Here is a 119,157-nt window from a genome sequence, read left to right as displayed (position 1 = left end):
CCCGTCCTCATACTTATTTATTGCCTAAATAAATAAGACATAGTGAGACTGGATTTAACTCTTGTCAGCACGATCACTTTTTTGTTAGCTAAAATCAAATCTAGTGATGCTGATCTTAGTTTAAGGAGCAACTGGACAAGTAAAAGGGTGAAAGCCTTTCTTTTCAAATTTCAATACAGCCCAATATCTAGTAAAAGACCAATAATTTAGGGCTCAACATTGCATTTAAATGACTCCGATGATAAAATTCATGTCTTATAATTTAGATACAAAATTTTACCAATATTTAATTTTTGTATTGAAGAAAAAAAAGATACAATTTTTATGTATTTTTTGTAATAAAAATAAAAAGTTTTCTGATTCAATTTCTTTGAAAATATTTTCTTATTCAGTGGCTCAATGAGCGTGTTCACAAACAAGGTGGTGGTAAATTTTCTAGATCGTGAATTTGACGATTTTGTGGATATTTGTTGATTTTTTTTATCTATTTTACAATATATGTCGATTTGAGGGCTCAAGAAGCATATTCTTGAACAGGTCAATGATAGATCTTTCGTACAATCAATTATAACTATGTAAGGAAGGTGGATCTGTTTGATTTTGATCTATTTACAACATCTATCAATTTGAGGTCTTGAGTAGAAGGTTCTAGAATAAGGCAACAGTGGGCCGATCTAGATGGCGAAATTAACAATCTATTGAAAGGTAGATTTGTATCCAATCTTCATTAACATAAGTTTAATCACGAATGATACATATTCGAAAAAGAACAAATAGCACAATGAAAATTTGAATGCTTTTCAATAATCGAGATTGTCAAAAAGCGAGTGCTAGTTTGTTGATGAGTGTCTTCTCTTTAGATATTTTATTGTTTGTTTTTCTTCTACCCTTGTGGAGATATTATAAGAACTATTTATCAGAAAAATTAGGATTTAGCGAAACCCTAAAAGCTTTCTTGTCTTGACATATGTCCATGTGCATGAGACCTGAACCTATGGGTTGCCTAAGCATATTTACTAGTTAGGTCCACATTTAAATATTGAGCCCAAACCCCTTTTTCCTAACAAATCCATAGATATTAATTAATTGGACATGTTAATATAACTAGTTAAAAGAAATTTATTTTGACCCATTAAATAAATTTATTTATTGCAAAACTTTTTTAATGCCTATAATGACCAATATCCTCCTAAAAACTTGAATAAAAGTTCTTGCTATAGGAATACCAATATGCATCTAATTTTAATAATTAAATGGGCTAAAAAATGGAAGAAACAACAAGATATAAAACACAAGAAAAAAAATATATAAGAACTTGTGCTCAAAATACACTGTTGTTGAATAATTGGGTAAAGCGAAAGACCTAACCTCAATGATAGGTCTTTCCCTCTATTTATAATATATGTCCAATATAATGTGAATGACCACAATACTCTTACGAACTCGCACTCATTAACATCTCTAACATAAACTAATAATAATAAAAGACCAAATAACCATTAGCACTTCTCTCTAGCTAGAGTATCTATATTATATGCTTGTAACTTGTTACAAATGAATTTCACATTAGCACCTCCCAAGACTTTAGTGAATAAATCAGTAAAATAAAAATCAGACTTCACATAAGTGGTTATAACAAGCTTTTGGATAAGTTTTTCCCGAAAAGGAGTAGTGGTCAACTTTAATGTGCTTTTTCGTCTTATAGAAGACTGGGTTGGAGACAATATGAGTAGCAGCTTAATTATTACACATCAACTTCATAGGCTAAGAATGTGAAAAACTCAGTTCCTCTAACATGTTCTTCAACCAAACAAATTCATATGTAGTGTAAGTCATGTCCTTACTACTCTAACTCAATTTTTGACTTGGTCACCATAGTTTGTTTCTCAGTCTTCGTAGAAACTAAATTACCACCAACAAAGATACAATACCTAGTTGTGGATCTTCAGTTGGACGATGATTCAATCCAATATGCATCTATATATCCTTGAACATGAATGTGACCTTGATTCTAATATAAGAGACCTCTCCCTAGTGCACCTTTGAGATATCTCAAAATGTGGTTTACTATATCCCAATGACTTGTTCTTGAAGAATCAAGAAAATAACTCACAACACTTGTTACGAAAGATATATATGGTCAAGTGGCTATAAGATAATTCAACTTTCCAACAAGTCCTTAACAAATCTCCTATATTTGACATTAACTTAATATGGGAATCGATAAGTATATCGACATGTTTGGAACTAGGGCTATTTTAATTTATCCCTGGATGGATGACCAAGGCGACAATGGATTTGAAGTGGGATAGCAGTGGTTGTGCAAGCGATGGAAGAAGAGAGCGACTCAAAGTTGTAAAGTCCACAAGCCTTAATGTACCAATTGTCTTCCAAGTCTTCATATTCTAACTAAGCACAAATTCAAGAAAAGAAGGTTACAAAACAATTTAGTACCTTTTGTGTAGTGATCCTAAAAAATAAATAAATTAATTAATTAATTAATTAATTAAATTTAAAAAAATTTAATAAAAAATAATATAATAATAATAATAATAATATTATAATATTATAATATATATATATATATATATATATATATATATATAGATGATATATATAACCTTCTGCTTTAGGAAGGAAGTAACCTTCTGAGAAAAAACAGTAGCGTAGAACGTCCCCCTCTCCTCTCTCCCACTCTCCTCCATCTCGTCTCCGTTATTCGGCCGATTAAAAATCTAAAAATACCGTTGAGCTCTGCTCGTCGCCACCGACATTTCTACTGGAGCGAATCTGTCGTGGGAGCAGCGTAGACATATCTCCTAAGGTAAGGTCAAATCTCAAACTTACCTCAATTTCTCTTAAACTATAAGCCCCATTAACGAACGAAAATTTCCAGGAGACTCATGGGGGGGATTCTCTACAATCTATCCGAAGTGGGTTTTCGAATTGGAGCTCTGGGGTACCAGTCCTAAATTGGGGGTAAGTTTGATAACTTAGGCTTTTATTAGGCTATTTAGGGTATTCAAAACTTAGGGAAATTTTAGGAAAAGTTGCTCTAGGAATTATGACAAATAATATGGTGAAATTTGAATTTCAGGATTTCAATGGTTTTTGAACACCTAGGGCATAGGTCGGGGTGTTAGTGAACATTTTCAAGAATTAGGTAAGGGGATTAAGTTAAGTTAGTAATTTTATGAAACTTGAATCAAATTAATTGTTATGTTTATATAAATATATTTATTTATATATTCATTTGGGAATTTAAAGGTTATTTTGAAAACCAACCGTTCGAAATGAATTTTACAAACTTAGGATATATGGTATGGTATTTTTGAATAAAATGAACGATGGAAAGCTTGTTTGTTTATATGGATATGTTAAAATGTGGAAAATCGTGTGGCAGATGATTTAATTTGTATGGATTATTGTATATCTGGATTTGAGATTTTAAAATACTGAATTATTTGTGAAATACTGGAAATGCTTGTGAAAAAAGTGGAACTGTTTGTGAAATGCAGGAGTTTGAACTAACGGCCAATGGCCAAGTGTTATTTGATTGGCCAAGGGCCAGGATTATTATTTGACGGTCAAGGACCGAGTTTTAATTGGTGGCTATATGCTGAATTGTATTTTGTGGCCGGGGGGGCAGGTGTTTGGAATAACAAGAAATATATATGAACTAATGTTTTAAATGGTGATTTCTATAATTTAAATTGCATAATATGTTTTAGGAACCCTGGGATCAATGTATTGTGAGCACGGTACCATTGTTAGTCAGACCATGTGCACCCACATTGTCTGGATAGAAGTGTAGGGGGTCCAGCCGACTGCCTGCGTGAGGTTGAAGTAAAGGCGTCAGACCTGCAGCTTTCCTATGAATGCCTGCAGTTGTGTTTGCAGAGGATGTTGTTTTTGACCTTATTTGGGTTGAGCACCTAGACTTAGTCCAGCTTTCGGGCCGCACAACCCGTGTCATAGGGAAGTAAATGGTGTGTTTGTCACAAGAAGTGTCTTATATGCATATCTGTTAATTTATGTGAATACGGTTAATTAATAAGATAATTTTGAGGGCTTACTGAGAAAGGTGAGTGCCCTGACAACAGCAATGGTACTAGAGCAGAAGGAAGTTACTTGTATGGGCGGGTAATCTTCCCTATCCTCGGCTAATTGTGTGTGTGAGTGTAAAATAAGAATATTTTCATAAATGTGTTTATCTATTTAGTGAACTGGTTATTTTCTGTACACTAAATGCATGTTGGCCACACACTAACATTAACTTAGTCTTTCCCTTACTGAATTGTGCCTCACCCCTACTTTTCAAACTGTCTTTTCAGGGTCTAGTAGGCTAGAGGAGTTGGGCTAATGGTGTAAATTTTATGTAGGTAGTGTGTAGATAGAGATTTTATTTTTATTTAGTTTTATGGGATGTAATTATATGAAAATGGATATATTCGTGTATAAAGATAGTTAGAACTCTGGTAATGTAATTCGAGGATTTTATATTTTATTTCCACTGCGTAAATATGTTTTATATTTGATGAATATGGTATCAGGTACACTAATATCACTAAAGTAGCACTCTGGGCCCACGTGGCGGGTCGGGATCGTTACAGGTGGTATCAGAGCCTAGGTTTGTTAGGTTCTGCAGACTTCGAGGATTGATAATTACCAGAGTATAGGTTGAGATTAGATAGGGATAGGAGTGGGTAGGTTAAGATGGGTTTTAATCTGGAAGCTTGGAGGCAAAAATCTATTGACAGACTTCTGTGATTTTCTGAATCAGTCGTGAGTTTCAGAAAACCATGGTAAATCCATCGATGGTTTCGTTTCTAGGTTGAGGGACTTGAACTCAGAAAATTTAGGTTGGAATGTTAGGATGAGTGGGTATATGTGTGAAGTTAATGTTGGGATGAGGATTTTACCTTAATGGTTTAGTGATAGAATTGGAATATGAATTATTAAATTAGAACCCATACATTATATCAACTTCATTATTCCATATTTGCATTAATTGTGTTAAATGTGAAATTACTAAATCAGGTTATATCCTATTTACAGGATGGATTCTAGGGGAAAAGATGTTGTGATTGGAGGAAATACCTCTAGCGAGGATGATGTTGATGCTTCAGCAGTGCTGCGAAATATAGCACGGCAAGCTAGAAAGGAAAACAGGAGGGACTTTAGAGAGCAGGATCAACCAGTGGCTGATAGGGGTTGCACATTTCAGCATTTCACCCTAGCGAACCCACCAACATTTGCAAGTGGACCGAACCCGATCACAGCTGAAGATTGGATTCAGGAAATAGAGGAGCTATTGGGGGTGTTGGAGTGTACTGAAGAGCAAAAGGTGTAGTATGCCACTTACAAACTAGTGAGAGAAGCAAAGAAATGGTGGCGATTGGCGAAATTGGTGCAGGAGCAAAGCCCAGAGCTGGCGGCTATCATTTGGAGCCGATTCAGGGAGGTTTTCTTCGACAGGTATTTCTCTGCTGTCACCCGCACAACTAAGGTAGAGGAATTCCTGTAGCCGACTTAGGGCCCATGACTGTGCAGCAGTATACGACCAAATTTCTGGAGTTGTCCCGTTTAGTTCCACACATGGTTCCGAATGAGCCACTAAAGGCAAGTATGTTTGAGAGGGGATTGAGACAAAGCATACGTGCGCAGGTGGTGGCATTATTGACTCAAAGCTTTTATGAGTTAGTGGATCGGGTCATGGCAGTTGAGGCTAGCATTCAGGAGGGGGAGAGTGTGGTGAACCAGAAGAAGAGGCCCTCGTCTCAAGGGTTTTAGACCAACACTAGCCATGGCTCTTATAAGCGGCCTGGTAATTTCTCGGCCCAACGACAGAGATGGGATACCGAGGCCATTAGGGGGGTTACTAGCGCCCAATATGTTCTAAATGCCATCAGAGGCATTGGGGCAAGTGTAGGGGAGGACCAATTGTCTACTACAGATGTAAAGAGGCAGGACATCGGATGCTAGATTGTCGTGCGGTGTTGAATTACGCGCCGCCACAGCCGCAGTATCGAGGACGTCGACAGGCACCTCGAGGTGGTCACTAGCAAGGTGCGGCTCAGGCATGAGTATACTCACTTACGCCGGGTGTAGTGATCCTAAAAATAATAATTATTATTAATTAATTAATTAAAAAAATTATTCTTAAAAAAATTAATTAAATTAAATTTAATTAATTAATTAATTATTATTATTTATATAATATAATATAATAATATAATATTATACATATATATATATAGATATGTATAAGTAAGATATTATGATATATATATGTAATATATAAGTTAAAGTACACTTCAGGAAACTTCTTTGACAGTTTTAATCCAATTTGAATTGGATTTCCTGTGCATCCAATCTGAATTGGATTTCTGCCGGTGCTCACAGCTTCTTTCTCAACATCTCCCTCGTCTCTTTTCTCCCACTCTTCTCCATCACGTCTCCATTATTTGGTCGATCAAAAATCCAAAAATACCATTGGACTCTACTCGCTGCCACCGACATTTCTACTAGAGCGGATATGTCATAGGAGCGGCATAGACATATCTCCTGGGGTAAGGCCAAATCTCAAACTTACCTCAATTTCTCTTACATTATAAGCCTCATTAACAAACGGAAATTGTCAAGAGACTCGTGGGGAGATTCTCTACAATCTAGCCGGAGCGAGTTTTCGAATTGGAGTTACGGGGTACCAATTCTAAATCGGGGGTAAGTTCGATAATTTAAGATTTTATTAGGCTATTTAGGGTATTCAGAACCTAGGGGGATTTTAGGGAAAGTTGTTCTAGGAATTATGACGGATAATATGGTGAAATTTGAATTTTAGGATTTTAGGGGTTTTTGAACACCTGGGGCGTAGGCCGGAGTGTTATCGGGTTTTTTTTTTCAGGAATTAGGTAAGGGGATTCAGTTAAGTCAGGATTTTTATTTAATTTGAACCGATTAAATTATTATATTTATTTATTCATTTGGGAATTTAAATGCTATTTTGAAAACCAACCGTTCGAAATAGGTTTTATAAACGTAGGATATATGGTATGATATTTTTGAATAAAATGAAAGGTGGAAAGTTTGTTTATTTATATGGATATGTTAAAATGTGGAAAATTGTGTGGCAGGTGATTTAATTTGTATGGATTAGTGTATATTTGGATCTGGGATTTTGAAATACTGGAATTGTTGTGAAAATGACTGGAAATGCTTGTGAAAATATTGGAACTGTTTATGAAATGCAGGGGTTTGAACTAATGGCTAGTGGCCGGGTATTGTTTGAATGGCCAAGGGCCAGGATTATTATTTGATGGCCGAGGGCCGAGTTTTATTTTATGACTATGTGTCGAGCTGTATTTTTGGTCGGGGACCGGGTTTTTGGAATAACAAGAAATATATGTGAAATGATGTTTTAAATGATATTTTCTATTATTTAAATTGCATGATATGCTTTAAGAACCCTGGGGACCAGTGTAGTGTGAGCACGGTACCGTTGCTAGAGATTTGTTATGTGGCCATGTGCGCCCACACCTGTGCTGAGAGGTATAGGGTGGCCTTGTCCGATTTGCCTACGTGAGGAGAATGCACCTTAGGGTGAGGGCAATAGGACCAGCAGTTGGAGTTGCGTGTACCTACGGAGTATGTTAGTGGAGAGTATAGATGACTACTGTCTTGGTGGATCCCCCAGGACATTAGTTTAGCCTTCGGGTCGCACAACCCGTGCCATGAGGATGTAAATGGCGTGTTTGTCACAAGGAGTGTCTTATATGCATATTTGTTAATTTATGTGAATATGCTTAATTAATAAGATAACTTTGAGGGCTTACTGAGAAAGGTGAGTGCACTGGTAGCAGTAATGGTACTAGAGCAGAGGGAAGCTACTTGTATGGGCAGGTAATCTTCCTTATCCTCGGCTAATTGTGTGTGTGAGTGTAAACTAAGAATGTTTTCATAAATGTGTTTATCTATTTAGTGAACTGATTATTTTTTGTACACTAAATGCATGCTGGCCACACACTGACATTAACTTAGTTTTTCCCTTACTAAGTTGTGCCTCACGCCTACTTTACAAACTGTCTTTTCAGGAAATCCTAGAGATCGGGTTTAGTGGGCTAGAGGAGTCGGGCTAGGGGTGTTAATTTATATAGGTAGTGTGTAGATAGAGATTTTAATTTTGTTTAGTTTTGTGGGATGTTGTTATATGAAAATGGATACTTTTATGTATAAAGGTAGTTAGAACTCTGGTAATGTAATTTGAGGATTTTATATTTTATTTCCGCTGCGTATGTGTGTTTTATATTTGATAAATAAGGTATCAAGTACACTGACGTCACTAAAGTAGCATTCCAGACCCATGTGGTGGGTCGGGGTTGTTACAGGTGGTATCAGTGCCTAGGTTTGTTAGGTTCTGCAGACTTTGAGGATTGATAATTACCAGAGTATAGGTTGAGATAAGATAGGGATAGGATTGGGTAGGTTAAGATGGGTTTTGTTCTGGAAGCTTGGAGGCAGAAATTTATTGACGGACTTCTATGATTTTCTGAATCAGTCGCGGGTTTCAGAAAACCATGGTAAATCCATCGATGGTTTCGTTTCTAGGTTGAGGGACTTGAACTCGGGAAATTTAGGTTGGAACGTTAGGATGAGTGGATATGTGTGTGAAGTTAATGTTTGGATGGAGATTTTTACCTCAATGGTTGGTGATAGAATTGGAATATGAAAATTATTAAATTAGAAGTTGTATATTATATTATTCCATTATTTCATAGTTGCATTAATTATGTTAAATGTGAAATTTCTAAGTCAGGTTATATCCTATTTACAGGATGAATTCCAGGGGAAAAGACGTTGTGATTGGAGGAGACACCTCTAGCGAGGATGATGTTGATGCTTCAGCAGTGCTGCGAAATATAACGCGGCAGGCTAGAAAGGAAAACAAGAGGGACTCTAGAGAGCAAGATCAGCCTGTGGCTGATAGAGGTTGCACATTTCAGAAGTTCACCCAAGCGAACCCACCGGTGTTTGCAGGTGGACCGAACCTGACCGTAGCTGAAGATTAGATTCAGGAAATAGAGGAGCTGCTGGGGGTGTTGGAGTGTACTAAGGAGCAAAAGGTGAAGTATGCCACTTACAAACTAGTGGGAGAAGCAAAGAGATGGTGGCGATCGGCGAAACTGGTGGAGGAGCAGAGCCCAGAGCTGGCGGCTATCACTTGGAGCTAATTCAGGGAGGTCTTCTTCGATAAGTATTTCCCTACTATCGCCCGCGCAGCTAAGGTAGAGGAATTCCTGCAGCTGACTCAAGGGCCCATGACTGTGCAACAGTATGCGGCTAAGTTTGTGGAGTTGTCCCTTTTTGTTCCACATATGGTTCCGAATGAGCCTCTGAAGGCACGGATGTTTAAGAGGGGACTAAGACAGAGCATACACGCACAAGTGGTGGCATTGTTGACTCAGAGCTTTTCTGAGTTGGTGGATCGGGCCATGGCAGTTGAGGCCAGCATTCAGGAGGAGGAGAGAGTGGTGAACCAGAAGAAGAGGCCCTTGCCTCAGGGGTTTCAAATTAGTACTAGCCAGGGCTTATGGAAGCAGCCTGGCAGTTTCTCGGGCCAGCGACAGGAGATGGGGTACCGAGGTCATCAGGGGGGTCCCCAGCGTCCTATCTGTTCCAGATGCCATCAGAGGCATTGGGCCCTGTGCAGGGGAGGATCAGTTGTTTGCTATCGATGCGGAGAGGTGGGACATCGGATGCGAGATTGTCGTGCGGTATTGAACTACGCGCGGCCACAGCCACAGTATGGAGGAGGTAACCAGGCACCCTGAGCTGGTCACTAGCGGGGTGCAGCTCAGGTGCGAGTATACTCCCTTACTCCGGGTGATGTGGAGAATGCCGGTGAAGTGGTGACAGGTACTATTTCCATATTGTCAGATAGTGCCATTATATTATTTGATTCAGGTGCAGCCCACTCAATTGTGTGTCGGGGATTCGTTAAACTATATGGGTTTGGGGTTCAACCGTTAGAGACAAAGTTAGTGGTGGGCATACCGAAAGGGTCAGTGTTAGTGTGTAGTAAGGTGATCAGGGATTATCCAGTAGAGATTCAAGGGAGGGTGCTGCTTACTAATTTGATAGTCCTTGAGATGCATGGTTTTGATATTATTCTGGGTATGGACTAGCTAGCATCTAGCTACGCGAGCATTGACTGTCACAGGAAGGAGGTGGTATTCAGACCTCCTGGGGAGCAGGAGTTTGTATTTGTTGGGTCATGTGTGTGTTCGACACCACGGATCCTTTCGGCTATCCAATCGAAGAGGTTACTGTTGGGGGGTGCCAGGGTTACCTTGCAATGGTGAAGGAAGTGCCAAAGGAGGAACTCAAGTTGGAAGATATCCCAGTGATAAGGGAATTCTCTGATGTTTTTCCAGAGGATTTACCGGGATTGCCTCCTCATCAGGAGGTGGAATTTGCAATTGATCTGATCTCAGGTACAATACCAATCTCCAAAGCCCCATACAGAATGGCTCCAACTGAATTAAAGGAGTTAAAGGAGCAACTACAGGAGCTTCTAGATAGGGGGTTTATCAGACCGAGTGTATCACCCTGGGGTGCACCGGTGTTGTTTGTGAAGAAGAAGGACGGGTCGATGAGGATGTGCATCGACTATCGAGAGATTAATAAGGTAATAATGAAGAACAAGTATCCATTACCCCAAATTGACGACCTATTTGATCAGCTTCAGGGTACGTAGATTTTCTTTAAAATCGATTTGTGATATGGATATCATCAGGTGAAGGTTAGATCAGATGATGTATTGAAGACTGCTTTTCGGACTCGGTACGACCATTATGAGTTTTTGGTTATGCCGTTTGGGTTGACAAATGCTCCAGCGGTATTTATGGATTTGATGAACAGGGTATTCCACGAGTACTTAGATCGGTTTATTATTGTGTTTATAGATGATATTTTGGTTTACTAGAGGAGCCTTGAGGAGCATGAAGCTCATCTGAGACTAGTACTTCAGGTGCTCAGGGAAAAGAAGTTAATTGCTAAACTTAAGACATGTGAATTCTGGCTAGAGCAGGTTGCATTTTTGGGTCATGTGGTAACCAAGGAAAGGGTTTCAGTGGATCTGGGCAAAGTGGAAGCTGTAGTTGCTAGGCAAGGCCAAAGAATGTGCAGGAAGTCAGAAGTTTTCTAAGTCTTACCGGATACTACCGTCGATTTGTCGAGGGGTTCTCCATATTATCAAGATCTTTGACACGACTCACGAGAAAGAATATGAAGTTTGACTGGACCGACGAATGTGAGTAGAGCTTCCAGGAATTAAAGCAGTGTCTAGTCACTGCCCCAGCGTTGGCCCTTCCATCAGGTGAAGGTGGATTTGTAATTTACAGTGACGCATCACAGAAGAGACTTGGTTGTGTTCTAATGCAGTAGGGGAAAGTTATTGCATATGCGTCTCGTTAGTTGAAAGAGTACGAAAAGAACTACCCTACGCACGACTTGGAGTTAGCAGCAGTTGTGTTTGCATTGAAGATCTGGCGACACTATCTTTATGGTCTAAGGTGTGAGATTTTTACTGACCATAAGAGTCTCAGGTACTTCTTCACCTAGAAGGAGTTGAATATGAGGCAGCACAGATGGCTCGAGTTGATAAAGGATTACGACTAGACCATTAGCTATCACCCAAGAAAGGCGAATGTGGTAGCCGATGCATTAAGCCGAAAATCTGTGGATACGTCAGCCTTAGTAGTGATTGCTTCTCATCATATTGTGATGGACCTGGAGAGGTTGGGTGTAGAATTGGTAGTAGGGAATCACCAGGCGCTCATTTCTAGTATGGTGGTTCAACCGACTTTACGGGAAAGAATCAGAGCAGCTTAGTTGAAAGATGTAGAGTTGATGGAGAATGTAGAGAAGATATAGGATAAGCAACACACAGACTTTAATGTTGTTGAGGATGGAGTTCTTAGATTTCACACTCGATTGTGTGTGCCAGATGACGCAAAGATAAAGAGGACAACTTTAGGGGAAGCTCACCGTTCACTCTATACTGTTCACCCAGGTAGCACGAAGATGTATAGAGACTTGCATGAAACATTTTGGTGGAGTAACATGAAGAGGGAGATTGCTAAATTTGTGGGTTAGTGCTTGACATGTCAGTAGGTGAAGGAAAAACACCAGAGGCCAGCAGGACCACTTCAACCACTGGACATCCCTACGTGGAAGTGGGAGCATATCTCGATGGACCACTTCAGCTTTGCATGGGCAGAATGCCATATGGGTAGTGGTTGACAGATTGACGAAAACTGCCCATTTCATTCCGGTTAGAACCAATTAGTCTATGGATAAGCTAGCAGAACTCTATGTTCAGGAGATAGTCAGAATACATGGTGTGACCGTGTCCATCGTTTCAGATCGGGATCCGCGGTTCACTTCCCGTTTCTGGAAGAGTTTGCAGGGAGCGTTGGGTTCTCAACTCACTTTCAGCACTGCATTTCACCCTCAGACGGATGGACAGTCCGAATGAACCATGCAGATTCTCGAGGATATGCTACGGGCATGTGTATTAGATTTTAGGGGTAGTTGGATCCGATATCAGCCGTTGGTTGAGTTTGCATACAATACAGTCACCAAGCCAGCATTGGAAATGCACCATATGAGACTTTGTATGGTCGCCAATATAGATCTCCATTGTATTGGGATGAAGTAGGCGAGCGGCAGATTTTGGGACCAAAGCTTGTTCAGTAGGCCTCTGCAAAGGTCAAACTTATCAGGGAAAGGATTAGGGTAGCCCAGAGTCGGCAGAAGTGTTATGCAGATACTCACCGATGGGAGCTAGAATTTGAAGTAGGTGATATGATATTCTTGAGGATTGCTCCGATGAAGGGAGTGATGAGGTATGGAAAGAAGGGCAAGCTAAGCCCTAGATACATTGGACCGTTCGAGATTATGGAGAGGATTGGTTCGGCGGCATACATGATAGCACTACCCCCAGCGCTGTCCAGGATACACAATGTGTTTCACATGTCCATGTTGAGGAGGTACGTTCCTGACCCCTCGCATGTGATTAGTTACGAATTGTTGGAGATCGGGGATACTCTGGCATATGAGGAGGTACTAGTTCAGATTTTGGATAGGAAAATACAGGAACTGCGTACTAAGGATATACCGTTAGTGAAGGTACTGCGGCAAAATCATGCAGTTGACGAGGCTTCTTGGGAGTTAGAAACAGAAATATGCCAGGAGTACCCATAGCTGTTCAGCGAGGACTAGTGCCAGGCGGGTAAGGGTATAGTGTATGTAAAGAGATTAGAGTAAGTTGTGTGGTTAGTTTTGTATAGTTTTAATTAGGGATAGTCTTTGGGAAAATTTGTTATGGAGATTGTAATTTCCCAAAGGCAGTATTGTAACCACGGTATTCCTCCGCCATAAGTGAGGTTAGTGAATAAACTTGGGACGGAGCCGCTATGTGGATGACTACCGACTCTTCTATAGACAGAGATTGTGAATCAAGGAGATAATTGGTAATAGTTAACAAATTTCGAGGATGAAATTTTTGTAAGGAGGGGAGAATGTAGTGATCCTAAAAAAATAATAATAAAATTAATTAATTAATTAAAAGAATTATTATTATTAAAAAAATTAATTAAATTAAAATAAAATTAAAATTAAAATTAAAATTAAATTAATTATTATTATTATTATTATTATTATTATTATTAATACAATATAATATAATATAATAATATTATATATATATATATAGATATGTATAAGTAAGATATTATGATATATATGTAATATATAAGTTAAAGTACACTTCAGGAAACTTCTTTGATAGTTTCAATCCAATCTGAATTAAATTTCCTGCGCATCCAATCTGAATTGGATTTCTGCCGGTGCTCATAGCTTCTTTCTCAACATCTCCCTCGTCTCTTTTCTCCCACTCTCCTCCATCACTTCTCCGTTATTCGGTCGATCAAAAATCCGAAAATACCATTGGACTCTACTCGCTACCACCGACATTTCTAATAGAGTGGATATGTCATAGGAGCGGCATAGACATATCTCCTGGGGTAAGGCCAAATCTCAAATTTACCTCAATTTCTCTTATATTATAAGCCTCATTAACAAACGGAAATTGTCAAGAGACTCGTGGGGAGATTTTCTACAATCTAGCAGAAGCGAGTTTTCGAATTGGAGTTCCGAGGTACCAATTCTAAATCAGGGGTAAGTTTGATAATTTAAGATTTTTATTAGGCTATTTAGGGTATTCAGAACTTAGGGAGATTTTAGGGAAAGTTGTTCTAGGAATTATGACGGATAATATGGTGAAATTTGAATTTCAGGATTTTAGGGGTTTTTGAACACTTGGGGCGTAGGCCGGAGTGTTATCGGGTTTTTTCTTTCAGGAATTAGGTAAGGGGATTCAGTTAAGTCAGGATTTTAATTTAATTTGAACAGATTAAATTAATTAATTAATTTGTTTATTCATTTGGGAATTTAAATGCTATTTTGAAAACCATCCGTTCGAAATGGGTTTTATAAACGTAGGATATATGGTATGATATTTTTGAATAAAATGAACGGTGGAAAGCTTGTTTATTTATATGGATATGTTAAAATGTGGAAAATTGTGTGGTAGGTGATTTAATTTGTATGGATTAGTGTATATTTGGATCTAGGATTTTGAAATACTGGAATTGTTGTGAAAATGACTGGAAATGCTTGTGAAAATACTGGAACTGTTTATGAAATGTAGGGGTTTGAACTAATGGCTAGTGGCCGGGTATTGTTTGATTGGCCAAGGGCCAGGATTATTATTTAATGACCGAGGGCCGAGTTTTATTTGATAGCTATATGCCGAACTGTATTTTTGGTCGGGGGCTGGGTTTTTGGAATAACAAGAAATATATGTGAAATGATGTTTTAAATGATATTTTCTATTATTTAAATTGCATGATATGCTTTAAGAACCCTGGGGATCAGTGTAGTGTGAGCATGGTACCGTTGCTAGAGATTTGTTATGTGGCCATGTGCGCCCACACCTGTGTTGAGAGGTGTAGGGTGGCCTTGTCCGATTTGCCTACGTGAGGAGAATGCACCCTGGGGTGAGGGCAATAGGACTAGTAGCTGGAGCTGCGTGTACCCGCGAAGTATGTTAGCGGAGAGTATAGATGACTACTGTCTTAGTGGATCCCTCAGGACATTAGTCCAGCCTTCGGGCCGCACAACCCGTGCCATGGGGATGTAAATGGCGTGTTTGTCACAAGGAGTGTCTTATATGCATATTTGTTAATTTATGTGAATATGCTTAATTAATAAGATAACTTTGAGGGCTTACTGAGAAAGGTGAGTGCCCTGGTAGCAATAATGGTACTAGAGCAGAGGGAAGTTACTTGTATGGGCAGGTAATCTTCCCTATCCTCGGCTAATTGTGTGTGTGAGTGTAAACTAAGAATGTTTTCATAAATGTGTTTATCTATTTAGTGAACTGGTTATTTTTTGTACACTAAATGCATGCTGGCCACACATTGACATTAACTTAGTCTTTCCTTTACTGAGTTGTGCCTTACTCCTACTTTACAAACCATCTTTTCAGGAAATCCTAGAGATCGGGTTTACCAGGCTAGAGGAGCCGGGCTAGGGGTGTAAATTTATGTATGTAATGTGTAGATAGAGATTTTAATTTTGTTTAGTTTTATGGGATGTTGTTATATGAAAATGGATACTTTTATGTATAAAGATAGTTAGAACTCTGGTAATGTAATTTGAGGATTTTATATTTTATTTCCGCTGCATATGTGTGTTTTATATTTGATGAATAAGGTATCAGGTACACTGACGTCACTAAAGTAGCACTCCGGGCCCATGTGGCGGGTCGGGATTGTTACACCTGGTGATGCGGAGAACACCGGCGATGTGGTGACAGGTACTATTTCCATATTGTTAGATAGTGTCATTGTATTATTTGATTCAGGTGCAACCCACTCGTTTGTGTCTCGGGGATTTGTTGAACTATGTGGGTCAGAGTCTCAATTGTTAGAGGTTGAGTTAGGAGTAGGCATACCGACAGGGTCAGTGTTAATATGTAGCAGGGAGTTCAAGAATTATCTAGTAGAGATTCAGGGCAGAGTGCTGCCTGCTAGTTTGATAGTCCTTGATATACATGGTTTTGACATTATTCTGGGCATAGACTGGCTAGCATCTAGTGTAACGACCCGAATAATAATGGTATTTAAATAATAATAAAAAAAGGAAATGGAAACCGAAAACAGAAAGAGGCAATCGACTTCGTTGACGAACACGCATTTTGGAAAGGATAATCTCAAGGAATTTTTCAGCTCCTCGTCGACGAATATAAGGAACTCATCAACGAGGGTATAAGAGGAGCTCATCGATGAGGACAGGATTCATCGAAGAGGAGATACTGAGAGAGGATTTTTGGGAGCCTGAAATTCGTCGACGAGGGTTGAGGTTCATCAACGAATTTTCTACAATACTTGTCGACGAGGTGACGTGGCTTGTCGACGAATCCCATAGTATGAATAGCCTAAAACTTCGTCTAAAAGCACAAAATTTGGAAATTTTCACATTCTCTCTCCCCCCTACGCCCCTCTTACCTTCTCTCTACGATCTCGGACCGGATTCTCACCGGTTCGATGATTTGAAGCCACCACGACGCTCCTGGGAAAGTTCTCTGCAAGTCTGCCAGAGTGGATCGTTGGTGGGGCTGAGTTGGAAACTATCTCAAATCCAAGGTAAGGCTTTCTATTCAGTATTTGGATTTTTGACAGTTGTAGAAAGCATAGTACGCGTAGAAATACTAAACTTTAGTTATGGGGAATGTTGTTTTTAGGGTGTTGAACGGGGAAGCCTGTGAGTGTAGGAGTGTTTGATTTAGGGGCTTTTCAAGACACAAGTAAGGGGATAAACTAAGCTAGTTCTTTTAAGAAACTGTATGTATATATAGCATTTGATTTCAGGAAAGTAAATATGATTATATATATATGATTTATATTTGAGCTATTGATATATTTTGCTGGCGTACGGGCCGTGCTATGGATGTGATTTGCCAGCGTACGGGTTGAGTTATGTATATGATTTGCTGGCATACGGGTCGAGCTATGATAAAATGTGTAATACCGTCGTACGGGCCGATGATTTTCATGATATACGTATATATGTAAAATGATATGATTGATTTGATAATTAATGATATGAAATATCCATGTATCACAATTTCAATATATGTTATATGGTATCAGAACCTGGTTGGCTTGGTCTAGGCTAGCACTTGCACGGTATCGTTGTTATGTGTCCATGGTCTTCATGATCATGATATCTGTGTTAACGCCGCTGTACGGAGTGGTGTGAGATTGGATGGTCGATGTGGTTTTTAAGAAGTGTGTGAGCGCCCCTGGTGTACGGACCAGGTCTGGCAGACCCATCAGACTTACAGACTGTACTTTTGACTTAGTAGTGATCGGCCAACCATTGTTAGGTCCCGCCTTCGGACCACACAACCCAATCATGTGGGGGTAATACATGACAACAGCACGCTAACCTATCAGGAATGTTTTTGTATTATTATTATTTGAGATGAAATATGTTTATGAAAATGCAGTATGTTCTGCCATGTTTTGATGATATATATATATATATATATATATATATGTTTTCCCAGATTTGACAAGACAGTTACTGAATATGTTCTGTATGGTATATGTATAACACAGAATACTCATGTTACCACACACTGGTATTAGTTTATTTCCCATACTAAGAGGTGTCTCACCCCAAAATTTTATAAACTTTTTAGGAGCCCCAGATAAGAGAGCGGGAAAAGTCTCACTGATCTAGTGGTATTTGTCTGCCCTCTTTGAAGGGTAAGTTTCAGTAAGGACAGTATGATTTTGTGAGAAATGTCCCTAGATCTTGTTTTTGGGATGTGTATACTGAAATACAGTGGATATAGTGACTCTGTTATTTATGGTAATGTGATGGATGTTTTCGTATTTATAATATTGTGATTGTATGTTTCTTGCTGTTTAGGCTTCCGTTATGTGTTCTGATGTATCCGTGGTACCCATGGGTCCAGGTGGATTATGATCTGCTGAATTGAGGGTTGTGATTTTGTAAAAAAAAAAAAAATGTGGAAATTAAGAAGGTCGTCACAGTTTGATATCAGAGCCTAGGTTGCTAGGTTCTTTAGACTTTAGAATGCAGCGGAAACAATACCAAAGTATAGGAAATGATTTAAGATTGTTCTACAATCTAGAGGCAGGACTTCCGTGGTAGTTTCTATGTTTTTCTTGGGGTGGCGATTTCAAGAAAACCATAGTAAGCCATTGTCGGGTTGTGTTCTTAGAATGTAGGACTGGGGATTTGAAATAAGTTGGAAATGTTAAGATGAGTGGTGAAGTTAGGTGGGTAAGTTATAAGGATAGCATTACTGACTTGTAATTGTTATTTTTCAGGATGGATCCAGGAGGAAGTAGTGCCCATGCGAGTGGCAGTGATGGAGTAGGGCCTTCGGGTGCAGCTAGGACTAACTCTTATGCGATATTACGTAGCGTGGCTCAGTAGGTTATGACCGAGATCGCTAGGAGCTCGAGGGAGCAGGGTGGCCCATCTGTAGGCCATGGGTGCACTATAGAAAAGTTTACGAAGATGAACCCTCCGTCGTTCTCAGGTGGAGTTGATCCTGCAGCCGCGGAGAACTAGATGCAGGAGACCGAGAAAGTCTTGGCTGTGTTGCAGTGTACTGAGGAACAGAGGGTCCTATTTGCCACCTATAGACTGACAGGAGAGGCTGAGAGGTGGTGGACTGTGATGAGACTATTGGAGCAGCAGAGGGTGACTTTGATGGCCATGACATGGGATTGGTTTAAAGAATTGTTCTTTGATAAGTATTTTCCAGCTACTGTTAGGGAGGCTAAGGTAGAAGAGTTCCTGAGTCTAAAGCAGGGACAACTATCTGTCCAGCAGTATGCAATGCGTTTCATCGAGCTCTCTCGTTTCACCCCATATATTGTTTTTGATGAAGTAAAAAAGGCGAGGCAGTTTGAGAGAGGCTTGAGGCGGAGTATATTCAAATAGGTGGTGGTGCTGTGAATCCAGGACTTCGTTGAATTAGTCGATAGGGCAGCCTTGGTAGAGATTGGTGAGCGTCTTGATGTAGAGGAGCAGGGACATAGGAAGAGATCTGCATCTACCGACTACCAGCAAAGTCATAGATCGGGTCAGTGGAGGAGAGGAAACCATGGCAGAGGGTGGAGATAGGAGACGGGAGGATGCGAGGTGCAGGCAGGGCAGGGTCCTCCAGTTTGTCAGACTTGTGGTAGGAGGCACTGGGGAGAGTGTCGAGCTGGTGGTGTGGTGTGCTATCGCTGCGGTAGATCGGGGCACATGGTGTGAGACTACCCTACCCCGCCAGATGCAGTTCCAGCTCTCAGACCATACCGGGGAGGTTATCAAGTGCCACGTGGGGCCCAGCAGAGAAATACGGCTCCAGCTAGGGTATTTACTCTGACGCCAAGTGAGGCTGAGATGGTTGGTGATGTGGTGACAAGTATGGCTATTATGTTTTCTTTTAAAGTTATTACATTGTTTGATTCAAGAGCTACGCACTCATTTATGTCTTCGGGGTGTGTTAAATTATGTGGGGCTAAGACACAATCATTAGATGTTGAATTGTTGGTATCTACACCGACTAGGTCAACAGTGAGGTATAGTAAGGTGCTCCGAGGTTGTCCAGTTGATATTCAAGGAAAGACTTTGTCTGCTGATTTGATAGTACTGGACATGCACGTGTTTGATGTTATATTTGGCATGGATTAGCTAGCAGCTAATTTTACCAGCATAGATTGCCGAGCACGAGAAGTGATATTCAGATCTCCAAGGGAAGCAGAATTCAAGTTTGTAGGGTCTTGAGTGCAATCCCCGCCTCAGCTAGTTTTAGTTATTCAAGCCAGAAGACTATTGCTGAGTGGTTGTCAAGGGTTTGTGGCTGTTGTGAAGGAGATGTTAGAGAATGAATTAAAACTTGCTAGTATGCCTGTAGTAAAGGAGTTTACAAATGTTTTCCCAGATGAGTTACCAGGCTTGCCACCCGATCGTGAGGTAGATTTCCCTATTGATCTACCTTCTGACACAGCGTCGATTTCTAAAGTACCTTACCAGATGGCGCTAGTAGAATTGGCAGAATTAAAGAATCAGTTGCAAGATTTGCTTGATAAGGGCTTCATACGACCTAGTGTATCTCCGTGGGGAGCTCTAGTATTATTTGTAAAGAAGAAAGACGGTACAATGAGGATGTGTATAAACTATAGGGAGATTAATAAAGTGACAATTAAGAACAAATATCCTCTACCCTGTATCGACGATTTGTTTGACCAGCTCTAAGATACATGGGTGTATTCGAAGATTGACCTCAGATTCGGCTATCATCAAGTGAAAGTGAAAGTGAAAGCAGAAGACGTCTCGAAGATGACCTTCGGGACCAGGTACGGGCATTATGAGTTTCTTGTTATGCCATTTGGTTTAACGAATGCACCTGCGGTATTTATGGACTTGATGAACAGAGTCTTCCACCAATACCTAGACTAGTTTGTTGTTGTTTTTATTGATGATGTATTGGTCTATTCAAGGAGCTATGAGGAGCATGAGACGCACTTGAGGCAGGTTTTGTAGACACTTCGGGAAAAGAAGTTGTACACCAAGTTCAGTAAATGTGAATTCTGGCTTGAGAAGGTCATGTTCTTAGGGCACATTGTATCTGAAGAAGGTATTTCTGTGGATCCTAGCAATATTGAGGCAGTAGTGAATTGGGTTAGAACGAGAAATGTCCAGGAGATCAAGTGTTTCTTGGGGCTAGCTGGCTATTACTGCCATTTCGTTGAGGGATTCTCAGCTTTGTCAGGACCTTTGACACGACTGATAAGAAAGAATGTCATATTTGAGTGGGACGACAGCTGTGAGCAGAGTTTTCAAGAACTGAAGCAAAGATTAGTCACAACACCAGTATTGGTTATCCCATTAGGGGGTGAGGGGTACGTCATTTACAGTGATGCCTCCTTGAAGGGACTTAGCTGTGTATTGATACAGCATAGCAGGGTAGTGGTGTATGCGTCTAGGCAATTGAAAGAATATGAAAAAAACTAACCTACACATGATCTTGAATTGACTGTAGTTGTACATGCATTAAAGATTTGGAGGCATTACCTGCATGGCGAGCGGTGTGAGATCTTTTTTGACCATAAGAGTTTAAAGTACTTTTTCATGTAGAAGGAGCTGAATATGAGGTAGGGAAGATGGTTGGAACTTATTAAAGACTTTGACTGTACCATCAGTTATCACCCAGGGAAAGTAAACGTGGTAGCTAATGCATTGAGCAGGAAGTCCAGGGAATCAATGTTGATGACAATAGAGATCCAGTACCCGATCATGAGGGATTTGGAGAGTTTTGGTATTGAATTAGATGAGAGTGGTTCTTAGGCTCACATTGCCAGTTTAGTAGTGCAGCCTACTCTGCAAGAAGAGAATTAAAGATGCTCAGAAGGAAGACCCAGAATTAGCAGAGGTGATGGATAGAGTGCAGAATGGTAAGGGGGAGGAATTCAGTGTTGCAGATGATGACGCTTTGCAATTTCATTCTAGATTATGTGTTCTTGCCGATATTGAGATCAGAAAGACTATTTTAGAGGAGGCTCATAGATCTTTGTATACAGTTCATCCCAATAGTATGAAGATGTACAGAGATCTCCAAGAGTCATACTGGTGGAGTGGTATGAAGAGAGAGATCACTGAGTATGTAGCCCAGTGTTTGATGTGCCAGCAGGTAAAAGCTGAGCACCAAAGGCCAGTGGGTCAGTTGCAGTCGTTATTTATTCTAGAGTGGAAATGGGATCATATATCCATGGACTTTGTGTCAAGACTGCCGATGGTATTACATGACTAGAATGCCATCTAGGTGATTGTTGATCGTTTAACTAAGACCGCTCACTTTTTACCTATCAAGATCAACTACTCCCTTAACTGTTTAGCGGAGATCTACATTCAGAAGATAGTTCGTTCTCATGGGGTGCCAGTATCGACTGTGTCAGATCGAGACCTACGTTTTACGTCACGTTTTTGGAAGACTCTGCAGGAAGCACTAGGGTCTCAGTTGTCATTTAGCACAACATTCCATCCTCAATCAAATGGGCAGACTGAGAGGATGATATAGACATTAAAGGATATACTCCGTGCGTGCATAATTGGATTTTGGGGTAGTTGGACTCAGTTCATGCCACTAATAGAATTTGCATATAATAACAGTTGTCAAACCAGTATTGGCATGACACCGTTTGAGGCTTTATACGGTAGGAGATGTCGTTCTCCTTTATTTTGAGATGAAGTGGGTTAGCGGTGAGTAGTGGGGTTAGAGCTTGTACAGCAAGCACATTATAAGGTTCGGCTTATCAGAGACAGGATCAGTGTAGCTCAGAGCCGATAGAAAAGTTATGCTGATAATCATCGTAGGAATCTAGAATTTGATATGGGTAATCATGTGTTTTTGAAGATAGCTCCGATAAAAAGGGTTATGCGATTCGGGAAAAATGATAAACTTAGTCTTGGGTTTATCGGTCCATTTGAGATTCTAGAGAAGGTAGGGCCGGTTGCCTACAGGCTAGCTTTACCACCTGTGTTATCCAGGATCCACGACATCTTCTATATTGCTATGTTGAGGAAATACATCCCAAATCCTTCTCATGTCATTTGTTATGATGAATTAAAGTTCAGTGATTCACTAGTGTATGAGGAGGTACCAATACAGATTCTGGATAGGAAAGTATAGGAGCTACGTAACAAGAAGATTCCTCAGGTAAAATTTTTGTGGAGGAATCATGCAATTGAAGAGGCTTCTTGGGAATCCGGGGAGCAGATGAGGCAAAGGTATCCACATTTATTCCAAGAAGTTTGATTGGGTAAAATGTAAGTAGTTAGGTAGTATTTCTTTTGCAGGTACATGTAATGTTTTAATTAGTGTAGCATTTTAGTTTTGGGAGAATTTTCCTTTTGTATATGTAATCTCCCAGGACTCAAAATGTAATCACGGTATTCCTCCGCCATAAGTGAGGGTAAGTAATAAAATAATTAGACCCCTTTTCTTGTTAAAGGATGATAAGTTACGTAAGAAGTAAATTTCGAGGACGAAATTTTATAAGGATGGGAGAATGTAACGACCTGAAGAATAATGGTATTTAAATAATAAAAAGAAAGGGAAATGGAAACCAGAAATAGAAGGAGGCAGTCGACTTAGTCGACGAATGCGCATTTTGGAAAGGATAATCCCGAGGAATTTTTTAGCTCATCGTCGATGAATACAGGGGACTTGTCGATGAGGGTATAAGAGGAGCTTGTCAACGAGGACAGGATTCGTTGACGAGGAGATACCAAGAGAGGGATTTTGGAAGCTTGAAATTCGTCAACGAGGGTTGGGGTTCGTCGACGAATGTTCTACAGGACTCGTTGGCGAGGTGATGTGGCTCGTCGATGAATCCCCTAATATAAATAGCCTAAAACTTTGTCTAAACGAACAAAATTCAGAAATTTTCACATTCTCTCTGTCCCCTACGCCCCTCCTACCTTCTCTCTACAATCTCGGGTCAGATTTTCGTCGATTCAATGATCTAAAGCCACCACGACGCTCCTGGGAAAGTTATCTGCAAGTCTACAGGAGCGAATCGTCGGTGGGGCTGAGTTGGAAACCATCTCAAATCTAAGGTAAGACTTTCTTCTTAGTATTTGGATTTTTGATAGTTATAGAAAGCTTAGTACGTGTAGAAATACTAAACTTTAGTTCTGGGGAATGTTGTTTTCAGGGTGTTGAATAGGGAACCCTGCGAGTGCAGGAGTGTTTGATTTAGTGGCTTTTCAGGACACATGTAAGGGGATAAACTAAGTTAGTTCTTTTAAGAAAATGTATGTATATATAGCATTTGATTTTAGGAAAGTAAATATGATTATATATATATGATTTATATTTGAGAAAACACTGTTGAAAATGATGGTGTGTTAAATATGCGAAAAACCTGTTAGTGTGGCATGAGTAGAAATTGTTATGAAATACTGTTTTCTGAGAATGTGTTAATGATACAAATTTTTATAATGGAAAATTGGCGTATGAGTCGAGATTTTTATATGATTTGCCGGCGTATAAGCCGTGCTATGTGTATGATTTTCCAGCGTACGGGCTGAGCTATGGATATATTTTGCTGGCGTATGGGCCGTACTATAGATGTGATTTGCCAGCATACGAGCTGATCTATGTATATGATTTGTCGCCGTACGGGCCGAGTTATGGATGTGATTTTCCAGCGTACGGGCTGTGCTATGATATGATTTGCCGGCGTACGTGCCGATGATTTTCATGATATATATATATATATATATATATGTAAAAAGATATGATTGATTTGATAATTAATGATATGAAATATCCATGTGTCACAGTTTCAATATATGTTATATGGTATCAGAACATGGTTGGCTTGGTTTAGGCTAGCACTTGCACGGTATTGTTGCTATGTGTCCATGGTCTTCATGATCATGATATCTATGTTAATATCACTGTACGGAGTGGTGTGAGATTGGATGGTCGATGTGGTTTTTAAGAAGCATGTGAGTGCCCCTAGTGTACGGACCAGGTCTGGCAGACCCATCAGACTTACAGACTGTACTTTTGACTTAGTAGTGGTCGCCCAACCATTGTTAGGTCTCGCCTTTGGGCCACACAACCTAGTCATGTGGGGGTAATACATGACAACAGCCAGCTAACCTACCAGGAATGTTTTTGTATTATTATTATATGAGATGAAATATGTTTATGAAAATGCAGTATGTTCTGCCATGTTTTGATGATATATATATGTTTTCCCATATTTGACAAGACAGTTACTGAATATGTTTTGTATGGAATATGTATAACACGGAATATTCATGTTGCCACACACTGGTATTAGTTTATTTCCCTTACTGAGAGGTGTCTCATCCCAAAATTTTATAAACTTTCAGGAGCCCCAGATAGGAGAGCGGGAAAAGCCCTACTGATCTAGTGTTGCTTGTCTGTCCTCTTTAAAGTGTAAGTTTTAGTAAGGACAGTTGGATTTTGTGGGAAATGTCCCTAGATCTTGTTTTTGGGATGTGTATACTGAAATACAGTGGATATAGTGATTCTGGTATTTATGGTAATGTGATGGATGTTTTCGTATTTATAATATGGTGATTGCATGTTTCCTGCTGCTTAGGCTTCCGTTATGCGTTCTGATGTATCCCTAGTACCCATGGGTTCAGGTGGATTATGATCTGCTGAATTGAGGGTTGTGATTTTGTAAAATAAAAAAAAAGTGGAAATTAAGTAGGTCGTCACATCCAACTATGCGAGCATTGATTATCGCAGGAAAGAGGTGGTATTCAGACCCCCTGGGGAGCAGCAGTTTGTGTTTGTCGGGTCATGTGTGCATTCGGCACCATGGATCCTTTTGGATATCCAAGCAAAGAGGTTACTTTTGGGGGGATGCCGGGGTTACCTAGCAATGGTGAAGGAAGCGCCGAAGGAGGAACTCAAGTTGGAAGATATCCCAGTGATAAGGAAGTTCTCTGATGTTTTTCCAGAGGATTTTCCGGGGTTGCCTCCTGATCGAGAGGTGGAATTTGCAATTGATCAGATCTCAGGGATAGCACCAATCTCCAAAGCCCCATACAGAATGACTCCAACTGAATTAAAGGAGTTAAAGGAGCAACTACAGGAGCTTCTAGATAGGGAGTTTATCAGACCGAGTGTATCACCCTAGGGTGCACCGGTGTTGTTTGTGAAGAAGAAGGATAGGTCGATGAGGATGTGTATCGACTATCGAGAGATTAATAAGGTAACGGTGAAGAACAAGTGTCCATTACCTCGAATTGACGACTTGTTTGATCAGCTTCAGGGTACGCAGATTTTTTGTAAAATCGATATGCGATCTGGATATCATTAGGTGAAGGTTAGATCAAATAATGTATCGAAGACTGCTTTTCGGACTCAGTACGGCCTTACGAGTTCTTGGTTATGCTGCTCGGGTTGACGAATGTTCCAGTGGTATTTATGGATTTGATGAACAAGGTATTCCACGAGTACCTAGACCAATTTGTTATTATTTTCATAGATGATATTTTGGTCTATTCGAGGAGCCCTAAGGAGCATGAAGCTCATCTGAGACTAGTACTTTAGGTGCTCAGGGAAAAGAAGTTATTTGCTAAACTTAAGAAATGTGAATTCTGGCTAGAGCAGGTTGCATTTCTGGGTCATGTGGTTTCCAAGGAAGGGATTTCAGTGGATCCGAGCAAAGTAGAGGTTGTAGTTGATTGGGCAAGGCCGAAGAAGGTGCAGGAAGTCAGAAGTTTTATAAGTCTTTCCGGATACTACCGCCGATTTGTTGAGGGGTTCTCCAGATTATCAGGGTCTTTGACACAACTCACGAGGAAGAATGTGATGTTTGACTGGACTGGAAGAATGTAATGTTTGACTAGACCAATGAGTGCATGCGGAGCTTCCAGTTGTTGAAGCAGCGTCTAGTCACTACCCTAGTGTTGACTCTTCCATTAGGTGAGGGTGGACTTGTAATATATAGTGATGCATCACAAAAGGGACTTGGTTGTGTACTAATACAGCAAGGAAAAGTCATTGCATATGCATCTCGTCAGTTGAAAGAGTACAAAAAGAACTACCATATACACGACTTGGAGCTGGTAGTAGTTGTGTTTGCATTGAAGATCTAGCGACACTACCTTTATGGCGTAAGGTGCGAGATCTTTACTGACCATAAGAGTCTCAAGTACTTCTTCACCCAGAAGGAGTTGAATATGAGGCAGCGCAAATGGCTCGAGTTGATAAAGGATTATGACTGCACCATTAGCTATCACTCAGGAAAGGCGAACGTGGTAGCTGATGCATTAAGCTGGAAATCTGGGGGTACGTCAGCCTCAATAGCTATGACTTCTCATCATATCGTGATGGACCTGGAGAGGTTGGGTGTATAATTCGTAGAAAGGAATCATCAGGAGCTTATTTCTAGTTTGGTGGTTCAACCGACTTTATGGGAAAGAATCGGAAAAACTCAGTTAACAGATGCAGTGTTGATGGAGATTGTAAAGAAGATACAAGATGAGCAGCACACATACTTTAATGTTGTTGAGGATGGAGTTCTCAAATTTCATACTCGATTGTGTGTGCCAGATGACGTAGAGATAAAGAGGACGATTCTAGAGGAAGCTCACCGTTCTCTCTATACTATTCACCCAGGTAGCATGAAGATGTATAAAGACTTGCGAGAATCGTTCTGGTGGAGTAACATGAAGAGGAAAATTGCTAAATTTGTGGGTCAGTGCTTGACAAGTCAGTAGGTGAAGGCAGAACACCAGAGGCCAGCAGGACCACTTCAACCATTAGACATCCCTACGTGGAAGTGGGAGCATATCTCGATGGACTTTGTATCGGGATTGCCTTCAGCGTTGCATGGGCAGAATGCCATATGGGTAGTGGTTGACAGATTGACAAAGACTGCCTATTTCATTCCGGTTAGAACCAATTATTCCATGGATAAGCTGGGAGAATTCTATGTTCAGGAGATAGTCAAAATACATGGCATGCCCATGTCCATTGTTTTAGATCAGGATCTGCGGTTCACTTCCCGTTTCTGGAAGAGTTTGAAGGGAGCGTTGGGTTCTCAACTCACTTTCAGTACTGCATTTCACCCTTAGACGGATGGACAGTCCGAACGAACCATTCAGATTCTCGAGGATATGTTATGGGCATGTGTGTTAGATTTTGGGGGCAGTTGGATCCGATTTTTGCCATTAGTTGAGTTTGCATACAATAATAATCACCAGACCAGCATTGGAATGACACCATATAAGGCTTTGTATGGTCGCCGATGCAGATCTCTGTTGTACTGGGATGAAGTAGGCGAGCGGTAAATTTTTGGACCAGAACTTATTTAGCAAGCCTCTGCAAAAGTCGAGCTTATCCGGGAAAGGGTCAAGGCAGCCTAGAGTCGGCAAAAGAGTTATGTGGATACTCGCCGACGAGAGCTAAAATTTGAAGTAGGGATATGATATTCCTGGGGATTGCTCCGATGAAGGGGGTGATGAGGTATGGAAAGAAGGGCAAGCTGAGCCCTAAATACATTGGGTCATTCGAGATTCTAGAGAGAATTGGTTCGGCGGTGTACAAGATAGCACTACCCCCAGCGCTGTCCAGGATACACGACGTGTTTCACGTGTCCATGTTGAGGAGGTACGTTGCAGACCTCTCGCATATGATCAGTTATGAATTGTTGGAGATCGGGGATACTCTAGCATATGAGGAGGTACCAGTTCAGATTTTGGATCGAAAAATACAGGAACTACGTACTAAGGATATACCATTAGTGAAGGTGCTGTAGTGAAATCATGCAGTTGAGGAGACTTCTTGGGAGTCAGAAATGGAAATACGCCAGAAGTACTCGCAACCGTTCAGCGAGGGTTAGTGCCAGACAGGTAAGGGTATGGTTGTATATAGAAGGATTAGAGTAGGTTGTGTGGTTAGTTGTGTATAGTTTTAATTATGGATAGTCTTTGGGAAACTTTGTTATGATTATTATAATTTCCAAAAGACAGTATTGTAACCACGGTATTCCTCCGCCACAAGTGAGGGTAATTAATAAATGTGGGAAGGAGCCACTATGTGGGTAGCTATCGACTCTTCTGTAGACAGGGGTAGTGAGTTAAGAATGTGATTAATAATAGTTAACAAATTTTGAGGATGAAATTTTTGTAAGGAGGGAAGATTGTAGTGATCCTAAAAAATAAAAATAAAAATAAAAAAATAAAATAAAAATTAAAATAAAAATAAAAATAAAATAAAATAAAAATAAAATAAAATAAAAATAAAAATAAAAATAATTTTTTTAAAAAATTAATAAAAATAATATAATAATAATAATATAATATTATAATATATATATATGACAATATCCAAAAGCTTCATCATTGGTGTATGACTCCAAGGTTTTATGAAAAAATTTTAGGAAAACCTTTGAAAGCTTTGAGAGAATGATCATGCTTAATCTTATGAAAATTTGATCTCTTGTGAAAAAAATATGAAAAACCCTTGCATTTCACCATGAAACACAATGATCTACACTTAGGAAAGTGTAGGAAGTTAAAATAAAGGAAAATCCCAAAGAAAAATGGAAAAAAGAGCAAAATTTACAGATCTCTGGATTTGGCAGTTGACCGCCTATTGAAATTTCGGAGGGCTAGTCAACTGTGTATGACCTTAAAGACTACTTTTTCAAATCAGTGGAGGCTAGTAGACCACCTGCACATGTTGGTCGATCACCTGCGCTAAAAATGCACTATTTGGTGCTATTTTTGACACTTTCTTCATGCACAACCATATACATCTTAAAGAAAAAGAGAAAGCACTAGAAAACTATGTCTAAAGCATCACATAAACATAAGAGAAATGAAAGAGATGACATGCATAATCTAAGGATCAAAACATGCCATATATGGAAAGTAGAAGAAACTACATTGGTGGAAGGGTTATGCACTGACTTCTGGATGCAATCCTTTTTATAGACAAGTAAAAGCCTCTTTTAAGAAATTTATCTTCAAATGCTCTTGAACAAGTTTGAAGGAATAAGATTTCTTCCTTCTTCTTATAATCAAAATGCACTCTTTAAAACCCTTTCTCTCACAAATTTTCTCACCTTGCCCTTGAACATGCCCTGAACCTCCCCCAAAAAGAGATCCTTTTATAGACCTCTTAGGAGTGGGGGAAAAATCTTTTTCAAATTTAAAATTAACCACCAATAACCACCAACTACCAATTGTCATGCCTGACAATTAACACATGGCCTTGAAGGGACGCGTGGCTGGTCCAAGATCTCTTGTCAATCACGTAAAGATAAGTCATAAATTTGAATTTAGGGACATGATTGCCTATGCAATGACTAGTTTTAGAGAGTACCAGTTGACTACCCAATGAGATTGGTGGACCGTCTCTTGCTTATTTTTTTTTTCCTCTTTTTTATTTGTTTTTAGTTTTCATACATCCAAAATCACTTTTATTTTGGGAGGTAAAAAATGACTATCGTCAGTATCTTTTAAATAATTTCTTAAAAAGAAATTTATTAAGACATTTTCAAATGTTTTGTTTGAGGATAAAGACTTCAAGAGAAAATTAAGACATATTTGAGTTATATATGTATTCAAAATAGGCACGTATAATCAAATTTAGAATTATATTTATAGATACAATTTGCTTTACTTTTATATTTTTTTCTTCTAAATCAATCTACAAAAGAAATAGCATTAAAAGTTGAGAATTATCAATAATTGAAAAAAAAAACAAATAAAATCTCAATATAATATGTTAATTTATCATCTCAAAAAAGATTTTCAAATGCATCTGAGCATGTTATAACTTAAACCTATTTTAACAATTAAGTTAATGTTTTGTTTGAAATAAAATAGAAATCCAATCAACGCAAACAAATAACTATTACTGAATAATTGAAAATATCAGTTAAAATTAAAATTTTAAAATTAAATAAGATAGTATATTTAAGAATATAAATGTCAAATTTGAATTTAATTAAATTTATTTTAAATTGTGATAAAACACATTATAAGTTTATATTACATTCTACTCTTACCTAACTTCTAAATTCCCCACTCCATACATTATAAAAAATTTTGAACTTGCCAAAACCATGAAGATGGTGCACCATAGTGGACGTTAAATTTTTTCAAAGCTCTGGGCGTCTCAGCCCTTTCCCGAAGCTAAATGCAGTTTCCATTCACCAGGAACAAGTTGCTTCGCTCCCTCTGCACACCCGCAGCCACAGACTCACTGAAAGTGAAAATCAACAAAAGAGCAGCAGAGCAGAACTGCTTAACTCTTCTCCAAGCCTGCGACACCCTTCCCAAGCTCACCCAAGTTCACGCTCACTTCCTCAAATTGGGCCTCCAAAACAACCCATTTGTCATCACCAAGTTCACTTCCTCTTCCTCTGTTCTCCATGCCATCGACTATGCTTCGTCTTTCTTATTCTCCACCGACGTCGATACCCGGTTCTATGACATCTTCCTCTTCAATACCATCATCAGAGCTTACGCCCAAGCCCATCACAACAAGCAGAAGGCTGTTTCTTTTTACAATCTTATGCTTGTCTATGGGGTTTTGCCTAATAAATTCACATACCCTTTTGTCCTCAAGGCCTGTGCTGGTATAGGGGACTTGAATTTGGGCCAACAAGCTCATGGGTCGGTGTTAAAATTCGGGTTTGATACAGATATTTATGTGCAGAATACTTTGGTTCATATGTATTGTTGTTGTGATGGGGGGCTCGAGTTGGCTCATACGGTGTTTGATGAAATGCCTAAGTCAGATTCTGTTTCGTGGAGTGTGATGATTGGTGGATATGCACGTTTAGGGAGGTCTACTGATGCTGTTGAATTGTTTAGGAAAATGCAGATTGCTGGGGTTCGCCCTGATGAGATTACTATGGTTTCAGTTGTATCTGCTTGCACTGATTTAGGTGCACTTGAGCTTGGGAAATGGGTTGAGTCTTATATTGACAGGGAAAAGGTTCAGAGGACTGTAGAGCTTTGTAATGCACTGATAGACATGTTTGCAAAGTGCGGCGATGTTGATAAAGCTTTAAAGTTGTTCAGAAACATGAGCGAGAGAACTATTGTGTCTTGGACTTCTGTGATTGCTGGTCTGGCAATGAATGGCCGCGGTTTGGAGGCTGTTTCTTTATTTGAGGAGATGAAAGAAGCTGGGATGGTCCCGGATGATGTTGTCTTTATTGGATTGCTCTCTGCATGTAGTCATTCTGGCCTAGTTGAAGAAGGCAAGCAATATTTTGGCTTGATGAAATTTGGATATGCCATTGTACCTAAGATGGAGCACTATGGATGTATGGTAGATTTGTTATGCAGGGCTGGACTTGTCAAGGAAGCACTGGAGTTTGTTCAAGGAATGCCAATCGAGCCAAACCCAATAATTTGGCGCATGCTTATAACTGCTTGCCGTGCTGTTGGTGAGTTTCGGCTCGGGGAAAGCATCACAAAACAGCTAATAGAAAATGAACCAATGCATGAATCAAACTATGTATTACTTTCCAACATTTATGCAAAAATGTTCCATTGGGAGAACAAAATTAAAGTTCGAGAGGTAATGGGGAAGAAGGGGATGAGAAAGATCCCGGGGAGCAGTATGATTGAGCTGGATAATAAAATTTATGAATTCGTCTCAGGTGACAAAGAACACTGTCAATTCAAAGAAATATATGAGATGGTGGACGAGATGGGCAGGAAGTTAAACAGTGCTGGATATGTTCCTACAACATCAGAGGTGTTACTTGATATTGATGATGAAGACAAGGAAGATGCTTTGAATAGTCATAGTGAAAAGCTAGCAATCGCTTTCGGTCTTTTGAACACACCACCTGGCACGTCTATTCGTATTGTGAAGAATTTACGGGTCTGTGTTGATTGCCACTCTGCCACCAAGTTCATATCCAAAATCTATCACCGAGAAATAGTCGTGAGAGACAGAAATCGGTTTCACCATTTCAGAAATGGGCAATGCTCTTGTGGGGATTTCTGGTGATACATAAATGAAACTTCTATAATTTTTTATCATCCAATGTGAATCATAGTTTCTTGGCTGGATGGTATCTACTGTCCGTTACAGGATGGATGATCATTGGATTAATGCAGATTCATGGTCATTTAGGAAACAAGTTTTGGCACAATTCTTTGATCCAAACATATTTTGACCCATCATCCTGCACCCAAGTTTGACAGTTCTGGATTTTTACTGGTAGCAACTGACTTGGCATCTATTATCTTTTGGAAGAATAGATGAATTTAACCTTAAGAAGACCAATTGGATTTGGATGTTGTTGGCTCAAATTTACTGTTTAACTGCCTTGTTATTGCAACTTCTAATCTTTGTTTAGAGGCAGTAATTCATAATCTTGGCTGGAGAACAAAAACATTGTTCAGGACATTAGCTATGTGAAATACCCGGAAGGGACATCCTATTCAGCCAAGGCCAGCTTAGTCTCAGAGAATGATTTAATGGTTATTATCAGGCATTCAATGAACAATTTACAAATCAGTTAAATCTGAGTTGATCTATGGTTGAAAAGATTCATTTACAAATTGGAGCGAACGAGGCAAAGGTACTCCATAGGAAGTGCCAACACTCTTGGAGGCATTGAGTGTTAGCATCAGACACATGGTGGACATGGACAAGCTAGCATGTGTCAAAAATCACATGTTGGACATAAACATGCACGCGTCAAAAAATAATTTAATTTTTTTCAATAACGGTGATGACGCTTGGAGTCGTACTGCTCCAAAATTAAGTGTTCCACTCTGGTGTTCAAGTAGTTTGTGTAATCTTTATACACAACCCCCTAAATGTGGTGGCTTCATAATTGGCCATGTAACATTAAGAAGGTATTGAATGGCTACAATTCAATAATGAATGTCGCCCAACTAATGCTTGAAAGCTCAACTACAATTTGGACATGTGGGATGGCCAAGGTTCAATAAGCCAGATGTCACCCAGCTATAGAATCATCACCCAAAGACAGTAGTTACCCAAGCAAGATATTGCATGAAATACTACACTAAATCTTCTAAGAATCTTGAGATCATGGGTATAAAAATCCAACTGAAATAAGGTAATAGAGACCATGGAAATCTTCAGCCTTAGCATTGTGCAAAGCCAGCTTGCCCTTGTACCACCAAAGCATGGACGAGCAAAGGGAATTGCTAAAGCAAAAGTAGGTTGGAGGGAGCCAACAGGGCATACTCATGGCTTTATCGGCTCGGGAATCTTGAGGAGTGACATGTACACCATATGTTAAGACTCTCTCTCTCTCTCTCTCTCTCAATGATTAGCCTACTAGATGTGAGACTAGGATTTGCATCTTTATATATATATTGAAATTTCCTATGCCTCAGTTGCTTAAATGTTAATGGTCACTATCTCTTTCTCTCACTCCTTTGTTATATCCTTATTTTTTTCATAAAAATTCTTGATGCCCACTATAACAGAGACACTCGGGGCTCCCTCATCTCCTTTTGTGGTAATTGATAATGTGATACTATATTTTTTGCTATTTTTAAAGAATTTTCTTATGGTGTACCACCTCTCGACTCTTTACTTCTTTTGTTTGGTAAACTAATGATGTGATTTGTTTTTTTTTTTTTGTTACTATTTGCTTATTTCTAATTGTCTTGAGCCCTTGGAAGTTGGAACCATTTAAAAAGTACTTCTTGTAAAAAGTACTTAAAATACTTTTTTTTTTGCAAAGCTTACTGTTTAGCTTGCACCTAAACAAGTATTTTGTGGGAAAAAAATACATTTTCAAAACTACTTTTATAGTAGAAGATTGTATTTTTGAGAAGTAATTAGGGATTTTTTTATTATTATTTCATAGTAATTACTATTCATAGATTGTCGCTTACATATAAATTTTAAGAATTCTTGGGCATGAAGGTCATTGTCTCTCTTCCTTCTCTCTCCCCATCTCATACAAATTTGTCACCACTAATGCCACTCCTTCACTCATGATGTTGTTCCTCCACCATGGGTGTTGATTCTCCACCCACAATCCATTCTGTCATTGATGAGACATTTGTCGCTGATGAGGGTTTCATAGAGAGATCTGGCGGTGTATGCTGAGAAAGGGTTATAGTTTGTATCAGGGTTGAAGTAAATAAGGGTGAGTGGGGAAGGTTCAAAGCCTTTGAAGTTAGAGGTAGGGGTGTTAGAGCTAGAGCCAAAAGACAGCAAGGAGCTGGAGCTGAGTTGGAAACACGATCCATTCATGGAGTTGAGTTGGAAAACGCGTTGCAATTAATCTCACGCGGTGAAATTAAACCCATGATTGTAACTTCCTATGTTTTGATTCATTATGTTTAAATTGTAATTAAATTGTGATTGGAATATTAGCCCTATAAATAGAGGGCTGAGGAATGACACAGTATAGCAGTGAAAAGCTCAGAGAGCAAAGAGGAGAAAGAGGAGGAAGAGAGGGAGAGAGAGTGTGAGAATTGTAATTTTTTCAGCGACATAGTGAATATTTGGTGTGTGCTTTGTGGACGTAGGTCGATATTGATCGAACCACGTTAAAATTTTGGTGTCACATTTTTCTAGATGCTTATAGGTTCCTAACAAGTGGTATCAGAGTCCGGTTGGAGCAGAAAAGCCAGATCGGAAGTGATCTCGAAATCAGAGCTCTGTCTAGTGAATCAAAACTACGTTTTGAGGCCACCATCGCATTCATCTCGCCGAGATGAAGAGAACCGTGCAAGACGCCTCACCACACGCTAGTGACTAGCTCCACACGCGCTGCACCCATTGCACGCGTCTTCCTCGCCGGACAGTCTCGACTCGACCCGACCCGAATACAAACTCATACCAGGTTGACCCGAGATCCGGTCCTTAACTTGGATCCGGCCCGCCGTCTTAGAACCGGCCACGTCAGCGCCGCTGAGTCAGCTGCCACGTCAGCCGGGCCACGTTAGTGGGTGGGTGCCACGTCAGGCGAGGGTGCCACATCAGCCGGAGGTGCCACGTCAGTAGGTCACTGCCATGTCAGTAGGTGGACCCCACTGTCACGTCAGTATGTGGGCCCACCACTACCACGCCAGTTGCCGCGTCATCATTGGGCCCCACATTGCCACAGCAGTGCCACGTCAGCATGCCATGCCAGCCTGCCACGTTAGCAAGTTTGATCAAGGTTTGACCAAACTTTGACTGAGCTTTTCGGAGTCGTTTTGGGTCTATTTTTCAAGCGACTTGAACCATTTCTAAGGTTTTCGATCATTCTGAATCCAATCGCACTATCCATTTGATCTAATTTAATCTCTAGATTAATGAATCGAGATGTCGAATGAAAAGAGCTCAAAAATCGAAATGTTCAACGGAAACAATTTCAATTTTTGGAAGATACAGATAGAAGATTATTTGTTTGGGATGAAATTGCATTTACCGTTGAAGGGTAAGCCAGCATCCATGAACGAGGATGAGTGAGAGTTCCTTGATCGAAAAGTCCTCGGAGCCATCAGAATGACGTTGTTAAAATCTATGGGGTTCAATATCAAGCATATAACATCCACCAAGTCTCTGATGGATGTGTTTTCTAATATGTACGAGCAGTTTTCAGCCGAAAATAAGATACATCTCATGAAAAGACTATTTATGATGTGCATGTCTACAGGTGAAAGTTTCAACAGACATTTGAATAATTTCAACGAGTTGTCGGATCAACTCTCTTCAATCGGGATAACGTTTGATAATGAGATTCGGGCCCTACTCTCAATCAGTTGCCTGAAAGTTGGAATGGTGTCGTTACTGCCATCAGTAGCTCCGCAGGAAAATCAAAACTTGTATATGATGAAGTCATAAACATGATTTTGATGGAGGAAATAAGAATGCAGTCGAACTATGGCTCCACTTCGAGTTCAGCATTGAACATGGAGAGTTGATGCAGAGGAAACAGGCACGGACAATCAAACAATCGCAGCAGATCTAGGCCCAGACGGTCTAAATCCAGAAATCTCAGAGGTACTTAGGACACAGGTTCCCAGAGCACAAAAGTTATTGAGTGCTGGAACTGTGGAAAAACTGGTCATTACAAGAACCAGTGTAAGAGTTAGAAGAAAGAATATGAGACGAGGGCAAAGACAGAAGCAAATATTGCTTCCGAAAATGATGAGATGTTGATATGCTCTTTGGAGAGCAAGCAGGAGTCTTGAGTCTTAGACTCCAGAGCCTCATTTTATGCCACTTACTGTAGAGATTGCCCAGAGGAGTACACACCAGGTAATTTTGGTAAGGTGTACCTTGGCAACGACCAACATTGCGACGTAACCGGTAAGGGAGTTGTGAAGATCAATATAAATGGGTTAGTATGGAAGCTGAAGGATGTCAGATATATTCCAGGCCTGAGGAAAAAATTGATCTCAGTTGGTCAGCTGGCAGATGAGGGATACAAGATGAAATTCATTGGTGATGAATGGAAAGTTTCAAAGGGTGTACTAACGATTGCACGAGGTAAGAAAAGTGGAACACTTTTTCTAACTTCCAATGCCTCCATGTCTATTTCAGTTGCTGCAAGAAAGACGACAGCAACATCTGGCACTAATGACTTGGTCACATGAGCGAGAAGGGACTCAGGGTGATGCACTCAAAAGAAAAATTGAGTGGTCTACAGTCAGTGCAGATTGACATATGTGAGGATTGTATAGTCAGGAAACAGAAGAGGGTCAATTTTCAGATAAACACCCATGCCCCAAAGAAGTGTGTTGGGACACAACAACAGAATGCCAAGAATCCTCAGGTGGAGGAACCAATGGAGCAGATCGTCGCACCACCGTTTCCTACTCCAGCTCCGGAGCTTAGGAGATATACTCGGTCCCATATACCAAACAGAAGGTATATTGATTACTTACTTCCTACAGATGGAGGAGAGCCCGAATGCTATGATGAAGCATGTCAGGTGGCAGATACGAGCAAGTGGGAGCTTGCGATGAAGGATGAGATAAAGTCCCTCACCTCCAACAGAACATGGAAGTTGCCTAAAGGCCTTCACAACAAGTGGGTGTAAAGAATCGAAGAGGAGCATGACAGGTCCAGAAGGTACAAGTCTCGGTTGGTAGTCTAAGATTTCGAGTAGAAGGAAGGGATTGACTACACCAACATTTTTACACCAGTTGTGAAAATGACAGCCATCAGATTAGTCCACAGGAATCGAGCAGACAGGAAGATGGTAACTACAGAGAAGCTGAAGTTGTATTCAACTTCAGTTAGTCTTCATGCCTGAAGACATATTTTGAGCACATTATTTATTCATGATACTGGTTAAGGAGACATCTCTATCCACAAGTGGGAGATTGTTAGAGCTGGAGTCAGAAGACAGCCAGGAGCTGGAGCTGAGTTGGAGACGCGATCCATTCATGGAGCTGAGTTGGAAAACACGTTGCAATTAATCTCACGCGGTGAAATTAATCCCTCGATTGTAACTTCCCATGTTTTGATTCATTATGTTTAAATTGTAATTAAATTGTGATTGGAATATTAACCCTATAAATAGAGGGCTGAGGAATGACACAGTATAGCAGTGAAAAGCTCAGAGAGCAGAGAGGAGAAAGAGGAGGAAGAGAGGGAGAGAGAGTGTGAGAATTGTAATTTTTTCGGCGACATAGTGAATATTTGGTGTGTGCTTCGTGGACGTAGGTCGATATTGACCGAACCACATTAAAATTTTGGTATCACATTTTTCTGGATGCTCACACGTTCCTAATAAGGTGGGGTTGAAGACTAAGGGCTGCAAATGAGCTGAGCCAAATCAAACTCTGGCAAGCTCGAGCTTGACTCGTTTATTTATAATTGAGCTCTTGCTCGACTCGTTTAGCATATATACAATTCAAGTTCGACTTAAGCTCAACTCAACTAAAGCCCATTAATAAGTTCAAACTCGAGTTCGAGCTCAAACTCAAACTTGGATCGACTGAAACTCATTTTAAACAAATCAAGCCACTAACTAATTAATTAAGTTTGATGTTTTTAATAAATAAATGGAGGTGCCGTCCTCTTTTAGTAAAAAATAAATAAATAAAAAATAATAAAAAACCCGGTAACTAATTAAATTAATTGATAATTAATAAATATAATTTGAGAAAAATAAAGTTTAAAGTAAAAAAATTTAAACTAAATATGATTTGTATTGAGTTTGTTCACGAACCTAATATCGAGCTTGTTCACGAACCTAAGATCGAGCTAGTTCACGAGCTTAATATTGAGTCAGTTCACGATTTACTAAATGAGTTAATAAACGAGCCGACTTGCGTGCTATTAAACGAGCCAACTTGCAAGTCTAACAAGCCGAGTATGAACTAGTTCAACCTCAGCACGTTTAGTTGAGAAGCTCGAAATTTGAGCTTGAGCTCAGCTCGTTTAACTTGATAAATGAGTTCAAGTGAGCTATTATTGAGTTGAGCACCGAGCAGCTTAGCTTACTTGCAGCCCTAGTGAAGACTGAAATAAATGGTGGAGAAATTCGGGAAGGATGGATGAAAAGCCTCTAAATAAAAAAGTATTAGCATAAATATTAATTAGGTTATTAATCAGGAAATATTAAAAATTCTAATAATAAATTTTAATTATAAAATATTAATTAAAAAATTTAATTATTTATTTAACTAAAAGATGGTGGTACCTCCATTTATTTATTAATATACCCTTACTTTTGGCAGAGGAATACCGTGGTTACAAGATAAAACAAAAGGGAGAGTATAGAAAAACCCTCAAAAAAAAAAAAAAAACCAACACCAGCAACCAACCAAATTAGGACAACAAAACTAAACATAACTAACAAAGAAGATAAAAACATAAATACAACCAAAATCAAAACAAAATACACCAAACAAAATTCTAGAGTTGAACTAACGACGAACAGAAACGAGACCCCACCTATCTATCCGAAGAATACTTTTCAGATAACGTAGTAGAAGGTGTTGTTCTTCGTATATTACATTGTTTGCCATTTCTCCTTCTTTAGCAAGAAAATCAGCTGCACTATTGCCTTTCCTATATTGATGCATCACCATGACATTCACTCCTTTTAGCTCCACCATGAGCTCCTCCCAAAATTCCCAAAGATACCACAAAGTACATCTACCTTTCCAAAACCAATCAACTACAATTCGCGAGTCACTTTCAATAATTACATTAAAATAATGCAATCGTTTGCACAAACGAATTCCTTCCCTGATTGCTTTTAATTCCACACTATTATTCATATCATTGCCAAAATAACTTGAAAAAGCTGCTTTTACCATGTCATGGCTATCCCGAATAATTCCTCCACCTCCTGAAGTACCCGGATTGCCCCTACAACTCCCATCACAATTAAGTTTTATCCACCCTACTAGAGGTTTAACCCACGAAATAATTTTTTCAGGCTTGTCGCAAACTCCCCGATGCTTAATTTGAAACTCATTCAAAATCTTAATGTTCAACTTCTTCAATTTTTGAAAAGAAATGGTGCTCTCAACAATAAAACTAACCCAGAATCGAACATTTCTCCACATCTGATCTACACTTTGATAAACTCCTTCCATTCTCGCTTTACATCTTCGATTCCAGAGGCGCCACGTAATCAAACACGGAATCATACCGACTAAAATACCTTTAATAGACAATTTTTGAGCATAGTGGAACGAATTTGCCATTTTTTTTTTTTCAGGAAAGGGATCGTTGGAAAGGAATCCCCAACGCCACACTAGCCCAACGCCAAACCTCTGAAGCCACCTCACCTAAAGAAATAATATGATCAATGTTTTCCTGACTTCTCTGAACGCAACAATCACAAGCTGAAGACATCGATATTCCTTTGGCCTGAATTCTAACATCTACAACCAATCATCTAAACCAGATTCTCCATAAACACATTGAGATTCTTCTAGGCAATAAAGAATGTCAAAACCAGTTATTCCACACAAAATTATCACTTCTGCTCCTCACTGCCTTCCAAGCCGTTTTTGTAGAGAAATTACTTTTAGGAGCAGGCTTCCAGACAAAAATATCTTGCCCACTTTTAACCGCTGGCACCTGGTGCAAAATTTCCCTTGTTTTATCGGAACTAGCCAATTCCAGTACTAAATCAGAGTTCCAATTATTATTTAGCTAGTAATCCTTAATACACAAATTCTTGTTCAAAATATCCTCAGTGCTCATAGACAACGGGCTTGATGACAGCCACTTGTCGAACCAAAAAGAAGATTTCCCACCACTCACCAAAATTTTAACATTATCCATAACTTCTGGAATGGTGACCATAATTAATTGCACAATATTTAAAATGTTCATTTAAATTTTTAATTAAAATATTAATTAATTTTTAATTTTTATATTAATAAGAAACACTAATTCAAAATTTTATTTAATTCATTAGTTAGACCATATTAAAATTTAATTTTTTAATTAGTACTTATTTTAGAATTTTAATGTTAATTAACATAAATACTAATTAATATTTTAATCATAAAATATTTAATTTTTAAGTAAAAATATAAATTGGAAAGTATTAATTAAATTTTAATTAATTTGTTAATTAGACAACATTTAAAATTTTAGTTGCAATGCTCATTAATTTTTTAATTCGAGAATATTATAATTTTCAATAAAAATGTTTATTCACATAATTATTAATTATTTTTTATTATAAAATGTTAACTTTGTTGTATTTCCAAGAAGGGGGTGAATTGGAATTTTAAAATTTATCTCCTAGGTTAAACGAGATAGTCATATAACACAACCTAGGGTATTTCTAATCATTCACCAATTGCACAAATAATGATATGCGAAAATAAAGTCATGCCCAACATTCACAATATAACATATACATGTGGTAAATATAAAGTGCGAAAATATAAATAAACACATGATATGTTATTGGGGTTCGACCAATACTGCATACGTCCCCGCCTTTAGCTCACAAGGCTGAGGATTCCACTAATGCTCACTTAATGGGTGGAGCGGCACCGATTACAACTAGGTCAATTCAAGAGGCTGACCTCAACCAACTACCTTTCTAGGATGACGCACCTAACTTTCCTAACCGAGTCTAATCCAGTCTGAAATTTCACAAGACTAGTCTCCCTCTTCAAGCCCACACCCGGAATACAATTAATATAAAATTTTCGTACAAATAAACGCTTCTTATACAAGCAGATATGTACCATTATGCACAATATAATCAATGCACCTCAATGATGTAAGAACTATAAGTTCAGTGTTCTACATGTGCAATCAACATTCAGAATAATGACTTTATCTCATCAAGCACAAGAGTGTATATCAAAGCAAGATTTGAAACACAATATTTGAATATCATAGTATCAGATCAAGGTTTCAAATATGCTAGCTACATGATTCAAACAACCTTAATAATATGTTCTTAATGTACTAAGCACAATGGATGTTTGAATGCAGACTTTGAAAATGATTTTTGCACACAAAAAATATAGGCTAAGGTAACTTACAATGATAATGTAAGAACCACAAGCCACTAAGTCTTCCCATACAAGATTTATCAAATAAAATTAATAGAACTTAAAGCTTTACTCTCAATAATAAAAACAATAAGCACACCAAATGGGAGTATGAGCTAATGAAGATTAACCACAAGCACTCTAAATATACTTACAACACTTGAAATGTAACGACCGGAAGAATAATGATATTTAAATAATAAAGAGGGAGGAAAATGGAAATAGAAATAGAAGGAGGCAGCATATTTCATCAACGAACATAGGGGATTCGTCGATGAGGGTACACGAGGACCTCGTCGACAAGGAAGCATTTTGTCGACGAGAAAATACTGAACGGCTATTTTTTGAATTCTGAATTTCGTCGATGAGATGGTATTCGTCGACGAACCTCTTTTTGGACCTCGTCGACGAAGTCCGCAGTATAAATAGTGCAAAACCTTGGATTAATATAGAAATTCAGCGCTGTTCTCTTTTCTTTCTCTCTCCTACGGTTCCTCTCCTTTCTTCGATTTTGGCCCCGTCAGATGCCGGATCGACGATTTGAGGCCACCACGATGCTCCTGGCAGAGTTCTCTTCAAGTTTACCGGGGCGAATCGTTCGTGGGATCGAGTTGAATTTCTCCCCAGGTTTAGGGTAAGGTCTTTTATTTGAAATTAGGCTTTCTAGCGGTTGTAAGAAATGAAGTAGACAGAGAAATAATGATGTTTTGTTCTGGTGAATGTGGTTTTCAGGGAGTTGAGTGAGGAATTCTGCGGGTGTAGGACAGATATTTTGTAGGGGCTTTCCAATAGTCAGGTAAAGGAAATATGCTATGCTAGGAAACCCTTTTACGATTTCAGTACGAATTATATATTTTTAGCAAATTATTATTCAGATTATATATATATATATATATATTTACAGTTTCTAGAACCTGATAATATTAATATTTATTTGTGTGGCTTGAGTTGATAATTGAACAGTACTATATTTATAGAATTTGTGAATACCAAGTTTATAGTTATTAATAGAAATACCATAATATTTGCATGTTTATAGAATGATGAATTTTTCAGTATACAATATACTGAGAAATATGCATTTTTAGTAATCCTAAAATAACATGTTAATCAGTACCATAACGCCCCGATATACAGATATTTAGATAGCAGTTCAGTTATACATAAATCAGATTTTTAGTCAATTTATTTAGAATTTTAGATAAATTCTATGGGGTTATGGTTATTTTAAAAACTACAGTAAAAACAGTATATTACAGATATCAGTTACCTATATAGTATCAGACCTTGATGGATCAGACAGCAAAGCACGCTATCGCAACTACATATATTCAGTTTAGAGTGCAACCACTTTACTCAAATAGTAAGTGGTATGAGGTCGATCATGCCCACGTCGGGACAGACTCTCCATCAGATATGGATTGAGGGGGCCGATCAGACTGTCGGAGTTTAGTTTACTTACCCTAGTTGGCCAGCCAAGATAGGTCTTACCTTCGGGCCGCACAACCTTATCATGAGGGGTTAAATCATGACATACAGCCATCTAGGGAAAGTTTCTCAAATATTATAAGTATAAGTAGATTTCCAAAAATAGTAGTAGTATTATGAAGAGTAAATTTATATAATTTTAATATATGTTCCTTATACCAGCATTTACAGTTCCAGTTATTCATGATATTATTTTTAAAACAGATTCTAAATACAGAAATATAACTTAGTAGCTACACACTAGTAATAGCATGTTTCGTCTTACTAAGCGTTGGCTCATCCCAACGTTAAATTATTTTTCAAGTGAACCAGCTAGGCGAGCAGAGTAGGCTCGTAGGTAGAGGGGCTGTTGTACTGCCCTTTTGAGAGTGAATAGTATTTTGGAGTGGCATGTTTTGTAAACCCTTGGTATCTGTAAGGGTAGTTTTCAAGAGAACAACAATGTTGGTATATTGTGCGATGATTTGACACTCTGGTATTGTATTATGTGTGGTTTTATTTTATATGATTGGATTTTCGCTGTTTAGGTTAATGATTGAATTTAAAACTAGGGAAAAAATTTTATTTTTATTAGCAGGTCGTTTCATGAAAGATCAAGGAAAATGAAGTTCTAAAGTGTTTGAGAGTAGTATAGGCTAAAAAGAGATTTTTGATTTTGAGAGAATTTTGGCTTTAATTAATTTGCTAATCCTTACTAATTATTACAAATGAACATGTATTTATAGGCAAGGAGGATTTTTTGACCATTAGGGACTGAATGGGAATAATTAGAAAAGTTTAAAACATGTTTACAAAAATTAACCCCATTTACCTCTTTAAAATAATCAATAAAAATGTTTTAACTTGAGAAGTTCGGATGCTCGGTCTGAGGTTCGGGTGCCCGAATAGACTTAATCACAAAAACATTATTTAATGGTTCGGGTGCCCGAATTGAGGGCTGATTGGCTAAACTAAAGTCAGTAGCATTTGTTCATAGGTTCGAGTGCCCGGTTCCAAGTTTGGTTAACCGAACCAACCAATTCGGTCGCCCGAGCCCATTTTGAACGTGATCGTTCGGGTGCCCAAGTAGTTGAAAAAGAACCTGACATAGGTTCGGGTGCCCGAGGGAGATACACTCAATATAGGTTTGGGTGCCCGAAACATGAAGTCAACATGTTGACTTGTTTGGTCGCCCGAATTGTTTTACACGACTTGGGTTTAGTTGCCCGAACCATTTCAACCTTTTCAATTTAAGGTCCATTTTATCCAAATTTAATTCCCCTGATATGAAGAGTGATGTTGGGGACTTTCTTAAGTGATTGTGCAAGACCTAGGGTCTTTTCTAAGGCCGTTTTGAGATAGTCCCAAAAATTCGGCGTCGGCCGACCGAAGGGTGCTCCCTAAGGTCTTGAACTTGTAGATCCTACATGCATGATATGCACTAAATATTACAGACCTTTTTCTTATTTACTATTACAGACCTGAATTGAATGATAATATAAATTATAACATCAACTAATCTTTAGGGTCTTCAGGTTTCAAGCTATTGTGTGCCACATGCCATCAATATGATCCAGTTAGTATGATCTTGCACACAAACTTGGTAACCATTAAATATTAGAATATTTGTCATTATCAAAACTGGGAATGACCCATGGAGTCAACATAAAATATTAAATTCATAATTATATATAATATTTTGATTGCATGTTGAAATATAAAAAATATTATTTTTTTGACAATAATATAGATTCAAATAACAGTTTTAATAAAATTGTATACCCAAACACCACTTACTTTATAAATACGCATAATCAATACTTATTTTTAGATACAATCAAACAAATATATGACTTTAACCCCTTTTCAATTTAGTATGTATACTCATTACTTTTCCAATTTAATTTTTTTTAGAAGAATATTTTTTCATAAATGGTCCAAAACAATCTTATGAGTGGTGCACTAATATAGAATTTGTATTAGACTCTAATGTGTTAATTCCCCATCCCCTCCCCCCACCCCCCGCCAAAAAAAAACAATTGGGAGTGTACAATATATAAAATTTTTATTCTATAGCAGCTTTAGAAAGTGAAAGTTTATCCTCCTTTACTTTTGTTATTAGTAAATATACAATTGATGCTTGCATGCTAATGCCCCATTTGGGCTTTTTAGAAGGTTCTTTTAAAAAACTGTGTGTATTTGGTAAAAAAATTGTAAGGTGCCTAAAAGTATTTAAAATGACTAAAATTGATATGTATTTTAAAAAAATATATAATAAATACATTAATAATTTTGTAATATTTAAAAAAATTTAACGGTAAAAATGAAATTGAATAATTTATTGAACAAAGCTGGCTTTAGCTTTTAAAAGTTTCAAATCTATAACTTTTAAAGAGCTATATACACATCCCATGCAAAAAGCAAGACTTTATATATATATTTTTCAAAGTAAGTTTTTATTTTTGTTTTAATTGAAGGAAAGATGAGGAAAGGAGTGGTAGTCCCATATTTGAAAAAGGATGGAAACCTTTTGTTGCCTTATATATTTAGAAATTTCCTAGAGTATGAAATTTGAGGCTTCAAGTTTGATTTTTTTTTTTTTTGAATTTGGACAAATATAATTTCATATTAGGGTTTTGTCTAAATTCATACAAATTAAAATCCAAATCTCGAAATCTATGCTCCCAAATATTATCATACACGTTTGTCTTTACATGCAAAAATAACCAAAGGTGATTGCAATCCTTTGAGTGCCATTTCATGCATGATTAACTCAATACCAATTTCGATTTTGTCCTAGATAATTGACTTAATGGTTTTTTGGGTCGTCTTGGCAAAGCTAATAGCTTGATCTAAGTGATGAATCCAGAAGGTGCAATCAAGTGTCACAAACTAGGGCAATATAGAGCTTACAAAATAAAATGCCAATATTGGATCGTACAAAAACTTAAATCTACCCAACAAATACACAAAAAGTACAAATTCTTCCAACTAGAATATACCACGCAAATAAAAAATAGTCCTATTTGGAAAATTATCAATCTCTTGAGACACTTGTATCCCGAGAGGTTCTCTACCACACATAGGTGTAGGGGTCCACATCTATGTATGGTGTAGTCTGTGAAATAAAAAACCCTAAAAATTCTTCTTGTCCTTTCATCTTAAAACCTTGATTCCCCTTCTTTATGTTGTAGTGAAAAATCCCCATATCACTCGTCAATTCCATTCATAAGTCAATCTTAGAAGATACTTTTTTTTTCTAACCAATCCATAATTATTGAGCTCATTTATATCTTAAGAATTTAATATACACAAAGTTGGTGCCAATTATTTGTTTATTGCAAAAGAAAAGACATAATCCAAATCAGGCTTGGAAAATGGGTTTGGTCTATTAATAATTCTTTGATTTTAAGGATACAATCTTCAGTGATGCAATAAGATTACAAGTCTCACTTACGAGGTTGAAACTCTCCAGTTCAATTTCCAGACTGAACCGAACCAGTCTCACTTATGGGGTTGAGACTCTCCAGTTCAATTTTTGAGTTAAACCAAACCTGTCTCACTTATGGGGTTGAGACTCTCTAGTTCAATTTCGAGCTAAACCCAATCGATACAATAAAAAATATTTTTGTACATGATAAAATGCTTCTAAATATAAGTAGAGATGTACAACGTTTAAGCTCTAAATACATGCACTCTAATATGATATGAAATATGCTCAGTAGAGTAAGAGTGCTATCAAATAATTTTGTACAAATAAAATGTATATAAAAAATGAGTATTATTGCTCTCCTATAAATATTTTTGCAAATAAAGAATATTTGGAGAATCTAAGAATTTAAGCCCAAGAAAATATTTGTGTTGTAAATAATTTTCTCCAAAAAATATTTATCAAAGAAAAAACGGGGAGAAAATCTAAGCAATACTCTCAAAAATATTTTTCAAAGATTAAGTGCCTAATGAAAGTATGTGCAAATAAAATGCCCTAACTAAAATACTCTTCTCAATAATAATTTTGAAATAAATGCATGAAAGAGAGTTGGAGAGATTTGTATAAAAGATTTTGCCCCAAAAGAATGATTTTATCAATAAAAGGTTTAGAGAGAATTCAGAGTTAATCAATGTCGCTAATTTGGAGTTATGAAGGGGTATTTATAGATTTTTCGAAAATTATGACCGTTGGGGACATGTTCGGTATTTTGAAAAAGTTTAATTAAAAATTAATGACATTTTAGAACTTTAAAAAATTCCAACCTGAGAGGTTTCGATCAACTGTATTTTAAGTTCAGTTGACCCAATTGCCAAGTTCAGTCGACTAAGACACTTTTGAAATAAAGATATAGTCGACCAAATTAAGAGCGATTTCCGAACCCTTCGAGGTTTAGTCGATTATATTTAAGTTCGGCCGACCCAATCAAAAATGAACTAGAGATTTGGTTGGTTGAACGGTTGGTGTCAGACACGAGTCAGTTCGGTCGACTGAGGAAGATATATTCAAAAATCGTTTGGTCGGCTGAAACCTGGTCAAACTATTGACCCCTGAAAGGTTCGGTTGACTGAGCTGAATATAACTAGCTATGTTCGGTCGATCGAAACCCTTTCAAATTTAATTTTAGGTCCATATTTTTGTTAGAATTTACCCCTAATACATATGGTATGATTTGTAAGACAGAGGGAATTTGTGCAAGTGATTGTGTAGGGACCTAAGGTTGATCTAAACTCATTAAGTTATCCCCAAAAATCCAACGTTGGTCGACCGAAGGTGATCCCTAAGGTCAAACTATGGTCAATCTGAGAATTTAGACATATCATGCAAGATGTATGCATTATTACAAACCAAATAATAAAAAATTAAATGCAATACAAATTAAACTTAAATGTTGTCTTCTTCTTTTTCATTGCTCTTCTCTCCATGGAATGCGCCAGTTGAAGTCAGTTTTTACATTCATACAGACCAATGTTTGAAACATAGAAATTGTATACACATAAAGAATCATATCATGCATCAGCAGTTATTTATATAAATAGGTAGAAAATGTTAAAACCATGGAGCAATCAAAGGATCATCTAATTCAACTTTGATATGATTCACAGTTAATTAATGGATGAATCTCTAAGCATCCCTAGTGGAGTCACCAAGCTTTCGCAACATTCTAGAGGGTCCCGAATGGCAATGGGTGAGAGATATTTTCATTAATTAAGGTTCAATGCAACCAACCTATTATTTACCTAAGTGTGGTTAGTTCACCTAATTACTACTTGTTGTTTGGTTTAAAGACAAACCCTAAGGCTAAGGAACCAATAGTCTTGGTCTACTTTTACCAAAATTGGGTTCGAAAGTATAGTTATGCAAGGGGAAGGGATTAACACCCTCTATACACCCATTCTATGAATGATACCTAATTAACTTTGGATTATCCTAAATTGAATTTGATGATCCTTAATTGATTCCTAAACATTCAAATAGACATTGAAATTTTAAAAGAGAATGCAAAACCAGGTGCGATTTAGGAATGTCTAATAAGACCTCCAAAGAAAAGGGTCTTACTAGATAAACTCCCTTCATAATTGATATTGCGAGATACGAAATACCACTTTACCCTTTGTTTTGTCATCGGGTCACACACAAGTACACACATGCAAACTATAATGCATATAAATATTAAAGATGCCAAATGACCATGCAAATGCAAAAAACTTAAGCAAAAATAATCCCTAATTTTTGGAATTTTTTTTTATAATTTTCTATAATTTTTCAATATTTTTCTGTAATTTTTAAATATTTTAAGGAATTTCCTAAAATTTTATTTATTAGAGACAATTTTTTGGACCTTAGAGTCAAAAAAGGCTTAGAGAAATTTTTTCCTATTTTTTCTTTATTTTTTGTGATTTTTCTGCAATTTTTCTCAACTTTTTTTTAAAAAATATTTAATGAATTAAAATTATTTTTAAATAAAGAAAAGGGGGAGAACGGTTGAAGTGGTTAAACTAGGTCAAATCGAATTAAACGATTTGACTAGGTCAATGGGATGGACTTAGGTCAAACTAGGTCGCCTCGATTTAGGGAGAGAGTGTGGCCAGGGCTCAACCACGTGTCACCCAATCAAAGGTGACACATAGTAGCTCGGGAGTGGCTTGATTATATATATATATATATGTAAATAACAAAGGATGACACATGTTAAGCTGATGTCATGATGACGTCACCACGATGTGACACCATGACACTGGTTGGATTAAAAAGGCACAGATATCTAACGTGACAACGATCCAACCGCCCATAGAAAATGCAACACAGACGACTGAGATTGCACCACGTTGCTAGGTGACGTCACCCAGTAAGCGCGGTCCAAAATGTGCCACATGTCATCCTTCGATAGGTGACACATGGCCCACTATGACTAATATTTTTAAAATTAAAAACTAAAAAAAAAATTAGTCTTGTATTTTCTTTTCTTTTCTCTCTCTCTCGAATATTCTTCCAAATTCTCTTGAATCTATTTCTCTCTACCCTTCTGCTTCTCTCACTCCTCTCTCTCTCTCTCTCACACACACACACCCCTTAGCCTCTCTTCTCTTAGTCTCTCTCTTCCCTTCTCTCAACTTCCATGACCACCGTGAGCCACCACCCCCCTTTAGCGACTTCTGCCATCTATGACGAATATGGTAATCCCTCCCTCCTTCCCTCTCTCTCTCTCTCTCCGATCCTTCACACTCTCTTTTTTCCTTGTTCTTTCTCTTTCTATTTCTTTCTTCCTTCTCTTAACTCATTCTTTTGTTCTCTTTCATTCTCTTTTTTCTCAATGTCACATCTCGCCCACCACTCTTCTCTCTACCTCTATCTCCTTCTCTCAATCTCACATCTTACTCACCTACCCCCTTTGCTCTCTTTTGTTTTCTTTCTCCCTAATTCTCTCTTTAACCCCTTCTCTCTCTGTAGGTTAAATCCTAAAAGAAAAATGGTAGAGAGCCTCAAGCTTTGTGCTAACTACCATCAAATCCGTACCTAGATTATTGCACAGGTCAGAAACCCCCTTTCTCTTCTCTTTTTTCTTTTTCATCATGTTCTCTTTCTTTGTTTTCTTGAATTTTCCTAGAGTTTTCTCACATTTTCTTGTGAGGCAAATAGAGGGAGGGTGATTTGGTTGACTTGGGTGTTGAGCCAGGTTACATTAGGTTAGGTTATGTTGGAGTTTGGGTTTGGTTAGGTTAGGGTTAGTGGTATGGATAGTTTGGGTTAGGTTGGGCTAGGTTTAGTAGGGGTGGTCTAGGCTTCGGCCTAGGTTTGGTCAGGCCCAAGCGGGCCTCTTACATTTTGGGGTTAATGGTTTTGGGCCTTAGGTAGGTTAGGGTTGAGCCCAATTAGGCATAGGGTTGGTCTAGGCTTTAGGCTATAATAGGTTAGGCTAGCTTTTGGGTCTATGGTTTGGGCTAGGTTAGGTTGGGTTAGGTCTAGGTTTGAGTGAGGGTTGACTTGGGTCTAGGTTGACCAAGGTATGGGTTGACTCGAGTCTGGATCCTTTGACTTGGGTACTTGGGTCCTATAGACCTAGGTATTTGGGTTGGGTTTGATTATAGTCCGAGTCCATTAACCTGGGTATTCAAGTTTGTTTGACCCAACTATTCAAATTATTCAAGGGTATTCGAGTTAGCTTGACTAGAATTTTCTTTAGGCCTTTTAGGTCTGCCTGGGAATTAGCAAGGGGTTTTGGTGGTTTTTGGCTTCTGATTTTAAGGTATTGAGAGCTCTGAGTAGGGGGATTTTGGAGAGGTTTTGAAGCAAGTTTGAGGGTTTACCGATATACGAACCACGGTAGTACTCAAAACCATTTGAGAATCAAACTCCAAACTCAGAATTTCAAACAACTCCTTACAAAACACAACAAACTTATTTTTCTACTCATTCGTGCCGTGAACTAAAACAATCCATGAACTAAAACAATCCTTCAATCAAACATAATGATTCATTTATCATGAAATAGGAAAAGAGAATAGTGTATCTACCTCCCGAATCCTTTCTCCCTTCCTATTTTCACTTTCTCAAATTGAGCTCTTTTCAGTGGCCTTTTGAACCAACTCTCTTCTTCTAGTCCACCTACTACTGAACTTCCTCCTCTTGTTTCCTTCTTCAAACTTTGCTTTTCTTCAAACTTCCTGCCTTCGGCATCCCCCTCCTTGCGGTTAAGGTAACGACTTCGGGCATGGCTAGCTCCTATAGTGTGACGGGCGGTGTGTACAAGGCTCGGGAATGAATTCACCGCCGTATGGCTGACCGGCGATTACTAGCGATTCCGGCTTCATGCAGGCGAGTTGCAGCTGGCAATCCAAACTGAGGACGGGTTTTTGGAGTTAGCTCACCCTCCCGGGATCGCGATCCTTTGTCCCGGCCATTGTAGCACGTGTGTCGCCCAGGGCATAAGGGGCATGATGACTTGACGTCATCCTCACCTTCCTCTCTTTCTTTTTGACTCTATTGGGGTTTCCAGCTTTCAACCTCCATCACTTTCTTTGTGAACCTTTTTATTTACAAACAAGCAAAATAGGAGGGAAGGGTCCAGATTAGCCCCTATTTTCTTGAGGAGTGGTAGGGACTAAAAAGGGATAGCATACTTTGGCGAGTCTCCTGAATTTAACGACTATAAGGGAGGGTTTGGTGGGAAATATTAATGTCTACTTGCAAAGGAACCACGTAAAGGAGCAGGCTAGGATAAGCTACCCCATATCTTTTTTAATTATCTATTTATTTATATATATTAATCAGCCTCTCCCTAGTTTGTGTTTTTAGCTCCACCTAGGCCCACTATAGGCCTCTAACCTCAAAACAAGCCCAATTAGGCTTAACACTAGCACAAGTCCACAGTGGGTGTCAAGTTATAGAACAATCCCAAATTGGGTCTTAATGACTCATAGGCCCATAGTGGGCCTCGGTTACAAAACCAAGACCAAAATTGGGCTTCTTGCTAGGCTACTGCTATCAATAGCTAAATTTTCTTGTGTGTGCAAGTGCATAGACTTTGGAAGGCTGGCCCATTGAGTGAGCTCCAAGGATGGCTAAAGCTGCTTCTTTTTTGTTTTCAGTACTATTCATCATTTTTTACTGTATTTTTACAAATGAAAAATGACTTATTATAAAATTTCCTAATGCATGAATACTTGAACCCGAACAGTGAGAATAAGCGAATTGAAACAAGAAATCGTGCCTAAGTAAAGACCTTAGATGACACCAAAATTAAATCAAAAAAGAAGAAATAAAATTAACAAAATCCCAACGGTTTGCAATATAAAGGCCAGATAAGATAGGGTGGTGATCAGACACGGATTAGAAAAGGGATGAAAGAAAGAGGTAAATTATAGGAAAAGAAAAGTTTGTAAGAGATAAGTAGATAAAAGTGGCATTGGGCCATTAGCACTGAGTTAGTTGTATTATGTGTAAATTTGGTTGAAAGGGTCCTTTTGAAAATAGATCAAATACATATCTATAGCCCCTTTCTCCAAGTCAAACTTGGAGTTACAAAAAATCTCCAAAATATGCCCTTAGATGACACCAATCTTTAATGCGCCAACTTTCTAACGAGTGCTATTTGCATATGTGGTGTTACAAAAGATCCTCAAATCCACCTAATCATCAAGGCTTGTTCATCAATTAATTTTTTCCTCTTTCCTTCTAGATTGGTTGAGATTTATTTCCAATGCCCCTACAGTCAACTCTTTAGGCAATTAGGTGGTAAGTGATACATCTTTGTGCATGCTTTAGGTGAAAGATGTCGTGCTCATCTTGGTTTCTTGCTTTTCTTGATTTATGTGTTACATCCACCCATGACACACCTTTTACCAATGAGAAGAGGTGAATCTAAATTCACTGATGACAATCACCTAGCTATTTATGGCATTCAACATTATAATTATCTCACTTGAGTTGTGGCCTTACCTTTGGCTTCTAGCCTAGGGTGTATTTCATTGGTAAGGCGATATTCACCTAGGCAAATGAGGTGCATTCTTCACTTTTCTTGCCTAGTTGCCAACTGGGAGTTGCCAACTGGGGCATGGTCTCTTACAGCTCCTCAAGCTTGGCAATTTTGATTTTGTTTCACCTAGGCAACTACGTTCATGCCTCACCTAGACATATTACTTAGATCTTATGGTTGTGGTTCTACCATGTGTTCCTATCACCTTTCTAATCCCTCGGATCAAAGTGGCATGTCATGCGTCATTTGTGGTGTACTCATAGGTCGCACCCTTTGAAATTTTTAGGGTTTAAATATTTGAAGTTTTTTTCCTTGTAGTACTATAACCCTTTTTCTTTGTCTCTTTCATAGCTTTAGCCTTTCTAGGTTTTCATGTCTATTCTTTAGAGTTGTGAGCATCCCAATTCGCCTCCCTAAAGGGTGACACATGACAGGTTAATAAGGATCCAACTTTATCTCCCCTATGAAAATTGATTCACTCTTTCCTATGAAATGTTAGGCGATCCCTTCCATGGCACTAAAGGCTAAGGGTGTTGTGATAAGGAGAGGATAGTGAGTGTCCCTTCTATAAAACAAATCACTGTTATTGGATGCAGGATAAGGGCTCCATGGATGCATTATTTAACTCTATCCTCCATATATAAGAAGGGGAGGATGTTATGTTTTCATCGACTACACCTCTAAAGACAACATTGGCACAGGTAGTCCAAGGGTTATCCTCATCATTCCCCCAAGAGGATTGCTATTGGTTGATGAAACAAAAGTGGAATCCCTTCTCAGTGAGATTCACAAGATTGAGATGATGTCTACCAAATTCCCAATTATCCATAGATGGGTCACTAAGTTATTTTTTCCCCTCTATTTGGCTCCTAAGGAGCATAAAACCTATATAGAGGTCTTTACTCGCAATGTTAGCTATTCTAGTAATGACATATCTATTTAGTCTAGTTTGAGATTGTTTTAACACCAGTATTTTCAATTATGAAACTAACAATCTAAAGAGACTCCAGAAGTGGCAAGGTTGGAAAGTGAGTTTAAGATTTATTTATTTATTTATTTTTTATTTTTTTGTGACAAGATAAACTCTATTTCCTTGACATTAACCCAATTTCAATACTACAAAGGATATAAAGGCAATTTTAGAGATTAAGGATCGCCTTCAGGCTTTATGACCTAAGATTTTCAGAAGGCAAAGGTGAAAATGGATGATCAAGAGGACTCAATTTGCTAGTTATGTGACTCATCTACCCTTGCCTATATGTTAAGAGAACTAGAATATGTTCTTTATTTTTCTTTTTAACCTAAGATATAAGAATTTTGTCACTAAGTCTTATGAATTGGGGGACTTTTTTTGTAACCTTAAAGCAAAATAAAATATTTGATTGGGTTACATATGTTTTATATTCTCATTTTATTTATTAGGTAGTCATCCAATTGTTAGGGCGATACTTGTCTTAAGTTGTTTTCACTCAACCTAGAATATTTTCTAACTAGTCATATTGCCTGAAATTGTTTATTTTGAATGGCATGCACAAAGTTTGCACAACCAATGCCCCCACAACAATCCATCTAGTTGTATTTAATATTTATAAATGAGCAGTCATAACACTTATTATTATTGGCCTAATGCATGAACTTACCCTCACTCTCTTCCTAGGTTGACCAATTTTCTAATTAGTCATTTTAATATAGAAAATGCCCCCAAAGCATGTTGGACTTAAAGCATATTTTGACTAATCATGGATGGAGGATAGAAATCCATCACTCCATACTAGATTCAGGACAAGCCCAAGGATGGCTCTCACTTGACTCAATATTTTCACTAATAAATTTTCCTATGTCTAGATCATATTTAATCATTGAGGTCTTAACACAGGGACTCAAGCTTATACAATCATCTTATTTAATATCCTTATAATATTTAAGATAATATTCATTCATAAGATCACTTAATCATTTATCATTAGTGAGCTTTGAGTCCTAGTTGAAAGAAGTTCTTAACCAAGTCAAAATATTCTTCCTCCTTAGTATAGTCAGCCACTAAAGGGTCCTCACAATCTTTGTTGATGTTGGGCTCGACCTCTTCATCTTCTTCTATATAATCATTTAGTATAGTATTCTCATAATCCTTGTAGTGACTATGTCTATAGAAAGGTTCCACTGCCCACCATGGATTGGTTGATGCTAGCCCCTAACATCTACTTGACAAAGAGCTTATCGAAAAAACCCTTCATGGTAACTATAAGAAATTGTAAGTTCATGCCTATAGAATGACTATAGGTGAGCTATAGCGGAAGCTTTCATGGGTGTTGCTGTTTGAATCTTGAATTACTTAACATGTTCTATCATATATTCTTCATCCAAGATCTCATATCACTCTTTAAATCACCCAATATCATCTTCATTGCAATTATGACCTTATGTGAGGTGTGAGTAGCTACACGAAGATTTTATTTTAGCAATTAGTTGTTGAATCATTGCCAAGTCATCATTGGTGAGTCTAACTAGCATTGGCAATATTGTATCTTTATTAATCTGTCAAAAACCTTTGGTAACTGACAATATAATAATCGCGCCAATCTATTGTTTCAAATAAATGGCTCCTAGATTGGGAATTAGGATTTTTATTCGATGTGGATGTGGGATAAGATCACTATGCCAACCTTTATCAGATCATCTGGGTTGCATACCTTATTCTGGAAGGGATACCCTAATTAAATAAGGATATTAGGAGAAGGGAGATGAAGCAAATCGTAGAAAATTATAGAATGGAGGAAGAGAAAAAGGGAGGTGATTAAACATCGATTAAAAGAGGGAGGAAAAAGAAATAAGGAAATATATTAAGAGGAAAAAAGAAATGTGTGTGTGTGTGTGTGTGTGTGTGTGTGAGAGAGAGAGAGAGAGAGAGAGAGAGAGAGAGAGAGAGAGAGAGAGAGAGATAAAATGGCATTGGGCTGTTAGTATTAGCTAGTGGTATTATGTGTAAATTTGATTTAAAAAGGATCTTCTAAAAAATAAATCAAATGCAAATTTATACGCCCTTTCTCAAAGCCAAATTTGGAGTTACAAAGATCCCAAAAATATTTTCTTAGGTGACTCTAATCTTTAATGTTCTAGTATGTTGACCGAGATTCTATTTGTATACATGAGATCCACATAAGTAATGGCTCTTCTTCGTCGGTTGACTTTTGTTTCTTTCCTTCTCCATGGGGTGAGATTTACTTACACTATTTTTGCAGTCAACTCTATAGGCAATTTGGTGGTAGGCAATACATCTCAATGCAATCTTGATGTGAAAGATATCTTATTCATATTAATTTCTCACTTGCCCAGAATTGTGTATTACATTCAACAAATAATGCACCTTCTACCAATGGACATAAGCAAACCTAGATTCATTAACAACAATCACCCAACTAAGTATGTCATTCAACATCTTATTTACCTTGATCAAGTTATCACCCTGCCTTTTGTTGTTGATCTGGGATGTATTTCATCAGTAAGGCAATATTCTCCTGGGCAAATAAGGTGTATTCCACACTCTTTTCGTCTAGCTACTGATTAGGGCATGGTCACTCATATCCCCTAGAGCTTAGTGATTTTGATTCGCCTCATTTGAGCAGCTGCCTTCATGCCTAGCCTAAGCGACCTACTATTAAATCTTATAGACCTAATTCTACCATGTGTCCCTCTCATCGACCAAATCCCTTGGATTGAAGCAACATGCCACACACTGTTTTTGGTGTGCTCATAGGTCACGTCTTTGGCAACTTTAGAGGGTTTAAATCATTAGGAATTTTGCTTCACTATGTTATTCAAATCCTTTTTCTTCCTTTCTTTCATTATTCCAACCTCTCCAGGTTGTCATGTTTATTCTTTTATGCTATAGGTAATCCCTAAAATTACCTCCTCAGAGTGTGACACTTGATAGGTTATGGAGCATCTGATTTCCTCTTCCTTGCAAGAGAACTATTTCCTACGAAATAGTTGGTAACCCTTTTGTAGAACGAAGGGTTGAGGGTGTCACCCGTGAAAGTGTACAAGCATCCTTTCTGTGGAATAAACTGTTATTATTGGTTGTAGGCTAAGGGCTTTATTCATCAGACTCTTATTTTTCCTCTATTCGGATCCTATGGAGCATAAAGCCTATGTGGAGATCCTTGTTAGGGATTCTAGTTGTTCTATTGAGGATGCTTCTATTCAATCTATTATAGAACTTCTATAAAGCTAGTAGTTTCAATTATTGCGACCAGTCATATAGAGAGATTCAGGAAGTGGCAAGATTGAAAAGTTAGCTTAAAGCCACTCGTGAGAAGGTGAACTCTACGTCCTTGACCTTAACTTAATGTTTGGATGTTTCAAAAGACATGAAGGCAAAACATTCAAAGATTGAGAAACGCCTCTAGACTTTGCGACCTAAGATTTTTAAGGCAAAGGTGAAAATGGTTGCTCATAAGGATATAGCTCGTTGGTTACGTGACTCGTCTACCTTTGCCTATATGCTAAGAGAACTAGAAAATCCTTTTTTTATTATTATTTAATCTAGGATGCAAGAATTTTGTTACTAAGTCACAAACACTAGTCGAGTTACTTTGTAACCTTGGTAGATAAAATTATTTGGTTGGGTTACATGTGTTCGGTAGTGTCATTTGGTTGGTTGGGGTAGTCAACTAATTGTTAGGTTGATACGTGTCTCAAGTCATCTTCTCCCTAATTGGAATATCACCTACTTGGACATATCACCTCAAATTGTTTATTTTGGGTGACCCTATTTCAATTCCTCTTACGATTGCCTCACCTTTGGTGACTTCCCCTGTAGTTCCTATATGTTTGTGCAATAAGTGGCTTGCCTCATCGATTGTCTTTGACCTCACCTAAGTGACATCCAATTTTAATTCTTTGGGTGAATATTTTGACTAAGCAATTATCACCATACGCCAAATAGGTGCACAAAGATTGTACAAACAAAAACATAAGTTCACAAAAATTTGAAGCAACAAGCATAATTAAATATAGGAAAGGAAGAGAGAGAGAGAGAGAGAGAGAGAGAGAGAGAGAGAGAGAGAGAGAGAGAGAGAGAGAGAGAGAGAGAGAGAAACGTATTGAAATATGTATAAATGCATTGAAAGGTGAAGTAGAGAAATAATAACTAATGAAAAAAATAATTAACATAATTATCGATAATTAATAAAAAATGAAATTATAAGGATATGCTTAAATCCATTAGAATTCATAGTTATTCTCTCATGTATAAACTTAGAAATATAAAGAGATGTATAGAAATATATAAACACAATGAAATATCGATTTAATGACTAGAAAAAGAAATACCAACAGATAAAATAAATTTTCTAAATTCATAGAAAATACAATTGGCACCCAAAAATCCCAAACAATTGATAAGTATCTAAACATATTTATAAAAACAATAATTAACAAGGCAAATAAATAAATTAGACTAGGACGACACATGAAAATCCAACTGGGGAAGAAAAAAATTTGCTCTTGGCTATATGGTTCATCCAAAGAAGAGATCAAGCTTCAAAAAATAGTTAATGGTCTTATCAATACACAAATGTATAACTCCCCAAAAATTGCAATTGCACTTATATTAAGTATTCTAGGAATTGGGTTCAAACTTTCATTTCTCTTCAATGGACTCCTGACATATAATATATGGAGTGCAGGAGAGGGGTTCGTACGATAAATTCCTACCTCTTTGTCTTTGAGATATTTAGATTTTTCAAAACTCCATAACGATGCAGAAGAGAAATGCTATCCCCACTCAAACCAAGAAGTAATTTATTCATGCAAACTATAAAAAAGGAATGTTAAAAGATGATATTAAGAGCACACAAGACTGTTTAGTATGATCAATTACCACCTCTGCTTCCCTTATTATATAGGGTTGATTTAGATTAATAATTTTATTTGGAAAAACCATTTTTAAAAATCATTTTTTACATCAAATACCATTTAAAATGAATTTTTTCTAATATGATTAAAAAAATTGAAGAATTAATTTTAATGTGTAAAATCAAAATTTTCATTAATTTGCTATAAATTTATTTTCTTTATCACTTTGCTTTACAACCAAACATATAAAAAGATAATAATTAATTCATATTTTTCTTCCCTAAAAAAAAAAACAAAAATTGTTATGCTACAAATTACTCTTCCTTCCAAACAAAGCAAATTGTGAATTCAAGGTAGTGAAAGCGGAATTGGAGAGTTTTTAAAGGATACACTCGCAGCACTGGTATTCAATCATAACACATGAATTGAAAATACACGCAAATCTTCTGCTGTGCGCTTCATGATCACTAGTTATATGAAGAAAATTGCAACAAATACAATAGTAAGTCCATGAGAGGAAATTTCTATGACTCAGGAATTATTTATCCTTGTTTGCTCACTTTTCCATCAAACAAATGGTCAAATAGTAATGGGAAGTTCTCATTACACGCACATTTCATGAAACAGCTATAATTCATGCAAGTTATGTAGCAAAAAGCACAGCTCTCGTCCAGCATCTTAACTGATCTTTCCCGATAATCTGTCAAGATGTCTGTTTTTGAAATCAACTCCATATTTTTGATTTAAAACGCCATTCGGAAACGCGATTTGACTTCAGCTCTTTTAGATACAACCACTTTCCTTGCCATCTTTGATATTAAATAGGCAAACATCAAGCTCAGAATGTTTCCGCCAAGCTTCAAATCCACTGCCTTTACAAAGTGGTAACGGGTGCATCTGAGTGTGCTCCCCATTCTGTCCACGATCCATCATACACAGAAACTTCAGACTGCCCGAGTCGATGGAGACCCTGAAAATACAGAAAAGAAATTTCACATCCCAAAGTGTACCATTGTTGAATTATTTCCCTGCACAAAACAAGCTTGAAGGTGCTCAAAAGATAACAAAAGTCTGTCAATACTCATCAACTGGCTTCTCTGATTTACTTTATTTTGTTTTATCGTATTATATTTTATGGGTGCAAATTGAAGGGTAGAGATGATGATTCTAGAGTAACAAGCACGGAGTAAATGCAACAACACTAAAAAAAGAGAGAAAAGAAGAGGTCACCAATGCGAGAATACAAGCAGTTACTCCAGTGCCACATGAAGTTACAACAGGGCTGTCCAAAGAGATGCCTGCAGTCAAGGTTTAAGGTAGGTTGTCAAGTTCTATAGGTTAAGGAACCCAATGGCATAACATCAATGATTTTCTACACCAAAATAAAAATAACAAAAGAAGTCATAATACAATTGTCAAACATAAATGCAACCTGCCTCAACACAACTTTAGAATAACCAGTCTATATAACTTGCAATTTTTCATGTTTTCATCCCACCAACCATTTTAGACTCTGTAGAAAATCCTCCTAGAGCATTTTTCAGTAAGAAACGTAATGATTGATACCAGTAAGTGAAACAATATTTTACCAGAAATTGCTACATAATCCCTTGCGTAGCCAGACTTCCTTTTTGGTCTAGTAAAAATATATATATATTAAAGAATAAAGGTAACATTGCCAGAATTGCTACATAAACCCTTGTGTAGCGATTTCCTTTTTAGTCTACTAATATATATATTAAAGAATAAAGGTCACCATGCACATTGGTAAGTTGTAAGCAGGCTTTTAATTCAATTGTGGTTCAATATATCCACCATTTTTGCATTAAACCCTCGTAAAATAAAATTTGCACACTCATGCTATGCTCATGCTAGATAGCTTGAAACCTGTACCATGGCACGGAGCATCAATGTAATGCAGTCCCCTAACACTTCTCAAGATATAAGTGTTTAGGAGAGGTAAGTGACACTAGGCACATGACAATATATATGATTTAAGATTGAAATATATATATATAAATATAAATATATATATATATATATATATATATATATATATATATATATTCTGCCAGTATCATTGACCTTCATTACTGATTCCAACAAGGGTGCAGAAATCTAATTTAAAATCACGAGACAAATTGGAAGTTGATAAATGCATCTCAAAGAGGGCATCTCATCACCACCCATTGTTCACCCCCTACAGCCATTTTTTGTTGGTCTTGGGGGTGTCAGATATTTATGTATTAGAAAATAAATACAATTATGTATGTAGTAAAATTATTAGCATGTAAGTGAATTGCTGCATGCATGTGTCCAGATGCTAAGTAGTTTTCATGCCTGATAATATCTATCAGGGTGCAAAACTACTGTTTGTAACAAAATTAAAATAAAAATCATTTTCCAGCTAACTTGCATTAGATGTCAAGAGATATTCCTCTAATTAGACTTGATTAGCCATAAAGGACCATCGTCTTTTACAAGTCTGAGAGATGACCTGAAAAGAATCATGCAAAAGTGCTACAAATTAGGAACATACTCTGATCAGCCCTTCCAAAACCCACTTGGAAGGATCACAGCCAAGCAAAGACCTGCAGCTATTTAAAGAGTACTTAAAGGGGATTAAAAGGAAGTACTCAAAAGAAGTCAAACCAATTTCAGTTGGAAAAAAGTGGCTCTAGACTCAAAATTGATGTAATATCTAGATGATACAAGAAATGCATTTAGGATCCACGAAAAAGGGGATGAAACTTCCTTGCCTTCTTGATCAAATCTTTTCTTAAGCTCGTCCACTGGTAAGAGAGTCTGTGAAGCATCCAGCATCTGTAAAAAAACATCAATTATTGTAGCAATAGAACAGGTTTTTGATACAACAATTCTTCAGTTAAAATTTTGGGAGAGATTATATATCAAAAACTGGGGAGAAAGGAAAAAATATCATAAAGAAAAGCACATTTTCCAGCAGTTTGGAATCTATTACTGTAAGTCACAAATTATTTTTCAGAAACTGTGGTAACAATCCACTGTCAGTAGCACCCAAACAATCAAGATGACTACATCAAGAAATTGAGAACCAATGGCAAAAGTATCAAACACTGTTCCACAATCATCTTCCAAACATGCACCCATCAATCATTAGATAGCTTTAACAGTTGATAGAATTCCATTTAGTTCTCAACAGTTAATATGATCTGGCTAAGTTCTCTATCTGTCAGCCAAAACATCATCTATTTCAGACAATCAGGGCCTCCTTTCATGCTTATCTGATCAAACAAGTGATGTGATTCAGGAATACTATCGATTTTTCAGTGTGCTCTGAAGCGTCAAAATCCATCAACTGTAGCCCCCAAAAAAAAATTAAAAAAAAAAAAAAAAAAAAAGTGAAATCTTGATGCACAAATCCTAATAGGTAGAAAAGTATAAATTACAACAAATTTCAACAATATTAACCATATCCTTAGTTCACGAAATACATGAATAACTCCACTTGGCTTCAAATAAGATAAGACACTGAAAAACTCAACTTCTCACCTGAGGAAAAGGAATGCACTTGCTGCCTGGCACATGACCACTTCTTATACCCTTTCGAGGCTCCGGTGCAGCCCCATCAAACCTGCAACAAGAAGATATATCAATGAAAATACAGAGTAAGCTTCTTCACAAACAAGGACTAACATCCTTTCATGGACAATAGCCCTGACATATGAGACAGAAACCTCAAGTCATCAATTGGACTTACAGACCACCCTTGTTATAGCCCAAAAGACCAAAATAGTAGAAAAACTCCAAGTAACCATAACCATCTGAAAGCTGGGGAATTGTACAATTCAGGTCCTATACAAATAAGTCTGATTGGCTGTTTCAATTATCTAAGAAATGTTAATTATCGCCAATTAAATAGATGCAGTCAAGTTTATGATGCAAGATAGCCCTAAGAACTTCAAGATCTACAATTTCCTGCAAGGGAAGGTGCTGAGCTGTTTGCGCAAGGAAGGATAATGCTTCTAGGAGAAAAAAATTACAGAAGAAAGAAGAAAAAAAGAAGAGAATGAGGAGAAAGAGGAAGGGAGCAAGGCACATAAATAAAGCCAATATGTATATATACACACAAGTACTGCTGATAATAGAGTCACCTAATACATTTTTTAAATTTTTATGGAAAAAAAGAAAATTTAAGAAAAGAACGAACATACAAAGAGAAGAAGAAATCCTAACAATTGTTTCATAAGTGAGAGGAGGGCAATTAAGATGATCTGGGCACTTGGGACATAGGCAAAATAATGCACCTGTAACGAAATAGATGGCTGTTGTTAGTGGAAGTAGGAAGGGGAGGGGTATATAACTTGGACTAAGTAAAATTCAACAGCACTACAAGTTTTTCAGAGGGTATTGGCCTCGATTGTGTGAAAGGATGAAAGAAGATTCTTGTAGCCAACCCTGCCTGGTGGGGCTTCAGGCTTGGTGGTGGTTGTTGTAACAGCAGTTTCATCAGTGTTAGAGACCATAATGGCTGTTACAGCTTCATTATGGGCCATAACAGCATTGTCAGACAAGAACTACAAATCCCCTTTGAGCAGCAATCTTGCATTCCTCTTGCAATTTTTCAGTTCTCCATGTTCTCACAGCCTTGGCAAGAAGGTGCTCGTTTTTCACCAACATCATGAGAAGAAATTTCAGCCTTAGATCCTATGGAGTTCTTATACCTCGACTTGGGTTATGAATTAACTCCTAAACTTGATCCTCTGATCAGCATCAAAGAAGATAAATTAAGGGGATCCATGCAGGCAGCCAGCCTCTCTTATGTAAGAATTCTTTTTGTTCTGGTGTTAATGTTCGGTTTTCTCTGGTTACAGCTTGAAGCACAACTTGATCTACAATACTATTGCAGAATCTATTTCAGAACAATTAATTTAAAATTTTTGTTAATTATTTTAATAGTTGGGCCAGCCATAGCATCCTCATCTCTTCTAGTCTAGAGCAAAACTTTAACCATATGACTCTACACACATAGAACAGGTAAGAGTATTAATATTCATGCATGGAATTACTCCCAGACGGAAAGTTAGAGAAACTTGCTCAAGAGTTCACTGATGTCATTGTTCTTAGTTTTTCATCTGCTATCATAATAGAAGAAGACAATCGCAATGAATTAAAATATAAAATTTTAAGCAAGTCAACAGCAATGTGATTTAGGGATTTCATTGTTGCTGATACTGTTCGATTTACATCTTTTTATGGTCAAATGTCTAGGCTGATAAAAGTAGAAAGTTACATGCTCATACAATCTAGTAATTTATTGCAGATCTTAGGGGTCAATTTTTTTTATTTTTTTCCTAACAAAATTTCCTATAATGCTTGTGCTAGATTTTTTTATTTTTCTGACAATCTTCATGTACAAAGAAAAAGGGATGGGATCTCTAAGGAACCAAGAAGAACCCCAATTTTTTTTCTCCCAGCTCCTTTGATAAGCAAAACTATGCTTTGACTCAATTCAGGTTTGGTAGTTTTGCATGCAAAATACTACCATATGTTTCTATCAATTTACTGGCTAATCAGTAAATACTTTGTTCCAGCAATGTATAATTTGAGCTTGTTACGAGGGACAGCCCAAATGTTGTGTTTGCACTCACCCAGTGCTTTGGTCTTTGTTGAACTTGATTCTATCTAATGGCATGCTCTAATTTTGAAAATTGTCAATTTTATATTTCTATTAAACCCCATTTTTGTTTGTGCAATGACTCCAATGAGTGTCTTCAAAACCAAAAAAAATAAAAAATATTAAAAACATTTGCTAATTCATCGTTACAGGTATAATACAATACCAAGTTAAAATGAAGAAATCAACAAGTCAATAGTAGTGTGAACAGCAACACCACCACAATTTTCTATGGTAATTACTACAAATACTATAATTATAAAATAATTACTGACATTAATAACTTTGTTACAAATTAAAATAGAATCCACTTTCTTACGAAAATAATAATTCTAGTACAAAGAATAACTCAAGTAATACCGAAACATCCCTTTCTGGGTTATGTGCACAACATCAGTTTGGACATAGTTAATGTTTCCTAAGTTCACTTCTCTCAAAACCATAGTTTTGAAAACCAAACCCAACCAGGTTGGACCAGAACCAGTCAACTCACTGGTCCAGGTAAGAGGCTTAAACTGGAAATTGAGTGACCTGGTGTCAACCCACTCAGACATAGATGACTTGGTCCAACCCAGCCAGACTCAGTGAATTAACTGGGTTGAACTGGTTTTCAATAAAAATGTACACTGCAAATTGCAGCCATCCCAGTTAGAACCCACGACCTCAGGTATAATGAGAAGGAACCTTATCACGGAAGCCCCCATTTTTTATTTGTTCAATAACCAATATATATATGATATATTATGTCATCTAAAATTATAAGTTAAAAATATAGAATATACAATTTTAAAATATTTTACCTTGAAGTATTTGACTGAAACTTGAAAATATTAAGAAAAACAGCAGCAGATATTAAGGAATCTAAATTTTTCATACTTGATTATGAAAAGTCAAAAAAAAAAAAAAAAAAAGGAAACCAAATATGTAACGAATCAATCAACAAAATTTTTATTTTGCACATTATTAACATTTATTTTTTTCTTAATTTTAAGTCATACCAGAACAAATTTTTTTTTTTAATGTTATTCAATAAAGAAAGAAAATAAAATATAAGATGAATTTCCTATTTTTTATTTTTTTTAAATTAAATTATTGATCCCAACAGAACGTAGATAAATTTCAACTAAATAAAACTCTATATTACTATTATTTAATATTTATTTAACTTTTAATGATGATAATAGTTATCAACAACATCATCATTAAACTCTCTTTGTAATACACATACACACAAACATGCATGCATACAAATGTGTGTGTGAGTGTAATATCACCAATTTGAGCTTCGAAACCATGCTCAAACTAGTCCTTCCAAAAGGCTGTTACTAAAGTTCCATCTAGGTCATATGTTGCCATTGCTTTTACATGTGTCGTTTGGGCCCTAAGTCACCAATATGAAACCTTGATAACAAAAAAATGTATCCCTTGCCTAAAACCATGGTCTTAAATTTCTACAAAATTGTCAAAATTTTGGTCGAAATTTCCAATTTCTGTCACCCTCGAAATTGAAATGATAGTCGATTTACGTCTTGCATAATTTCCATCGAAATCTCAACATATCATCTGAAATTTATCAAAATCTGAAATTTTAGCGAAACTTGTCGAAATTTGAACTATGCAATGAAATTCAAATAAGGGATTTAGGAGTGAAATGAAATTTCTCTTTTAATTTATTTTATTTATCAAAACAAATGATTATTTCAAGTGCTTTTGAAATTATATGAAAAAATAAACTTACAACAACATTTTATTTAACCATTCATTTCTAAATTATCATTATTTGTATAATAAATAATATTTAAATGATTTATGAATTTCATTTGTATTAACTTATTCACTAAATATGTTTAATGTACATTATCTTACGAATATGTTTGACGCACATATTATATAAAAACTTCTCCACCTTATACACAGCATAGATGTATTTACATGTAATATATTAGTCATAAAACTTACATTATTATGTCTATCAATCATTTCTATACCTTCATAAAAGAATTCCATGTTTTACTAATGATTTACATTATTTTTTCAAATTGAAATCGAAACTGACATCAAAATCCAAATTTCTGTCAAAATTTCCGTATTCTTGGATTTTCAAAATTTGAGTCAAAATCGAAATTTAAGACCTTGCCTAAAACCAATGTTAATCGTATATTGACCTAGTTAAAAGAAAGTCAAAAAGATGAAAACTAGTTTACGTTGTAATGAGTGTCTTCAAAATAAAAGAAACTCAAACTGTCACAGATACAATACAATACCAAGCTAAAATTATGTGAACGGTAAGTCGTTTGTAGTATGAATAGTAGCACCACTACAATTTGCTAGTGAATATACTATCATAAATCAAACAACAACAACCAGGCATTAAGTCCCTCTAGGTGGAGTCAGCTACATGAATTCTTTCCCACCAATTTACACAATCTTGGGCAATTTCATATAACAATATGAGGGCTTTTAAATCCTTACAATTTCATTCCAAGTTATTTTAGGTATACCTATCCCTTCTACTACCACTAACAATAACTAGCTCACTCCTCACTCGTGCACTGTTTGGCCTAAGTTGCTGGTGCCTAAACCATTTTAGTCACCTCTCGTTTATTTTATCTTCTACACGTGTTTTGCCTAACTAACCAAGAAATAGGTTCACTCCTTATTTATTTTTAAATGTCATACCCCTCATCCACCTTAGCATTCACATTTCAGCAACTTGGTTATGTTGTTTCATGATTGCCCAACATTCTTACCCATATATCATAGTTGGTCTTATACCGGTCCTATAAAACCTTCTTTTTAATTTTAAGGGTATTCTATGACCATACAACACACTTTCTCCTAATGCATTAGGGATATGTTTTTTGGAGTTTTGGAGGAGCTATGGTGGGTTTTCTCTTCTTCCTTTGAGGGCTACTTTCTTCAGAATTTGAAGTGCTTTTGCAGGTGTAAGAATGGGAAGGTTCTTTAAAAGTGTGCTCCTATTGCCCTCGTGTGCTATAATTGGAGCATTACACTAAAAAAAAAAATGCAATGGCAAGCAATTCCTTCTACTTTTGTTTGAAGTAATTTTTTCTGGCTTTGCTTTGGCACTCACTTAATGGTGCATTCAAAGGAGTACCTTTTCATAATATGCAAAAGGGTTGGCAATCCTTACACCATTAGTGTTTTCTTTTGGTTTTGATTAATTCAGGACATCATCTTGTCCTCCTAGTTTTACTATGCCTTCTTTCTTTCTTAATAAATTTCCATGCTTCTTAAAAAGGTAAATGATGACCAAGAAAATCGCTTATAACATAGAAATAATCATCGTCTTGTCCTTGTCTTTCATCCACCTCTCTTAATAAATTTCCATGTTTGCTAAAAAGGAAACTGATGACCAGAAAAATTATGCCGCTCATTAAAAAGGCAAAAAATCAGCAATATATTAAATTATATAAACAATTTCAATCAGAATTGCAATTTGAAATGATTAGTGTTCCAATTGTATGGTTTTAAGAAGGGATTGATGGACACATTGTACATTGATGGACACATTGTAGTTCATCACTGCTTTAATCTGATACTGCCATGGACCCAAGCCTGGGCCATTTATCAATGACCAAAGGAGGGGTAAAAGAAGAAGAAGAGAAAGAAAAGCCACAGAGATAACTAGAGAAACAATTTCATCACTTCATACCAAATCACATAACTATAGAAATGAAGGCAATCAAGTGTTCCAGGCCAAACACAAAAAAACCAAACCTGAACTGCAAGAAATGCAACATCCAGCCAATCTAAATAAATATCACAAAGACATAAAACAATCACATTGACATATACTTAATCAACAAATGAAATGGCATTCAATATAACAAGAATATTATATACCTAGCCTTTGAACGAGCATCTATGTGTTGATGAGTTTTCTCCTCAATGTTCTTCTTAACCTAAAAAATAGAGCACACTTATAAACATTGAAAATAAAAAGCATATGGTATCCAATCAGAAACTACATAGGAAACTTCTCCTGTTGTGGTGACTGTCTAGGCACTCAATGAGACAGCACTCATTTATACCCACACAACACCAACATGGATACCCACAAATGAGTCCATCCTAATACACTTTAAACCTGACCATTAAAATGTGAATTTTGGCATCGAATATTGTAATAGAGGGTGAGCCATGACATGGAGGAGTAAAATGGAGGAGTGCGTCAAGTGTGTTGTGTGATCGCAGAATACCCTTAAAATTAAAAGGAAAGTTTTATAAGATGGCTATAAGGCCAGCTATGCTTTATGGTTTAGAATGCTAGACAACTAAGAAACAACATGTACAAAAAATGAAAGTTACTGAGATGTGTATGTTAAGGTGGATGAGTGGTTTAACCGTAAAAGATAAAGTAAGAAATGAACATTTTTGCAATAATTTAGGCATAGCACCGGTTGAAAACAAGATATGGGTGGGCCAACTTAGATGGTTTAGGCATTCGAAACGCAGACCTAATAGCGCACTTGTGAGGAGGAGTGAGTTAGTTATGGTTTCTAGCATGAAAAGGGGTAGAAGTAGGCTTAACATAAATTGGAATGAGGTAGTGAGGAAGGATTTAATAGCTCTTAATTTAATAGAGGAAAAGGATTTATGTAGCCAACCTCACTTAGTCGGACTTCAGGCTTGTTGTTGTTGTTGTAGGGTGAGTCATGACATACAGTGAGGAAAAAGCCTCTCCAAAATCAAGGTCTTAAATTTCAATTTTGACAAAAATTTCAAGGCTTCAGAAGTACTGGAATTTCAATAGAAATCAATGTCATTTTATTCTTCAAATTTCAAAAGTACAGGAATACTTCCATTGGTAATATGCAGTAAAGCATGGAATATTTTATGAAACTTTGAAAACTGTTATTAGACATAATAAAGCAAGATCTAGAACTAAAATATCATAAACAAAATACATCAAAGACAGGTATATTGGGTTTAAGGTGCCATAGCTATAATACAACAAAGATATTAAAATGTTCAACTAATATAAATGAAATTATATATTAAACATATTCAATTAATATAAATGAAATTTATAAACCATTAAACATTATTTTATCCTACTATACAAGGATTTAAACATAAATGGTCAAGTAAAATGTTGTATCTAATATCTAAGTTTAATTTTTCATACAATTTCAAAAGACAGGAAGTTCTTCATGCCCTTCTTCTAATAATCTTTAGTTTCAATAAGAAAAGAAGGTAAATTAAAACAAAGAGCTTTTTGTGTTTTGAATCTCAAATTTGAATTTCAAGGAATTTTTTCTGTATTTAAAACTATGAAAAATTTCACAGAAATTTTTAGATTCTTTTCAATTAACTTCATGTGATCTATCAAAATTTCAAAAGTAAATTTTGTAAAACATAAATCGACTATGATCATGGAAAGCAAAAAATTCTACAGAAAAAACTTTGACATTTTTTTGGAAATTTAAGACAATGCATGGAAGGTGAGGCTGCTTAAATCGTACCTTCCCGAAACCCCTAATATAGTGTGGAAGCTCTGCATTAGGTTCTACACAGCACAGCATGTAAGAATTCTAATCATTAGTAATTTTTTATAATGTATTATTCATTGATCCAAAGGGCACATGTTTTAACTTTTTATAATGATGTCCCATAACATTGGATCTGACTATCAAAGACAATGCACCATGAATCCATGATTTTCCTATCATGCACAAACTCATAAGCTCAAGTGTCGATACAAATTTATTTTCCATATAAGAAATTGCATAAAAATATATAGCTATATTCTGAGTTGCCACATTCAACACCATGAATCCACACTCAAGGTCAAACCCAAAATAATACATTCTGCAAAACTCCAGATTGCGTTATAGCCATTACGTTTGATTTGTAAAACTCAAGGAGGTCCACATTATGTCAATTTAGGTCCGTAGACACCTAACAAAAGACTTCACTATTTATAAAATATAGTTCAAAATCCACTCATCATGTCAGTAACAATAGCCAATCATGTGGGATAAACATAGTGAAATATTATGTACTGGCTGATGACTCCATACAATCAATATTTCTTAAACTTTAATTTCACTAAAATTCTAAGGCTTCAAAAATTGAACAAATTTCAATTCGAATTTCAATACAGATGTTGAATTGAAAAAGTTAAATAAGTTAATAGTAAAATATGTAAATTTTCTTTTAGTTTTGCAAACTGCAAATAAAGATGCATGGTTTAGAACTGAAATATTTCAAAAAAAATTCATAAATGACATGAAATGTATAGGCGCTATAACTATTAAACTATTGGTGTATAAAAAATCTGCAATTAATATTAATGCAATTCAGAAATCAATTAAATATTATTCCATAATAAACACAACTCATCTAGACCAAAGTAATGTCAAACAAACTGTTATAACTAGTCTATAAAATATTATAAGAGTTGTAGAAGGCTCAAAGTTGTCATTCCCATTATTTAATTAACGACAAGTTGACCATCAGTGGCCAATTCATAATGAAATCTGTATACAACAATCAAATGCATATATTTTATCAAAATAAACTATAAAAATATTCATCAACACTAATTTGCAAATTTAAACACGGTTTTCTTTAGATTATGGTGCAATTTTCCAATTAGATCAGAAATAACAAATTATCCACTAAATCAATAAGGTTAGCTACTATTGGCAGACACTAGTCCCTCAATCACATGCACTGCATGCCAAAAATTAAAAAACATAACAGATTAACAGAATGTCATAACTTACAATTGATTAAATATTAAAAGAACACATAATAACATATTCATAGATGTATGCTTGCATGTGTGCATAACATGACTTTAAAGTCCACATTGGCAATTTAATTGTAGTTCTAGTTTTGGTGACTTTTATATATGTCTTACATATGAGCACAGTTATAAATAGATATCAAGTTGTTTTTCTAATTGCTGCAACTAAGAGGTATAGGCAAAAGGCTTGATTTAAGGTAGGTATTTCTTCATAAGTTTTGCAATAACAAATAATATGACACAGTTTCTTTTCTAAACATTTCCATAACAAAACTAAACATCAATGGGAATAAAGGATCCCCAAGCTTGAACCCTCTACTCAAGAGAACAACCCTGAAGCAGTCTCACTCACTAACACCACCAACTTCACAATAGAAATGCACCTCCAATATCCAGGATCTTTACTTCCCATGAAATCCCATGCTCCCCAACACCCAGATAAGAAACTCCCAACTTGAGCTCATAGGCTTTTTCTATGACTATTTCACATATTAAATAAGGCTCCCCCTTCGACTACTTTAACTACATCCAATTGCTACCCAAATTACGCAAGAGCATGTCAATTGCTGCTCAGTAGCAATCCCAACACTCCCCATAACTTGTTAGCAAGCGCTTTGGCTAGCAGCTTGTACATGCTCACCACGAGGCTAATCGGACAGTAGTAATTGAGATCTTTGGCTCCACTTTTCTTCAGGGTTAAGGCTGTGAAGTGTGAAGGAAGCATGAAGTTACAATAAGCATCATCTTCCCTTTGAGGGACCCTACACTGTTTTTATTACAAAATAAATATATTAAGAAAGAAAGGGAGAGCACAAGAGATCCTCATAGCAGGAAAATAAAACAAACAAAAAAAAAAACAGAATAAAACAAAACAAAAGGGGAAAAAGAAACAGAAAATGAAATGACAACATAGCGAAAACTAACAATCCCAAATTAAGAAAACCTCTCTTAATCCATTCCCTTTGTAATTGATAGAGCTCTATAATCTTGCTAATTCACTACAGAAATGTGTGTACCAATCTGGCCTCATTGATTTGTCTCCATAAGGGTTCTGACCACCTCTTTCTCCTCAAAGAACCTCAAAGCTATAAGAATCCACCCATGATAGGCACCACGTCCATGCCATCCTCTTGACTCAAAAATTCAAGGTTATTAGAAATTTTCTTGTTTACTATACATGGAGGATGCTAAAGATTAACTAGGAAAGGACATAATTGTTCCTCTGGGTAGGTAAACAAACAAGAAGGCCCATGCTGGGTTTGGGGCTCAAAGTGGGGTCTCTTCCGTTACGATATCTAGGTCTGACTCGATGTTAAATCTAAAGATATCAAAGAGTGGGATTCAATGATTCCTGGAAGTGATTGAAAGCATGAATAGAATATAAGAATCTGTAGCTAAATAATCTAGTTTCGCCTTTATAGAGAGACAGAGAAGGAGTTCTCCAAACACTTACAACCCAACTTTTACTTTTAAGTTTTAAAAAGGGAAGTTGGACAAAAAAATGGCAAACAACTACTCAACTATTCTAGTTGTCATGCTTTAAATAAAGTTATTGAAGGTGTTAGAAGTTCATTGCTTCCTAAGCAAATTAAGTCTTAGTATGATTGGTAAGTACTAACTATGGCGTATATATAAAGGGCATCCCAGTGCACAAAGCTCCTACGTATGCAGGGTCCAGGGAAGAGGCGGTCCCCAATGGGTCTATAGTATGCAGCCTTACCTTGCATTTTTGCAAGAGGCTGTTTCCAAGCTTCGAACCCGTGACCTCCAAGGTCACACTGCAACAACTTTACCATTGCGCCTAAGCTCCCCTTTGCTATGGAGTATATATAACGGGTTGAAATTGTTTTATTTCCAATACATGGATGAATGGAACTTTTCTAGCATTGATTCCTTCTCTTGGCCATGTGGATTTCATAAACAAGCAGACTTCTAACAAACCCTAGGTGGATTTCCTAGGTTTTATTCTCTTCCTCATCCTCCTCCTTCCCTTAGGTACTATTCATAACTTCATACACACTTTCCACAGCACCTGAATTTCTCTGTTTCCTTCTCCTGGCAAACTACAACTCTACCCTCCTATCTCTTGCCTTCTACCACCATAAAGCCCTTACCCTAACAGCCTCAAATCCTAGTGATTTTCTTTTATCTAGAATTTCAGCCACCTGTACATGTGTTCCAGCCTTCGTGCTCATTAAATCTAGCCCTAGTTATCTTTATACCCTGGTCTTACTTTCTACCATGGCCACAAACCCTAAAATCCTTTATTTTTCCCTCAAACTGCAAACTCACATTTGCCACAAGAAGCCACACCACACTGCACCTTTTGTTGACCTCACATGTGACATCATCCCTAGCTTTTACTGATGTCAGCAACCACTAGTTGTGAAGCTTCTGATATTCAACTGATTTTCCCCATATGATTCAGATGAGAAAGAACAAGAAAATGAGAAAAGAAGAAAGGAAAGAGAACAAGAAAAAAAGAATCTATGCTTTCATTGTTTAATCCTGCTAGGCTATGTTAACAAGTGTGACCTTAACACATTTAACAAATGCTCAATTGAAATGCTTAAAACTCTATCTAAATGATCTTCCAAAAAAAATTCTCTGAATTGTTTGAACCTCATATTGAAACCTCAAACTTTTCAGTGAAACTTTGCAAAAATGGAACTACACCAAGCATTAATATTAGAGTGTGTGTGTTTTTTTTTTTAATGTTTAGTATTAGAGTGTTTATAAACTCGGTTGGTATAAAAAAAAATCTCAAACAATTCACAGATATTTCAAAGAAAATTTTGTAAAATGGACACCAATATTTTCTGTTTTAACGAAGGCTGTGAACACTTAAACTCCTAGGGAAGTTCAACTGTAATTTAACTCCTTGCAAATAATTACACCATCAGTACAGATCATAAAATTTCATGAAATTTGATAAAAATGTTTAGGAACCTGACCTGTTCAAGTGTCCAGACAAGATGTGGCTGGAATTTCGTCCGAAACGTGATTGGCCCAATCTGCACAGCAGAAATGTTTACCGTAGAAATATAGAGAATAAATTTGCAAAGGGAAACTGGAAAAGTAAAAAACATGGCTAAAACATACCAGAAAGTTCTAATAAAGAATAAATACAGTAAGTCCATCATGTGGCAAGCAGGGAAAAGGCTTCAATTTCTAGCAGGGGAAAAATATACAGTTTCGACTTTCAACCAAAATATCAATGGCTCAATTAGGCTTCAATTCATTTCTCAATATTAGATTGCATTGTCAAAGTTTCAACCAAAATATCAACATCTCAAATCGGTTTCAATTCATTTCCAAGTCATAAATTGCATTGTGGCAAGGAAAACATTTACTCTAATTCTCCTTTGCAAGCATAGAATTCAAGCTCTTGATTCAAAATTGTGAATGTGGAGAAAACGCACTACAAAATTGAATGGCATTTTGTTGAATTCCAAACAACTCCAAATCCAAAGATTTCATTTCATGCTCCTAAAAATGTGCAAGATTTTTAAAATCTACATGAGAACCAAGAATGAACTTCAGAAGTCTCTTTTTCTTGAATATTACAACAGCAAATAACATGAGAAAGAAAAAGAATAAAAAAATAAAAAAGCAAAAAAAAAACTCCCCATTCTTTTAAGCACCAAATCAGAGTCAAATCAAGATAATACAGTCAATGACCAATTCAAGATAACATAATGAAATGAATGAACTAGCAAAGAAAGGTGGTGCAACAGCAAAGTTTAATTCTTGAACCCCAGCCCTGCCAACTTCACCAAAACCACATCCCACTCCTACTTCATCTAGATCAGAAACTTAACAAAATATATTTAAATGATATTCTTCTCAACTTAAAACCCCAGAATTCTTCAAATTCCGTAGTGCATATTTTCCCATCTTCTCACAATGCTTGGACAGGATAGCCACAGGTGTGTTGCAAATGTAAACCAAATACATTTCCAATAACATGCTAGTCTAATCCCAACCAAAAACACTATACAATAATCATCCCTGTGTAACTTCTCTGCAACTCTAACCATCCAGCAACAGTTGCAAAAAATAAATCAAGGGAAACTAAGTGCTCTGATAAGATTTTATAATAGAACTAGTTCCTCACATTCTCTATGGAGTAACAACTTTTCCACATTCACCAACAAATCTCTGAGAACATGTGCAAAGGACAAAAAGGAACATCAAGTCCAAAAGGTGGCCAAAGATGCACCTAAGAAAATTCTGTATTTGCACCTCCTCCTAATCAATCCAACCAAGACACTTGATTCCTAGTCAATCCATAAAACAAGTATTGCTTCTTAACATGTTCTTAACGTTTGTCACAATGGCTGCACTTAGCATCGCCCAATTGGAGCACATTATTGTAGGGGGCATTTAAGGAATAGATTGAAACCCAGCCCAGACCACCCAGTCAACAGAAAAATCCTTCAAAAAGCTCCATCCCCACATTTCTAATCAGCCAAAACTATAGAACCAAGATTAAAGGGAAAATAATTTTAAAAATAAAGAAAAATAGCGATTTCATAATTAAAAAAAAAAATGAAGATTGAATATCATGCTACCCTGATAATTTTTTGCTCCTCACACAACCCCCATTTAAGCAAATAATCAAGCATCATAACACTACCATTTATCGTTTTTAACTCCAAATATACTTCTACAGTACGACATGGTATGAATGAATCCCTTCTTCTTCCCCACAATGCTCACTGCTTCCTTCTAATTTTGCCATGTTTAGCCCTTGATTATGCCACGGGATTCTTTTCTATATTAGATAGAAAGAAGAGAAGGTACAATGCAAAGGGACAAGGAGTCCACCAAAATACAACAAAAGACCATCAAAGAAAAAGAAAAAAGAAAAAAGAAAGCAAGCAAAAAACTCAAGATCACAAAATAAAACTAGACAAAATTAACCAAGGAAACCCAATTTCAAACCCTTTCCATCATAATTCATAATTTACCGAGCTCTTTAAAATTCGCTAACTCTCTTTGACCCTTCATCTCTCGACTTTTGCCACCATCCAGTTGCACTTCATTTCCTTTAAAATCAGTCAATTTCAAATCCATTTTATCCAAAAGATCTTCAGCTTCTAAATCCTTCCTAGGAATCTCCTCTACCAGTGTAGGCAGAATTTAATCCCTACACTGTAAATTATTAACCAAGCCCATTATTTTAAAAAATAGATACTCCCTCCAAACCTTCCAGCAGAACAGGATGAACATTAAGATAAATTCCTTAGCTCATCACAAGAATCAGAAACATAATCATATTGTTCTCAAATCTCATCCAACAACAGCCCCCCGCCACAGTCGAACTCACTACTATCATCTCTCTGAATCTCAAAAATCCCCTCAATTCTTTATCTCCTTTCCTTTACTTGCTCCATTGCTACCCCCAATATCTCCTTCTTTGCACGAGTGTCTTGCACTATACCCCATTGCCTGGGATTTTTTCTTTTTTAAAAAAAAATTGGGGCATTGGTACTTCAAACTTGTTAATTTTTTAAATTACCTTTAGGGTTGCATTGATTTAAAAACTAGGCTGTATTTCCACAATCAATTTTAATTTCTGTTTGATTATTGAAACTTAGTTCATTGTGTCACCCTTTCTTCCCTTCCCCTCCCCTCCCCCCAAAACAATCAAAAAACATACTTACGGTGTACATTGTCTATTTATTCGATCTTGGGTTGTCATTATTACATCAAGATCTGAGAAGTATACATGTTTATGTGAGTCTACCAAAGGACAAGGGTTCATTGGATATATGCATGTGTATGTCAATCTAGCATGGAACTTGGATTCATTGCATTGGTAATCGCTCTACTAAAGTCAAGTTATAGAGATTAGAGACCCGACAGTCAGATCCATCATTAGAATGTAAGCAACAGCAATATCTTTCCATAGTAAAATCACCAACATGAGCCAAAAAAACAAATACGAGGGATATCCAACATTTACTTCAGCAGCAAGACTATAAGAATTCCTTAATGATGATGTAACGGCATGTATTTTGAGAGACAAAGAATCTTTCTAGAAATCTTGCGGTTTCTAATTTCAAGGAATGAGAACCAAAAGAGCCCCCCCCCCCAAAAGAAAAAAAAGGATTAGTCACCAGTACTTGAAAGCCAACAAATTGTCTGAAAGCTCCAATCATTGGTCCAATGACACAAATGGGAAAAAATTAAGTTATAATATATTAACTTAGAAAACATTAGTTTAGACTAAGAACATAATTCTGCAGAAGTGTTATGTTTCTCTTGAATAGTTGAATCACACAACAAATGAAAGCATTTTTCATGATTCTCATAAAATTAAGGCCACAATTACAGGCCACAAAGTAGCTCTTTGCGCCTAAATAGAAATATTAAAAGCTTTCAAGATACAGCAATTTTTCCTAACCTTGGGAAAAAAAAAAAAGTTGAAAAAAAAGGAAGAAAAAACATTATGGTCTAAATATTCCAAAAGTGTGAATTGATAGAATGCCTTGAAGATGAATAGAATCTAACTGCTTAGATGTTTCAACAGGATATTCATATTCCATAAATCAAATGAGACGTAATTTATTAACTTACTGCCTGTCCCGAATATACTTTCTCTATTGCCTCACTAGCAGCACTAGCTTTCAAAATAGCATCACTTGAAGCACTAGATTCTACGTCAAAGCCTGAAGCACGCCATCTTGGCAAGCCTCCATCTAACACCCATACTCTGTCATGCCCAAAAACTCGGAACATCCTTCTCAATTTATAAACAAAATTAAGAAATAAGTTCATGTACATAATCACAGAGATATACATATCAATTTCAGTGAAATTTAACCCTCAATATCAGCCATAGCGCCTACCACCAAACACGAGCTGCACTAAAAATTCCCTTTCCATCATAAACCACAACTCCATCTTTGTTCTCAATACCAAGAGCAGTAACAGCAGCAGCAAAAGCTTCCTCTGATGGCAACATATGTGGCAACTGAAATGAATCATTGAACTATTTAGAATACCCAGAGGAACCAATAGAAAAAAAAAAAAAAAGGAACATGATATTGTAATCTCCCGCATGTTGCAAATAAAGAAAGATAAGCATAATGTACGTTAAACAGCTTGATCTTATCCAAAAAGAGAAGGGGTAAAATTCAAAACAAATATATGTGTAGATATATAAGAACAAGAGGTGGGGGATAAGAGATCCTCCTAAAAAAACAGAAAAAATAAATAAAACTAAAAATAAAATAAAGCACTCCTCCCGTCCCTCTGAAGAACTGACAATAACAGTCCCCAAAAAAAACAAACAAACGCAAAAGGAAGCAAGGAAAACAACTCTATCCCCAAGAAGGCCAGAGCAAGTAGCTTTGCCATTAAAAAACCTAGTATTCCTTTCAGTCCAAAGCATCTAAAAGAGAGCAAATAGAGCTCATCTCCATGATACTAGCCCTTCCTTACTTCACCCAAAGCCTCTGTAATGCATCATCAAGAAAGAATCAACCTTCAAGGGGAGCAACACATCATCTACAGGTGAAAACAAAAATATTCAAAGCCAGACAGTGGAGGAACAAGTGATCAGCGGTTTCATTTGACTTAGAGCACATGAAGCACATATCTGGATTAATAGCTTTATTAGGTCTCCACGTTTGCAACAAAACATTGGTATTAAGATATATAACTGTCAAAACAGATGTATATTTGGAACAGTTTCAACTAGTTTGAAAATTAATTGCTTAATGTACGACTACATTTATCCATATTTTTCCTGACCATTGTCTTTAATTTTGGATTTCAGGAGGGTTCAACAAGAAATCAAGGTACAATTTTTTTTTTGCAAAATTTCTGAAATATTGGCCACAATTATGCAAATGTGGGAAATTTTGGCTGAGATTTCAAGGATTTAAAATAAAAACTAAAGAAAAGCCAGCTCAATTTGTGGTCTTCTATTTTGTCTCTAAATTATTCACAATCTTCTATTTAATATTTCCCAAAGTTTCATTAATAATTTCCATAATCAATTATATGAGTTTCTGGTGTTTCTTTAAACCAAAATAAAAATTTCTGTCTAAATTTCTGTAACTAGAGACCCTTGAAATTTCCATTGAAATCGAAATTTTGGTTCTTGTTATTGATGTGCTAGAAAGAAACAGGCAAATGTTGATACAAGAAGAACAATTACAATAAAGCCAAAGACTTGAGGTATTTTGACATGTAAACCATTATATAAGAGATAAGCTAGCTTCTTTGCGTGCCTGCACTAAAATGTTAGAAAATGTGAAATTCAATGCATAGTCATAAGAAAAAGAAGCATTAATTTAGGTGAAACCATCTCACATTTGCAGTTCGATCTGATATCCCATCCACGTCAAAGAAAAGGGCGCCAGGAATGTGGGCAACCTGTTCAACATTACCCCCGGACATGAACACAATCTGACATATAATTTAAAGCCCTTCTAAATTGATATCAACTTTAGTAATCCATAAAACTAGAGTTCCAGGTGATAAGATAATTGTGCTCCACCAAAGTCAGAATCAACACCTGGTACTCTTGAAGTGGATTCCTCTGCTCATCTGGCATGTACCACGATGCATCCAACACCTGGCAGGAAGAAATTATTAAATGAATAAATAAAACAATAGCAACCAACATGTAGAATCTAAGAAAATGAGCATAATACCATCCTACTTAAATAAAATCATGAAGTTTAACAGAACTTTCTTCTAATTTATGTTTCAAAAGGACTAAAGAAGGTAACTACCCTAAGCAAAACAACCATACAAAGTTCAGATATCCACTTGCTTAATATTGTAGGCTGATTTGAAACCATGGATCCGACAGAACCCAGAAAATAGACCACAGATTTTGCAGTACAATAAGCACAAAGGAATCTAAAGTTGGACTTGTCTTAAAATCTAACAGGCCCAGCTTGAATGAGTCCGATGAGCTAGGTTAAAGCTTTGCCCCAAGGTGAACTCAATGGAAGCTCAAAGTTAGTTGCACTCAGTACACACACTTTAGTATGAAATACATAGTAATGTTTTTTAGGACCGTATTAAAACCATACTCCACAAAGACAATGGGCGTTGTCAACTAAAACATTTGATCTCCACAAGTATCATACAGAATGATGTCTGCTGAAGCTGTCAGCATTGGTTCCAGTAAGCGCATGACAACAATATGATACAATTAGAGAGTAAAGCATTGCACTTAAAAAATTCATGACACATGATAAGCAATACATGTGAGGATTCAACTCTTTTTTGGCAGTACTGTACCAAAAGCAAACTGAAATTTTGTTTTCCCATTCAATAATGCAATGTTTTGTAGGTAGATCAAGGTTAAGTGAAAGCAACTTTTAAGGGCTTCTGATTTCTTACGTCTCCTCTAATAAAAATTTGCAGTGATGCTCAAAATCTAACACCATTTATCCGTCTCCCTAAATTAAAGTAAGTTGTTTGCTAAAAACTCAATTTTTAATTACCTTTTCCTCAATATTTCAAAGCACTTGAAGAATGCCATTAAAGGAGATCTTTTGCAAACGTGGGAGTTTGTAACTCAAGCTTGAATCATTAATATGAATCAAATTGTCCTATGTAATGAGATAATATAAAGGCACTTAAACTTGTCCAACTGCATAATATGTTCTTTCAAAAAAAATTTGAGTCAAAAGGTTAGAAAGCCAACAATTTGTACAATATTACAAAGTATTTTAGTGCAATGAGCTTCTATATATTGAAATAAGTATCATTTAAAACATAATGTTCCGTATTAAAATGGAGGTAAACCTTCAAATTTATTATTAATATAAAAGGAAAAATAACTGACCTCTCCTAACTCATATTGAAAGACAATGAATTCCTTGACTTCTCAAAAATCCGACTAACCCCCCCACCAGTAACATGAAGTCAGTGGAGATATGTTTTGATATTCTTGTCCTTCTTTGTTCAAACTACCCTACCAACCCCTCTCAGTGACAATTAAAGCCTTCCCCTCTTTTTTGCATATTTATATTTCTCTCTCTCCCTTTCTCTATTTTACTATGATCAATTCATTTCTATATTAATTTCCCCATTGAAGCTCCTTCAACCATCTCTTTGGAGTCTACACTCTGCAAAAGAAAATTTAGAAACAAAACAAAGAAAAGGAAGGTAGAAAAGGGGAAACACCTCTGGTGAGGGGTGGCCTAGGACACGACTAATATATGATCCGCAAAGGGTAACTGTTGTAGTCATGTGGTGACTCCCAAAGCAATATAGCTGACTGTTCAAGCTTTTATTAAGACAGTAAATAAGTCATGTTACCTATGGTGGTCTAGGGTATTTACAACAATGGGATTTCCGTGATGTGGCAAGTTGTGGAAAGATGAAGAGAGGAGAGAGATGACACAAAATCAGTAGCTGCCAACTTGCCACCCTAACATATAAACATTTCTTCTTCAGGCTCATTTCGTGCCATTTTGTTAATTGGAATTGCAATAGGCAGGAAAACTCATGAATTATCAATATTGTTAATCATTTTCCTCACATGAATTTAACATGCAAGACAAGCTACGTTAGAACTGGAAAACAAATTAAGTTACAATCCATAGGTTTTTTCCAAAAATAAAAATAAAAAATAAATTTTCAGCCGTTTTCAAGCTCTAAATAATTCCTACACCAAGTAAAAACCGAACATGACATCAAACCCATAGATAAACCCCACTCCCTTCTTCAACAGTAACCCTCAGTCATGGCCACCATCTCCTGATCCCAAAATCCCAACTGAACTTTTGCTCACCACCCCCCCCCCCTCCTACCATGAAGCCATCACCTAAAAATAACACCCTAAAAGCCCTTTCTCCTTGACACCACCATGAAATTGTTTCTTCCCACCAAAATCTCACTATCATTCATGCAAAACCAAGGGCACCATCCCTGGAGCTGTCCACCATATTCTCATCTCCAGCATCTCTCTTGCACAAACCACCAAGGAAGGGTGTCACTAGCAGTTCATCATCCCATAAACCCACCAACAGCTATGGTAGCTATGGCATCCACCAAGTCCCAAACACTCTAACTAGAAACAAAGGGCAAGTCTTAATAACATTTTTTGCTAGCAAGCATGAATGGTATAGCCAAATAGAATACTTGCTTTAAGAAGAGAGCATAACACTTTATAACCTTTAAGGGAGGACAAAATAAAAGCGAACGGATTTTTTCTTGCTAGGAGGGGAGATCATTTATCATGTAAGGATTGTAAAGTTATCCCAATTGAAAGCTTGACTACACAACTGTTGACTTTTTGAATCCTATCTCATTTTGATTATGACAAATACAAAGTATCTTACCTATGCACTGAGTCATTTGAGCAGGATCATCCTTTGCATGCACTAAGGGTAGGAACACAAGGAAGTCATACAGTCCATAAAGTTCAAGTCTAAGATGGCTCTTGAAGAAGCAAAAGGAATGAAGATTGAAGACAACTTTTATTTCTCGCATTCAATTCAGTTTGGTTTGTAATTTGTGGTCTGTAATGACTGCATCATGCATGATAGGATTATATGCTCAAGACCATAGATTGATCTTAGGGATTCACATTCGGTCGACCGACGCCGGATTTTTTGAGTTAGCTCAAATGACCTTAAATCGACCCTAGGCCCCTACACATCACTTGCACAAATCCCCTCTATGCAAACAGGGGTAAACTATACTCAAAATCAGGACCTAAAAATAATAATTGAAAGTCAATCAACCGAACCCAGCTAGATATAACCAGCTCAGTCGACCGAACCATTCAGGGGTCAACAGTTTGACCAAGGTTCAGTCGACCGAACGTTTTTGAACGTATCTTACACAATCGACCGAACTAGCATGTGTCTGACGCCCAACGGTTTAGCTGACCGAATGTTCAGTTCATTTATGATTGAGTTGACCGAACCATATAAATAGCAGACTAAATTTCAAATATAGTTAATCGAACCTCGAACGATTTCAAAATCGCCTTAATTCAGTCGACTATATCTGTAGTTCAGAAGTGTCTCAATCGACTGTACTTATCAATATAATCGACCGAACTTAAAACACAATCAGCCGAAACTCTTAGGCTGGAAATTTTTTAAAGGGCTAAAACGTCATTAACTTTTAATTAAACTTTTCCAAAATACCGAGCGTGTCCCCAACGGTCATAATTTTCGGAAAATCTATAAATACCCCCTCATAACTCCAAATTAGTAACTTTGATTAACCCAAATTTTCTCTTTAATCCATTGTTAATCAAAGTTCCCCCAAAATGTTTTTTATTGTCAAAATCTTTCTTTTGGAGCAAAATCTTTTATACAAATCTCTCCAACTCTCTTTCATGCTTTTATTTCAAAATCATTTTTGAAGAGAATATTTTATTTATGGCATTTTATTTGCATATGCTTTCACTTGTTATTTATTTCCTGAAAATTATTTTTGAGAGTATTGCTTAGGTTTTCTCTCGGTTATTTCTTTGATAAATATTTTTTGGGAGAAAATTATATACAGTACAAATATTTTCTTGAGCTTAAATTCCTAGATTCTCCAAATATTCTTTACTTGCAAAAATATTTATAGGAGAACAATAATACTCATTTTTCATATATATTTTATTTGTGCCAAATTATTTGATAGCACCCTTACTCTACTGAGCATAATGCATATCATTAGAGAGTGAATATATTTTATGAGCTTAAATGTGTACATCTTAGCTTATTGTTTGCAGCATGTAATATGTACAAAAATGTTTTTATTGTATCGGTTGGGTTCAGCTCAGAATTGAACTGGGGAATCTCAGCCCCGTAAGTGAGACCGGTTCGATTCAGCTTGAAAATTGAACTGGGGAGTCTCAGCCCCGTAAGTAAGACAAGTTGGGCTCAACCTTGTAATTGAGCTGTGGTTTACCTTATCCCGTAAGGAAAGGTTACAACGGCTTCTGGTCCGCCCGTTTAAGTAAGCACGGATCGTGCAATCCTTGGAGGATATGCCCAAGGCAAGGACGTAAGCTGGTTTGGCCGAACCTCGATAACAAATATTGTGTCGTTCTCTCTCTATCTCATTTAATTACTGTACTTTAATTTCCACACTTGTATGATTGCTTATTCATAGTTCTAATTATTTGCATGCACACCTTTATTTCAATGAGATATGCTGCACATGTATGTTCACACTTATAACTTAATCATATTATATACACGACCATAATTATAATGGGATATGATATGTGGTGAATCGGCAAAACGTTTAAATTAGTCGAAAAGTTTTAAAACCCAATTCACCCGCCCTCTTGGGATCACGTCAATTCCAACAATTGGTATCAGAGCCTCATTGCAAAAGGCTTAATTGCTTATGCTAAAGATCGCAACAGCTCAACTTTTCGATGTATCCCAGTTTTGAGAATCAGCACTTTGCAAATCCTCCATTGTTTTCACTGTATAGATTTTACTATTTGTTTATTGAAAATGTTGTCGTAAAATCAATTGATTAGAGGTTTTGGAATGTGCTTCGTACAGGAAATCATATCCGATAGAAAAATGATTTTAAAACGCATGTTTCCCAAACCTAAAAATGATTTGAATTTGCATGACATTATTTTAATGCATATCATTTGAGTGTCATGCATATTGTATTGTGCCTTGACTACTAATATTCCCGCAAAGCTTATGTTTTATAGTAGTCCTAAGGATTTTGGGGAACCATGAGGTATATAGAAACCGAAAGAGAGTAAACACCAGAACTCAAACGCTTAAGAAGGAGTAACATGGAAAGGTATATCTAGCCTCCTTCTATTTTTATTGATTATTTCATGACATGATTCATGATGTTTATACTGAGTTGAATTTTATTTGAATCATGAAAACTTATTTATAATTGCATACCATCTTATGAGGTGTACTTTAAAAGAATTCCTTTTATACTCATAAGGTTTTAAGAATATAATATATAAGAGGTTATATTGTGTTAAATGCTTAAATAGTGTTTTACGCTTAAAATTCTAAACTTCAATATACACTATTATCATAGTAAGAACCATAAGAGAAGCATGCCAACATGTGTTTTTAAATTGATAATATCCAATCAAAGCTTAATACATATACATATCATTATGATTGGTTAAAGTCTGAAAATATTGGCTATAGCATGATTTAGTGAATCCCCTTTAAATGGCCAAAGGAGTTTTATCAGTGGAAATAATTATTTTTTGCTATATATGCTTGTATGAATATCACAAATATAGCATATCTTTGTCCATCACATAGTAAGAAGTTTTAGGAAATTGATCTTATGCTATGCAATGTATAATCCTAAACTCATAATTTAGCTTAAATGATAAATTAAATTCAAGGAATTTATAAGCTCATCCCCATATTAGAAAATATTAGCCATGCCAAGTATTGATAATTGAATATATAATTCCTTGCCTACATGACTAAGGGGGAGCAGAGTATTTATTTCTAAACTGCAAATCACTGTCCATATATTATGGAACGTTTAAACTCTTTAATGGATAGTAAATTATAATCACTACTCTAAATGCTCAAAAATTTATTATACTTGATGGATGGACTATATTTTTGAAATAATATATTTAGTTGAGCTGAATGCCACTGCCCATCATGGTTTGAAATAACGGCCGTTAAGTAGCATAACGGCTGATACATAACGGAAATCGAAGGCTCCGATACCAATATGGGCCGATAATGCCGTTTGGAAAAAATTCACAGGCTTAACGACCGTTACGGAGACGTAACGGCCCGTAACGGCCGTTACCCCAACGTTACACTTCGTAACAGTCCGTTACGCACCGTTACATGGCCGACAGCTTGCAAGAATCTGAATCCCTAAAGGCTTTCTGCTGCAGCGCTGCTTTCCCCCTCTCCCAACTACCCATCTGCCATTCAATCTAACAATCCAACTCTAACATTCAAAGAGCAAACTGGAAAGTAAAAAACTTACCTTGAAATTTTGTTGGCCGAAGCAATAAGAAGGCTTCACCTCTTCGAAGCCTGAGAGTGAGCAAATCTACTCATCTTCTCAGCCTTCCAAGTCTCAGGAATTGCAGACTTGCAGTTGCAGCAGCTGGGAGGGGCACCAAGACTCACGGACGATAGGTCTGCAGCAGCTCCGCCGCCTCTACGAGTCGCCGATAGCTTGTCGGCAGCTTCCTCTGCCAGTCATTGCACTCGCCACCAGCCGACCCTTTGATTTCGGCTTCAAAGCTTGAAGTCATCGCTCAACGGCCGTTCGTGATCGTGCTTCGCAGCTTTTGCTCCTTCGATGCTTCGAGGCTTCTCCGAGTCCCCTCCCCTCTCTCGGTCTCACTCAGACTCCCCAGCGTATGAGACAAGCTTTAAAAATTCACTCAACAGTCAACACCCACAGCACTAAGTCTTAAACTTTTCATTATGTTTTTCTTTTTTTAAATTATATTTTGTTGTAAATTATGTTTGTTAAATTGAATTAAAAAAAAAGTAATTTAATAGAGTAAAAAATTAGAAATCAATAATAATTACGTAAAATAAAATTTTCTTAATTTATAAATATTTTAATTGTCTTATATATTTTGAATGGTAATTATGAAAATCTAGTTCCATCACATATTTCTTGTTTATTAATATTTTTTAAGTTTTAAAACATCATTTTGACCTTGAATTTAAAATTAGGTAAAATAAATCTTTACATGATCTATTTTTTGTTTTTAGTTATCAAATAAAGTAAAAATTGATAACTTAATAATTCTGATTTTAACTAATTACTATTGGAATTTGTAGACCATAAAAAAATAAGCCTTTTTTTGTAAACAGCGCACTAAAATTAATATAAAAATCATAATGTCTATTAAAAAGCATTTGTAGGTTGAATGAAAGCCTTCAAAATTCATTAAAAATCATGTATTAATGGATTTCATGCTTATTTTTCGATTTTGGCACGGTTGTGCATGCGTGAAAAAAATTCACGACCGTTACGCCCGCTTCTCATTACGTAACACCCATGTCTCTTGCGAACTGCGACCGTTATGCGACGTTACCCGCGACCGCGATTTCGAACCATGCTGCCCATTGCTTGTAAAAGTGAATATATTATTTAATGGATAGTTTATTTTTTATGAACTATTGTTTGCACTACTAAATGCATGTTTGTATTGAATGCCTCTTGCATAACTGATGCAGTGATGTGAATTGTAGGTTGGTAGTGGATATAAGTTCTCGCATGCTCAATCTGAATTGTATCTACATGATGCAGATTATTTTGAATTGTTTGCATGAATCTATCAGGTTTCTGGTACATGGAAAAATAAGAAAATGTACAATTTACAGACGGCATGCTGTCGAAATTTCGGTAGAACTTTTCTCAAAAATGAAATCGTGTACTAGAATAAATGATGATAAAATGCATGCTAGATGAACTTTATGATTATTTTTATAATGCATGCAAAATAGTTAAATAGTTAGCTAGTGCATGTTGAATTTTAAATCATATGGGCTAAACTGAAAAACGTGCAGCCTTAATGTTTATCTCCTAGGTTGCTAGATAATTAAATAGGTTAGTATATGTCAAATCCAAAAGGCTATAAATTAAAACATGTACACATTATGTTGTCCTAGAAGGGACTATTTCATGGACATCATTTGGTACAAATCTCTGGGTTATGCACTTTCACTCGGACCCAAATGGTAAAACATTATCCTTGTATTTGAACTTCTCATATTTTGATGATGGTCCATAAACTAGGAAATTTGCATGACTTGGGGGGAGTTTTTCATTTTGCACTCACTCATTGGTATTGTGAGTTGTGTCATCCTTTTATTGATCCCCTATTGCATACCTGTTGAGTATAGCCCCGATTGGCTATCGTGCCTAAAATTGAAATGCAATATGTCATGCTGTGCGCTGAATGACTAATATTTGCTGCATACTGAAATCCTTTGAAAGAGAAGCATAAATCAATGCAGGAGAACTAGGTGGTGGAATCTGAAGGGTGAAACTATAGTAAAATTTAAGAAAGAAATTATCAAAGAAGGAGATTGGACAATGAGACTCCTGGAGTAGGATGGCTAGCTATATCAGAAAGATAACAAAAGAGATTTTAGGTGAATCTAGAGGAAGATTCTCAGCTAGTAAAAAAAGTTGGTAGAAAACAAAGCAAAATTGTATAAACCTAGAAAACTTCAAAAACTATAAAGAGGCAAAAAAAAAAAAAAAAATGCAAAGAAGACCATTAGTGAAGCTAAACATAGAGCTTATGATAATTTATATGCTAGACTAGATATAAAAGAGGAGGAAAGAGATATAAACTTGCTAGAGCTAGAGGGACTTAGGTAATGTAAAATGTATAAAAATGAAGATGATAATGTCTTTGTTAAAGAAGAAGACAAAAAAAAGAGGTGGGAAAGCTACTTTAGTAAGTTGTTTAATGAAAACTAAACTGGAGGCTTAAACATAGAAGTGGCAAATGAGGAAAAGGCTAAAAAACTAAGATTTAATTGCAAAATTAGTGCCATTGAATTGAAGATGGCTTCAAAAAATGTACAATGGGAAATCTTTAGAACTGAATAACATCCCAACTAAAGTTTAGAAATGCCTAGAGGGTAGTAGAAGTATATGGTTAACTAATTTATTCAAAGCAATATTAAAAACCAAGAAAATGGCAGGCAAATGGAGGAAAAGCACGTTAATACCTACATACAAAAACAAAGGTGATAATCAAATTTGTAATAGCTGTCTTGAAATTAAACTTATAAGTCATACAATGAAACTGTGGCAGGTGGTAATTGAACAAAGATCAAGCTCAAATATGGGGGTCTTAGAGAATCAATTTGGTTTTAAGCTTGAGAGATCAACTACAAAAGTGATCTATCAATTAATAAGATTAATGGAAAACTTAAAAGAAAAGAAGAACTTGAATATGGTTTTTATTGACACAGAGAAAGTTTATGATAACGTACCTAGGGAAGTTCTATGGTGGGTTTTAGGAAAAAAAAAAAGGATTTCGCAGTAGGTATATTGATGTCATTATAGATGTGTATGATAGTGTAGCCACTAGGGTTAGGACTGCAAGTGAAGAGTCTAGAGAATTTCCAATCACAATAGGTGTACATCAAGGATCTGCGTTGAACCCTTCTCTTCTCACTTTCGTCGCTAATGAACTCACTAGGCGTATCCAAAACGAGATCCTATGGTGTATATTGCTTCAGATGATATTGTTCTAAGTGATGAAAGTAGGAGAGAAGTAGACTCTAACTTAGAGTTATGGATAGAAACTTTTGAGTCTAGAGGTTTAGGACAAGTAAGAAATAAGACATAATATATGAAATATAATTTCAACTATGGTAAGAGAAATATTGGAGAAAATATTAAACTAGATGGTAATGAAATTAATTGCACTAGTAGATTTCAATACCTTGGATCTATCATGCAAGCTAAAAGAGAAATTGAAGAGGATGTAATACATAAGTGAAAGCAAGTTGGGTAAAATGAATAAGTGCTTCTGGCATGCTGTGTGATTGTAGAATACCCTTAAAATTAAAAAGAAAGTTCTATTAAATGGCTATAAGACTAGCTATGCTGTATGGATCAGAATATTGGGCAACTAAGAAACAACATAAACAAAAAGTAAAAGTTGTCAAAACGCAAATTATAAGGTGGATAAATAGTATAACATTAAAGGATAAATCAAGGAAACAAACATATTTGCGATAAGTTACACAGCGCACCGATAGAATGATAAGGGAGAGGCAACTTTAGATGGTTTAAGCACCTAAATCACAAGCCAAATAGTACACCAATGAGGACTGAGCTAGTTATTGCTACAAATTGTAGAAGGGGTAGGGGAAGACCTAAAGTCATTTGGAATAAGATAGTGAGGAAGGATTTAATAGCTCTCAAGGTGTCGGAGGAAAATGCCCTTGATTGTGTGAATTAGTGGAAAGGGATTCAAGTAGTCGACCCCACCTAAAGCGACTTAAGGCTTGGTTCTTGTTGTCATTGTTTAGTTAAGAATGGGATAGCCAATCAGGTGGGTAGGAGTGAAGAGTTGTAATGGTGTGTATGAGTGGATCTTTTGCAACTGGTGTTCAAACCAAGTCAACTTGGGGAATTGAATTGCCCAAATGGCACTACATTAAAATAACTACAAGGCCAAAATGATACCAAAAAAAAAAAAAATTTGAGGGTGGCATCATCACATTGTCTAAGTTCTGCCACATGGCGCTAGAAATATTTTTTTCCTTTTTTTTATAGAAAAATAAATTCATTAGATAGAATAAAAATGTACAATTAGGAGAAGAGGCATCTCCTTAACAAAGAATGGGAAATCCCAAGGAAAAAAAAAATAACAAAACCAAAAAGTGTAAAAAAACAGCCCAAGGAAATCAGCACAGCCTAAGAAGTCCACAGGGAATGCCAATCCAGTTGAATATCTGAGAAGCATATCCCATTGAAATTACCATTCCCAAGCACCACAAACATACCAGAAAATGGATCTTCTCCCACAGCAAAAAAAATGCTAATTTCTTCCCTAAAAACATACGTGGGTTTCATTCCTTCCACAAATTCAAAATACTGCAAATAAAGCACTAATCCATAATGCTTTTCCTTCCTTCTTCCTACCAAACCCAACAAAAAATATTGCCAAAAACTCCTCCACTGTCCCTAGACAAACCCAATTTTCTCCAAAATAACTGAATAACTTGTTCCAAGCCTTCCATGCAAAATTACAATGCAAAAAAAAAGATTTAAAGCAGATTCTGAGCAGGTAAAACAAAGCACACATATATCTAGAGAGAGAACCTTTAAAGGCCTCCTAATCTACAGCAAGTTATTAGTATATATCCTATTAAAAACAACCAACCAAACAAACGCTTTTATTTTAGGGGGAAAATTGGCCTTACAAATAGTTTTGTAGAGTGGGAAGGAAAAGTTGGTGCTAACCAAGAATTCACAAAAAGATTTGCAAGAATAGGCCCCCGAGGGATCCAACAACCAAGATCAGCTATCAGCTTCCACAGATACCTGACAATTATTCAATAGGACCAATAATAAAGATAAATAATTTGTATCCCTGTCGTTCAGGGATCTCCTAAAATGGAATTCCAAGAAGGTAAAGGACCATTTAGATAAACAAGTAAAGAGAAAATGGGCTCATTTATCCTGAGCTCAATCGAAATAGGCAAGCAAAATAGGTAGACAAGCCAATATTCCACAACCAAAGGTCATTCTAAAAATGAATATTACACCCCTTACTTGACACAAATTTAGTATGGGGAATAAAAAGAGGGTAAATCTGAAAAATAGCTTTCCACAGATTTTCTGAAGAACATCTAGAACCCGAATTGGTATCCCACCCATTCTGGTCAATTCCAAACTTGCCTTTCATAAATTTATGCCACAAAGAAGAATCTTTTAAAGGGAGCTGCCAAAGCCATTTGTCCAAGAGAGTCATGTTTTTAGACACAATTTTCAAGACCCAAACTGCGCTCCTATTTAGACCTACAAACTACCTCCCAACTCACCAAATGATCCCTAAAATCCCCTACCTCTGACCAAAGAAAAATCTCTCATGATTCTCTCAAGCTTACTCGCAACACCCACTAGAATTTTTAAAATAGAAAGAAAATACAACAAGATACTAGAAAGACAAGCTTGGATTAGAGTAATCCTAGCTCCCAAGGAGAAAAAAGCTCCCTTCCACCCATCAAGACGCTTTGACACTCTCTCAACTACCAAGTCTCAAAATCTAATTGACCTAGGATTACCCCCAAAAGAACTACTACATAGGATAACAGCCACTCCAACTCGACACACCCAATTTCCAAAGATAACTCTCTAGCACGATTTGTAAGCACATTAATTGTCACGATACCACTCTTCCCCATATTAATCTTAAGCCCTGAAATCCTTTCAAAAATATGGAGAAGGCCCCCTAATAGTAAAAAAAGCAGCCCGTGATCCTCTAAGAAAAAGATGGTATTGTCAGCAAATTGAAGGTGAGAGACCATAATCTCCTCCCTCCCCACTTCCAAACCTTTCACTAAACCTCTATCCACCGCCCTATCAACCAACCTACTCAAAACATCCGCCACTAAAACAAACGAAAAAGAGGAAAGAGGATCCCCTGGTCTAATCCCCTCATGGCCCTAAACCAAGATTTAGGTTCATCATTTACTATCATCAAGTAAAACACATTTGAAATACAGCCATTCATCCATCTTTGTCATCTCTCTCCAAACCCCTTCATCATAAAAATCTTATCCAGAAAACTGCAACTCACTTTGTCATAAGCCTTTTCAAAATCCATCTTAAAAAAGAAGCCCTTCTTCTTCCTCCTAATGTCCTCAAACTTCATTTGTAACCAAAATGGCATCCACAATTTGTCTCTCCCCCCTCCCCCAAACAAAGCACTTTGGGCCTTAGAAATAGTCTTGTCAAACACCCCACTCAACCATAAGCTAGTACTTTGGTGATTATTTTATATACACCGGATACTAAACTAATAGGCCTATAACTAGAAATCTTAATCGACCAACTTTTCTTTGGCACCAAAGTAATGAAGGTCGAATTAATACTCTTACTTAAAAACCCATTCCCATAAAATTCATTGGAAACCATCATCGAGTCATTTTTCACTACCAGCCAACAATCTTGATAAAAAACTAAACTAAAACCATCTAGCCCAGGAGCTATATCCCTCTCCATTACTAAAATTGTATATCTAACTTCCTCTTCCTCAAAAAGTCTCTCTAATCAAGTTATCTTGTCATTAGATACAGGATCCCGTTCCAACCCTTCCACCACCAGTCTACTCACATCCTCCTCAAAAAACAAGTTGTGATATAAATCAATGATCACAAATGCAATCCAGGAGGTATCCGAGATAATCACCCCCCCCCCCCAAGTCCACCTCCAACTCCCTAATTAAATTCTTTCTCAATTTTCCACTGGCTATGAAAAAATATAGAATTACAATCGCCCTTTCTTACCCCTTTAAACTTCGTCTTCTGCCTCCAATTTTTCATTTCCTTGAAAATCATATCTTCCAACTCATTCTTCAAAGAAACCCTTCTAACCTCCTCCTCCCTTGAAAGAGTAATGCTTCCTTCCTTCCTATCAATCTCTTCCCATTCACCTAAAATGGTAGTCTTTGTAATGTTGATATCTCCAAACACCTCCTTATTCCATTCTTTTGGCTTTACTTTCAACCTATCCAACTTCTTCATAAATCTAAACCCCTCCCAACCCCTTTCCACAACCTCAAACCAAGAATTCCTCACCAAAGTCTGGAAGGAGCCATGTTCCAACCACATATTTTCGAACCTAAAAGGAGTAGGACGCCACAGTACCTTCTTTGATTCCAATAGGATTGGGAAAGATCGGGAAACACTTCCTCCCACTAGTTTGTACACAAAATTTGTCAATTCTACTAGCCACCTCCCTAGCTCCCCCCACTGACCATGTAAAATTAGCATTGACGGAAGGTCCCTCAAACTACACTCCCTAATAACCAAATCAAACTCCTACATAATGCCAATAACCCTTCCACCCCCCACCCCCCTTCTTCTTCTTCTTCTTCTCCTACAAGAACCTCACCACATTAAAATCACTACCTACAATCCACCTATGTGAACAAAATCTAGAGAAAAAATAAAACTTGTCTCGAAAAGAACCCCAAAAGTCAGTCTAGAAGGGCCATACATAGAGGAAACCACCATTGACCCTTGTGTCTAACTTTTAATGGTACAAAAAGAGGAAAAAATCCCACTAGACCATCCACTCTGGTATTAAAACGAGTATCCCACAACACGAGTATGCCTCCAAAAAACCCCCCGGAGGATACATAACCCAATCCTTAATACGTCCTTCCCAAATCCATCTAACAACCTTCCCATCAACTAAGTCGAGTTTAGTCTCCTGGATTAACACAATTACCGAGAGAATTCCTAAGAAAAACCTCCCTAACCAAACTTTTCTTCCTAACATACCCTAGGCCCCTAACATTCCAATTTATAATCTTCATAACCTAACACATTTGCCTGCTTTCCCAATACCCTTACCACCCTTATAATTGATGGATGAAACCAAATTCTTTAATTCTTTTTGCACCTTCTTTTTTTCCCATTCAATACATTTTAGGACTCATCCCCAACTCAACCTCAATTCTAGTGGGACTCACCAATTTCAAAGCCATGTCATTCAAAAGTTCGTTTGGGTCTTTATAATCCTTCTCACTATTCCCTAGACCAAAATTAGAAGCACTACCCCAAGCAAATCCCTCTTTATGGAATAAAGCATCAAAAGGAGAAAAGGACCAAACAGGAAAAGGAAGAATACCTTTTCCAACTTTTGAGTAATTCAGATCATCCGAAGGAATTACTATCCCTTCATCGTTACCCTTCCCAATGTCAGAAGGAATAGCAACGATGTCCACCTTATTTGGAACAAGCTCAGGAACAAGCAACAAAGACCCTCCCCTTCAAACAAAATTGTATTTTGATATGAGTTGTGTTTAGCAAAATCTTCTAACCCTTGCCCTAGTTAAAGGACATTAGAGAGCTCTCCACTCATATATGTTGACTTCCTTGTAAGGGAATCTCACTCCGTAGTATTTCTCTCATTCATATAAACAAAGATATCTTGAAGGTTCTGCTCATTTGTCTTCTTCTTCCATGTCTAGCTCACCTCTCAGCTAGTCAACTAGCAAACCATTGTCAAAATCGCCGAAGCTGCTTAGGTCATCTTCCGAGTCTAAGTTCACCTCATCCTCACTATCCCTTCCCTCAAGTCTCTTCAATTTCTATTGAATACTGGGAGCCAATTTTTGAATGGGAACAATCATCTTTCTACTATGTCAATTTTTCATTCCTTTCTTCCAACGCTATCAGTGGCTTTCCTGAATTGGTTGAAGGATTGCATTTATCCATCTTCATAGGATCTTCCTCCCCCTCAGAGAACACTGGCATCACCACTTTCCCATTCTCCTTAACGAGTACTTTTGTCGAGTCAAATCCCCCATTCATTTCTATGTGTCTGCTTGACATGGACTTCTCCTTTTCCACCCAAGCTAGACTCACTAATCCAGATCATTTAAAATCTGTTGGGCCAATTGGAAAAGCAGACTTTAGAACAAAGCCTCTAGGACCAAATCAAGCAACATATAGCTTCTTATTCACTTCCGCCATCTGCAGCCCAAGCTTCATTCCAGTAATAGTCGTAGGTAGGATTTTTTAAAAGTCTAAATGAGTATTAATCCTAAATAATGCCCGAGGATCTCTCTTCCATAACTCTATTCTTTCCAAAATCATAGGTCCGACAAAGTTTCCCATATTCGAATGAGTGTAGCTCCTTTCTTCACCATCTCTTATAACTAGGCTCATTAGGCAGCCCATTATACATAAGACTATTTACATTGCTGCTTTATGTCTGTGGAACCACACTTTTTGCACAACCAACCCACAGCCTCATGATTTCTCTGTTGTCTTTTATCTTCATCCCCTTTCAATGAATTACAAAATATCCACCAACCCAATGCTACCCTACCCTCTGGAATTCTCAAAGAAAATCTGCCCCCATAATTTCTCAACAACAATCACCCTGCCGAAATAATTTGACACTAATCTGAGAATCAACAATCCTCCTATTCTTTATCCAAGGAAATTGAGTATTTTGCATCCAAATTCTTATAATTATTCTTGGGTCCACTAAATCTCATTATCTAGCAGAACACAGCAAGAAAATTTATTCCCAGCCTGCCCATAATTCTAAGAGCTCGTGTCAAACATTCAAACAAGAACACTTTTCTGTATATCTTGACTGAAGAAGACATGGTGATATCTAGGTTAGCAAAAGAATGAAATGGTATAGGTTTTAATGAGTAAGATGATGGGTTCTCTAGGTATGTCGAAAGGTGTTGGAGAAAAGGGCAATGTTTCTTATGTATGAAGTTAAGGTTCAGCAAAGGAGATAGAGGAGACAAAGGGTTTAGGATGAAGTTAGGATTTTTGCGAGCCTAGGAGACAAGTAGAGGTTTACTATGAGTAGGTGCGAGGGCGAAGGGAGACAAGAGGAGAAGCAAAAATTTAGTTCAGCGATCTAGGAGAGAGCTGCCATGGTTGCAAGCTTAGTGGAGGGAGGCGGACAAAGTCAAAACAAAGAACCATCACGAGAGTAATGTGTTTAAGATCGTCGGCATTGAAGCACTGTTCAAGCAGCAACAGAACAACGTCAGTGCACAGGAGGAGGCGGACAAAATCAAAGAAGAGAACCATCACGGTCGAGAGTAGTGTTCGAATTCATCGGCATCAGAGCACCATGCAGGCAGCATCAGATTTGAGTTATTTTGAAGAAAATTTTTACAAATATGAGAATATGAAGAGTCATAAAAAACAAAATATGCACTAGAAATAAATGTCAAGGAAATACATGGTCTTTTTGAAAAGCAAGGGAAGGTCCATGCCTTTTCAGCAAAACTCAAGAGAAGGTTAATGCATTTTCCCCTAATATAGATGACTAGAATGAGTATGGCACTTTATCTGTTACACAAATGAAAAATATTTCTCGCAGCTAATTTCTGTATGTCACTTTTTTTTCCATATATATTTCTTTTCTTTTTCAACGAATGGTATAAAGTTAAGTGCATCTCATGACACAAGATATAAGATTACAAAATATGTACACATATATGTATAGAGCTCAATGCTCAATATGACGCACAATTTGACACCAATGCTCACCCAACAACTCCATCTGTGTCAAGGCGCAAGCACTCAAAAAAAATTGAATCAACTTCCTCTGAAATGCTATTTGGAGAACTCCAACCTAGACCAAAGTTGCCTTTGCTTGGAAGAAAAATTTCGGCGAAGATACTATAACTAATCTTCAGAGATGGGGAATAACTTTGGTCAACAGCATGGTATTAAAAAACGACAAAATTGTCGAAGCTTTTGCCACAATCGAAATTGTAATGTCTGTCAATTTCAGTTTTACAAAATTTGCGTTGAAACTTCCACAAATCAACCAAAATTTCAGTGAAGTTTTCAACAAAATTAAATTTACTTGAAATTCAAATTTGGGATTTAAAACCCAAATTGAAATTTTTGCTCTTAATTTATCTTCTTTTCTTATTGAAACTAAATATTTACAAGAAGAATATGAAGAACCTTCAGAGTTTTCAAATTAAATGAAATATTAATCTTAGACATCAGCTACAACATTTTCTTTGACCATTTATGTCTGAATCCCTTTATTTGAATAATAAATCATATTTAACTGATTTATGAATTTCATTTACATTAGTTGGATATGCTTAATATCATTATTAAATTATAGTTATTGCACGTAATACACAACATACTGTCCTTGATGCATTTTGTTCATAATAGTTTAGTTCTAGACCTCGCATTACTATATCTAATATCTATTAATAGTTTCTAAGGTTCCATAAAAGAATTCTATGCTTTACTGCACATTTCAATCATTTTCAAAAAATGAAATCCAAAAATGACATCAACATCAAAATTCTCATTGAAATTTCCCGTACTTTTAGAGCCTTGAAAATTTTAGTCAAATTTGAAATTTGAGACCTTGGTTAACAGATGTTTTCTCTGTAAAGATGGCGCTGAATCTATCGACCACCTTTCACTTCACCATCCCTGGACCAGGAGTTTCTGGAACCTGGCTACTGCTCTGGGCGAGTGGGTGGCCAGTGCTGAGATATAGCTGAGACAGTGGAAAAGGAGAACTGTGGAAGGAAAAAACCTTTTTATTGATCCCTCTCACTGTGCTTTGGTAGTGTGGAGAGAGAGAAACACAAGAGCCTCACAACCCTCAAGGATATATGGCTCAAACCCTCATACTAGCTTGTTGAACAGATTGTATATGTTAAGCAACAATACATTTCTTGATTTCACACAATTGACTATACTCTTCTTTTTTTTCTTTCAATCTCATCTTGTCCTTGGGTGGCACCCCCTTCTTGCCCTTTTAATGAATTCTCTCTCTATACAGACCATTTTTATATCAGCAAAGAAAGATTCATTGAAGAGCATCAAGGGGGTGCCACTCAAGTACAAGCAAAGGAAATCACCTACACTGCAGGGTGTCAAAAAAATCAAGAATTACAAGAAAGTCACAACCAAAAATAAGCCACTATGCATCTGGTCACAGTATCAATCGATCTTTGGTAACATGTAGGGGTGTGGCCAATACTTCAAAAGCTCTCTTAGTTCTTTCCCTCCACACAAACCAAAAGATGGCAAAAGGACTGAGGGACAAAGCTTTCTTCCTTTCCTTGCAAGAACAGACACCTTTCCAGGCCCATAGCTGATGATAAAACAAAAATTAGTCTTGTGAAATTTTAACACTATGTACAATAATTTTACTCAACTCTATCTTGGTAAGATTGCAAGATGACCTAACTTTTTGTACCTTGATTTTGTAAATGACAATCATAGGATGAGGGACATGTAAATCAACTTTAGAAAGGTCAAAAATGGTAAGGCACTCTACACTTATTTGAGGCTTCTCAATGGGAAATGTACACTTAACATCATTTTTTACCACCTAAAACATAAAGACGAGAAAACCCTGTGACTATGCTCACAACATAACCAAACTGGATCTTCTAATACAAAGAACGAAGAGTACATAACACAGCCATATTACTTTGCTTTCAAAGCTACTGAACTTTCTGTAAGTTGTAAAATCCAAGGTTCAATAGCCCTTCTACTTCACAACAGCATCCAGCATGGTGAACAAAACATGTACATGAAAAAGCGAAGAAAGTGCAAGTTTGTAACGTTGCAACATCCCACAAATCACAGGAGATTTGTGTAAACAGTTCAGTACTCCACTCGAATCAAAACATATTTATGCAAAATGGACTTCAAATGACAGGATGGGAGTGTAATCAATCGCAGAAGGACAAGCACATGTACAACTCACAATACCTGCCATCCACATCTCTTAACAAGAATATTTGCTCTCACAATATAAGGAAAACATTTGATAAATGAAATTCACATATCACACAAACCTTGAAAAAGGAAAACACAGCTTTGAAATGGATGGTCAAATTTTTAAGACTAATTTTATGTAGGGGAAAAATTAATAGTAGAGAGAAGGGGAGCACAAAGCTAAAGAAGGACAACTAGTCCTCGAAACTCAAAAAGTAAAATAAAATAAATAGAAACTAAGACAATTAACTCAAAAAGGGCTTCTTTAAACCTTTCCCAATACACATTGGAGCACTTTTCAGTTATTCCCATTTTTCATTTTACTCTTGCCACTAGCCTAATTTCCTGTCTTCCAGGAGTTGTCGGCCTTGTGCCCATCGCATTCAGAACATACCACACCTTCATTACTTTTTTTGTTAATATCAATCTCTGAAGAGGTTGGAATTCATGAAAAAACATTCCCTTGGACATTATTCTCGTGCTTCTTCCTTGCCTGACCATTATTCCCTTTGCCCTTAAAAGTAGAGTTCCCTTCCATATCTGCAATAGGCGTGTCAAATACATCTGAAAATCCATATTACAGCCATACTGGGTGCAAATTTCATCCAACATATTTCATCCAATAATTCATAACACACGCAAAATCACTATCAAACTCATTCTCCTCATCTAACTCATAACCCCAGCACCTTCTCTCCCCTCCAAAATTCCTTCCTTACAACCCATCTTCCGATGTCCTGCATCTAGTTTGGTATCAGAGCAAAAATTCAAACCACTAACACAGTGCCTTGGTGCTGCCATCATACACACAAACCAGCGGACAATTTTGATTTACTTCCACTCTTCTATTTCTGTGAACATTGCTACAGATCTTGAGTCTCTATGATCAAGTCATTAAAGCTAAATAAAGCTTTCATAGAAATCTCGGACCCAAAAACTGAAGCACTGCTCATCTCCAGGAAACTGAATCACGACCACTGCCCCTGGTTCGTTCAACACTTTGGATCATCATTTGCAGAAACAACCATCATTAGAGAAATCTGAGCCCTGATGCTCCAACCATAGTATTAAAAATCAGTGCTTAACAGCCGTTACTAATATTACGTAATGGTATCAGTGGCTTCCAAGACCATTACGGGGCAATATCTCAGAGGTACGCAGATTCACAACTGTAACGGCTGTTACGGAGTGTTATGGGCTGTTACAGACCGTTAGAGGCCATTACAAGCTGTTACAGTGCTAGACTGGCTGTGAATAACTAAAACAGATTTTTTAATCCCTTTTTGGCACTTTCCCCTCTCTTTTCCCCTTATTTAAGCTTAGAAACTCAATTTTAAGTTGGTTTATTTAGCCCGTGATTTTTTTATTAAAATTAATTTTTTAAGTTTATTTTCCTCGACATTTAGTATGCATTTCTTCAATAATTACCATTAAAATAAACTCAACTTTTTCTATCATTAAATTACATATGTTCATATTCTAAATTCTTTCAATTTAATTTTTTTCTATTTTTCTTACACCTAGTTTGGAGACTAAATAGATTCTATTGTATACAATTTTGTTCTTGGTTAGCATATGAACATCATATACTTTATTTTTTGGATAACAAAAACTCCAGCAAAGACTAAAAGACTAGAAAAGATGGCATTATATATTTTATATTTCTTTATATTAATGACTTCTTAGTTTGAATTTCACCTATAATCAATAAAGTAGTGAAAAGTAGCAAATGCATGCTTCTTCTTGCCAATAGCAACTAAAACAACCAAGATGGCATCCAATACTTGTAGTATATCTCACATTTAATTTAAAAATTGATTAAAATTCACAAAACATCATTTAAAGCATTAGCATATAGGATTTTAGGATCAAAACATGTGAATCTATATATTTTTAAGAAGTTTGCCAACGCAAAAAATGAATTCACACACACAATAATCATTATCCGCTACCTAACATTCGTGACGGCCGCGATCATTACATTATGACCATACAGTAACGTGGACCATCACCGTTATTTAAAACCATGGCTCCAACCATCCCAACACCAAATTTTAGTCACCATCTGACCACAGCATGACCTCATGTGCCAACAGAAGATGTTCCTGCAGCAACTAGACGTTCTCCTTCCTGGTGTTTCAGGCAACATCACCAAGATCATTAGATTCCCCGTCCTGTAATCTATCGGCCACCAGAAAATTATCACAGGAGATTTGTCAATGGCAGCACATGCTCCCCACAGGCAAGCAGAGTGAAATACCCCAGTTTCTCATTTTGCAGCTCCATTTTTTGTTCCAGTTGGATAAATGACCAACAGCTGCAATAGTTTCAGTTGTCTTCGCGAGAAATTGACTCTTCGCAAGAGATATTGGACTGCCAGGGTGGAATACAGATTTTAGATGAGAAATTTGTTCTGTTAGCATCAAAATAATGATTCTGTTCACACATGTTGAGACTTTACTGCGAGAAATTGGGTGATCTCTGTGAGATGCTGAGAATTACAGCAAAATATTGAAGATCAAGAGTGAGAAATTGCATGCAAAGACATTGCAGGAGGAGCTGAGCATGATTGCAAGGCAATCTTTAGGGTACTTGGTGAGGTAAGAAATTCACATATTGAGGGTGTTTAAATGATTAGTGAAATTAGTAAAACTGCTTTGCTCCATGTTTCATGCTCCCATTTAGAAAGGAAAATAAAAATAAATAATAAGGCATCCTAAGCCACAAGGCTCCCTGTTTAGTGAGAGTAGGGGGAGGGTCGTCACAATGTACAGTCTTACTCCTGTGCTTTATGCAAAGAGGTTGTTTCCTTGGACTCAAACCCTGACCAACCAATCATAAAGGAGCAACCTTACCATTGATCCAAGCCAACCCCCCCCCCCCCCTCCTCTTCAAAAGAAAATAAAGAAGGGGAAAAATAAACAAAAAAGAAACTAAAAAGGAAAAAGAAAAAAACCACTGCTACCTTTCTTTGCGTCAATACCTTCGACATATTGTCTCTTTCACGTCCTTGTTTATGCCATATTTAGAATATTTAGCCATGTGCTGCTGCAGATGCAGAATGTAGCATTGCAACAACATTTATCATTAACTTTAGTGTCTGCATTGTAGTAATTTCAGGATACATATTATACTTGCAGAAAATTGAGGGTGAACTTTGGCCCAATGGTTAGTGTGTTACACCCAAACTCAAAGGTCTCACATTCAAATCACAAAGATAACCTCTCCAAATGTGAAAGTGGGGTTAAGGACATCATGCCCTTCCCAAAACCCCGACTGTTTGGTTCGCAGAATAGAATTCAGGTAGGAAAGGAATCGAGGCATGAATGGAATCAAGGCAGGAATGGAATCTTGTACTGCAATTACTGTGTTTGATTAGTCTCACAGGACTATCAGAAATAAGAATTGCAGTTTCTAAGGTATTCCTGAATGGAGATGGAATTGAATGAAAAATAAGTAAGTTGCCAAAAAATGTCCCGCTGCAGAATTATTTGTTTTAGCAATCCTATTAAGAATATTAATATGGTTTAACTTCATTATATTCTGAAGTTAATAGTTTTATCCATTTATTACAAAATTTATATTTATATATTTGCAATGGGTATATAGACTAGTTGAACTAACAGTTATGCATCAAAGATATTGGGAAAAAATTTGAATACCTAGGAGATTAGTCAGACAACGGAATCTACTAAACAACACCGGCAATAGGAATTTTACCGGAAGGGGGCCAAAAAAAAAAAGCATACCGTAGACAGAAAAAAGACAAACAATACCAATAACAACCCCCCACCCCCACAAAAAATATATATATCTCAGCCACTAGATTCAAAATTCGTAGACAGTGCAAATGTAGAAATATTATTTGTGTAGAAATATTTTTTTTATAGAATTTTTGTAGAAATATTATTTCAGCGCAGAAGTATATGGGAAATCAACCTGGTTTTGCTGCATAGTGCAACTGGAAGTTTGGAACAATCTGATTTCCATTACACTTTTAACTATCAGTAAAACTATGATTGAACAATTGGATATCAATCACTCAACCCACAAATCAAAATAAACAGAACGTGAGACACGAAGCAAAAATACTGTTTCCCAATGATAGATGAAGTTGCATACGAATGACTCCATTTGTAGAAACCCTATTCATAGGGCATCATCCATCAATGATGATTTTACAAACATTTTCTCCACACTTAAGGTAGGTTTGGAAAAGCTTGATATTTTTCCCAAGGTACGATAAATGGCATTCCTTTTTCTAATAATTTGTCACCATATTGTTGGATCTATACATATATCCACAGCAACTATATATCAACAAAATTCTTTAACACAATTTGGCCAGACAATTCTCAATCTATTCATGTAAAACCACAAGTTTGACTCTGAACTATCTAATATCAAATAGAAATGAAACAAATTCACTTAAGACTCACAAATGCAGCAACAAAACCTGATTTTTAATGCTGGCAGCGGCAATGTCTTACTTCTAATATCAAATTATCACGTTTACTTGCAAAATAGAAGATCCACAATCACAATATTATACTGCAGATGAAAATATCATGGAAGAAGCCCTATCATGGCTGAAGGCAAATTCTCGTGAAACTGGCAGTTACAGGGGACTCCGACAACTTTTCTCACGTGCATCACTGGTGCATGAGGCATTGGTAGCAGCTTTCCAGCGATGATATTTGGGGTGAAGGGAGATCATGGAATGGGGGGTACAATGGTATTGGTGGTGTAATGAGAAAAGCACAGTAGGTTAGGGTTTCAAAGAGCTGATGGCAGAATAATCTTCTACCAGCACATGGGAATTCGTTGGTGATTGGACGGTGATGAAATTTTTGAGAGGAGGCTTTCAGAAGGTTGTTTCTGATGGCATGGAAGGTGTTGCGAAAATTTCCCAGGGAAAGGAAGTTTGAAAAGTGAGGGCACAGCTGGAATTTTTGAAGAAGTGCAGAACTGCTCTTCAGTTTTTTTTTTTTTCCTATATCTAGGACTGGTGATGATGAAGAACAGGGACTGAAAGTTAGAAATAGACAGAGATGGAAAGAATCAAGAAAAATAAACAGAGAGAGTTAGAAATCAGAGAGAGTTTTGGGAAAGTATTAGAAATAAGAGGGAAAGGAAGAGGAGGAGGAGAGAATCACAGAAGAAGAAAAGAGAAAGAAGGAAGAAGGGAAGACAGAGTGAAAGGGGAAGATAGGGGTATTGAAATGGAAGAACGGAGGGCGTGGTTGGGTTCTGATACTAAATGATGCAGGGGCAGCGTCAAGGATGTGCAGCCATGCAAGAGATTAGAAGAAATTGACGAGAAGAAGGAAGCGTAATAGAGGAGATACAAGGAAGAAACTCATGTTCAATTCAAATTCAACAACTACCTACAACATGGCTTCACACACTAATTATAAGAAAGCCCCTAAACACATGAAATTACATATATACCAATAAAAATACATTACATCACAAACATACCCCTAGAATACACAAATATTACAAGCAAGCCTCCAAATACACATAATACTATACGAATTAAACTAAACACATAATAAACAGCTCACTAAACCAACAAACCCTTGACCCAATTCTACTTAATTATTCTCCAACAAGGATCTTCCGAGGTCTTGCTTCTTGACCTACATCACAACATTAATGCTATTTTATGTCATTTAAAAAAACATTGCCAAACCCTAACCCCTGGAAAATATGCGTGGGTGTGTGTGTTCACACAAGACCACCTTGACAAAGCTTCCTATCTACTTTATGTCCCTCTTTCCTAAACCAGCTTCAAGTGCCAAGAGACTTGAAGGAATTCAAAGGACATTCCTTTCGGGAAGAATTTAAATATCACCTCATCAAGTGGGGAATGGTTAAACAACCCATTTGTTCTAGAGGATAATGGTTGAAATCCTCCATACTTTCAATAAAGACCTTGGGAAATCTTTGTGGAGATTTATGAAGGAAGAGAACCACATTTGCAGGGACTCATTGCTACTAAATATGGACTCAAGCATAACGAATGGATCACTCATGCTAGTAGAGGACCCTAAGGTGTGGGGGTTTGGAAATTATTGAATAATTGGGTAAAATGGAAGACCTAATCGCAATGATAGGTCTCTCCCTCTATTTATACTATACATTAGAGTACATACGAATGACCATAATACCCTTATTATCACTTATTAAAATAACATTAACATACTAATAACGCTAAATGACCAAGATAACCATCAACACTCCCCCTCAAGCTAGAGCATATATGTCATCTGCACCTAGCTCGTTACAAATGAATTTGACACGAGCACCCCCTAGGCTCGGTAAATAAATTAGTGAGCTGCAAATCATACTTCACATGAGTGGTGGTCATAAGCTTTTGCACAAGTTTCATGGTAGTAATCAGCTTTTGCACAAGTTTCATGGTGGTAATGAGCTTTTGCACAAGTTCTCCCGAACGAAGTGGCAATCAACTTCAGTGTGTTTAGTCTGCTCATGGAAGACTAAATTGGAGGCAATATGAATCACGAATCAGTAATCACAATATCATCCACATGTACAATAAGCAAAATCCTGTTGAATGGAGTGTAATGATAAAATACAGAATGATCAACTACTTACCGTCGAAGGCAAAACTCAAGTACTACAACACTAAATCGACCAAACCATGCCTAGGAAATTGTTCTAAACCATATAATGACTTCTTGAGCCAACACACTAAGCTTGGGAGACTCTAAATTGACCAAACCATGCTTGGGAAACTATTTTAAACCATATAATGACTTCTTGAGCCGACACACTACATTTGGCTCCCCCCTTAGCAACAAACCCAAGTGGTTGCTCCATATAGACCTCCTCCTAAAGGTCACCATGTAAAAAAGCATTCTTAACATCTAACTGGTGTAAAGGCCAATGATAGGTGGTGGCTAAAGAGATGAACAAATGTACTAAGGCAAGTTTGGCGATAGGGGAGAATGTGTTTGAATGGTCCAAACCATACACCTAAGTATGTCCTTGAGCAACAAGGTGGCCCTTCAATCAAGCCACGAAACCATCTAGATTGACCTTCATAGTGACACCCAACGACAACTAATCACAGACTTATCAACAGGAAGAGGTACCAACTCCCAAGTATCATATCCTGTAGTGTATGCATTTCTTCTATCATTACATTTCTCCACTCAAAATGGGACACGCTTTAGAAATAGTCTTTGGAAAAGCAAAGAAGAAAAAGTACTAACAAAAAAAACCGTAGTATGAGGATGACAAGAAATCATAACTTGGATGTTGGGTACAAGTGCATTTACCTTTTCAAACAGCAAAAAGAGGATCACCCACTTTGGAAAGAGGATCATTTGATGAGGGAACTAGAGGCGTAGAGGTGGAAGCTAGAGGAGGCTCTCCTCCCTTGAGTTGTCATGTGTACACTCGCAAATTGGGACGATCCAAACAATAAGAAGGACTCAAACTAGATGAAGATGTAAGAAGACTAAATAGAGGAAATAGGTTAGGATCGGGAAGGCTAGGCAGAGGAAGGGACTCATCAAGGTCAACAAAACTTTAAGAATCAAAATAGTATGGTCTAGACTCAAAAAGGGTGACATCAGTAGAGACAAAGAATCCATGTAAAGTAAGGCTATCGATATCCTTCCGGAGTATAGGAATAACCTATAATTATATATTTGATAGCACGAGGATCCAACTTATCCCTTTTTGGATTTAACTGATGAACGAAGGACACATAGCCGAACATACAGGAAGGAAAGGAGAACAAAAGAGCCTTAGGGAAGATAAGTGAACAGAGTATTTTACCACCCAAGCATAGAAGATAGAATTTTATTAATGAGAGAGGAAGCAATGAGCACAACATCAATCCAAAAAACTTTGGGGACATTCATTTGATACAATAGGATTCAAGTGACTTCAAGAATATGTCTATTTTTCTGCTTTGCAACTCCAATTTGTTGTGGAGTGTGAGCATAAGGTGACTAATGGATCATGCCAAAGTTAGTCATATACATAGTGAATTGAGTACTGAAGTACTCCTTAGCATTACCACTATGAAGTATTCATACTGGCATATCAAACTAAGTAATTTGACAACGAAAGGCATAAAAGGTGTTACACAACTCATAACAGCCTTTCATTGGATACAACCAAGTCATTAAGGAGTAATCATTCACAAATGCAACAAAGTATCAAAACCCCAACTTAAACATACCATGACTAGGACCGAAACATCGAATGACTAACATAAACGGGCTAACGGCTCTTTTATTGACTTTGGAGGGAAAAGGAACACAATGATGCTTTCCTAATTCACAAGACTAAAATTCAAGGTTAGACTTGAAACTCAAAGTAGGAACTAGTTGCTTTAACTTGTCCAATGATGGATGACCAAAGCAACAATGGATTTGATACGATGTGGCAGCAAACTACAGGCAAAAGGAGAAGAGAGTAACTCAAAAAGTAGTAAAGTCAACCAACCTCACACTATGCCAATCTTCTTCCTCGTCTTCAAATCCTAAACAAAAACAAAATCAAGAAACGTTACAAAGCAATTTAGTAACTTCGTAATTTTTTTAGAAACATGAGATTAAAGGGGGATTTAGGAATGTAAAAAATAGAAGAAAAAGAGACGCAGGGAGTAGAATTCACTATTCCTATTCCCCTAACAACAATAGTGGACCTATTAGCAAGGGAAACTTGAGATAGATTTTTAAAATACTTTGGTGCCACTTGTCATATGGTCAGTAGCGGCAGAGTCAATAATTCAAGGACTAGTGATAAAGATAACGAGTAACAAACAAACGTGTAATAGTCTTGGACCCAACTTCAGTGAGGTATTGTCCACTTTGGCCCATTGGCCTCACGAGTTTGTCCTATAAAAAACACCTCACATCGTTGGAGCCCAAACCATCCTTATAAGCTCAAGATCTCCCTAGTACACATCGGAAGTGGGACTGTGAAAAGTTCTCCAATCTAATCTCTGACGTCCTCATCAAAGTGATCTCCCTAGTACACATCCAATGTGAGACCGTGACAGGCTCTCCTGTCCAATCTTTGACGTCCCGTCAGGGTGGCTTACACCTCTGTGTTGGATCCATTCAAATGATAGTACCCCCAGGGCGGATCCACTCACATGATAGCACCCCCAGGGTCGCTATAATACCAAATGTAATGGTTTTGGGCCCAACACCGGTGATGCATTGTCCGCTTTCACCCATTGACCTCATGAGTTTGTCCTATAAAAGATGTCTCACATTGTTAGAGCCCAAATTATCCTTATAAACCTAAGATCTCCCTAATACACATCTGATGTAGGACCATGAAAAAACGGTATGAATATTTTTCTGAGCAAATGATGCAATGTGTCTCAAAATAGTGTCTTCACTGTCAGACTTTTATGCAGGAAGCTCTCTCCAATGGGAACAAATTGCAGCAACCTCCGGTGGATTCACATCTAGAAGACAACAGCCCCTACAAAGGTCAATCTTCCTGTTTGAGAGGCAACACACAGAAAAATATTAACCCCAAAAAAACTTGCAAAACCATTTCCGACAGTTGTTTCTTTCCATGGCTGATGCAAAATCACTTGATCACTTCCTCCTGCACTGACCTTAGACCAGACACCTTTGGAGCATGGCTCTGTCTTTTCCCAAACATCAGTGGATTACTGCCAGCTCTATGGGAGGAGTGTTTTGGGCTTGAAAAGGCATTTGAATCATGAAGGAGGAAGAGAAAGGCTTTAAATCTCATTCCTCTTGCCATATTTTGCTGTGCTTGGAAGGAATGGGACAAGAAAGCCTTCAAAGATTCAATTACACTGCTTCATATCTGTATAGAGCAGTGGACTGCTGCTGTTTCCAGGTGGCACGGTGGGCAAGTTGGGAATGACCATAATGTAATTCTTGATTTTTGTCGCACCTCAAGAGGGCAGTTGCCTGTTTGTATTCTGGTTTGGCATCCCCTTGATGCCCCATTAATATAACTCCTTTTATCGATCAAATATATATATATTTAGAAACAATCATCCCCAACATGGAGTTACTGGCACTCGTTGCAATGAAACTATGATTCAAATTACTAAGCCCCATTTATTAAGCACTGGAAGAGCAAAGTTACATATCAGGCTAGTTGCTATATTGTCGTGCAAAAATTTTTGCACCAACTGATAAAGTGGAGATTAGGCAAGAGCCCCAAGAGTTAACTTCTAAAAATAAGCATTTTCAATACTTTTGTTCCCTTTTCTTTTATCAAATATCCATGCACTAGAAGAAAGTAAGGCAAAGAAAAGTTCTAAGGAGGGCGCACCCAGCAACACTCCAATGGCATCAAAATTCAGCAAACTAAGTCCACAACAGTAGCCACGCTATCAGGTAGAAGTTGTTGAATCTTACAAGTGCAACCAAATTATGGTAGATTTTTTACCTAGACTTGATTGAGCTGTAACATGCAGTCATTATATTAATATATTCTAAACGAGACAATTATCTAGTGTTGGACCCACTAAGTGAGGTTCTGGGATGGTGGATCTAGATACAGCCCCCTTTGGCATTCTCTACACTAACTGTCACCCTTAAGACACAAAAAATACACAATCCTACTCTTGCAAACCCAAGACTTTTTACCAATGTATAAAAAGAGCACAGACCACAATGGAATAACCTTTTACATGCTCTAAAAAGAAAATAAAACACACCTCACTACAAAAATTCAAAATAGATAACCCAAAGAGCAGACTACTATCAAGCTAAAGCAGGTACCTTCATATCAGGCTCCCTGATATTTGCATGAAGCCACTCAACAGAAACAACAGGTTCATTAGCGGACACGGACAGTGTGGTGAAAGCAGCTTGGTTCCCAACTACTGATGCAGCCATAGAAGAGAGAGACAAACCAGAAGATTTATGCCCCAAATAGACAGGGTCAGCCCACAAATAATGTGGTCTTTTCTGCAATTAGTAATGAACCATTACACAATCAGATCTCAGTCAAGAGAACATAATGCAAATATGTAATGGTTGACTAGAAGAAACCAAGACCTTCCAAAATAATAATAAATACTTAAAGAGGATTACTAGCAGCAATTGTCCCCTTATACACTCTCCCTCTTATTAGACCACTTTGCACTTTTAGAAAAGAAAAAAAAGGGCTAAACAACCCTTAACTTTATAAAAAAAGTTTTTTTTTTTAAATGTAGCATTGAGGATTCAAAATCGCCTCCAAGTGCCTACCTCATATGTTTCAAATAGTCCAGTCGCAGGGAGCAACTGCTCCTGGCAATGGCATCCCTCATCTGTTAACAGTAGACAGGGAATTCCTCATTGGATAATTACCTAACAGTTATCTTTAGTCTGATCTTTTGAATTTTCTAAAACATACATTTTTAACTACTCATTTATCAACTAAACAAAAAGGCATAATAATAAATAAGACGGTTATTTTAAAAATAAAACAATAACAATATAAGTAACAAGCTAAATTCATCACCTGTGCTACAAAACTGCAAAACTTAAATGGCGCTGAAGTCCCAAAAAAAGGTGGATTTACACTTGCTGACACCAATTATTTATGCATATCTCCACTCTAGTCTCCAATCTCTAATATCTAATACTAGAACGGGATTCCCCAAACTTGGTCCGGTTTTTAAAATACTCAAAATACCTCTATAACTACCCACAACAGCTTTCTTAATCAAACTAGAATGCCCTTCAACTTTTATTTATTTTCTCTACAATTATTTCTTCAGATTCAAAAAAAAAAATATATATATATATATATATATATATATATATATATATATATAGCGAGAGAGCCGTGGAGCACGCAGCGATCAAGAATCAAGACATGAAACAATACACAGTATTGAAAATCAGAAACAACTTAAAATTTTTAGAACGTGAACCCAGATAATAAAATCAACCAATTGAACGAAAGCTCCGCATTAAATGGATTTTTTTTTTTTATGAACACAAAGCATATACAAGCAACAGAACCAAAACAAACGCAAAACAAAAGCAAAAAGTTGCACAAATACAATCGAAATTCACTAGTGAAAACCCCACATAAAGATATTTCATGAAGATGGAATAAGTAGGAGATTGGAGAAAGGGAGAGGTAGGGATGGGCTTACCTTGAGCAGAGAGGAGAAGAGTTGAGGCTTGTGGAAGAAAGAAACTGAAGGTTGATAGAAGCGATGAGCCAAGAGAACAGATGTTCTCGTGAAAAGGGCGGATGCCATTCGGAACTCAGAGGACTTCAGATTGCATAGAAAGGGATTTGACAGATTTTGAGGGCTTTTTTGTATCAAGTGATTACGGAGAAAGAAAGGCAGAGAAGTGGCCGGATTGATGGAAAGCGACAGCTTCTAAGTAAGCAGAGAACGCCGCTTTCTGAAGAATTGCTTGAGGCTCCGTTTGCGCGAAGAGAGTACTCAATTAAGCGGTCGCGGGGCGGTCCTCCAAGTGAGAAATTCAATCATTTGCATAAAAAATTAGGAGAAGATTTTCGTCCCCCCTGCGGACAAGAGAATTACGGCATCCTCATTTCTTGAGGGGACCTAATTCCCTAATTTATAAATCTATATAAGTTAGTAATAACCACACACAATAAGTGGGTTTTACTGATTTATAAATATTCAGTTGTAATAATATTTTTATGAGAGACCTCCAAATTTTATATTAGATCTTTTTATTTAAAGGAAGCTTTCTCTCCGTCTCTCTTATCGTTCTCGTTAGCTCTATCGACCCCCCCTATCATTCACCCAGTGCACATTATGGCTCCCCCAACCATCCATAGTATTTCTCTCACGAATTCCTTGATAGTTCATGTTTCTTTTTTCAACACAATACTCCAACAAGCTAAATTGAGCAAGTTTATGTATTTTGAAAATAATAAATTTTGTTTGTATAATCTTTGTATATTTTTCACAAAAAAAAAAAAAAAAAAAAATGTGATTATGCAAACAACGTCCCAAAATAGGGTGAAGGAACATGAAAATGAACCATATCCACTAGGTGAACATTACCTTGCCAATAAGTGGCATCCCTAATCAGCCATTCAAGGGCAAGCATTTACTCAAGTTGGGTAAAGTATATAAAGATATGACTAGGCAAGGTAGATGAAGATATGACTAGGCAAGGTAGATGAAGTTTGCTTTGTAGATGTAATTTTAGTGTCACCCAAAGGAAACATAATCTATAACCAAAGGATACAAATCCTTGGGCAGATGGAACATAAACTCAAATAAGGCGAAGGCAACTATGAAAAAGGCATGCTTGGGGTCGCACAATAAAGGACACAGACAAACAAAGCATGCCTTGCTTAAGACACACAATATGACACCTCACCCACAATTCAATTGACCACAAATTTAAGTTCAAAATCATTCCAAATAAATCTTGCTCGGAAAGAAGGAAAGAGACCAAATTCAACAGCAATAAAATTTCAATTAACTAGGAGGTTTTATTTATGTTGAAGAATATTTGTCAATAAGTTGGCTCATTGAAGCTTGCTACATTAATGGCACGTTTTGGGGATTATGATTCTTCCAAGTTTGACTTGGAAAAGGGCGTATAAGTATATGTGATTCTATCTTGTAAAGGGGCTTCAATCAATTTCACATATCAATACAATTGGCTCAGTGTAAATGACCCAGATCCACTCCCTCCCTCCCTCTCTCTCTCTCTCTCTCTCTCTCTCTCTCTCTCTCTCTCTCTACATATTATCTATCTATCTGTCTTTTTCGTATTTTCCTTTTCTTTGATCTACTCCCTTCTATCTCCTTTTTCCATCTTCTAATATGTGACTATCCAACGCTACACTTTTCTCCCTTTTTATATAAATCCACACAACTTCCATGGTCCTAATGTCTTATTTTAGAGATATCCCTTATGTAATAAGGCACTTCCCCACACCTCTAATGAGATTGACATAACAAGCCCACTATCACCCAATTCACCATCTTCATAACCAATCACCTAACATCCATATCATCTAAAATGTGTTTAGTACCCAAGTCCATTAACATTTTTCTAGCACGCCTGCACTGGGTGCATTATGTCACTAGTTACTAGAGAAAGTGGAAAGGATGTGTTAGTGACACCAACCCAAGAGATACCCCAGGGGTAATATTGAAGAAAGAGAACAAGAGATTCTTAGTCAAGAGGGGGCAAGCCAAGGAAGGAACTTGGTTCCAAACCCCTATATTGCGAACACCTACCAATTTAACAAATATTGACCTAGTAGTTATAAGGTTGGTGGCTGAAGAGAACCAGTACTTTACCTCACACACATCCCAAGAGATCATAATTGTCAATAAGCCCATACTATAGGATTTTAATGGTGAAACTGAGGAACTATATGGAAGATATGTTGAAAAGGTCTTTAGGACCAACTTGAATCCACCTACTCAACACCCTTGGCCTCACCCCTGAACTTAGATTTTGGCAAGTTGACAATTATAAAGGCCAAGAGAGGCACCTGAGTCACCCACTTCAGTAACTCATTAACTACAAAACTCACGTCAAGAGGAAGCTAGGTTAATCAATAGCATTGGAACGCGACCAAAGTTGGATTGGATCTTGTGGCTTGAGAGAATCCAAACTATGGAGAAAGAATTCGACCAACAACAAGAATCCCTTATCGCGAGGCCTTTTTGGAGAATATCGACTATTTATACCCTTTCTTAAGAGGTTTAGAGGTCCCATGTTTCAATTTCTTCTTAAGAGAAGACAATGATTATACTACTTTCATCTCCTATTTTATTCTATTAAGATTGTTAGGTGAATCATTTAGATCACAATACCTCCTCATCTTCTCGAAAGAGGGTATAAGGTCCCAAGTTTTTTTGATTAGATGCATAACACGTTCCCCCTTTTTCTATTTTGTTTTGGGTTTTATAGAGGGAAGGCCAAAAGGGAGGATTTGTTCCAAGGTTGGTGGGATGAAGGGGACGAAAGAGAGTTGTGCGCAAATTAGGGGTAGACCAAATATGGTGGGTTAGTCTAGTGAGAGGTGTTAGGATCTAGCACTTACTACTGCACAAAAATCTAGAGTTGATAGTGAGGAGCAACCATTTACTTATACATGGCAGCATAAAAGCCCTGCGCCTATACATGCTATGAGTGGGCCTGAGGGGCTTCGCAATGCACAAGTAGGCACACTAGCAAGATGGGTTGTTAAGCACCGATACAGTGCACTTACATACATAATAGGGAGTTTATAGAGATATTTTTGACACCCCATGAACTCCAATAATCTCCCCCTCCCCCTACACTGAGGAGATTTGAATCCACAACCTTGCTCTAGTACCAATGTTAGGATATAATGTCAATCATTGCACCAAAAAGTTAATAGTAAGGAGAAACCATTTCCTTGTGCATAGTGCTAGAAAAAGACCCCACATCTATATACGTGTTGCAGGTGGGCTTGAAGGGTTTCATTGTGCACAATAGGCACATTGGTAGGATGAGTTGTCATGAACCAAACTATCTACTTGCATACATGACAGCTAGTCCATTGGGAGATCACTAACACCTCATAAATGCCAACAAAAGGGTGATAAGGCTTCTTGGGCATGGGTTTTTACATGGGTTTGAGTCACTCAAAAGGCAGAGGAAGGGGGGGGGGGGAAGAAAAATATGCATGAAAAGGAAAAAGGCTAGTTGAGGCACACAATGGAGCATTCACTAGAACTTATGGCTAGTTTTCCACCGGCGAGAGTGATCAAACTCATAAGGAAGAAGGAAATAAAACAAGACCACAAATGATGTTGTTTTGGCTATAGGCAATTTTTGCCTTAAAGAAGGCTTTAGTGGGAATGACTATGTTTTGGCATAGGCAGGCACATGTTGCATGTGGGCATGTGCCTACACACACTTGTTGTTTTTTATTTTAAAACCTAGAGCAAAATGATGTCATTCTCATTCGATTGTGCATGTGCAGCCACACGCTGATTAATTTATCTTTTGAAAAAAAAAAAAAGTAGTGTGTTTAATTGAAGAAAATTACAAATGGAGTCCAAAAAAACTATTTAAAATATTGTAAAAAAAATCTAGTGAGGCTAAAAAAAACTAGAAAAAAATATATTAAAAAAATCTAAAAATATAGAGGTTTTCTCATTTTTGTGTAAAAGTGTGAAACCTCTTTTGTGTGTTCCTAACCAATTTGTACTGTTTTGGACCTCCCAAAACTATTGAAATGGTTAAAAAGGGTGAAAATGCCTCAAACAATTGCAAAATATTTGAGTGAAGAATTGTAGGGATATTGAAATGTCATGATTTTCAACAGAGTGTCCAAGGTTAAAATTTTCGAGTTTGAAAAAAAAAAAGAAGGTGAAAGTGCTATATTTATAACAAATTTGACCCAGACAAAATGCAATGTCAACAATCCATTCTAAACTATATCAAATTATATACCATAATCCCTACATAAAACAAGTCAAACCTTCCAGCCATTTCGAAAGTTTGCTTCTCAATAATGATAATATTTTATGGTTTTTTTTGTCTCTAAATTTTGTGAAAATTATTTTGTTAAATATTTCAGATTTTAAGTCTTTTTAATTTTAATATATATAGTTAAACTAGCATAAAACAATCAAACAAAGCAACCTCAATTTAGATCGAGACATAGTCATTGTAATAAAATAAAAAGCATAAAAGCTTTTTTGTACTTATTTATAAAACTTGAAATTATTTTGTTTTTGATTTCGTTCACGTTATATTTGATTTATAGAATATCTATTCTCAATAATAGAATGATTATAATATAAGAATTTGATATGATGGTGCACATAAATATTTACAATAAAGGAGAACAAAGCTTGCTCAAGGTGTAATTTAAATTGGTTAAATGGGGGTCAAGAAGGGTTTATAACCCCTGAGTAAATTATGAAAGTACAGGAGTATAATTCCTATAACCCCCTTTACATTAAAGCACCCAATATTGATTAGCAAAGAGGGTTATAACTATTACAAAAGGGAGCCTTAGGAAGGAGGTAAGACAATTCATAGTCTCTCAATTACGCGCTCCTTACACTAATCCCTATTTTTTTCACACTTACTCAATCCTAACTTAAGCACCTGAGAGGCCTCTCAAAGACCATTGGGGATCTCCAAAGCATTCTTTTTCTTCTTAGATACAATTTTTTGTCACATACTAGGGGTGTGGAGATTAGATTCAATTTTTTTGCATTAACAGTTTGGGCTATCTATGGAAATTTTGCTTCCCTTCTGGCAATACTTCTACCTAGAAAAAAAGAATGGGAATGGGAGAAACTTGATAAAATCCCAAACTAGGAGTATCTCAATTCTAAGGACTGAAGATGCCAAATAATCAAGGACCTTAGGTATGTTAAACATGCACTAAGCATTGATTGATGACTGTAATTATTTGCATGTACTTTAAATCATTCAATAAATTTCATGTCTTCGTGTAATTTATTTTTTAGGTTGCAACGAATTTTTTAATATAAAATAATAAGTTGAATAATCATTTAGTCATGCTAACATGGTCTAATTTAGAAAAAAATAGAAAAAGTCACATCAAGTAACCTTGATATTGTGTAATAAGACATTTTTAAGTGATGTTTGAATACATGAGTATATCTTTCTAAAAATAGACTAAAAAGATTGTGTTGAGAATTCCACTTGTGAGTTTGTCTCACATTAGAAAATTTGAGCGGATGCTGGGTGCTTATATACATGGTTGGGCCCAAGACCCAATAGGCTTAAGCTTTTAGGTCAAGTTGGTGTTCACTCATGTGTATCAAACCCACCCATGGGCTCCTCCGGTCCTAACTAGTGGTATCAGAGCCAATGATTCATAACTCTGGGTGAGCAACATCGTAAAAAAGTCAAGACATGAAGTTAATTCTCTTGACATACTAACAGTTGGGGGACCAAGTGTGTGACCAAAGCCAATAAGGATCATCTAGCCTGGGGATGGATTCGAATAGGGTCAAGACGTGGGAGGTAGGATTGGTTCGGAGGCATATAGAATGCATTCTGAGACACGTAAAATGCCAGTGGTAAGGCCCACTTGAGCAACTGTTGGGGAATTAGGCTTACTCCTAAAAGAGAGATGGTTTCGCTTAAGGGGAAGCAATTGGAACTCATAAGTGAGAGGGAGATTGTTGCGAATTTCACTTGCGAGTTTGTCCCACATTGGAAAATTTGAGTAGATGATGGGTGCTTATGTACATGGTTGGGCCCAAGACCCAATAGGTTTAAGCTTTTGGGTCAATTTGGTGCTCACCCATGTGTATCAAGCCCACCCATGGGCTCCTCTGGTCCTAACAGATTGCAAGAGTAATTCAACATGCTAAATAGTCATGGTATGACCAAGAACAAGTAAGCCTTACTCAGAAGACAGATGAGCTATGCTCATAATATTGACACCTCATTTTGTCTGGATTGAAATTAATTGGAGAATATGATAATATAATTGAAGCATCCTTTTTCTTACCATACCTTTCTCTGTGTAGTTTCAATTTGGGTGTTTAATTGCACTTTTTAAGAGTTAATTGAGCTAATTGAGGAGTTATACTAGATAAGCATAATCTCTAATCCTTGGAAAAATTAATTCTTGTTGCTAAAAACATTTTTAGGATAAGGAAGGGGTTTCCTTGTTCTAAAAGTGCACCTTTTAAAAAAAAAAATTTTTTTGAGGTTAGGACAAGCTCCTTTACTTCTTATAAGAGGGAAGCTATAACTCTTGCACAATAGGAGGTAGATATTGAATCACAAGGGGGAGGCTGTGACGCCTCGATTTTCATACCATTTTTTTTTCATAAATTATAAATATTCAAAGCACACATCGGCCATGTTAGAATCTATGATACCGTATTAGCATAACCCAACCTGAAGTGGGATACCAGGTAATCAGTTAAACTTATATAAAAACCCTATCAGCAGATGTCAATACATACAAATCATCCAGAATACAAATAACCAAAATACTAAACATCCATACGCATATACATATCCAACACACTCCCAAAAATCAATCATAACTTTAGGGGAAAACATACATCCCTAACTCAAAACACTCACCCTGTCTAATCAGGGTATCAACTCCCCTCTATCTCGGAGCTCTGCCACTTGGACTTTCTCGGTTCCCTGAAATATTTAGATAATTAGATGAGACACATCTCAGTAAGACCGAATAAATTATTTACAGTGTGTGGCAGTATGAGTTTCATTATATCATAATATACATATATATTTCAGTGATAATACTATCTGAGAAAATACACCAATTATTCTCATAATCATATAGGTATAAAACACAAGCTTTTATAAGCTTTATTTCCATTTTTTCATCTCA

General features: G+C 36.9%; 2 protein-coding genes across 2 annotated transcripts; one reads left to right on the top strand and one right to left on the bottom strand.

Annotated features, from left to right (window-relative positions):
• The first annotated feature begins 30,808 nt into the window (after positions 1 to 30,808).
• On the top strand, positions 30,809 to 32,877 carry LOC131151351 (pentatricopeptide repeat-containing protein At4g21065-like). Its single transcript, XM_058102593.1, has one exon. It carries the CDS (start codon positions 30,869 to 30,871, stop codon positions 32,699 to 32,701), a length of 1,833 nt encoding a protein of 610 aa, XP_057958576.1. The 5' UTR covers positions 30,809 to 30,868; the 3' UTR covers positions 32,702 to 32,877.
• Positions 32,878 to 59,881: 27,004 nt separating this feature from the next.
• On the bottom strand, positions 59,882 to 112,434 carry LOC131150597 (thiosulfate/3-mercaptopyruvate sulfurtransferase 1, mitochondrial). The gene is made up of 12 exons (XM_058101419.1): positions 111,965 to 112,434; positions 110,595 to 110,783; positions 80,424 to 80,483; positions 80,219 to 80,281; positions 78,748 to 78,872; positions 78,476 to 78,638; positions 74,845 to 74,904; positions 68,980 to 69,038; positions 62,988 to 63,069; positions 62,216 to 62,279; positions 60,687 to 60,754; positions 59,882 to 60,426 (listed from the first exon to the last, which is right to left on the bottom strand). The coding sequence occupies exons 1-12, from the start codon at positions 112,070 to 112,072 to the stop codon at positions 60,331 to 60,333; spliced, it is 1,137 nt and encodes a 378-aa protein (XP_057957402.1). The 5' UTR covers positions 112,073 to 112,434; the 3' UTR covers positions 59,882 to 60,330.
• Positions 112,435 to 119,157: the final 6,723 nt, after the last annotated feature.

The sequence above is a fragment of the Malania oleifera genome, chromosome 3 (genome assembly GCF_029873635.1).
Source record: "Malania oleifera isolate guangnan ecotype guangnan chromosome 3, ASM2987363v1, whole genome shotgun sequence".
Lineage (NCBI taxonomy): Eukaryota > Viridiplantae > Streptophyta > Magnoliopsida > Santalales > Ximeniaceae > Malania > Malania oleifera.
Note: the sequence above shows the minus strand (reverse complement) of the source record. Positions and strands in the feature narration are given on the sequence as shown.

Coding starts and splice junctions, on each gene's coding strand:
- LOC131150597 (XM_058101419.1), bottom strand. CDS start 112,072: ATGGCATCCGCCCTTTTCACGAGAACATCTGTTCTCTTGGCTCATCGC. Junction 63,070..68,979: donor GATGCTCGTTCAAAGGCTAG/GTATATAATATT, acceptor TTCTTGTTGCAG/GTTTGATGGGGCTGCACCGG. Junction 60,755..62,215: donor GAAAAGATTTGATCAAGAAG/GCAAGGAAGTTT, acceptor CCTTGACTGCAG/GCATCTCTTTGGACAGCCCT.
- LOC131151351 (XM_058102593.1), top strand. CDS start 30,869: ATGCAGTTTCCATTCACCAGGAACAAGTTGCTTCGCTCCCTCTGCACA.